At 46.5% G+C, this 144,179-nt stretch overlaps 1 protein-coding gene across 1 annotated transcript; it reads right to left on the bottom strand.

The window, feature by feature from the left end:
- Window positions 1–35,567: 35,567 nt before the first annotated feature.
- On the bottom strand, window positions 35,568–116,932 carry LOC141129484 (hepatic and glial cell adhesion molecule-like). Its single transcript, XM_073617541.1, has 4 exons — window positions 116,594–116,932; window positions 58,795–59,127; window positions 53,605–53,868; window positions 35,568–36,024 (listed from the first exon to the last, which is right to left on the bottom strand). Exons 1-4 carry the CDS (start codon window positions 116,763–116,765, stop codon window positions 35,819–35,821), a joined length of 975 nt encoding a protein of 324 aa, XP_073473642.1. The 5' UTR covers window positions 116,766–116,932; the 3' UTR covers window positions 35,568–35,818.
- Between the last annotated feature and the right edge of the window lie 27,247 nt (window positions 116,933–144,179).

Below are 144,179 nucleotides of genomic sequence, written 5' to 3'. Positions count from 1 at the left end.
CATTACTGTTTGATTTAAAGGAGAATACTTTTTCATTCGGACAGGCATAGCAGCGTTTACAAGGGTAAAACCCTTTACCCGTAAAGAAAGAAAATTGTTTTTTTGGAGGATCAATCACGCTTTTAACAAACCGATCTCTCAGGGTGGGTGCCCTTTTGCAGATGAACTTTGGTCTATCTGGTAGTACCTCTCTTAGGCCAGTATCGGATTTTAGAATATGCCAGTGGCGAGATATAATGCTTTCAATCTTTTTGTGTTGAAAGTTGTAATCAAACACCAGGGGTACCTGGTCTTGCTGGCACATGGGTGTTTTATCTTCAAGCAGTTCTTTTCTTTGCATTTGTCCGACTTCTACTATTTTATCTTTTATAAACTCTAGATCATATCCTTTGCTGGTAAATCTCTCTCCAATCATTCTGGCTTGCATATAAAAGTCTTCTTCCAAAGTACAATTGCGTCTTAGTCGCATTAACTGGCCTTTGGGGATGTTAAATAGCCAGTTACTGTGATAGCAACTACTTAGAGGTAGATAACTGTTACGATCGACATTTTTGAAGAATGTTTTAGTGATGTATTGATTGTTAGTACGTAAGATCTCTAGATCGAGGAAAGAAATGGACTGTTCCTCAATCTGCCAGGTTAATACAATGTTTTTGATGTTATTGTTTAGTTTGAGAAAAAAAGAAGTTAGGAGATCACGATCTCCTACCCATATAATAAAAATGTCGTTGATGTATCTTTTGTACAGCCGTAGTTCTTCGGGGGATCTGTAAACACCGCTTCCTCTTCCCATTGGGACATGAATAGCCCTGCGACACTGGGGGCAAATTTAGCCCCCATAGCTACTCCTGTTTTCTGATGGTAGAATTGTTTACAGTACCAAAAATGGCTGTGTTTCAGACAGAAATCGAGGCACTTAACGAGAAATTTCCTCTGGAACCGGGGAAGTTCGGTATATTTTCTCAGGCCCCACTTCGCGGCCTCACATGCCGCAAAGTGGGGTATGATCGTATACAGTGATGATACGTTAGCTGTTGCCATCCATACAGTGCCGGTGTCTACTCTGTTTTCAAGTGTCTGGAGGATTTGTTTCGTGTCGCGTAGATAAGCCTTTGTACTTTGTTCTGCCTGTTGGAGGTATTTATCAATATATTCACCCAATTTTGCCATGATTGATTCTATGCCATTAACGATCGGTCTTAGAGGGGGATCTGTTCTGTCCTTATGGATTTTAGGTAATGTGTAGTAAATCGGAGTTCTACAGGCCTCTGGGACCAAGTACTTGTACTTGTACTTGTATTCTTTTTTATTAAGAATGCCCTTTTTGAGGCCCAGTTGGACTACTTGTTCAAGTTCTTTTTTCCATTTAAATATGGGGTTATTGGGAAGTGTACAATATGTGTTCTGGTCTTCTAGTAGTTTCCTCATGCCATTATGATATTGTTCGGTGGTAACATCCCCAAAGGCCAGTTAATGCGACTAAGATGCAATTGTACTTTGGAAGAAGACTTTTATATGCAAGCCAGAATGATTGGAGAGAGATTTACCAGCAAAGGATACGATCTAGAGTTTATAAAAGATAAAATAGTAGAAGTCAAATGCAAAGAAAAGAACTGCTTGAAGATAAAACACCCACGTGCCAGCAAGACCAGGTACCCCTGGTGTTTGATTACAACTTTCAACACAAAAAGATTGAAAGCATTATATCTCGCCACTGGCATATTCTAAAATCCCATACTGGCCTAAGAGAGGTACTACCAGATAGACCAAAGTTCATCTACAAAAGGGCACCCACCCTGAGAGATCGGTTGGTTAAAAGCGTGATTGATCCTCCAAAAAAACAATTTTCTTTCTTTACGGGTAAAGGGTTTTACCCTTGTAAACGCTGCTATGCCTGTCCGAATGAAAAAGTATTCTCCTTTAAATCAAACAGTAATGGCACCCAATATGATGTCAACGAGTTTATCGGGTGCAACACCGAGGGAGTGGTCTATGTATTGGAGTGCAGCTGTGGCCTCCAGTATGTGGGCCGCACCAAAAGGTTATTGAGAATCCGTATTAAGGAGCATGTGCAAAACATCCGAAAGGGTTTCGACAAACACAATGTCTCCAGGCATTTCAATAAATACCATAAAAGGGACCCCAGTCATTTGAAATTTTGGGGTATCGTACCCTACGCCAGACCATGGCGTGGGGGACACAAAGTAAGGATTTTGAGTCAACTCGAGTCCAAATGGATTTTTCCATGGACACCCTTGTGCCGAAGGGACTCAACATCGAGTTTGACGTAAATTGTTTCCTTAGCGACTTTTAGGCTTCAATACTTTTCTTAGTGTTCTTCCTTGTTTAATAGTTTCTTTCCTCCCATCAAGTCAGCCACTCTCTGCTTCTAGTTGCACTCGTTTACTAGATCACATTGGTTGTAATTTTATATTTTTATATTTGTATTTTTGTACATTTGTATTATTCATTTAGTAGGTCTGTGACACGTCCCGAGCTCCAGCTTCCTCTTTCTCCTTTTTTCTTGCATTGGGTCGGATTTTTCGTCTTCTCCGTTGTGCTATTTCCACTCTTTATTTTTCCTTTTTACCTTTATTCCATTTTTATTTTCTTTTATTTCTATTTTTATTTCTATTTTAATTTTATTTTTATTTTATTTTTATCTTTATTTTTATTCTATTTTTATTTTAATTTTAGTATTTTCATTTTTATTCATTTTTATTTTATTTTTTCTTTTCTTTTTTATTATATTATTTTTCATCCTTCATCTTCATCTTTAGTATATTTTTTATTTTTCTTTATTTATTTTCATTGTTATTTTATTTGTTTTTTTCATACATATATGTTTTTTTCCATTTATTTCCTTGCTTTCCCCCTCCCTTCATTTTATTTTCCTATCTTCAGTTTATTCCACTTTACTATCTACTTTTCATTTTTATTTACGTTTTACATTTTGGTGCTTTCCGCTTACCGCACGTGTTATGCACTTTCAGTACAATTCCATATATGTGATAGTGCCTCTCGGTAGGGTGTTGCATTGTGTTTTTTATTTTATTTTTCATTGTTTTTTCTTGCTCTTATCCCATTTGAGATTATGTTCCAGCCGATCGGGTTCGTGGCTAAGTACATTCTTCCCAACCCTGACCTGTTTGAGCCATCCTGACAACAGGCAATGGCACTGTGTGCTATCCTTTGTATTGATGGGCTTTAAAAAATGGCCGCCGGGCACCCAGTAACATTGAAGCGGGCTTCGGGAAAATGGCCACCGTGCGCCCATTACAAGGGGACTATATATAAGCATTGGCTTTCTATCCCGTGTTATCCTCTGAAGAAGTCACGTGACGTGACGATACGCGTAAGGATTGGAGCATGGGACGCTGCCACAGACAGACAACAGGAGACGAGCTCGGCGCTCGTGGTTACTACACACTGCAGCATTGTTTTAAATGTAAGTTGATTGGACTTGTTTTATCAAATAAATATATTTTTTATATGGGATCACGCTATGTGCGTCTCATTCCATTTACATTGTACAGCACTACTCTACCCGACGAACACTGAGGAGAGAGGCACGGGGACATATTCCAGTTTCCAGGCACGGGGACAGATTCCAGATTGGTGATACCCCTGGAGGCATACAAGCTCGGCGCTCGTGGATTGATGCCTACACTCACTTTATGAAAGTGAGTGCAACCTCCCCCGTGTGTGTTTTGCCCCCCCTCCACTGTGGTCGTCGCAGAGTCATTTTACATGCTGTGTATTTTCTATTTTTATATTTCGCTTGGCATGTTCATCATTGTCACTACCTGTATACACGGAACATCTACACCTGCGGGTCATTTGCAACACAGGCTGTACACCTTACAGCTGTAAGGTAAGCGGCTTGCAAACACGGAGGTGTCCTCACTGAAGATCCCCCCTCCCTTCACGATTGGAACTGTTTTGTGTTTTTCATCACAAGTTTTGTTTTGGACTGGATAATAGTACTATTATTTATGTTTTTCCTAGGGATTTGTCACTTGTAGTCCACCAGGATTTGGCATGTTTTTGCTAATGGGGCACTAGCCCACATGTATCCTTGACTCATCTCATACATTTTCGCATTATATATGTTTGCATTGTGTCATTAGTTATCCTATTTTTGTTTGCTTATGCATTTTTTGCTTTGCTTCATTCAAGCAGTCACTGTTTCACAAATACCTTTTATATATTAGGCTTTGTCTGCCTGTAACATTATAGTTATGTTCAGCTACTTTGCACTGCACTGCATCCTTACTATATTTTTTTAGCATGTAGGATCCTTTCATGCATTTGCCCTGTTCCCTTTCAGTTCACTTTGCCACTTTAGTCATCTTTGTAGCCGCCCCCTCCCGCCTTCATCACAGCGCAACTACCATCTTCCCTTACTATATAGGGATCCAGAAATACATTAGAAAGTTGAATATCAAGAAATACATGCTTGGTAATCCAGCTAAATCTAAACCTCCATTGATAAATGATGAAACCCTACACAGAAAATGAAGGTATAAATCAATATTTAATCCCCCAATTAGCAACAATAAACATATTTAAGTGTTCAAGAAAGTAGTTTTACAAGATCTAAAGGATCTGAAAATCAAGAAGAAGGAAGAGCCGAACTACATCAAAAGTGGAATTCGGAAACTTAAAAAAGGGAAAGATGTTATATTCCGGCCAGCGGACAAGGTAGGGGGATAGCGATCCTCTCCAAAGAACAGTACAATGCTGATATGATTAAACTACTTAAAGACGAAAGTACTTACAGCCGCTTACCTAGAAATCCCATGTTCAATACTAGAAAAAAAGGGGCTAAATTCCTTATACCAGAATTGTGTTGTACACCCATTATACACTCGCTACCGAAAATACATAAAGATAAGATTAACCCACCCCCTAGAGCGATAGTTAAAGGTAGGGATGAGCCCGACGTTTGAGTCGAACGTAAGTTCGACTCGAACATCGTGTGTTCACCTTATCGCCGAATAGCGAACAATTTAGGGTGTTCGTGGCAAATTCAAAAGCCACGGAACACCCTTTAAAAGTCTATGGGAGAAATCAAAAGTGCTCATTTTAAAGGCTTATATGCAAGTTATTGTCATAAAAAGTGTTTGGGGATCTGGGTCCTGCCCCAGGGGACATGTATCAATGCAAAAAAAAGTTTTAAAAATGGCCGTTTTTTCAGGAGCAAACCCAAAGGGCCTGGTAATGGACTGGGGGGATCCCATGCCATTTTTTTCAATGACTTTTATCTGTATTGCCGAGACCCGACAATTCACTATAGCAGCTATTACTTTTAAAGGACTTTTTTTCCTTTAGAAATGTCATTTTGTGCAGGGACTGTTCTAAACATGGAAAAAATGTGCCACTTTACATGCATACTATAGACACCCCCCCCGGGTACGAAATTTAAAGGAATATTTCACTTTTATTGTTTTACTTTAAGCATTATTAAAATCACTGCTCCCGAAAAATTGGCAGTTTTTAAAACTTTTTTTTGCGTTGATGCATGTCCCCTGGGGCAGGAACCGGGTCCCCAAACACTTTTTATGTCAATAACTTGCATATTAACCTTTTAAATCAGCACTTTTGATTTTCCATATTTGTGTCCCATAGACTTTAATGGTGTTCGTGTGTTCGAACACATTTTTTGCCTGTTCGCATGTTCTGCTGCGAACCGAACCGGGGGTGTTCTGCTCATCCCTAGTTAACTGGATGGATTCCCTTACTGCTAGAATAGGTCAATATATAGATCACTACCTACAGCCAGCCGTACAGAACACTAGAGCTTATCTAAGGGACACCAAACAAATGATACAAGTTTTAGATAGGATACCAAATGAAGAAGGCCCCTGGATTATGGCTACAGCAGATTTCTCCTTGCTGTACACCATAATATTTCATCATCAGGCATGTGAATCTATCAAATGGGGCTTAAGAATACATACCACATTCCCCTGTACCCAGAGAAAGTATCTTGTCAAATGTCTTGATTTTTGCTTGAAGAACAGCTATTTCTGTTATGATCGTGAATGCTACTGGCAAAAAACAGGAGTCGCCGTGGGAGAAAAATTTGCACCTAGTGTAGCTGGCCTTTTTATGGCTCAATGGGAAGAAGAAACTGTTTTCACAAAAGCACCTACAGAACTTGTCATCTTTAAAAGATATATCGATGACATCTTCATTTTATAGAAAGGCGAACAGAATAATCTGGTGTATTTTTTGGAAAGACTGAACGATAATGACGGAAACATCAGACTGGCCTGGGATATCAGCAAGAAAACTATAGCCTTTCTAGACTTGGAAATTATCCAAGAAGGATGCACACTCACTTCAAAAACACACTCAAGAACAGCTGTCTCCCAGTGGAGAGCTGCCACCACAGAAATTGGCTATGCAACATCCCGAAAGGTCAACTAATGTGCCTAAGGCCTCATTCTCACGAGGTAGATCCGCTTCCATGGAGTCCACCTCTATCTGCCAGCTCAGCAGGAGATCTCTCCATTGATCTCCGCTGAGCCGGTGGATGACAGGTCCCTCTCTGCTCACTGAGCGGGGAGGGGCTTGTCGAGCACCGCTGGTTTCTTTGGAGAGATCGGATGAAAATGGACAGCATGTCCGTTTTCATCCGATCTCACCCGAGCCGATCCACCAGCGACGGATTCGAACGTAGGGCCATCCGTCTGCTTTTAGCTGGTCGGATGTCAGCGGACATCCGCCGCTCCACAGACTAGCATGGAGCGCCCGTTCAGGTCCGCCGTCAAAACTGACAGGGTCCGACAGTGTGAAAGGGGCCTAAGATGAAACTGCACCCGAAAAAACGACTTCCTGATTCAAGCTGACAAGGTCGGTCATAGATTCGTTAAGAAAGGCTATGATAGCCAATATGTAAAAAGAAAAATAACAGAGGTAGTTGAAATGTACCGCAAGGAACTGATTAAGGATAATAGTAAACAGATATCCAGGATAGATACAGTACCTACTATCCTTGACTACAACACACAGCATAAAAAAGTAGAAAAAAATCAGGTAACCCGAAATTTATATAAAAAAGAGTCCCCACGATCCGCGATAAGATTGTCAAGAATATACCAGATCCGCCGTTGAGGAGTCCGATGTTTTTCAGGGGTAAAGGTTTTTTCCGTGTAAGCTCTGTTTTGCCTGTACAAAAACTAAACGACCTAACGAAAAGATATTTACTTTCATATCCACTAGTACAGGAAATACATATGAGGTGAAAGAATTCATAGGATGCAATACTGAGGGGGCAGTTTACCGAATGTAGCTGTGGGCTACAGTATATTGGATGTACGAAAAGACCTCTTAAAGTACGAATTAAAGAACACGTACAGAATATCCTGAAGGGATTGGATAAACATAGTGTCTCAAAGCATTTCGCTGTATGTCCTAATAAGGACTCTACCCACTTGAAGTTTTGGGGGATTGAACCATACAAAAGACATTGGCGAGGTAGCCATAAAGTGAGGACCCTCAGCCAATTGGAATCCAAATGAATTTTTAGAATGAACACATATGCACCTCGGGGGTTAAATATTGAGTTTGACCTTAATTGCTTTATCAATGATTTTTAACATGGGAAGCCCGTACCCCAACCCTTCCCTCACTCTTATATCCATTTGCATTTATGTTACCCTTCTCTTGTCCATTTTATTCTCTATTAATCTTATTTCCTTGTATACATATAGTTTGTGTATATTTTCACTTGCTGGATATATTTTTCAGTTTTTTTTTTGCTTACTCCGATATGTCTCTTTTTAGTATTTTTAACATATTTATCTGTACTTGTTCTTCATTCATCTAATATGTCACTGCTATTACTTCCAGTGTCCCCGTATATTCCTTTGCCGGGCATTTAATATTATTCATTTATTTAGAGCGATATATACACACTTCTTTTAGTTATGTGTTTTATTTTCATGTTCAGTGGTCTGTGTTCACAGATCGTTTTCTGTTATATATTTTTTAATGTATTTAGCCTTAACATTAGGTATTATTTATGTCCCTAACTAGCTGCTTTACCTAAGATCCTGTATCTAATATCCATTAGCATGTTAGGCATGGTAAACTACACGAGTTTGGCCGTACGATTGGGTATTAAGAAATATCTACAGGAAAATGGCCATTTCACCTCCCATTTAACATTAAACTACAAGAAAATGGCCGCTTATGATTAGACTGTAACACTGGGGTTGTCAACCCCCGGGCCGTAGCGTCTCTGCAGCCGGGCCGTGGTGGGCGGCATGACATTGTAACGCGGGCGGACGGGTGAGAGAAAGGGAGAGCCCCCGTCTGGCCACTGTCCAAGCCTTAAGGGTTGTTTTGGTAGGTTGCGCAAGATTGTCATATGCCCGATGTCCCCTATAGACTAAGTTACCCAGCTCTTGGAGCAATCCAAGAACCACCGCCTCTAGGCATACAGCTGCATTACTCTTGGAAAAGACATACCACCATCTGACTGTGACTCACAGCGTGCGGAATGTCAGAGGTGCGGTGGGGAGCAAAGAGATGACATAATTTCTCTCCGCCTGCCTAGCATCACCGCTCTTCCGACCTCACAGCATGTGGAATGTCAGAGGTGCAGAGGGGAGAAGAGAGATGACATCATCTCTCACCCCCCCACCCCGCATCTTTGCTCTCCTTCTGTTACGTACAGTTCAGGAGGTTCTCTCGCCCCCCCTCTTTTCCTGCAGGCCTGCCAGGTTGCGTGCTTGTATAAGGGTCTGTTATGGATTTTTGTGGGGACCACCACTCCATTTTTTTTTAATTTGGAGCAGGATTCCCCTTAATATCCATACCAGACCTATAGGGCCTGGTATGGATTTTGAGGGGGACCCCTACGCAATTTTTTTTTTATTTTGGTTCGGGGTTCCCCTTAATATTCATACCAGACCCAAAGAGCCTGGTAATGGACTGGGGGGATCCCATGCCATTTTTTTCAATGACTTTTATCTGTATTGCTGAGACTCGACAATTCACTATAGCTGCTATTACTTTTTAATGACTTTTTTTCCTTTGGAAATGTCATTTTGTGCAGGGACTGTTCTAAACATGGGAAAAATGTGCCACTTTACATGCATACTATAGACACCCCCCGGGTACGAAATTTAAAGGAATATTTCACTTTTATTGTTTTATTTTAAGCATTATTAAAATCACTGCTCCCGAAAAAAGGCCAGTTTTTAAAACTTTTTTTGCATTGATACATGTCCCTTGGGGCAGGAACCGGGTCCCCAAATACTTTTTATGGCAATAACTTGCATATTAACCTTTTAAATCAGCACTTTTGATTTTCCATGTTTGTGTCCCATAGACTTTAACGGTGTTCGAACAAATTTTTTTCCTGTTCGCATGTTCTGTTGCGAACCAAACCGGGGGGGGTGTTCGGCTCATCCCTAGTTAATGGGATAGATTCCCTTACTGCTAGAATAGGCCAATATATCGTTCACTACCTACAGTCAGCCGTACAGAACACTAGAGAATAACTAAGGGACACCAAAAAAAATGATACAAGTTTTAGATGGGATACCAAATGAAGAAGGCCCCTGGATTATGGCTACAGCAGATGTCTCCTTGCTGTACACCATAATATTTCATCATTAGGCATGTGAAGCTATCAAATGGGGCTTAAGAACTCTTACCACATTCCCCTGTACCCAAAGAAAGTATCTTGTCAAATGTCTTGATTTTTGCTTGAAGAACAGCTATTTCTGGTATGATCGTGAATACTACAGGCAAAAAACAGGAGTCGCCATGGGAGAAAAATTTGCACCTAGTGTAGCTGGCCTTTTTATGGCTCAATGGGAAGAAGAAACTGTTTTCACAAAAACACCTACAGAACTTGTCGTCTTTAAAAGATATATCGACGACATCTTCATTTTATGGAAAGGCGAACAGAATAATCTGGTGTATTTTTTGGAAAGACTGAACGATAATGACGGAAACATCAGACTGACCTGGGATATCAGCAAGAAAACTATAGCCTTTCTAGACTTGGAAATTATCCAAGAAGGATGCACACTCACTTCAAAAGCACACTTTAAGAATGTAGCAAAGAACAGCTGTCTCCCAGTGGAGAGCTGCCACCACTGAAATTGGCTATGCAACATCCCGAAAGGTCAACTAATGTGCCTAAGGCCTCATTCTCACAAGGCAGATCCGCTTCCACGGGGTCCGGCTCTATCAGCCAGCTCAGCGGGAGATCTCTCCGTTGATCTCCACTGAGTCAGTGGATGACAGGTCCCTCTCTGCTCACTGAGCGGGGAGGGGCTTGTTGAGTGCCGCTGGTTTCTATGGAGAGATCGGACGAAAATGGACAGCATGTCCGTTTTCATCAGATCTCACACGAGCCGATCCGCCAGCGACGGATGCGAACGTAGGTCCCTCCGTCTGCTTTTAGCGGGTCGGATGTCAGCGGATGTCTGTCGCTCCATAGACTAGCATGGAGCGCCCGTTCAGGTCCGCCGTCAAAACTGACAGTGTCCGACAGTGTGAAAGGGGCCTAAGATGAAACTGCACCCGAAAAAACGACTTCCTGATTCAAGCTGACAAAATCAGTCATAGATTCGTTAAGAAAAGCTATGATAGCCAATATGTAAAAAGAAAAATAACAGAGGTAGCTGAAATGGACCGCAAGGAACTGATTAAGGATAATAGTAAACAGATATCCAGGATAGATACAGTACCTATTATCCTTGACTACAACACACAGTATAAAAAAGTAGAAAAAAATCATAAAACAGCATTGGCATATACTTCTAACAGATAGACATCTTCAAGATGTATTACCGGGTAACCCGAAATTTATATACAAAAGAGTCCACACGTTCCGCAATAAGATTGTCAAGAATATACCAGATCCACCGTTGAGGAGTCCGATGTTTTTTACGGGTAAAGGTTTTTTCTGTGTAAGTGCTGTTTTGCCTGTACAAAAACTAAACGACCTAACGAAAATATATTTAATTTCATATCCACTAGTACAGGAAATACATATGAGGTGAAAGAATTCATAGGATGCAGTACTGAGGGGGGCAGTTTACGCCTTGGAATGTAGCTGTGGGCTACAGTATATAGGATGTACGAAAAGACCTCTTAAAGTACGAATTAAAGAACACGTACAGAATATCCTGAAGGGATTCGATAAACATGGTGTCTCAAAGCATTTCGCTGTATGTCCTAATAAGGACTCTACCCACTTGAAGTTTTTGGGGATTGAACCATACAAAAGACATTGGCGAGGTAACCATAAAGTGAGGACCCTCAGCCAATTGGAATCCAAATGAATTTTTAGATTGAACACATATGCACCTCGGTGGTTAAATATTGAGTTTGACCTAATTGCTTTAGCAATGATTTTTAACATGGGGAGCCCATACCCCAACCCTTCCCTCACTCTTATATCCATTTGCATTTATGTTACCCTTCTCTTGTCCATTTTATTCTCTATTAATCTTATTTCCTTTTATACATATAGTTTATGTATATTTTCACTTGCTGGATATATTTTTCAGTTTTTTTTTTTGCTTAGTCCGATATGTCTCTTTTTAGTATTTTTAACATATTTATCTGTACTTGTTCTTCATTCATCTAATATGTCACTGCCATTACTTCCAGTGTCCCCGTATATTCCTTTGCCGGGCATTTAATATTATTAATTTATTTAGAGTGATATATACACACTTCTTTTAGTTATGTGTTTTATCTTTATCTTCAGTGTTCTGTGTTCACAGATCGTTTTCTGTTATATATTTTTTAATGTATTTAGCCTTAAGATTAGGTATTATTTATATCCCTAGCTAGCTACTTTGCCTAAGATCCTGTATCTAATATCCATTAGCATGTTAGGCATGGTAAACTACACGAGTTTGGCCCTACGATTGGGTATTAAGAAATATCTACAGGAAAATGGCCATGTCACCTCCCATTTAACAATAAACTACAAGAAAATGGCTGCTTATGATTAGACTGTAACACTGGAAGAGAGAGAGCCTGGGGGATCAGAGAGGCAGGCGGGCTGGCGAGGACTTACAAGCCCCCGCCTGGCCACTACCCAAGCCTTAAGGGTTGTTTTGGTAGGTTGCGGAAGATTGTCATATGCCCGATGTTCCCTATAGACTAAGTTACCCAGCTCTTGGAGCGATCCAAGAACTACCGCCTCTAGGCATACAGCTGCATTACTCTTGGAAAGGACATACCACCATCTGACTGTGACTCACAGCGTGCAGAATGTTGGAGGTGCGGCGGGAAGCAAAGAGATGACATCATAGTTACATAGTTACATAGTTACATAGTAGGTGAGGTTGAAAAAAGACACAAGTCCATCAAGTCCAACCTATGTGTGTGATTATGTGTCAGTATTGCATTCTATATCCCTGTATGTTTTGGTCATTCAGGTGCTTATCTAATAGTTTCTTGAAGCTATCAATGCTCCCCGCTGAGACCACCGCCTGTGGAAGGGAATTCCACATCCTTGCCGCTCTTACAGTAAAGAACCCTCTACGTAGTTTAAGATTAAACCTCTTTTCTTCTAATTTTAATGAGTGGCCACGAGTCTTGGTAAACTCTCTTCTGCGAAAAAGTTTTATCCCTATTGAGGGGTCACCAGTCCGGTATTTGTAAATTGAAATCATATCCCCTCTCAAGTGTCTCTTCTCCAGAGAGAATAAGTTCAGTGCTCGCAACCTTTCCTCATAACTAAGATCCTCCAGACCCTTTATTAGCTTTGTTGCCCTTCTTTGAACTCGCTCCATTTCCAGTACATCCTTCCTGAGGACTGGTGCCCAGAACTGGACCGCATACTCTAGGTGCGGCCGGACCAGAGTCTTGTAGAGCGGGAGAATTATCGTTTTATCTCTGGAGTTGATCCCCCTTTTAATGCATGCCAATATTCTGTTTGCTTTGTTAGCAGCAGCTTGGCATTGCCTGCCATTGCTGAGCCTATCATCCACTAGGACCCCCAGGTCCTTTTCCATCCTAGATTCCCCCAGAGGTTCTCCCCCCAGCGTATAGAATGCATTCATATTTTTGCCACCCAAATGCATTATTTTACATTTTTCTACATTGAACCTCATTTGCCATGTAGTCGCCCACCCCATTAATTTGTTCAGGTCTTTTTGCAAGGTTTCCACGTCCTGCGGAGAAGTTATTGCCCTGCTTAGCTTAGTATCGTCTGCAAATACAGAGATTGAACTGTTTATCCCATCCTCCAGATCGTTTATGAACAAATTAAATAGGATTGGTCCCAGCACAGAACCCTGGGGCACCCCACTACCCACCCCTGACCATTCTGAGTACTCCCCATTTATCACCACCCTCTGAACTCGCCCTTGTAGCCAGTTTTCAATCCATGTACTCACCCTATGGTCCATGCCAACAGACCTTATTTTGTACAGTAAACGTTTATGGGGAACTGTGTCAAATGCTTTTGCAAAATCCAGATACACCACGTCTACAGGCCTTCCTTTATCTAGATGGCAACTCACCTCCTCATAGAAGGTTAATAGATTGGTTTGGCAAGAACGATTCTTCATGAATCCATGCTGATTACTGCTAATGATATCGTACGTATTACTAAAATCCTGTATATAGTCCCTTATCATCCCCTCCAAGAGTTTACATACTATCGATGTTAGGCTAACTGGTCTGTAATTCCCAGGGATGTATTTTGGGCCCTTTTTAAATATAGGTGCTACATTGGCTTTTCTCCAATCAGCTGGTACCATTCCAGTCAGTAGACTATCTGTAAAAATTAGGAACAACGGTCTGGCAATCACTTGACTGAGTTCCCTAAGTACCCTCGGATGCAAGCCATCTGGTCCCGGTGATTTATTAATGTTAAGTTTCTCAAGTCTAATTTTAATTCCGTCCTCTGTTAACCATGTAGGTGCTTCCTGTGTTGTGTCATGAGGATAAACACTGCAGTTTTGGTTACTGAAGCCCCCCGATTCACTCGTGAAGACTGAGGAGAAGAATAAATTCAATACCTTCGCCATCTCCCCATCCTTTGTAACCAGATGTCCTTCCTCGTTCTTTATGGGGCCAATATGGTCTGTCCTCCCTTTTTTACTGTTTACATACTTAAAGAATTTCTTGGGATTTTTTTTTGCTCTCCTCCGCTATGTGTCTTTCATGTTCTATCTTAGCTGTCCTAATTGCACGCTTACATTTCTTATTGCATTCTTTATAAAGTCTGAATGCTGAGGATGATCCCTCAACCTTGTATTTTTTGAAGGCCTTCTCCTTTGCTTTTATATGCATTTTTACATTGGAGTTAAGCCATCCAGGACTTTTGTTCGCTCTTTTAAATTTATTACCCAATGGGATACATTGGCTAATGCCCTTATTTAATATGCTCTTAAAGCAAACCCATCTCTCCTCCGTATTCTTTGTTTCTAATATTTTATCCCAGTTTATGCCTTTTAGCAAGGTTTGTAGTTTAGGGAAGTTGGCTTTTTTGAAATTCAGTGTCTTTGTATTCCCTTTATGTTTCCTATTTGTGTGATTTATACTGAAACTAATTGACCTGTGATCACTGTTACCTAAATTGCCCCGCATTTCCACATCCGTGATCAGGTCTGTATTGTTGGTAATCAGTAGATCCAGTAATGTTTTATTTCTAGTTGGTGCGTCTACCATCTGACCCATAAAATTGTCCTGCAAGACATTAAGGAACTGGCGAGCCTTAACTGAATGTGCGGTTCCCTCCGCCCAGTCTATGTCTGGATAATTAAAATCCCCCATTATGATAACACTTCCCATTCTTGCTGCTAATCCAATTTGTGATAGGAGATCCGTCTCCACTTCCTCCCTCAGGTTTGGGGGCCTATAGCATACTCCCAGTATTATTTTCCCCTTAGCTTTATCCCTTTGGAGCTCTACCCATAAGGATTCCACCTCCTCTCTAGCTCCCTCAGTGATGTCATCTCTCACATTCACTTGTACATTATTCTTGATATATAGGCATACCCCTCCCCCTTTTTTACCCTCTCTATCCTTGCGGTATAGGGTATACCCTTGAATGTTTGCCAGCCAATCATGAGAGCTGTTGAACCAGGTCTCTGAAATTCCCACAAAATCCAAATCCTCCTCGTACAACAGTATCTCTAGTTCACCCATCTTGTCCGCCATGCTCCTGGTATTGGTGAACATGCCACATAGTTTAGACCGGTCGCATATTGTCCTCGTATTGAGTGTTTCGAGATTGCAACTAGGACTTGCTACTATACTCACCTTGTGTTTTTGTGCTTTGGTTAACCTACCACTAATGCCCCCAATACTAGCCTCTGGAATATCTTCCGCGCTGGCTATCTCTGCCTCTGGACCCTCCCCCCCATCGCCTAGTTTAAAAACCCCTCTAACTTTTTGGCCATCTTCCTTCCCATCATCTCTCACCGCCCACCCCGCATCTCCGCTCTCCTTCTGTTACTCAAGAATGACCACTGAACCAGTGCCACCAAGGGGCAATCCACATCTAGTGGCACTGGCAGGTGACGTGGCAAGTGGCATTCCCCATCTTGTGTCACTGGCAGGTGATGTGGCAAGTGGCATTCCTGATCTAGTGGCACTGGCAGGTGATGTAGCAATTGGCATTCCTCATCTGGTGGCACTGGCAGGTGACATGGCAAGTGGCATTCCTCATCTGGTGGCACAGGCAGGTGATGTGGCAAGTGGCATTCCTCATCTGGTGGCACTGGCAGGTGATTTGGCAAGTGGCATTCCTCATCTGGTGGCAGGCAGTGTGGCAAGTGGCATTCCACATCTGGTGGCAGGCAGCGTGGCACGTGGCATTCCTCATCTGGTGGCAGGTAGCGTGGCAAGTGGCATTTCTCATCTGGTGGCAAGCAGCGGCCCTAAAATCGCTACAACTGAACAAAAACATCAGGATTAAGCCTTCGGACAAAGGTGGGAACTTGGTGGTGATGGACAACAGCCAGTACAAGACCATGGTGTTGGCGTTGGTCCAAAATCGTGAATGGTACCGCAAGGTATCACCCAACCACCTTGCCCTAACGACTAATCATTATCAGCATCTAATTGGCTCGGCTTATCGCAAAGGCCTTATAAATAAATCCACCTTGGAATTTCTGAATGTTTCCTCCCCACGAACACCAATTTTGTATGCACTCCCCAAGATTCACAAAAACCCCATGAAACCACTGGGCCGTCCTATCGTCTCGGGCAACAGTAGTCTCGCCGAAACTTCTAGCTGTCTAATTGATGACTTTCTAAGACCCCACGTCGAAGGATTGGTGTCCTAACTTCAGGACACCAATGATCTTCTACGCGCCCTCGATGGAATCTCCATTCCTGGGGGCTCGTGGTTAGTGGCCCTTGACGTGGAGGCCCTTTACAATTCTATCCCCCATCTCCTGGGTGTTGGCATTGTGGAGGGCTTTATTTCTGAGAACCCGGAGGCTTCTCATCAGTATAACAGATTCATTCTGGATCTGTTATTATTTATTCTTTCCAACAATATTTTTCTTTTTGGTGGCTCCCACTACCTCCAGATACAGGGAGTGGCTATGGGGACCAAATGCACCCCCTCTTATGCCAACCTGTATCTGGGGGGGGTGGGAGCGTGAACTCTTTCATAGGGATGACATGCAAAACTACCTTGAACAAATCCCTGTATGGAGAAGATTCATAGACGATATCTTCTTCATCTGGACGGGTACTAAGGAATCACTTCTTTCTTTCTTGGAGAGTCTTAAGATTAACCACTTTAATCTCAAATTCACATTTGAGTTGAGCCAACAAAACCTCACTTTTCTTGATACCCAAATTCTAGTCAATCCTGATGGTAGCATAGGAACGACCCTGTATCGCAAGCCATCTGCAGGGAATTCCCTGCTCCACGCCACCAGTTCCCACCCCACTCCTCTCATCACAAGTGTGCCCTTTGTACAGTACTTGCGAATCAGGCGTAATTGCAGTGCTGACTCGGATTTTGAAAGAGAAGCTTGTCTGCTGCGATCACGCTTTCTTAAGCGCAGCTATAGCAAAAAAATGCCTCAAGAAAGCTTATCTTAGGGCAAAAAAAGTATAATAGAGCTGCCCTTATACATGACCCGAAACCAACAAGAGTCAACCCTGGTGTTCGACTCATTACTAGTTTTTCCAGCCAACACCAGCAAATACGTGAAATTCTAAAAAAATATTGGTACTTGCTGATGGGGGATGAAAGGGTTGCTAAGCACTTAAAACCTCATCCGGAGATTACCTTCAGGCGATCTCGTTCCCTGAGGGACTCTCTGGTACATAGTCACTTTGAAAGTTATACAAAAATTGCCAGCGAGACCAATAAAGGTAGCAGACCTTGTCATCATTGCAACTTTTGTAGATTTATTTTGGCGGCACAATGCTTACTGCTTCCGAATGGTCACCTCTTTAGACCTAACTTTGCAGTAACGTGCCAATCAGTAGGCATTTTATACATCATGCAATGTGAATGTCAAATGTTCTACATTGGCAAGACTAAGCAACCTTTCTTTTGCCAGATAAGGGATCACGTTTCCTTGATACAAAAAGAGAGAATGGAAACCCCCATCAGCCGCCATGTTGGCCTACAACATAATTTCGACAGCAGCTGTCTGCATTTCTTTGCCCTTAAACACATCCCCCTGGTGACAGGGGAGGAGACTATGATAAATTACTCCTTCAAAAGAAGGCTCGTTGGAAACATGAATTGTCAGCTTTGAAATATTCGGGCATGAATGACGCATTCAGCTTTAAACCTTTTTTGTAAATTTATTATTATTATTATTTTATTAACATTTTTTTTTTTTTTCACTTTTTAATTTTATGCTACCCTTTTTTCTTTTCTCCTCTCTTTTCTGCATACGTTTCTTGCCTCCTCTGAATATTTATACCTACGGCAAATATTTTTCATGTTCATTTGCATGTACATTATGGCTTCTTATGCAATAACTCCCTACTGGGTTGATATTAGTACCTTACAGGCTGTCTTTACCTTAATAATTTAGTTCGTTTTTTCAATAATACTTCATTATAAATGTGGTTCCTCATTTATGGTTATTTCTGTCTATCCAGGTTCCCAACGACGCCTGGGGCACCCAATCCGACGATTGAATAATCAATCGCTCCTCCATTGGGAGCCCTAGAGATGTTAGTCCCTTTTGCAGCATACATGGGAGTAGTACCTTAATTTTTAAATATTCATATCACGCTGCGCCCATTCTTAAATAATAGTTGGTTGGTCAGTGAGCATTTTCTTCTTTTTGTTTAATGTCATCTTTAATATAAACTATCACATTTTATTATATACCTGTGCTCAATCAATTTGTGTCACATCCAGAGACTTAACACTGATGCCGCCACGTTTGTCATGAATTTGCCCTCTTCAAAGATGGCGTCACTGGCTTCTTAGGCTCTATTACATTACACCGATTAATGCATGCGCACTACTGATCGCGCACGCAGCGAGCGTCGGTCTATGACGCCACTGCGTTTCCCTTTCTGTTGCAGCCTAGGCATTCTCAATTGACGTCCGCATCCCAGCGGTGATGTCAGACACCGCCGGGATGGAGGGCTTATAAAGGCGGTAAGACACCGCATATCTTCTGTCTCAGGCACCACACCACAGGGAGTGTGTGGATCGCTCCATAGCCCGCCTGCCTTTTGATCTCCTCAAGTAAGTGTCTCATATGCAGCCATGTCAAACTGTGACTTGAACTGCACCTAATAAGCCTTTCTAACTGGTGCTATGTTTTCATCGTCTTTATTTAGAATCTGCTGCATGGGAATTCCATCCCTGCCCTATTCCTTAATCCCTGACCAGGGCTCCTCTATAATGTGTTGATCCACTATTGCCACTGCCTTCATTGTGTGCTAGGAGGCGTTTTTCACTTCGAGTAAATAATTATTGATTCTATTCAAGGTAAAAACTCTTTTCCTCAATTCCTAAGCCAAGGGGGGCGCCCTGTTCCATTCCTTTATTAATTGTTGATAAACTTTATTATTTAAGGATATACAAAACTTTATATCCCTCTGTGGCCATATCAAGACAGAAAATCCATATTATGAGAGCCTGTATATTGAAAGTACTGCAGCAAGCTATTTTATCCAAATCTCAATGTATTGCCTGAAAACGACAGCTTGGTAAGACTACGAATATCAATACCTTATTTCTCTTGTATACATATTTTGAAATATATGTAATATTATATCACTTTGCTAAACCTTACTGGTGCTAGCTTTTCTCATTGTTAATTGATTTAATTTAATGTCTCATATATGTCTTTTTTATTCATTGTCTAGAGCCCACTACAATCCTTGCCATAAACTCCTGAAGAAGCTTGTATTAGAGCGAAACAAGTCGAGCGGCAGATTGTTACGGAATTAAGTGGCTCTGTCTCTATGTGCCCATGAAGGGTTTAATTATTGTGATTGATGTATTATCTTTTTATGATGGGGTCTCATTCTTTCAATAAAATTACATTTTTTATAATTATAGCGTACATGCTTTTCTACCTTTTTGTCTAGTATTTCTAAGCACCTTAAAAGTCCCCTGGGGTGTTTGCTTTAAACCCCTCCCCCATTTTCCCAAGCAGAGTGGCAAGTGGTGCCCATCTGGTGGCACTGGCAAGTGACGTGGCAAGTGACATTCCTCATCTGGTGGCACTGGCAGGTGATGTGGCAAGTGGCATTCCTCATCTGGTGGCAGGCAGCTTGGCAAGTGGCATTCCACATCTGGTGGCAGGCAGCGTGGCAAGTGGCATTCCTCATCTGGAGGCAGGCAGCGTGACAAGTGGCATTCCTCATCTGGTGGCAGGCAGCGTGACAAGTGGCATTTCTCATCTGGTGGCAGGCAGCGTGGCAAGTGATATTCCTCATCTGGTGGCTGGCGACATGGAAAGTGACAAGCTGCATCTGGTGGCAGATGACATGGCAGGCAACGTGGCAAGTGACACACTTAGGGCTCCCACTGATTCTGCATTATGGTGAGTTGAACTATTTCATTTTAATATTAAAATGTAATATAAGAAATAATGCGCTTCAATCATTCTGACACCATACCAACCATGGTGCTGTGATGATTGAAGCGCCAACGGCAGAACACCAGCTATTTTCCCGATAAATTGCCCGCAAAAAATCTCTTACCCTCCCGCATGTGCGTACATCCCCCCCCTCGCCGTGGCATAATAAGTGAAGCTTAATATGTAAACTTTTTTTTTAACTTCAAAATGTTCCTTTATTGAGGCAAAAAGTCAAAGCATGATACAACATTTGTCCAAAATGGACCAAGTCAAAAAGAGACAGTACAGGTGAGTTTCATACAAGGAAAAATGTGTACATCAACTATGTGACATTTCACATCTATACAATGGGATTCCCTCTATTTCCACTTATTCAAGAGCCAGAGCAGGTATTGCACCCCTATATATCAGGTTTCTCCTGTCAGGGGTTACTCCTGCCTACGCCGTCCATGGCTGCCAAATTGTATTAAATTTCTTAGGGCAGTTCCTGTTAAGGTATGTTAATTTGTATAGTGGAAGCACAGCATTTATTGATTTCTCCCAGGATCACACCATGGGGGAAGAGGGGACATTCCAATGCAATACAATTTCCCTCTACGCATAGTAGAAGAGGTAGGTTAGTAGTAATTTGGTGTATCTGGGCCTCTGATCATCATCCTGGATACCCAGAAGCGCCAGTTCCGGGGACACAGGAAGATTCAGATGAAGGCGGCCATTGACAGAGTCCACTACCTCAGCCCAGTATCTAGCAATTTTGGGGCAGCTCCAAAACATATGCAAGTATGTGCCTACGCTATTCTGGCAACGGGGACAATCCTGCAATCATTGTGGGTATACCTTGTGGCGCCTCTGGGGGGTATAATAAACCCTGTGTAAGAATTTGACCTGTATCAACCCTTCTTTTGAGGATATCAATAAAGCAGTACTATCTGCCATGCAGTCATGCATGTCCTCTCTATCTAGGTCAGGTATGTCTGTTTTCCTCTGATCCCAGAGTCTGTCTACCTTAGTGGAATCAATTCTCAACAGGTCTAGGTATAAAGCAGATAGGGGTTTTTGCAGTTGCTCTTGGGCCAACAACTCCTCAATGGGGTCCACATTCAGTCTAGGTGGCGTTGGGATTATTGGGCCCGGGTAGCCTGGCGTAGCTGGAGGTACCTGAAGTACATCCACCCTGGTAGCTGATATTTGGTTTGGAGAGTCATAAATGGCAATATGGCACCCGCTGTAATAATGTCCCTGAGCGTTTTGATACCATGTCTAGCCCAAATCTGTGGATCAGGCACTGTCCTAATATGCGGAAGATTGGGGTTCCCCCAAAGAGGACAGAAAGGGGACCAGCTCCGAGGACTTACAAGATTGTCATATGCCCGATGTCCCCTATAGACTAAGTTACCCAGCTCTCGGAGCGATCCAAGAACCACTGCCTCTAGGCATACAGCTGCATTACTCTTGGAAAGGACATACCACCATCTGACTGTGACTAGAACAGCCGCCCAGTAGTAAGTTCAGTAATTTGGCAGTGCTAGGCCCCCGCAACGGACAGGGAGTGTCAGGGGCGATCTAGTCAGTCTGGGGGTCCCTCCCCCCCAAATGGAGGAGCCCACACATCTGCCCACTTCCACAAAAAAGGAGTTGGGTAGCCAGGTAGGGCTGTTTGCGAAAAACATATGGAAATTTGGGAAGATACAGCATCTTCAGAAGATTTATGCGGCCCATAAGGTTCAGAGGCAGGGAGGCCTGGTCCAAAGTTGGGACAGGACCGGAAGCAGATTAAGGTCAATGAAGCTTGTCAGCTCCCTCCGAACCTGAATACCCAAGTACTTGAATTGATCTACCCAAAGTAAAGGTACCTCTATGCTAGGATCTCGGACCTGGGGGTCCAGAGGGAGTATAATTGATTTGGACCAATTATTGTGTATTCCTGAGAACCTACCGAATGTATCAAATATCTCTAGCGCCACTTTCAGTGACTCGTCCGCGTCCTGTAAATACAGTAAGGTATCGTCCGCATATAAAGAGATTTTCTCTTCCAGGGAACCTACCTGCAGTCCTCTCACCCTATCTGAGTTTCTGATTAGGATTGCCAGGGTCTCAAGTGCAAGCGTGAAAAGGGCTGGGAATAAAGGACAACCCTGACGTGTACCCCTCTGCAATGGAGAGGATGCTGACAGCCTGTCATTGGTTCGGATACGGGCCAAGGGTGCCCGGTATAGCATGTGTATCCATCAGAGAAACCTAGGACCAAATCCAAACTTCCCACAAAAAGACCCATTTCACCGAGTCAAACGCCTTTTCAGCATCTAATGAGGCGATGACCTGTTTACCACTGTTTTTGTGGGTTACAGACATATTAAGAAAAAGGCGGTGGAGGTTGATATCGGTACCCTTTACAGGCATAAATCCAGTTTGATCTGGGTGTACCACCTCCTCCAGAACCGCAGACAGCCTGTTTGCCAGGATTTTCACCAAAATCTTGGCATCCACTTTTAGGAGGGAGATCGGTCTGTATGAGGAGCAGTCCTCAGGATCCTTGCCTGGTTTGGGTATCAATACCACCACCGCCTCAGACATGGATTCAGGAAGTTCCTCTAGCTTGAAAAATTGAGCATAGACGGATACGAGCCGAGGAGCCAGTATATCCTGATGGTGAGAGTAAAACTCTGTTGGCAGGCCGTCTGCCCTGGGAATCTTCCCCGCCTGGAGTTGGGAAAGAGCAATCTGGACCTCCTCCAATGTGATATCAGTTTCCAAGTCCTTACATACCCCATTTCCAAGAGTCAGGAGAGGAACTCCAACTAGGTACTTGGATAGCTCCTGGTGAGAGTAATCCATCCCCGAGAAGTACAGGTTCTGGTAAAACTGGGCAAATCTATTATTTATGTTACTATGGGATTTCAATAACATCCCCTCTGAATCTTTGACTCCACCAATGTGAGTGACAGCGAACTGTCCCTTAGCCAACCACACCATCAGGCGGCCACTCTTACTGCCGTATTCAAAGATTTTTTTGGGCTGTGGTGAGGAGTGACTTCTGTGTCCCTTCCACTCCACACAAAGATAACTGTCACAGCATGAATTACAAGTCCCCATAGGTTACCTGATCCGGGTGTGCTACATAAGCTGCTTCCTTTAGCCTGGCCTCATCCTCCAACCCCTCCAGAGAATATGTAGATTTCTTATGGGCTGCAGATATACGTGCCATGTACTCTTCTCTGGTCCAGACCTTGAAGGCATCCCAGGTGACCAGAGGGGTAGTAGAGTCAGCGTTATCCAGCCAATAGTGGCATATCCTTTCCTGCACCACCTCCTGAATTCCTTCATCCTCAATACAATATCGAGACAGCCTTCACAACCTCTCCCCAGGGGGCCCAAGGGACAATTTAAGTAGTAATAGGGCATGATCTGAGATTCCCCTGGGTAAAATACCAACATCTGTGATCTTCCTAAGTATAAAGTGGGATGCATAGATCATGTCAATACATGATAGGGTTTTAAATGTGGTGGAGTGACAAGTGAACTGTTTGGTAGTGGGGTTAGAGTGGCGCCAGACGTCTGTTAAAGTGAAGGTGTTAGCCCACTCTGCTAAGCCAGGCAACCATCGGGATACAGAATGGAGTCTGTCTAGGTCTGAGGCAGGGGTCAGGTTGAAATCCCCATCACCAAAACGTCCTCCACCCCATAATCAATCACCATCTGTAGTACTGTGTACAGCAAGGCCGGATCAGCTGGGGAGGGGGGTACAATCCCACCAGGACACAAGGACTGTTAGCGATCAGTATGTGGAGGATAATATACCTGCCCCCAGGGTCTGTCCTGGGGGCAGCAAACGGGAAGCAGCCGACTCCAGGGTAGCAGAGGAAGAAAGTTCTTCTTTACCAAAGTTTAGGCAGAGTCAGGCAGCTTCATGCCAGAGGAAAACATCCAGTAGGTAAGTATAGAGAACTTTATATTCCGGCAGAAGATATGTGGTGGCACATGCCATAGTTGCAGGCCACCAGCGTGCCACCAGCAGTAAGGCACATCTGTGATAGGAAGGAGTCAGCTGACCCCAAAGTCAGTAAAATAATGCTGATCTGGTATGCAAACAATATACTCTCAGTCAGCATAATCCAAGGAACATGACCATCTAATGCAACAAATAAGTTAACAATAGTTCCGTCTTCACCCCAGAGGGGGCACAGTTTCAAGCCATTTTGCCGCCTCTCTTGGGGAGGTAAAAAAGTGTACCGTTTCACCATCGATCACCCATAGCTTGGCAGGGAAAAGTACACTGTATTTAATCCCCTTAGAGCGAAGGCCCGCCTTTACGGCATCAAATGGGCGCCATAGCTTTTGAGTTTCAATGGAGAAATCCAGGAACAGCATCAGATGGTTGTTGTTGTATGTCAGCTCCTCTGCCGCTCTAACAGCTCTTAACAGCTTGTCCTGGTCTTTAAAATTGAGGAGACGCATGATAAAGGTGGAGCCTTGCAGGCTAGGTTGTGGTGGTAGACTCTGGGCTCTCTCCACTGTGAAATAAGGGGATAAGTGGGCCGCCGGGAGCAGAGAGCGGAGCAACTCCTCTGAAAATACAGTGGAGTTCTTACCCTGAATGCCTTCCGCCAGTCCCACAATTCAGATATTGTTCCAGCGGCCTCTGTTCTTGGCGTCCTCAGTTCTGTGTTCCAGCATTTTCATCCTGGATTGCAGGGAGCAATCACACCAGTGTTGTCTCCCACCACATCCTCCACCTATCCCACCCGAGTTTCAGCCGTGGCCAGCCTGGAGCAAACTTTGTCCAGGTCCTGCTGAATGAGGCCCATATCCATCTGCACCTCCTCTATTTTGATAGTCAGGGCCGCCTGGCAAGAGGCAACGGTCGTCTGGCAATTGTGGCAATTGTGGCCATGACCTCCGGGATGCCTGGAGCGGTTGCAGTCTGCCCCTCCTGTGTGTCCGTTTGTGACACCATGTTAGCACGAGGCACCTGTTCACTAGGCCTCAGGATAGCAGGACTGGTGGGGGGATTTTAGTTTTTTCCCCCTTTTCCTCGGCCGGGCAGTCTTGAAGGCATTTACCACTGTTTGAGCCAACACACAGTGTCAAATGACCCAGTTAGAAGTGGTACAGGATCAATGGAGCAGCAGAGTTTTGAGATGCACATCTGTTCACTCCGCCATCTTGGACACACCTTAATATGTAAACTTGACCATGTCACCATGAAGAGACAAGAGGCTTACCAGAAACCAGCGACCGCCCTTATTAAGGGGGGTCAAAAAGGCTTATTGGATCTAAAATCCGTTGGAGATACGTCGTGATGGTTCCCCACCAGTTCTCACAGGTGTCAGGCAAGCAAACAAATATGTGAGGGGAAGAGAAAAAAACTCCAATAGTGCAAAACTATTAAAATGGGCTTTATTGGAGAGCAAATGCAATGCTGCATGTAATGAGATGACCCACAGCCGAGTCACTCAATTACTTAGATAAAAATTCCAATTTTTATCTAAGTGATTGAGTGAACCATGACCTGGTATTAACTAAATCCGTCTTCACCATCAGGAGCTCTGGTGAACACCGGTTAGTACTTAGTAGGGATGAGCTGAACACCCTCCCCGGGTTTGGTTTGCACCAGAACATGCGAATAGACAAAAAATTTGTGCAAACACAATAAACACCGTTAAAGTCTATGGGACATGAATGTGAAAAAACAAAAGTGTTAATTTTAAAGGCTTATATGCAAGTTATTGCTATAAAAAGTGTTTGGGGACCCGGGTCCTGCCCCAGGGGACATGTATCATTGCAAAAAAAGTTTTTAAAACGGCCATTTTTTCAGGAGCAGTGATGTTAATAATGCTTAAAGTTAAACAATAAAAATGAATTATATCTTTAAATATCATGCCTGTGGGGTCCCCTTAGTATGCCTGTAAAGTAGCGCATCTTTCTCATGTTTATAACAGTACTGCAGCAAAATGTCCCCCCAAAATCCATACCAGGCCCTTCAGGTCTGGTATAGGTTTTAAGGGAAACCAAACTCCATTTTTTTAAAATGGTGTGGGGGTTATGTGACATCAGAAGGGGGTGGGGTCACCCGGTCACATCACCGGGTGGCCCCGCCCTTGGCTATATAACAACTGTCACCGTGAAAAGACTGCAGTCAGGGTGATGACTCCCATGGAGGTGGAGTTTTTATGTTTTTTTTTTTCTGGGGACCGTCGGCGTGGTGATTAACCAGTTACCAACCAGCCCATAGCCGAATGACGGCTGCAGGGTGGTTGGATAACTCTGGGAGGACGTACTATGACGTCCTCCCAGAATTCCCCTCTTGCGCGTCCCCTGGGGCGTGCACCCGAACACATCCATCACGGATCCCGGTAAATGGCCGCTGATCGCGGCCGTTTACCATATGATCGCGCCGTCAAATGACGGCACGATCACATGTAAACAGACCGGCGTCATCTGATGACGCCGGTTCCTCTCCTCCCCTCCTGTGTACTGATCGGTACACAGTGAGCGGGGAGGGGGATGGATGGATGTCTGCAACGCTGTGGGCTGTATGTGTAGTGCCCACAGCGCTGCACAGAGACATCCATCCATCCATGCTCAGCCATCCCTCACTACTATGCAATGCTGTGCAATACTCTGCAATACCCCCACAATACTCTGCAATACCCCCACAATACTCTGCAATGCTGTGCAATACTCTGCAATGCTCCCACAATACTCTGCAATGTCCCCACAATACTCTGCAATGCTGTGCAATACTCTGCAATGCCCCCACAATACTCTGCAATGCTGTGCAATACTCTGCAATACCCCCACAATACTCTGCAATACCCCCACAATACTCTGCAATGCTGTGCAATACTCTGCAATGCTCCCACAATACTCTGCAATGTCCCCACAATACTCTGCAATGCTGTGCAATACTCTGCAATGCCCCCACAATACTCTGCAATGCTGTGCAATACTCTGCAATACCCCCACAATACTCTGCAATGCTGTGCAATACTCTGCAATGCTGTGCAATACTCTGCAATGCCCCCACAATACTCTGCAATGCCCCCGCCATACTCTGCAATGCCCCCGCCATACTCTGCAATGCCCCCCGCCATACTCTGCCATGCCCCCGCCATAATCTGCCATACCCCGCCATACTCCGCCATACCCCGCAATACCCCGCCATACTCCGCAATACCCCGCCATACTCCGCAATACTCCGCCATACCCTGCCATGCTCAGCTGTACTCGCCCTCTGTATGTGGCCAGGCTGTGGAAGTCTCACACATGGGGTATCGTCGTACTCAGGAGGAGCAGGAGAATCTATTTTGGGGTGTCATTTTTGGTATGTACATGTTATGTGGTAGAAATATTGTATAAATGGACAACTTTGTGTTAAAAAAAAAAAAGCGTTTTAACCACTTCCTGCCCGCCGGCCGTCATACAACGTCCTTGACTTTGTTCGGAGATATCTGAATGATGGTTGCAGCTACAGGCATCATTCAGATATCAGCTTTTTCAGCCGGCGATTCCCTACACCATGAGAATGATCATAGCAGCTGTTCCACTGCTTGATCGTTCTTACGGGAGGCGAGAGGGGATGTTCCCCCCTCCCGCGCTTCTACCGACTCACCGCTACGATCGAAGCCAGGATCTTTTTTTTTTTTGTTTTTAAATTTCAGGCTTCCCAGCCTAGAGGTGAGATGTGGGGTCTTATTGAGGACCTGTCATGCCATATTCCTATTACAAGGGATGTTTATATTCCTTGTAATAGGAATAAAAGTGGTCAAAATTTTTTTTTTTTTGGAAAAAAGCATCAAACTAAAATAAATAAAGTAAAATGATCAATAAAAAAAAAATGTTTTTTAAAGCGCCCCTGTCCCTGTGTGCTCGCATGCAGAAGCGAACTCATACGTAAGTCCCGCCCACATATGAAAACGGTGTTCAAACCACACACGTGAGGCATCGCTGCGATCGGTAGAGCGAGAGCAATATTTTGGCCCTAGACCTCCTCTGTAACTCAAAACATGTAACCAGTAAAAAATTTTAAAGCGTCGCCTATGGGGATTTTTGAGTAGCAAAGTTTGGCGCCATTCCACAGACGCATGCAATTTTGAAAGGTGACATGTTGGGTATCTATTTACTCGGCGTAACTTCATCTTTCACATTATGCAAAAACATTAGGCTAACTTTACTGTTTTGGTTTTTGTAAAGCACAAAACAGTTTTTTTTCCAAAAAAAACACGTTAAAAAAATTGCTGCGCAAATACAGTGCGAGATAAAAAGTTGCAACGACTGCCATTGTATTCTCTAGGGTCTTTGCTAAAAAAAATATATAATGTTTTGGGGTTCTATGTAATTTTCTAGCTAATAAATGATGATTTTTACATGTAGGAGAGAAATGTCAGAATTGGCCTGGGTGCTCCAGAACGCCTGAAGGTGCTCCCTGCATGTTGGGCCTCTGTATGTGGCCACGCTGTGTAAAAGTCTCACACATGTGGTATTTCTGTACTCGGGAGTAATAGCAGAATGTGTTTTGGGGTGTAATTTGTGGTATGCATATGCGGTGTGTGAGAAATAACCTGCTAATATGACAATTTTTGGGGGAAAAAAAAAAAGTAAAAAAAAACCTTGATTTTGCAAAGAATTGTGGGAAAAAATGACAACTTCAAAAAACTCACCATGCATCTTTCTAAATACCTTGGAATGTCTTCTTTCCAAAAAGGGGTCATTTGGGGGGTATTTGTACTTTTCTGGCATGTTAGGGTCTCAAGAAATTAGATAGGCCGTCAGTAATTCAGGTGTGATCAATTTTAAGATATTCACACCATAGCTTTTGGACTCTATAACTTTCACAAAGACCAAATAATATCCACCGATTTGGGTTAATTTTACCAAAGATATGTAGCGGTATAAATTTTGGCCAAAATATATGAAGAAAAATTACTAATTTGCAAAATATTATAACAGAAATGAAGAAAAATGTATTTTTTTACAGATTTTTTGGTCTTTTTTCTTTTACGGCGCAAAAAATAAAGAACCCAGCGGTGATTAAATACCACCAAAAGAAAGCTCCATTTGTGTGAAAAAAAGGACAAAAATTTCATATAGATACAGTGTTGCATGACTGAGTAATTGTCATTCAAAATGTGAGAGCACCAAAAGCTGAAAATTGGTCTGGTTAGGAAGGGGGTTTAAGTGCCCAGCTGTCAAGTGGTTAAAGATGGATGGACATTGCGGGACACTTTTTTTTTTTTATAAAAGAATTTTCAAAAACTGTCTCCTGTCATTTTTACTTTTTTGACACTTTTTTGGTGAATGGGTAGGGGTACAATGTACCCCTACCCATTTACATGGGGGGGCGGGATCTGGGGGCCCCCTTGTTAAAGGGGGCTTCCAGATTCCAATAAGCCCCCCACCCGCAGACCCCCACAACCACCTGGAAAGGGTTCTGGGGATGAGGGCCTTGTCCCCATCAACATGGGGACAAGGTGCTTTGGGGGGGACCCCAAATCACCCTCCCCATGTTGTGGTCATGCGGTCTTCCAGGTTGCATGCTCAGATAAGGTTCTGGTATTGATTTTGGGGGGGGGCCCACGCCATTTTTTATTTTATTTTGGCATAGGTTTCCCCTTAAAATCCAGATTAGACCTGAAGGGCCTGGTATGGATTTTGGGGGGGACCTCCATGCCATTCGTAGAGTCTACACTGAACATCTAGTGCTAAATGCATATAATATATATATATATATATATATATATATATATATATATATATATATATATATATATATATATAATCAAATACACTGCCACTAACTAACATGCCTGCCTAATCTAGCTCAATTTATCTCAGTCCATGCACTATACACGGCCGCTATGTGAACAGCCTTATATAGTGTGGGGGGTGGACTTAGTCCCCCTGAGCCCTGCCTTTGGCCAATTATGGCTCTCTCAGCAGAGCGTGCTGTGATTGGCCAAAGCATGCAAGTCATGTGCATGCTTTGGCCAATCATCATACAGCAATGCACTGCGATCTCGCAGTACATTATAGGGAGTTCCACGGCGCTAAAATTTCCTGTGAACAATAAATTTCTGGCGACCAGGTGAACACCCAATGTTCGAGTCAAACGAACATCAAGCTCATCCCTAATGCTTAGACCCCGCACCTTGAGTGACCTGCTTATGTCCTTATCCTGCTGGTAAGTGGTTGACTCCCTAATGCTATCAGTAACCATACAGGGTGCAGGGGCGCTGCCCCCCTAGTCCATGTGTCCGGCCTAATATGAAGGGTGCCGGATGCATGGATTCCAATGGGGGTTTTTTTAAGCACATGATTAGAGCCTGAGGCTCTAATTGGCTTCAAAAAAGGGTGGACTCGGAGCACAGAGCACTGCACCCTGAGCCCACCCAGTTGTGTGACAATAGCAAATTAATATTCACCATTGTTTTCCTGCTTCTTCTCCTGAGTCCAGATCAATCAGGAAGCGAGTCGTAAGACCCAATTGGCCAAGAGGAGAAGTGATCATATTGGCCGCTGAGGAGGAAGCCCCATGAAACCAGAGACCCAGGGGTGAAGCCAAGGAGGAGGAAGACACTGCCGAGAAGGAGGAGATGGGGTAAGTGCAGGGCAGATGGGGGGACGAGCGACCAGCTGATTGGGGGGGGTGGTATTGAGATGTCTTGTTTGCCGTGCCCCCCCAAATATACAGCATCAGTTGCCACTGAATGCTATAGCTACTGGAGCCTAACTCTAGACCGTGACAAGGCCACCAGACAGATTTTAATGAACATTGGAGTGTATTCATTATGCTGAAAAAGGCCTCTGAGTAATCTCAACCTGTGCACAAAATGTGTCAGATGAGAAGGTCCCCAGCAGGGACTCCTCTAGTCATGTTGTTTGGATGAATAAGCTTCCAAATTATATGGAAATGAGTTGGAACTATTACATGTAATATGCTTAACAAAAATCGCTTACAATCCAAACAGAAAGTCTTATAATCTTTGCACAGATAGATTGTAAATATGATGTATCTGTCAGGATACACATGCCAGCAGACTGAATAATCCCTCTAGAAGAACTCCTGGTCACAAGCTAACACTGATTCCCTTTTGTGCAAGAATTGACCATTGGCTAATAGATATGCCCTTGCGCAAACTCGTGCGCAAACACAAGTCTTCGCAACATCCCAGTGCGCGCCGACGCTTGTGCGCACCTCTGGCTGATGCTGGCGCCCAACAGACTACTTAAACCCAGCCAGTGCTCAGATCCAGTGCTGCCTTGTCTTCAGCCTTCTGTGTATCTGCCATTCTGTGAACCTGTATCCTGCTTCCAGTTATCTACCCGGCTTGTCTTGACCATTCCCTTAACGCCACTTGCACTGACCTTGGCTTATCCAGTGACCATTCTTTTATCAGCTCCTTTGGCTCCTGTTCCACTGATTCAATTCCAGACCCAGCTTGCCTCCTGACTGTGTCCTGTACCCGATTCTCCAAGCCTGTGTATGACCCAGCCTGCCTGATTTTGCCATCCTGTCTGCTGTCACCTGCACCAGCTGCCTACTAGGGATGAGCCGAACACCCCCGGTTCGGTTCACATCCAGAACATGCGAACAGGCAAAAAATTTGTTCGAACACGCGAACACCATTAAAGTCTATGGGACACGAACATGAATAATCAAAAGTGCTCATTTTAAAGGCTTATATGCATGGTATTGTCATAAAAAGTGTTTGGGGACCTGGGTCCTGCCCCAGGGGACATGGATCAATGCAAAAAAAAGTTTTAAAAATGGACATTTTTTCGGGAGCAGTGATTTTAATAATGCTTAAAGTGAAACAATAGAAGTGTAATATTCCTTTAAATTTCGTACCTGGGGGGTGTCTATAGTATGCCTGTAAAGGGGCGCATGTTTCCCGTGTTTAGAACAGTCTGACAGCAAAATGACATTTCTAAAGGAAAAAAAGTCATGTACAACTATTATCGCTAGCACTGGCTATAACGGATTGTCAGTCCGGCAATACACATAAAAGTTCATTGATAAAAATGGCATGGAATTTCCCCACGGGGAACCCCGAATCAAAATTTTAAAAAAATGTGTGGGGATCGCCCTAAATTCCACACCAGGCCCTTCAGGTCTGATATGGATATTAAGGGGAACCCTACGCCAAAATTAAAAAAAAAATGGTGTGGGGGTCCCCCTAAAAATCCATACCAGACGCTTCAGGTCTGGCATGATTTTAAGGGGATCCCCACGCCATTTTTTTTTTTAAATGGCGCGGGGTCCCCCCCAAAAATCCATACCAGACCTTTATCCGAGCATGCAACCTGGCAGGCTGCAGGAAAAGAGGGGGGGACAAGAGAGCCCCCCCCTGAACCGTACCAGGCCACATGCCCTCAACATTGTAAGAGTGCTTTGGGGTAGCCCCCCAAAGCACCTTGTCCCCATGTTGATGGGGAGAAGAGCCTCATCCCCACAACCCTTGCCCGGTGGTTGTGGGGGTCTGCGGGCGGGGGGCTCATCCGAATCTGAAAGCCCCTTTAACAAAGGGACCTCCAGATCCCGCCCCCCCTGTGTGAATTGGTAATGGGGTACAAATGTACCCCTACCATTTCACAAAAAAAGTGTCAAACAGGTTAAAAAACACAAGAGACTGTTTTTGAGAAGTCCTTTATTAATTCCTTCTTCTTCCATCTTCTTTCTTCTGGTCTTTCTTTGTTCTTCTTCTTCCTTCATCTTCTTCTTCTCCATCTTCTTCTTCCTCTGCTCTTCTCATCCCGCATCTTCCTCCGGCTTCTTCTCTGCTCCGTCCACACAATCCGCCTCAGTGGGAGTCTTCCGCCGTGTAACGCTTCGGTTCTTCTGACACTTCTTATATAACGCAAGGCGGGGCCACCCGGTGACATAAACGGGTGACACCGCCCCCCTCTGACAACATGGGAAAAGCCAGAGGGAAGTCCCCGTGAAGTCCCTGTGCATCAGAGGAGGGTGGGGTCACCGGGTGGCCCCGCCCTCCGTTATATAAGAAGTGTCAGAAGAACCAAAGCGTCACGCGGCAGAAGACTCCCACTGAGGCGGATAATGCTGACGGATCGGGGAAGAAGCCGAAGGGAAGATGTGGGATGAGAAGAGCGGAGGAAGAAGAAGATGGAGCAGAAGAAGATGGAGGAAGAAGAAGAACACAGAAGAAAGACCAGAAGAAAGAAGATGGAAGGAGAAGAAATTAATAAAGGACTTGTCAAGAACTGTCTCTTGTGTTTTTTAACCTTTTTGACACTTTTTTTGTGAAATGGTAGGGGTACATTGGTACCCCATTACCAATTCACACATGGGGGGGTGGGATCTGGGGTCCCCTTGTTAAAGGGGGCTTCCATATTCCGATAAGCCCCCCGCCCGCAGACCCCCACAAAAACCGGGCAAGGGTTGTGGGGGTGAGGCCCTTCTCCCCATCAACATGGGGACAAGGTGCTTTGGGGGGCTACCCCAAAGCTCCCTCCCAATGTTGAGGGCATGTGGCCTGGTACAGTTCAGGAGAGGGGAAGCTCTCTCGTCCTCCCCTGGGGCAGGACCTGGGTCCCCAAACACTTTTTATGACAATACCATGCATATAAGCCTTTAAAATGAGCATTTTTGATCTCTCCCATAGACTTTTAAATGGTGTTCCGCGGCTTTCGAATTTGCCGCGAACACCCCAAATTGTTCGCTGTTCGGCGAACGGGCGAACAGCCAATGTTCGAGTCAAACTTATGTTCGACCTGAACAGAAAGCCCATCCCTACTACCTACCTGTCTACCTGCTGAAGCCATCTGACGACTTCACCAGCCCAGCAAGGACATAAGACCTGCTGCTTGCAAGACTTTCTGGCACTTGTGCGACTCGGGCTCTGCTACCAGGTAAGTGATACCACAGTATCCCAGAGTCAAGGAACAGTCCAGTGCTTGCTTTTTTATGTTTTATTGAGGGGATAAAATTTGGGTGGGGATAGGGATATTACGGGATGCTCACTTGACTTCAGAAACTCTTCAGGAACAAACTCCCCTATATCCAGTCTACTGTATATACACTCCTTTCCTCTCTCCTGCACAAACTTTCTTGCAGATCACAGAATAAGATGTTTGAGGATCTGACGAAAAGCACTTAGTCAGATTTAGCAAAGACCCTTTACAGGTAAAGACCCCGGGCCCCTTTGGTGTGTAGAGAAAGTTTGGTGTCCAGCTACATTCTCCTGGCTACTGATTCCAGAACCACCTCTTCTGGCTGCAGCTGCCCCCTTCACTAACCCTGCTGGCTACTTTTCACAGACTGCACATTTACCAGCCCACTCGACTGACTTCTCCTGGAGAACTTCTGGACATGCTGGCTATCTCCTACTGTCCTCACACTTTCTCTTGTGCATCCAGGTGAGGATTCGTCCGTGTGTTGTAGAGGATCCCTCCAGCACCCGAGCCTCAGGCCTGAGGTCACCCCCCAAACTAGGGGGCACCCTCATGGGCCACCGTCAGCCTCCCAGCACTGATTCTCCATCTTCCACCCGACAACTACCCCTTGCTTGACTGACCCATGAGTATTTATGGAGATACCCACCCCTTGCCAGCCCACTTACTGGGGATTGGCCGGGGCCCTCATCAATACCCCAAGCAGCTCCTCCTAAACTCCACCCTACTTCTGGAAGCTTCTCCAATGTTCCAGAGAGCAGGGGGAGTTGCCAGAGGTGCTGCTTGATGAGTCATCCAGCCTTTCCGAGTTACTCAACCCGACCCAGATTCAACCCAGGCATGGCTGTCAGCCAAGCCAAATTTACCTACTCTAAAAACTATGTACACCTCTAGTATTAGAGGGTGCACAAGGCTGGAAACACCAAACTTCATAAGTCAGGGTGCCAAAAGACATCATCCTGTGCAACTGGTGCTATTCTGGTTCGTTACCACTTCTGCTATTTTATCATGAACAGCAAGTTAGAACAAAGAGCAAATGATAATTCTGTGTGAAACTGGGCAAATTTTCCTTAGAGACGTTTGACATGATTCAGTAAGTTTACAGTGATGTTGCAAGAAGTTTAAGATTCAGCTCAAAGGTTGCCATTCTAACACCATTGTGGAGAGAGCCAGAAGGTGCTTGGCACTTTGAAAAGAAGACTTCCAGGACACATTCCAGAAGTGGAAGGAACACTGGGAGCCCTGTATTGCTGTGCAAGGGGACTATTTTGAAGGTGATAGTGTGTAAACATAGATAAATAAAGTGCTTAAACAGAGCTAATCTCCAAACTTTTTGATACCACCTCGTACATGGGGACCAAGTGCTTTGCCAGGGAGTTGGTCCCACCTAGCAAGACACCCCACAATGTTGATAGCATGTGGCCTGGTATGGTGAAGCAGGAGGGACTCTCGTATTCCCCTCTCCTGAATAGCCAGGCTACATGCTTGGGGAGCTGTGAGAACCAAGTGATCTGTGGTATTAGATTGCTCGGCTCTCAGTGTCAGAGCCGGCGGGGGAAGGATGGAGGGAGATTTTCAGTCCAGAAGCTAAGCAGTTAACCATTTCTCTTAAGGAACATTTCAGGAACATTAGCATAAGTAGATATTATTTTGTGGCTTTCACTAATATCCAAAGAAGGTAAAAGGGTCATTAGTTTCTTAAGTTACTGCCAGTTCACACAGTTGTAATGAGTTTTTTTTAAAGAGAAATTATCAATGTGTGCTGAGAAAAGGCTAAGCAGCTGGAAACTACATAAAATATATACAAAATGGCAGATAAATGTCTCTCACAATATGAGGGCAAAGCCTTGCAAATCTACAAATCCAGCACAGTAGATGTTTCAGTAGCCATCATCAAAGTAAGTTGGTTCCATTTCCATCTCCACCTGATCCCTTCTCATTGTTCCCCTCTCACACCGATTCTTCTCATTCTTCATCTTCCTCAGGTCATTGACCATAAAGATGAGGAGCCCGGTGTAGAGGACAAAGACCGCACCGGATGACAGGAAGTGACTCCAATCTGACAACATCCCAGGCCAACTTCTTTCTAAATGGAGATAATGGGGTACAATGAGAGAGTTGTACAGAATAATAATATTATATATCAAACCCAGTCAGATCTTGAGTACAACCGTGTCATAATATGAGGACAGTCACACCGGTAACAGGGCAGAGATTCTGGTTGTCTTGATAAGGACATAGCCGGCCATTTAATAACTCATCCAGTAAACATGGAGAATAGAATATCAGATTATCATCACACAATGACAGCGGGCTGGGTGAGGACATGACCATGTGAGAGAGTCATCAGCCATCACATCACCTCACCAAAAACCATATAGGCAAACCCAGGATGGCCTTCTTGTTGATGTAAAATTCACAAGATAACAGTGAGAGTTTTTAGTGAAGACACAGAGCAGATTTACATCCAAATAGCCAGCCAATGACCCCCTCCCCTCCCAAACCATATAACCTCAGGACCGCATCTCCACAGACAATAATGAACATGTCTTACAGGGTTAATAAACTGATGTTATCAGCGATAAGCCAGAGCACTGTTAATCAAGGTATTTCTTAACCCCTTCAGCTCCGGAAGGTTTTACCTCCTTCCTGACCAGGCCATTTTTTGAGAACTGACAATTGCGCGGTCATGCGATGATCCAAATAAAATTGACGTCATTTTTTTTCCCATAAATAGAGCTTTCTTTTGGTGGCATTTAATCACCTCTGTGGTTTTTATTTTTTGCACTATAAACAAAAAAAGTGCGATTATTAAAAAAAAAAAAACAACAATATTTTTACTTTCTGCTATAAAATATTCTCAATATAAACATTTTAACCACATGCTGACTGGGCCATAGCCGAAAGACAGCTACAGCGCTACATCCGGGAATGTCCATGACCGTCAGGTCCTCCAGACCCGGCACGTCACGAAACGAGGTAAAGGGCCAATGACAGTGGCCTTTTACCACGTGATCGCTCCGTCCATGCCCCACACTATATAAGGCTGCCGGAGGGATTGGTTGATTTAGATTAATCAGGCAGGTTATTCAGTTAGTGGCAGTGTATTTGATATATACTGTATACAGTCATTCTAATATATATATATATATATATATATATATATATATATATATATATATATATATATATATATATATATATATATATATATATCTCCGAGGTGTACTATTTATAATGTACACCAACAGAAGTATATTAGAAATAGTACACTACGGAATGAACTGTAGATATAGGCTACACTGGATGCAGAGTATATGTATATATATATATATATATATATATATATATATATATATATATATATATATATATATATATATATATATATACACACACATCATAGGCATGCGTAGGGGGTGTGCCAGGTGTGCCTGGGCACACCCTAATGCCCAGGCACACCCCAGGATTTTCTCACTGTCACAATGTGTGACAACTTCAGTTTGGCACCCCTGCTAACTAATAGCGCTGCCAGTGTGACTATTTATCAGTTTAATGTAAAATTCCTGTCAGAACTGCAGCCACTGGCCGCAGAGTGAGCAACCAGGCAGCCGCATTTTCCGATACTGTCTCTGTAGTCCCGGCTACAGAATCTCTAACAGCTGAATATCACTCCACCACCTGCTATCAGGGATGCAGAGACAGGACTTTAGAGGCAGCATCAGATAATTCCTGCCTGCTTACTCCACAGCTGGTGGCTGCAGTCCTCACAGGAGTTAGTGGTTACCAGAACCCACCATCCTATGCTTCCTGCTGCCACAAAAAGATTTTACAACGGGAAAACTGTCTCTTTCCTGGGTACTCATTTTTCTGGCTTTCACACTCACAGCTCCAGTAGATGTGGGCAGAGCAGGAAGAGATCATCACAGTGCAGTCACCCCGGACCACTGCTTCCTGCCCAACACACCCCGGAGCACTGCTTCCTGCCCAGCACGCCCCGGAGCACTGCTTCCTGCCCAGCACGCCCCGGAGCACTGCTTCCTGCCCAGCACACCCCAGAGCACTGCTTCCTGCCCAGCACACCCCGGAGCACTGCTTCCTGCCCAGCACACCCCAGAGCACTGCTTCCTGCCCAGCACACCCCAGAGCACTGCTTCCTGCCCAGCACACCCCGGAGCACTGCTTCCTGCCCAGCACACCCCGGAGCACTGCTTCCTGCCCAGCACACCCCGGAGCACTGCTTCCTGCCCAGCACACCCCGGAGCACTGCTTCCTGCCCAGCACACCCCGGAGCACTGCTTCCTGCCCAGCACGCCCCGAAGCACTGCTTCCTGCCCAGCACACCCCAAAGCACTTCTTCCTGCCCAGCACACCATGGAGCACTGTTTCCTGCCCAGCACACCCCAGAGCACTGCTTCCTGCCCAGCACACCCCGGAGCACTGCTTCCTGCCCAGCACACCCCGGAGCACTGCTTCCTGCCCAGCACACCCCGGAGCACTGCTTCCTGCCCAGCACACCCCGGAGCACTGCTTCCTGCCCAGCACACCCCGGAGCACTGCTTCCTGCCCAGCACACCCCGGAGCACTGCTTCCTGCCCAGCACGCCCTGAAGCACTGCTTCTTGCCCAGCACTTCCCAGAGCACTGCTTCCTGCCCAGCACACCCCAAAGCACTTCTTCCTGCCCAGCACACCATGGAGCACTGCTTCCTGCCCAGCACACCCCAGAGCACTGCTTCCTGCCCAGCACACCCCGGAGCACTGCTTTCTGCCCAGCACACCCCGGAGCACTGCTTCCTGCCCAGCACACCCCGGAGCACTGCTTCCTGCCCAGCACACCCCGGAGCACTGCTTCCTGCCCAGCACACCCCAGAGCACTGCTTCCTGCCCAGCACACCCCGGAGCACTGCTTCCTGCCCACACTCCCCGGAGCACTGCTTCCTGCCCAGCACAGCTCTCCCTGTGGCAGACTGAAGATCTGAGAGCAATTATGGCAGCCTGCATCTTCTCCACATGTGAGTCCCGACCTTCTCTGCCTTTGTCACTTTTCTTTCAGTAAACCTTCCCTGCAAGGTGCAGGACAGATTTACAGCTCAGCATAGTGTAATTCTTGAACATGTTAGGAATTACTGGGACTTCTACATAGATGTATTCAACATACACAATATATCTTATTAAAATCATTATTTTTTTTATAAGATATAATGTGTAAGTTAAATACATCTATGCAGCACTTCAGAAGTCCCAGTAATTCTGAACCTAGAAAAAAAAAATGTGGGCATTAACATCAAGGAATGGAATTCCATAATACATCCCAACTTCAGGAAAAAATAAAAAAGTCCATCCTTTTTAATTTTACAGATTATATTAACCCTTCGCTTAATGCCCTATAATTGTCTATAGGGCATTAAGCGAAGGGTTAATATAATCCGTAAAATTAAAAAGGATGGACTTTTTTATTTTTTCCTGTAGTTTCCTGACTAATGCCGCGTACACACGATCGGAAATGCCGCCAGCAAAACTCCGATGAGAGCTTTTTGTCGGAAAATGCGACCGTGTGTATGCTCCATCGGACTTTTTCTGGCGGAATTCCAGCCAGCAAAAGATTGAGGGCAGGTTCTCTATTTTTCGGTCTGGAAAAGTTCCTACCCGAAAATGTGTTCGTCTGTATGCAATTCGGACGTGCAAAAAATCACGCATGCTCGGAAACAATTTGATGCATGCTCGGAAGCATTGAACTTCATTTTCTCCGCTCGTCGTAGTGTTGTACATCACCGCGTTCTTGACGGTCGAAAGTGCAGAGAACTTTTGTGTGACCGTGTGTATGCAAGGCAAGCTTGAGCGGAATTCCATCGGAAAAAACATCCAAGATTTTTCTGACGGGAATTCCGATCTTGTGTACACGGCATTAGTGTACTTTGACATTTACCTCCTATGCTATGCCATGCTTCTTTTTGTTTTGACCAGCTATGTGCATAGAACTGTCTGTATACCTGCTGGTTTGATGTATCACACACCTCGCTGGTTAACAAACGGATTCTGTATATGCTTAGATCATTAATAAAACTTTTCTTTTAAAAAAAGTCCATCCTTGTGTGTGTGTGTGTGGGGGGGATATACTCTTTCACTTGCCTGAATCCAAGCTCTCTTTATTCACTCAACTACCATACAGAGACATTAACCCTGTATGGTATGATGGAGATGCTGGAGTGCGACCACAGCCAATAACTTACATAGAAGCTAAGGGGGACAGTCACAGCAGTGGAGGGAGTGGGGCAAGAAAAAAGGTAAAGCTGAGTACACATAGATTGAGATTTGTCCAGTTCACCAGGGTCTGGATACATTTCAATCTATGTGTAGCCTTCCCTGTAAGACAGAAGCCAATCATTCGATCAGCTTCTCTTAGACAGGACTACTGAAAACCTTGTTCTTGCAGCCAATCAGCTGCAGCACTAATCAGTGTATTCTGCCTGTGGAGAGTCCCCGCTGTCAGAATAAGATGTCCCAGCAAGGGGGGATTCCTGCATCCATATCACTTATGTAGATGCAAGAACCCGTCAGCTAGTGATCTGAATAGAAAAACCCATGCACATGTACCAACTTAAAGCAGTTGTAAACCGCAGCAGTGAAAAGAAAAAAAAAGAAAAACTTTCCTCTGTAAGGCAATTGCATAATATGCTAGTATGCATCACATACTGGCACATTATGAAATACTCACCTTACAGCGAAGCCCTCTGTCAGGGCGTACATCTTCCCCGGTCTTCTTTCCAGGTTCACGGGCTCCAGTTGTATGAGTGGCCAGAGCCGCAATGATGTCACTCCCGCACATGCAGAGAGAATTTCAGAGGTGGTGAGGAGGGGTTGTATCTCCTCCTCACCAAACAATACCATTTCTGATGAAAATTTAAAATGAGTCACAATTTTGTGTGTTTTTTATTATTTCCAAATAATCATAATTTGAGCCCCAAAACTGTGATATGTGTACCAACATCAGAAATCAAAATGTAATTCCCAAAAATTTGAGGGTAACATCACTATTCTACACTCACCCACAAAGAACCACCAAATATCACAGAATAAATCAAGAAGAATAACTCTTGAGTAGGGATGAGCTTCATGTTCGAGTCAAACCCATGTTCGACTCGAACATCGGCTGTTCGATCGTTCGTCGAATAGCGAACGATATGGGCCATTCGCGCAAAATTCGTGTGGCGCGTCACGGCCCATAATTCACTGGGGCATCGCAGTGCATTGCTGGCTGATGGTTGGCCAAGCATGCACTATGACCCGCATGCTTGGCTAATCACAGCGCTGTTGGTAGAGACAGCTGTTATTGGCCAAAGCCAGGGTGGCATTGGCCAATTATGGCCCAGGGGGTTTAGAACACGCCCCGCACTATATAAAGCCACCTGCGTGGCGGCCCTGTGTAGTGTGTTCCAGTGTGCTTAGAGAGAGACAGAGAGACAGTGTCATTTCATTTGAGTTAGCTAGATTAGGCAGGACAGCCAGTGAGTTGGCTGCACTTACAGTGTATTGTGTATATATATGCATCCCAGGTGATATATATATATATATATATATATATATATATATATACACTGTATTCAGTTTAGCTAGATCCGTTCCTGTTATCTTCCTACTGACAGGCAGGCTTGTCTTGTTATAGTATTTACAGCTACCTGAAGAAAATTGCTGGTGTTTTTTTGATCCTATTGGTACCACAGTCAGGCAGCTAGACTATTTAGTTAGTGCAGTGCGTCCTCCTCACAGTGTTCAGTTAAAGCTACAAGTTAGTTTAGTGTGACCTCTTCACAGTGTTCAGCTAAAACTACAAGTTAGTGTAGTGCACAGTGTTCAGCTAAAGCTACAAGTTAGGGTAGTGCGTCCTCCTCACAGTGTTCAGCTAAAGCTACAAGTTAGTTTAGTGTGATCTCTGCACCGTGTTCAGCTAAAGCTACAAGTTAGTGTAGTGCTTCCTCCTCACAGTGTTCAGCTAAAACTACAAGTTAGTGTAGTGCACAGTGTTCAGATAAAGCTACAAGTTAGGGTAGTGCGTCCTCCTCACAGTGTTCAGCTAAAGCTACAAGTTAGTTTAGTGTGATCTCTGCACAGTGTTCAGCTAAAGCTACAAGTTAGTTTAGTGCTTCCTCCTCACAGTGTTCAGCTAAAACTACAAGTTAGTGTAGTGCGACCTCTGCACAGTGTTCAGCTAAAGCTACAAGTTAGTGTAGTGCAGCCTAACAGTGTTCAGCTAAAACTACAAGTTAGTGTAGTGCGACCTCTGCACAGTGTTCAGCTAAAGCTACAAATTAGTGTAGTGCGTCCTCCTCACAGTGTTCAGCTAAACCTACAAGTTATTTTTTTGCGAGCTCTGCACAGTGTTCAACTAAAGCTACCTGTAGAAGGTTGGTGGTGTTTTCCTGATCCTATCACTACCGCAGGCAGCTAAATAAGCTACAAGTTATTTTTTGGCGAGCTCTGCACAGTGTTCACCTAAAGCTACCTGTAGAAGGTTGGTGGTGTTTTCCTGATCCTATCACTACCGCAGGCAGCTAAATAAGCTACAAGTTAGTTTTTTTTGTGAGCTCTGCACAGTGTTCACCTAAAGCTACCTGTAGAAGGTTGGTGGTGTTCTCTTATTACAGGCAGGCAGTTGATTTTGTTAGCTGCAGTATCAGTACACATGTATATATATATATATATATATATATATATATATATATATATATATATATCCCAGCTTAGTGCAGCTACAGGCCATTAGTATGTCTGGAAGGCCAACAAGGAGAGGCAGACAGTCACAAGCCAATAAAAGAGGGCAAGCAGGCTCTGTGTCTAGAGGCAATAGTGCTGGTCATGGAGATGGTGCATAATCATCAGCACGTGGACATGGGACACGCTTGGCCTTTTTTTCGGCAGCTGGCCGTGTTGAGCTGCAACATGCGGAAGACTTGATCGAGTGGATGACCAAGCCGTCCTCATCCTCCTCATCCTCTCTCACCCATGCTCAGGGTACTTTGTCTGGCAAAGCAGCTGCCAACGTGGCTTCTTCCCTCGGCTCAATGTCATCAGTGACTCCTTCCCTAGCCCCACCATGTCCTCCTGAGGAGTCCCTCGAACTGTTTGACCACAGTGTTGGGTACATGCTCCAGGAGGATGCCCAGCGTTTGGAAGGCTCTGATGATGATACTGAGCTAGATGAAGGCAGTAACGTGAGCACGGACAGAGGGGGTGCCCAAGGAGAGCAATCTGGCCGGTCATGCTCCCCCTGCTGCAGCATACTGCCAGGTTTGCTCCAGTGATGAGGAGGGAGGGGATGATGAGGTCACTGACTCAACGTGGGTGCCTGATAGGAGAGAGGAGGAGGAGGAGGAGGAGGAGGCACGTCAACAACGAGGCAGGATGCCCTCCAGGGGCCAGCCTAAGGGCAGCACACTGACTGCATCACACCCCAAAGCTCCGCATGTGCAGGGCGCTGCAGTCTCTGTGCGTTATTCATAATGTTATTTGGTGTGGGCCTTTTTTGAGACGAGTGCATCAGATTGCACGGCTGCTATTTGCAACATATGTCTCAAGCGTATCTCGCGTGGCCAAAACATCTCTCGCTTGGGCACCACATGCTTGACCAGACATATGTTGACCTGCCATGCAGTTCGTTGGCAAGCGTATCTAAAAGACCCACATCAAAGAGCAAAGAGGACCTCTCCTTGCTCCTCATCAGCTGAGATCTCCAACCCCACTATACCTTCAGTCCTCTCTGAGACCTGCACTGAGAGGAATGAAGGTGTAGAATTAAGTGTGTCACAGCCAAGTACTTGTGGGAAATCTGCTTTTGGTACACCGACGTCAGATTGTACCAGGCAAATTTCCCTGCCCCAGCTGCTGCACCGCCGAAAGAAGTTCGCTCCCAGCCATCCACATGCCCAGCGGTTGAATGCTAGCTTGGCAAAATTGCTAGCACTTCACTGCTGCCTTTTCAGTTTGTAGACTCTGCCCCCTTCCGTGAGTTTGTGGAATGTGCAGTTCCCTGAGTGGCAGGTACCCAAACGCCACTTTTTCTCATGGAAGGCGATTCCGGCTCTCTACCGGCATGTGGAAGGCAATGTCCATGCCTCGCTGGGCAGGTCGGTCAGCGGTAAGGTGCATATTACCACTGACTCATGGTCCAGCAGGCATGGACAGGGACCTTACCTAAGTTTCACCACGCATTGTGTGACTCTGCTGGCAGCTGGGAAGGATGCAGGACAAGGTGCAGTAGTGTTGGAAGTTGAGTCCGCCATCATGCCTCCAAAATGCCACTACTAATGATTGTGACACACCTCTCTCCTTCACCCCCTCCTCTTCTTCTTCCTCCATGGCCTCTTCCTGTGCTTTGTCCTCGGAACCAGCGGTGCTCCGTAGGCGTTCAAGGGGCTACGCAATTACGCAGGCCAAAAGATGCCATGCGGTGCTTGGGGGACAGGAGCCACACTAGGGCAGAGGTTCTGTCAGCTCCGCAGGGGCAGGTTCAGAGGTGGTTGACGCCACGCCAACTTAAGGCAGGAATGGTGGTTTGCGACAATGGCACCAACCTCCTCTCTGCCCTCCGACAGGGACAAATGACCCATGTGCCCTGTTTGGCTCACGTCCTTAACTTGGTGGTGCAGCGGTTCTTGGGCAGGTACCCGGGCTTACAGGATGTCCTGAGGCAGGCAAGGAAAGTCTGTGTGCATTTCCGCCGGTCATATAATGCCAGTGCTCAGCTGGTGGACCTCCAAAAGGAGTTTAACCTGCTGTCAGAGAATCTAATTGACCAGACTGTGTGGACTGCACAGAGGAAACCCAAAACACATATAAGTGAAATAATGGTGTTTAATAAATAAGTGACAAGTAAAAGAAATATAAACAGTGCAAAACCAACACAACAAACCCACTACAAACAACAATATATACAAGGAAATGGAGATACCGTAATCGTAAACAAAGCCAGGCCAAGGTCATACACAGGGAGATCAAACCAGCAGGACAGGAAGAGGGTGGATGGATGGGATACAGGGCAGGGATCCAAGGTAACCAGGAACAGAGGGGATAGGCTCAGGATAGGGATGGGATCAGATCAGGTCAGGTCAGGACAAGGCAGATGCAGGCTCAAGGTCAAAGTAACGGGCAGCAAGGTTGGAGTGCAGGGAGAGAGAGAGAGATACCAAGGCAAGCCTATGAGGGCTTGCCGGGTATTTGTAAGGCTGTGGTAATTGACCTCACGTTACAGCTGAGCGCAGTGTGAGCTGTTTGCTCCACACTGCCAGAATGCACCCGCTGGTTGACGCCGGTACTACGGCCCGAAGATGCAACAGTGCCACCAGCAGGAAAGACCTCTTACTGCAGGTCCTAGGTGTTGGAAGACACCTGCTGATGGACACTGGTACTGCGATCCAAGAGACCGATAGCGCCACCAACGGGTAGACCTTCTCATGACAGTACCCCCCCCTAAAGGAGCGGCCTCCGGACGCTCCAACAAGGTGTATCTGTTCAAAGTTCATGGCCTTCAACTGGACAGATGAGGGCACATCAGGCCGGGCATCGGGTACATCAACCTGGACAGTGGGTACTGCTGGCATGTCAGAGTCATTAAGCTGGGCAGCAGACGACAGGAACCACTTGAGCTGGGCAGCGGACGACAGGAACCACTTGAGCTGGGCAGCGGACGACAGGAACCACTTGAGCTGGGCAGCAGCAGACAGGAACAACTTGAGCTGGGCAGCAGCAGACAGGAACAACTTGAGCTGGGCAGCAGCAGACAGGAACAACTTGAGCTGGGCAGCAGCAGACAGGAACAACTTGAGCTGGGCAGCAGCAGACAGGAACAACTTGAGCTGGGCAGCAGCAGACAGGAACAACTTGAGCTGGGCAGCAGCAGACAGGAACAACTTGAGCTGGGCAGCAGCAGACAGGAACAACTTGAGCTGGGCAGCAGACAGGAACAACTTGAGCTGGGCAGCAGACAGGAACAACTTGAGCTGGGCAGCAGGCTCCGGGTCATCGAGCTGGGCAGCAGGCTCCGGGTCATCGAGCTGGGCAGCAGGCTCCGGGTCATCGAGCTGGGCAGCAGGCTCCGGGTCATCGAGCTGGGCAGCAGGCTCCGGGTCATCGAGCTGGGCAGCAGGCTCCGGGTCATCGAGCTGGGCAGCAGGCTCCGGGTCATCGAGCTGGGCAGCAGGCTCCGGGTCATCGAGCTGGGCAGCAGGCTCCGGGTCATCGAGCTGGGCAGCAGGCTCCGGGTCATCGAGCTGGGCAGCAGGCTCCGGGTCATCGAGCTGGGCAGCAGGCTCCGGGTCATCGAGCTGGGCAGCAGGCTCCGGGTCATCGAGCTGGGCAGCAGGCTCCGGGTCATCGAGCTGGGCAGCAGGCTCCGGGTCATCGAGCTGGGCAGCAGGCTCCGGGTCATCGAGCTGGGCAGCAGGCTCCGGGTCATCGAGCTGGGCAGCAGGCTCCGGGTCATCGAGCTGGGCAGCAGGCTCCGGGTCATCGAGCTGGGCAGCAGGCTCCGGGTCATCGAGCTGGGCAGCAGGCTCCGGGTCATCGAGCTGGGCAGCAGGCTCCGGGTCATCGAGCTGGGCAGCAGGCTCCGGGTCATCGAGCTGGGCAGCAGGCTCCGGGTCATCGAGCTGGGCAGCAGGCTCCGGGTCATCGAGCTGGGCAGCAGGCTCCGGGTCATCGAGCTGGGCAGCAGGCTCCGGGTCATCGAGCTGGGCAGCAAGCTCCGGGTCATCGAGCTGGGCAGCAAGCTCCGGGTCATCGAGCTGAGCAGCAAGCTCCGGGTCATCGAGCTGGGCAGCAAGCTCCGGGTCATCGAGCTGGGCAGCAAGCTCCGGGTCATCGAGCTGGGCAGCAAGCTCTGGAACATTGGGCCGAACAGCGAGCACCGTAAGGGCAGGCCAGATTACAGGCACCGGCTCAGCAAGCTGGGTAACGGACCCCGGCCCAGTGGGCTGGGTAACAGGCCCCGACTCAGCGAGCTGGACACCGGGCACTGGTTCGGCAAGCCGGATAACGGATACTGGCTTGACAGGCCAAGTGACGGACTTCGGTATAGCAGACTGGGTAACGGGCACCAGTTCAGCGGACCGGGTAACGGGCACCGATTCAACAGACTGGGTAACGGGCACCGATTCAGCAAGCTGAGACACGGGCACCAAAACTCCAGGCTGAAACACGGGCACCGAAACTTCAGGCGGAGACACGGGCACCGAAACCTCAGGCTGGGATACCAACATCACGACATCAGGCTGGAAGACAGGTACCAGGATATCAGGCTGGAGGATGGACACATGAAACCGGAAAGCAGGCTCATCAGGCTGAACAGTGGGCACATCAGGCAGAACAACAGGTACTGGCACAACAGGCGGAACAGGTACATCGGACTGGTCAGTAGTCGCTGGAGCGTCAGACTGGAACATGGACACTGGGATTTTGGGCTGAGCAGCAGGCACTGGGACCTCAAACTGGGCAGCGGACACAGGCATTGGCACAACTGGCTGAGTCGTAAACACTGGCACATCAGGCTGGAAAGCGGACTGGAAAGCCGGCACCGAGACATCAGACCAGGCAGCGGGTGCTGGAACTTTAGACTGGGCAGCAGACACAGGCGCTGGCACATCGGGCAGAACAGCAGGTACATCAGACTGGTCAATAGTCGCTGGGGCGTCAGACTGGAACATGGACACTGGGATGTCGGGCTGGAAGGCAAGCTTCAAGACTTCCGACTGGAAGGCAGGCATATCAGACTGGATAGCAGGTGCATTAGACTGGAGAGCGGGTGCGTCAGACTGGAAGGTGGGCACACCAGACTGGAAGGTGGGCACACCAGACTGGAAGGTGGGCACACCAGACTGGAAGGTGGGCACACCAGACTGGAAGGCAGGGACATCAAGCTGGAAGGCAGGGACCAAGACATCAGGCTGAAAAGCAAGCTTCGGGGCATCAGGCTGGGAGGCAGGCGTGAAGACATCAGACTGGGGAGGGGGCACAGACTGAAAAGCGGGCACCGGGACTTCAGGCTGGAAGGCAAGCTTCAAGACATCCGGCTGGAAGGCAGGCATATCGGACTGGATCGCAGGTGCATTAGACTGGAGAGCGGGTGCATCAGACTGGAAGGTGGGCACACCAGACTGGAAGGCAGGGACATCAAACTGGACAGCAGGCACAGGCATTGGCACAACAGGTTGCGTAGAAGACACTGGCGCATCAGGCTCGGTAGCAGGCACTGGTTTGACAGAATCAGGTGGGTTAGTTGGTGTGGAAGCAAGTTGGGTTACTGGCAGGATCGTGTGGGTAGGAAAGAATTTTTGTTTCTTTTTTGGTTTAGCCCGTGCAGTCTTGTATGTAGGTGCAGGGCTGAAAGAAAAGAAAGTAGCTGGATCGAAGGAAGACCAAGGAACTGTAGCTAGAGAGGGGTTTTGTGGGACTGTTACAGGTGGAGGAGAAGAGACAGGTGGATTGAAGGCGGGATAGGTGCTACACTTGGAGACTGGGTAGTAGTATTTGGTAGGGGGTTTGATAAACTGGGCTGTAGCTGAGGTTGCCATAGGCGACGGGGAGATACATTTTTGGGGAGACAGAGGATTAATGGCAGGGCTGGAGTATTGTGGCTTAGCAAAAGACAGGAGATCTGACCATACCTGCAGCACAGGTTGAACAAACGCTGATTCACACATAGCCTGACTAATGAAGGATTGCACTGACTGGATGCAATTAGACAACACTTGCTGTGAACAGTTGGAATAATGTTCCATAAAATAGGCTGGATCATCCTCTAACAACCAAACCAGGGATTCAACTTGGCCATAATTGAAGGGGGGTGAAAAATCATCACTTCCCTCGGGAATGCATGACAGGGCTGGTTTTGCACATAACTGGATCAGGGGCTGAACATCTTCAAAAGACATATACCCCTGATCCACTAGGGAATGAGCTGATCGGATAGTTTCCATCAGCCTGTCACTAGTCCACCCTTTTAAAATCTGGCGACAATATTCACCATCCTCTTCTGCTAGCAGAGAATAATAAAGGATTTCATCGAAATCCATATTAGCAGACCCGATAAACCAGGATGGTTTCCTCAATGCAGCCACGTCTGGTCAGGGATGGCCTTGGTATACTGTCAGAGAATCTAATTGACCAGACTGTGTGGACTGCACAGAGGAAACCCAAAACACATATAAGTGAAATAATGGTGTTTAATAAATAAGTGACAAGTAAAAGAAATATAAACAGTGCAAAACCAACACAACAAACCCACTACAAACAACAATATATACAAGGAAATGGAGATACCGTAATCGTAAACAAAGCCAGGCCAAGGTCATACACAGGGAGATCAAACCAGCAGGACAGGAAGAGGGTGGATGGATGGGATACAGGGCAGGGATCCAAGGTAACCAGGAACAGAGGGGATAGGCTCAGGATAGGGATGGGATCAGATCAGGTCAGGTCAGGACAAGGCAGATGCAGGCTCAAGGTCAAAGTAACGGGCAGCAAGGTTGGAGTGCAGGGAGAGAGAGAGATACCAAGGCAAGCCTATGAGGGCTTGCCGGGTATTTGTAAGGCTGTGGTAATTGACCTCACGTTACAGCTGAGCGCAGTGTGAGCTGTTTGCTCCACACTGCCAGAGTGCACCCGCTGGTTGACGCCGGTACTACGGCCCGAAGATGCAACAGTGCCACCAGCAGGAAAGACCTCTTACTGCAGGTCCTAGGTGTTGGAAGACACCTGCTGATGGACACTGGTACTGCGATCCAAGAGACCGATAGCGCCACCAACGGGTAGACCTTCTCATGACACCTGCCCAAGAACCGCCTAATCTGTGACATGCCCACCAGGTGGAACTCAACGTTGGCCATGCTGCAGCGGCTGCACACGCAGCAGAGGGCCATCAATGAGTACCTGTGTGACTATGGCACCAGGACAGGGTCAGGGGAGCTTGTTTTTTTTTCCCCACGTCAGTGGGCCATGATCAGGGATGCATGCACTGTCCTGTCACCATTTGAGGAGGCCACGAGGATGGTGAGCAGTGACAGTGCATGCATCAGTGACACTGTCAACCTTGTCCACCTGTTGGAGCACACGCTGCGTGGAATAATGGACAGGGCACTTGAGGCAGAACAGAGGCAGGAAGAGGAGGACTTCCTTAGCTCTCAAGGCCCCCTTTATCCAGACAGTGTTCCTGCGTGCCTGCCGATTACACAGGAAGAGGAGGAGAAGGAGGAGGATTGTGTCAGTATGGAGGTGGAGCCTGGCACTCAGCATCAGCAGCAGTCTTTAAGGGATCAGTTCCAAGAAACACATGGACTTGTACGTGGCTGGGAGGAGGTGGCTGTGGACCATGTCGTCCTTAGTGACCCAGAGGACTCCGGACCGAATGCCTCAGCAAACCTACGCTGCATGGCCTCCCTAATCCTGCAAAGCCTGCGTAAGGATCCTCGTTTTCGTGGTATCAAGGAGAAGAACCAATACTGGCTGGCAACCCTCCTTGATCCACGTTACAAGGGTAAGGTTGCGGACCTTATCTTGCCATCGCAGTGGGAGCAGAGGATGAAACATCTTCGGGAGGCCTTGCAGAAAGGTCTGTGCAACAACGCGTTCCCAGAGACTGGGAGGTTACAAACTCCTGTTTCTGGACAACGTGTTGCTGAGGCTTCGGTCAGTCAAAGAAGGAGCGGTGGAGAAGGTGGCCGTCTGACAGATGCGTTCAGACAATTTTTAGTCCGCAGCCCCAAGGTATGACCAGTTCCAGCAACCATCGCCAGCGTCTGTTTTGCATGGTGCCTAGGGGCAAGATCTGACTTGGACACCTTTCCCACGAAAATCCTCTGGGTTACTGGGTCTTGAGAATGGATCACTGGCCAGAGCTTGCACAGTATGCAATTGAGCTACTGGCCTGTCCTGCATCCAGCGTTCTTTCGGAACGCACATTCAGTGCTGCTGGAGGCTTTGTAACCGATCACAGGGTGCGTCTGTCCACTGACGCGGTCGATCGACTGACCTTCATATAAATGAATCAGTCTTGGATCACCACCAGCTACCAAGCACCTGATGCTGATGTAACCGAATAATTTTTTTTGAAATCTCAGATCCATTCAAAGACTGCCTATGCTGATGCTGAGTGACTATCCTGAGTAATTATCCTCTTCCTCAATGATCACGCTGATAGCTTGTAAGAACATTTTTGGTTCTGGGCACCAGCACCAGTGCCTAAGGCCCAATTTTTCAGCCCCTGTTCAACAGGGGCATGTAATTACAATTCTTGATCTAATATTTCACAGCAGGGCCCGTTTCTGCGCCCACCAAGAGCGAGTGAGGACTTACTGGCACCAGCACCACCACCACCACCACCAAAGGCCCAATTTTTCTGCCCCTGTTCAACAGGGGCAGGTTATTACAATTCTTGATCTAATATTTCACAGCAGGGCCCTGTGAGGGCTTACAGTGTTATGGCCACACCAACACCTAAGGCCCCAATTTCTGCAGAATATATAGGGCAGGCCCCTACTTTCAAACATCCAACTTACAAACGACTCCTACTTGCAAACGGAAGGAGACAACAGGAAGTGAGATGAAATCTACCCCTAGGTAGAGAAATTCTCTCCTGTAAGAGTTAATATGGGAAAAACATGTCTCCTCTCCACTGATGCTTTATCACCAATCCTTGTTTCACTCAAAAACCTCAAATTTAAAAAAAAAATTTGTCATTGGGACAAAAAGTGAGGTGAAATCTTCTGAAGAGGAGCACAGACAGCAAAACAAATGTCACAGGGGTGATAACCCTTCCCTATGTTTTCCAAAAAGCTTAAAAAAGATTTTTTGGCTGGAGCTAAACACGTTAAAAATGTACCCGTTCAAAATTACAAACAGATTCTACTTAACAACAAACCTACAGTCCCTGTCTTGTTTGCACCGCCTGTATACTGCTGTTCAGAGTACAGAGTCTGTATACTGCTGTTTCCTTTTTTAATTTGGGTGCGGGGTTCCCCTCAATATCCATACAGGACCCAAAGAGCCTGGTAATGGACTGGGGGGTACCCATGCCATTTGTCTCACTGATTTTCATCCATATTGCCAGGACCCGACATTACATTAAAGCCGCAAGCAGTTTTAAATGACTTTTTTTCCTTTAAAAATTACATTTTGTGCAGGGACTGTTCTAAGCACGGGAAACACGCGCCACTTTACAGGCATACTATAGACACCCCCCAGGTACGATATTTAAAGGAATATTTCACTTTTTTTTTAAAGCATCATTAAAATCACTGCTCCTGAAAAAACAGATGTTTTTAAAAGTTTTTTTTCCATTGATACATGTCCCCTGGGGCAGGACCCGGGTCCCCAAACCCTTTTTAGGACAATACCATGCAAATTAGCCTTTAAAATGAGCACTTTTGATTTTGAATGTTCGAATCCCATAGACGTTAATGGGGTTCTAACGTTCGTGCGAATTTTCGGTCCATTTGCAGGTTCTGGTGCGAACCGAACCGGGGGGTGTTCGGCTCATCCCTACTACGGACCATGATGTAAGGGGGAATTCTGCAGACTCTGGTGTAAAGGGAAACTTTGATGTAAGGTGGGCTCTGGTCAACAGAGCCCCCCTCTTACATCAGAGTCTACAGTGTTCCCCTTTACATTATGGTCCACAGCACTCCCCTTTACATCAGAGTTCCCCTTTACATCAGGGTCCGCAGAGTTCTGCCTTGCGCTATAAGGGGGAATCCTGCAGACTTTAATATAAAGGGGATGATGTGGAGGGGGGACTCTGGTGACCACATTAACCCCCTATAGACTCTGTGTGGCCCGGCTGGAGCTGTCACACTGACCTCACCTCCATTATTTGGGTACAGGGCAGGCTCATTCAGATAGACCTTGGCTTTGTTCCATCATCCTCTCTTCTCCCAGCGTTCCCATTCCTCCTCTTCATATCACCCACCCGTTCAGTGTAGTTGGTCATCTCTAGCACAAGTAACATTTGCCCCAATATACTGCCATATTGTTGAAGACCAACTCTACTCTGTGTATGTGGGCAGACTTTAACAAAATGGCACCGGCAATGAAGACATCATCTTGGCGGGGGGCCGGGGGGGGTTTCAAGCTCCTGGTGATGGCGAGCTAAAGGAGAGATGTACTGTCCAGACCGGTGCCTGGAGTGCGGCTCTGCAGACGTTGCTTTGATTTTCTGGAATCTGGTATTTTCTGTGTGCTGATCTAACCTCCTCCTTTATACAAATGTTACTGTGCCCACCCTTGCCCTTGAGCCTGCCCAAACCTGAGCACCATTTGGCTGTCTTGGGGCCTCCCACAGTGGTGGAATGCCAGAGCCTGGTTGCAAGTGCGACCTTTGGGACCCTGGTAGTTCCGCCACTGGTCAGGGCATCCCCAGACATGTTATTAAATGGAGTTTTGCATCTTTCAGCGTTATCGCTTTTTGCATGAGGTTCCCACTTAAAATCCATACCGGAACCATAGGGCCTTGTATGAATTATGGGGGAACCCCCATGTCATCTAGCATAAAGGTCTGGTATAGATCTGACCAATGTCTGCTCTATAATGGGGTACACAGTATAATAAGGGGGATGAACACTGCTCTGATATATACAGAGTTAATAGAAAGGACCCAGCAGGGACAGGACACATGTCACTCACCTGGACAAGCGTCATGTGTCTGATTGGTGGATCTCTCACTGATGTGGTTCTTTGCTGAACAGCTGATATTCCAGGAATCGGGTAGTGACACAGGAGGCACAGTGACACGGACTGTCCGCTCTGAGCTGGTGACGTTATAAACCTCCAATTCTCCACTCACAGTCAGGTAGATGGAGGGGTCAGTCCCCTTCTCCACCCCGCAGGAGATCTCAGCGCTGCCATTCTGGAGACACTTCACATCCAGGACTGGATCCGATACCGGAACTGAGAGACACAGAGATGGGGAGATCTGTAACATGGCACTATAATGGAATATAATCCCCTGTAATACCCCATCCACCCCAATCCTTTACAGTCATAAAAAGTCACCAAAATCCTGAAATAGCTTTACTGCAGAAACCTCCACTGCAAGATCCCACAGGGGCCAGTCATGTGATCAGGATGCCTAGGCTTTGGTTGGGAGATCTCTGCAGAAGGGGACCACCAGCCAATGAAAATCTACTCCTCTTCAGACTAGGCATTCGGTCACATGACCACACTCTGGGGGATTGCATTCAGTGGTTTGTGCAGGTATTCAGGCATTTTTGTTGGCCTTTATATGTTTGTTGGTAATATTATTATTGTTGTCCTATAACAGATTGATGGCCGGGTGGGACTCTCCTTTTTCGAGTGGATGTCATATAACGTTCTCCCGGTCACACCACTTATGCGCACCCCCCGGGAGCACACAGCACGGTGATTGGTGATGAGCCGTGTCCCTTATACATAGCACATCACCGATCAGGGTAAATGTCATTGGCTCTTTACCATGTGATCAGCTGTATCCAATCACAGCTGATCCCATGTAAACAAATACCGGCATTTCCTTTCCTCAGCACTGTCACTGATTATCAGTGCAGCCCCATCAATGACAATCGGTGTCCATTAGTTCAGAATATTAGTGCAGCATACCAGTGCCCATCAGTGCTGCCTATCAGTGCCCATCAGTGCCACCTTATCAGTGCAGACTGCCCATCAGGACAGCTTATCAGTGCCATCAGTGCCGTCTCATCAGTGCCCATCAGTGTGGTGTCATCAGTGCCCCATCAGTGCCGCCTCATCAGTGCAGCCTATCAGTGCCCATCAGTGCCGCCTTATCAGTGCAGCTTAATAAGTGCCCATCAGTGAGTGCCCATCAGGACAGCTTATCAGTGCCGTCTCATCAGTGTAGTGTCATCAGTGCCCATCAGTGCTGTCTATCAGTGCCACATTATCAGTGCCTTTTTCTTTTTATTTAGCAAATAATAATAAAAAAAAAACAGTGGTGATTAAATATCACCAAAAGAAAGTTCTATCTGTCTTAAAAAAAGATAAAATTGCCATATGGGTGCAGTGTTGCATGACCTCCTAATTGCCATTCAAAGTGTGACAGTAGACAAGTGTTTAATGAAAGGCCAGCAATCCTCCTTTCTCTATATCTATCGTCCTCCATCTTATCCAATTGACTTCATCAGGTGGGCTGAACCTGAGATAAAAGGATAACAAGCCTGAAACTACACATGGAGGGAAAGATGGAACACATTAAAACCTAAACACAGCCAAAAACACAAACAGAAAAATCAGCACAAGGGACAAAACTTACAGTAAGTAGAATGTGTCCCTTGTGCTGATTCTTCTTCTGTCGTTAGTAATTCTCCTCCATCCTGAACACCACGCTCACTGCCGTAATAATACAGCTCAGGGGCTGTCACAGGCTCTCATTGAAATATCTGGACTATGCCCGCCCTTTCCTGCCAGAGCCACCAACCATAGAAGTCTTATTATGTCAGAACTTTTATGAAGAAAATAGGTATATTTTATCATTTCAATTTTTGCATAGGGGACAGATTCCAAATAATTTTTAATTTAAGTCTACCACCATAAGGCATTCTGTTTTTCTCAACTGGAACTGCTGGGGGTCTGTAAACAAACTTGCTTATGGAACTCATGAGTTTCTGTTACTTCCCCCACCTAAAGCCTAGAAAAAGACTTTTCTTATTGTCTCCAAAGAGTTTCTGCTTGACAAAACATTGGACCAAATAAATACAGTCCCTTGAAAAAGTATTCACACCCCTTGATATTTTTCACATTTTGTTATGCTGCAACAAAAAATGTAAATGTATTTTATTGGGATTTTATGTGATAGACCAAAACAAAGTGGCACATAATTGTGAAGTGGAAGAAAAATGATAAATGATACAAATAATATGCCAGTGTGACAGGAGAGTGGGCAGTGCGACAGAGGAGAGCAGTGTGACAGGAGGAGGGAGAGGTAGTGTGACAAGAAGAGGGGGGGCAGTGTGACAGGAGGAGGGGGGCAGTGTGACAGGAGGAGGGGGCTGTATGACAGAAGGGGGGCAATGAAACAGGAAGGGGCAGTATGAAAAGAGGAGGAGGAGGCAGTGTAGCATAAGCAGGGGGCAGTGTGACAGGAGGGGGGCAGTGTGACAGGAGGGGAGGCAATGTGACAAAAGGGAGAGCCTCTCCACTGCCTGTCAAATGCTTCTGAAAAGTGATCTAAGCGTGGATTGCTTTTCAAAAGACTTTCAGTCCTTGCTGCTCATACGAACAAGCCCTAAAAAAACAGTTCTGATAGTACAAGAAGGAGAGGTGAGCAAGTATGACATGAGGGGAGGGCAGTGTGACATGGGGGGCAGTGTGACATGAGGGGGGGAGCAGTGTGACATAAGGGGGCAGTGTGACATGAGGGGGGGCAGTGTGACACGAGGAAGGAGCAGTGTGACATGAGGGGGGGCAGTGTGACATGAGGGGGGGCAGTGTGACATGAGGGGGGGCAGTGTGACATGAGGGGGGGCAGTGTGACATGAAGGGGGGCAGTGTGACATGAGGGGGCAGTGTGACATGAGGGGGCAGTGTGACATGAGGGGGGCAGTGTGACATGAGGGGAGAGCAGTGTAACATGAGGGAGCAGTGTGACATGAGGGAGCAGTGTGACATGAGGGGGGCAGTGTGACATGAGGGGGGGCAGTGTGACATGAGGGGGGCAGTGTGACATGAGGGGGAGCAGTGTGACATGAGGGGGAGCAGTGTGACATGAGGGGGGAGCAGTGTGACATGAGGGGGGCAGCGTGACATGAGGGGGGCACAGTGTGATATGAGGGGGGAGCAGTGTGACATGAGGCGGGGCAGTGTGACATGAGGGGGGGCAGTGTGACATGAGGGGGGGCAGTGTGACATGAGGCGGGGCAGTGTGACATGAGGGGGAGCAGTGTGACATGAGGGGGGGCAGTGTGACATGAGGGGGGGCAGTGTGACATGAGGGGGGCAGTGTGACATGAGGGGGGAGCAGTGTGACATGAGGGGGGCAGTGTGACATGAGGGGGGCAGTGTGACATGAGGGGGGAGCAGTGTGACATGAGGGGGGAGCAGTGTGACATGAGGGGGGAGCAGTGTGACATGAGGGGGGCAGTGTGACATGAGGGGGGCAGACCCCCACCCAGTTGTTCTTGGTGGATTCCTCTGGGATGAAGAGTCTCCGGAGCTGTAAATGCTCCATGCTGGGAATCCTCCAACATCTGTACAGAGGGGGAGGGGTGAAGATTTCCCCGCTCAGGTGAAGGATGAGATCTTCACACACTGTCTGTGTTTCCAGCTGGAGATCCGCCATTGTCACCCATCAGCAGAATTCCCACCATCCAGATCAGCTGCATGAAGTCCTCATAGTGAGAGAGGAAAATGAGCACAGAGGGGAGGGGCTACCCACAGTGACCAATCAGACTTTTTAATTGTAAGGTGAAACCTGATTGGCTGCAGTTGGCAGAAGCTCCGCCCTCCATTGGGGATCTGTCACCCCGCCATCAATGGTCACATCTACCACATGGGGCCCCCGAGCAGAAGGCACAGCACAGTTCAGATCACAGCAACTTCAGGAGGGCTGAGCACTGCAGATGTGAATCCACAGGGAATGGTGAGGATGGGGCGGTAATCAGAGGACATTGTACATACGTCTCTCCCAGATCTTCTACTATATAATGTATGGATTAGACATTTGAGGTTCGTTCTAAATTGAAATTCAGACGAATTTTCGTTCTTCAGAAATTTGAATGTATCCGAATTTCCAAATTACAATAGTACCGAATTTAAACGAATCCGAAATAATGCAAAAAAAACAATTCGGACAAAATTTGAATTTGAATCGTTTTCTAATACTTTTCAGATGCTAAAAGTTTTTGAAAACGTTTAGAATTGGAAAACTTTTTAGAGTTGGAATTCTAAAAGTTTTCCAATTTCCAAAATAAAATAGAATAGAAAATAAAGCAATAGAATAGAAAATAATATAACAGAAATAAAAGAATATAATAGAGTAAAACAAAATAGAATAGAAAATAAAACCAGCATAGACTAGAATATAATAGAAACAAATAGAATAGAATATCATAGAAAGACTATAACCATCTTACGAAATTTGAATTATGAATAGAATAAATTTGAATAGAAAGGATAGAATACCAAATAATAGAACAAATAGAAAAAGAATACAATTTAAAAAAAAAAGGAAGAATATAACCCAAATATTTCCCCAAATTCTAATAGAATCAATTTGAATAGAATAGATTAGAATAGCAAGATGGTTATATTCACTCTATTCTATTTTTTTCCTATACTATTTTGTTATTTTCTATTCGATTCTACTCCATTCTTTTTTATTCAATTTCAAACTGATTCTATTTGAATTTTGGAAAATGGTTAAATTATTTCTATTCTATTGTTGTTTTTATTCTATTTTATTCAATTTTCAGAAGATGGTTATAATCTATTTAATTCTATTCCTTAGCATTCTATTCTGTTCTTTTCATTTCTATCCTATTTTGTTCTGTTTTACTCTATTCTATTATATTCTATTCTATTTTATGCTCTTTGTAAATTCGAAAACAATTCAAATTTGAAAACTATTCGAAATTGATTTGAAAATTTTTCAAATAGATCTGAATTTGAATCGATTTGATCACGAATAAACAAGACAAATTCTGAAAATGAATTAAACGGATAAAACTAATTTAACTAAACAAATTTAATTGTGTAAAAATGGAAATAAAGAATGGAAACAAAACCAAACAAATGTTTTGGTTCTGCACATGTCTAGTATGGATATAAAGAGACGGAGCGGGGAGGACACGGCTAGGACTGGGGGTGGGGGTTGGATGGACTTACCTTCTACATTGATGAAGTAATAATCTTCCTGTATAATACTGAATGTAGGCTGGCGTATAGTCACACGGTATATCCCGTCATTCTCCAGAGTCACATTGGATATGATCAGACTTCCATTCTCTGATATCCTTGTATTGGGGAAATATCCGGACTCAGACAGCTTACAATACGTGTGTTCAGCTATTCTTTTCCAGTCTCCAGGAGATTTCTCATAGGACCAGAAAATCAGGTAACATCTCCGTCTATCTGTATGGTTGAGGGTGAGATGGAGTCTGTTGGGGAGGAGAAGGTCAGATCCCGGCCAGGTGAATATTTCCTCCTCCGGGATATTTCCTGCACAGACAGAATACAGATCCCAGTCAGGTCACAGTGTACTCTCCCCTCCCCCCTCATATAACACACATTAATGTAGAACCATCTGGAATCTCATGAGACTAATGAATAAAAAATCCAACACTATCCAAGACGTCCAATGTGACAAACGTGGGTCAGACCACTGTCACCTTCACCAACTTGTGACAAATGACAGGTCCTCCTCACACCGCGCTGTCACCGATACACAACAACGCCACTCCCAGCCTCACCCGGCACAAAGATTTTCCAGCTTGCGGGACACAATCTAAGTGCCAGCAGACTGAGGGCGATTGTCGCTGGGTTTGGATAACTAAGCAATGAACTCTTTAAACTTCCACCAACTACTTGTATTGAGAAGTAGTAATCATTCACCAGATTAGTAATAGCAACTCGGATTGTAGAACAAACGTCTGTAACACTCGCTGTCACCCCAGACAGGGATATTCAGAGATTTACACCACAGGAGCGCTCTTCAAGAGACAGGGACTCTGAACTCTGCGTTGGGGCATTAAAGATCATTTAAAAGAGAAGTATTGGGGGGGGTTTCCCCTTTTATACTTACCTAGATGAATGCTGCATCTGTCCCCCGACACCTCTACACTGAGAACTGAGCGATCAAACATCGCCGATGGCTCGGTTCTCTCGGCTCCCCGAGTGGAGAGATGCTGCCTGTCAATCAGCAGCTCTCCTCTGTTCCTCCACACTCACTGGAGCGCTGAGCTGTGGAGGGGCGGGGAGCGGCTCAAGGACGGGGCATCAGTCCAGGAACCTGGTGGATCCCGACTTCATTGTCGGGATGACGCGGTGCCTGGACTGATGGCAGTGATGTCAGCAGTGAGCGGACTTCAGACCATTCTATGCTGAAAACGGGTCACAGGAGTGAAAAAGGGATTGCACTCCTGTGACCCATTAGAATCCCAGCCAAGCGATCTCAGGCTGAACTTCTCCTTTATACACTTTTCTTAACCACTTCAGCTCCAGAAGGTTTTACCCCCCTTCATGACCAGGCCATTCTTTGTGATACAGCACTGCGTTATTTACCTGACAATTGTGCGGCCATCCAACTCTGTACACAAATAAAATTGATGTCCCACAAATAGAGATTTCTTTTGGTGGTATTTGATCACCTCTTTGTTTTTTATTTTTTGTGCTATAAACAAAAAAAATCGACAATTTTGACTTTTGTTTTTTAACTGTCTGCTAATAAACATAACCAATAAAAAAAATGAAAAAATCTAATTTCTTCATCAATTTAGGCCAATATGTATTCTGCTACATATTTTTTTCGTAAAAAAATCCCAATAAGCGTTTATTGATTGGTTTGCACAAAAGTTATCACATCTACAAACTATGGGATAGATTTAGGCTCCATTCACACTAGCGCGTTTTTTGATGCATTTTGCATTTTGCAGAAATGCATGGGTGGGAATTTTTTAACATGGGTTCCTATGGAACATGTTCAAATCAATGGCTTTTTGTACCTCTGCATTTTTGGAAAGGGTCAGGGACTTTTTTTCATGCAAAATGCAGCGTTTTGCATGTAATAGAATTCAATGGACCAGCATCAAAAACACAAGTGCAGCATTTTTGCAGCGTTTTTACAGCGTTTTTGCAGCATTTTTAATGCGTCTTGCATTTTTTTTTTGTTAGACTGTATACAGTATAAAAAAACTGTAAAAAAGAAAAAAAAAAAAGCAAAACGCGGCAAAAACGCTGCTCAAAAACGTGGCAAGCATCACAAAAAAAACTCCAAAAACGCTCAAAAGCAACATGCATAGATGTGAATCGAGCCTTAGGGACTTTTTATTTTGTTTTATATTTTTTACTAGTAATGGCGGCGATTGGTGATTTTTAACGGGACTGTGACATTGTGGCGGACAAATCTGACACCAAGTAACACTTTTTGGGGACCAGTGACACTAATACAGTTATCAATGCTAAAAAAAATGCACTGTCACTGTATAAATTACACTGGCTGGGAAGGAGTTAACACCAGGGGCGATGAAAGGGTTAAGTGTGTCCCTAAGGGGTGCTTGCTAACTGTGTGGGGGATGGTATGACTGGGAAAACACAGAGATTCGTGTTCCTTCATGTTCCTCCAGATCTCCATGTTCTCCCCTGACAGAACGGCGATCTGCCTTGTTTATGTAGGCAGATCGCCGTTCTGCCTCTCTGGGAAGCGATCGCAGGTGGCCAGCAGACATCGCATCTGCTGGACCCTCTGATTGGCTCCCCCTCTATCCAATTGGCACAAGCGCCCCACCGAGGCTGCTGCACAGATGGATGTACAGGTACCTCACTTTACAGCCTTTAGTTCAATGTTCTTTTTAATCTGAATTATATGTGATGGATCAGAACACAATAGTTTAAGTTGGTGAAGTAAAATGAGAAAAATATATACATAAAACAATTTTTCAGAAATTAAAAACTGATAATTGGCATGTGCGTATGTATTCACCCCCTTTGTTATGAAGCCCATAAAAAGCTCTGGTGTAACCAATTACCTTCAGAAGTCACATAATTAGTGAAATGATGTCCACCTGTGTGCAATCTAAGTGTCACATGACCTGTCATTACATAGACACACCTTTGTGAAAGGCCCCAGAGGCTGCAACACCTAAGCAAGAGGCACCACTAACCAAACACTGCCATGAAGACCAAGGAACTCTCCAAACAAGTAAGGGACAATGTTGTTGAGAAGTACAAGTCAGGGTTAGGTTATAAAAAAAAAATATCCAAATCTTTGATGATCCCTAGGAGCACCATCAAATCTATCATAACCAAATGGAAAGAACATGGCACAACAGCAAACCTGCCAAGAGACGGCCGCACACCAAAACTTACGGACTGGGCAAGGAGGGCATTAATCAGAGAGGAGCACAGAGACCTAAGGTAACCCTGGAGGAGCTGCAGAGTTCCACAGCAGAGACTGGAGTATCTGTACATAGGACGACTATAAGCCGTATGCTCCATAGAGTTGGGCTTTATGGCAGAGTGACCAGAAGAAAGCCATTACTTTCAGCAAAAAACAAAATGGCACGTTTTGAGTTTGCAAAAAGGCATGTGGGAGACTCCCAAAATGTATGGAGGAAGGTGCTCTGGTCTGATGAGACTAAAATTTACCTTTTTGCCATCAAAGAAAACGCTATGTCTGGTGCAAACCCAACACATCACATCACCCAAAGATTACCATCCCCACTGTGAAACATGGTGGTGGCAGCATCATGCTGTGGGGATGTTTTTCAGCAGTCAGGACTGGGAAACTGGTCAGAGTTGAGGGAAAGATGGATGGTGCTAAATACAGGGATATTTTTGAGCAAAACCTGTACCACTCTGTGTGTGATTTGAGGCTAGGACTGAGGTTCCCCTTCCAGCAGGACAATGACCCCAAACACACTGACTGATATACAGTCAGGTCCATAAAGCAAAACTTGAGTGGTTTAAGGGGAAGCATGTAAATGTGTTGGAATGGCCTAGTCAAAGCCCAGACCTCAATCCAATAGAAAATCTGTGGTCAGACTTAAAGATTGCTGTTCACAAGCCGTCCAACTTGAAGGAGCTGGAGCAGTTTTGCAAGGAGGAATGGGCAAAAATCCCAGTGGTAAGATGTGGCAAGCTCATAGAGACTTATCCAAAGCGACTTGGAGCTGTGATAGCCGCAAAATGTGGCTCTACAAAGTATTGACTTTAGGTGGGGTGAATAGTTATGCACATTGACTATATATATCTTCAAAGTTGTGGGCATGTTGTGTAAATTAAATGATGCAAATCCTCAAACAATCCATGTTAATTCCAGGTTGTGAGGCAATAAAACATGAAAACTGCCAAGGGGGGTGAATACTTTTGCAAGGCACTGTATGTTTATGACTATGTCCAAGATACAGTTTTATACAGGTATTAATATCTCTGAATAGCTACATGATACAGTCTATTAACTTGAATATTATTGTCCAGCATTGAATTACCTTTTGAAGGGATATAAATAAGTGGGGGGGGTGGAATGTCTACTTGACCTAAGAGAGGTAATGTGTTCCATTGGCTCCCCATATCATCTACTATAGGGGTGTTTGGACTTTCTTGTTAATGGATATCAGTAAAGCCCTTATTCTGGCTGTACTATTATTTCCAGGGATGGTCCCGATGTTCGAGTCAAATGTAAGTTCGACTTCGAACATCGGGTGTTCGTTTGTTCGTAGAACAAACAAACATATGGGGCGTTCACGGCAAACTCGAGCGCCGCGGATCGCCCCGATATGCACTGTGAGATTGCAGTGCATTGACGACTGCTGATTGGCCAAAGCATGCACCTGACCTGCATGCTTTGGCCAATCACAGCTCGATCTGCTGTGAGAGCCATGGTTGGCCAGAGGCAGGGTACCCTTGGCCAATCATAGCTCAGAAAGCTAAGTCCACGCCCCACACTATATAAGGCTACTTACACGGCGGCCATATGTAGTGTGATACATGGAGGAGATTGAGAGAACGTGAGCTAGATTAGGCAGGTTAGTGTGTGTGATAGATATAGATATACAGTCAGGTCCATAAATATTGGGACATCGACACAATTCTAATCTTTTTGGCTCTATACACCACCACAATGGATTTGAAATGAAACAAACAAGATGTGCTTTAACTGAAGACAGTTGCAGTAGAGGCCTGGCAGAGCATCACCAGGGATGAAACCCAGCGCCTGGTGATGTCTATGCCTTCCAGACTTCAGGCTGTAATTGACTGCAAAGGATTTGCAACCAAGTATTAAAAAGTGAAAGTTTGATGGATGATTGTTAATCTGTCCCATTACTTTTGGTCCCTTAAAAAGTGGGAGGCACATATACAAACTGTTGTAATTCCTCCACCGTTCACCTGATTTGGATGTAAATACCCTCAAATTAAAGCTGAAAGTCTGCAGTTAAAGCACATCTTGTTCCTTTAATTTCAAATCTATTGTGGTCGTGTATAGAGCCAAAAAGATTAGAATTGTGTTGGTGTCCCAATATTTATGGACCTGACTGTGTATATATATATATATATATATATATATATATATATATATATATATATACACACACACACACACACACACACACAGGGCAGTATTCCAACATGATAACGACCCAAAACACACCTCCAAGACGACCACTGCCTTGCTAAAGAAGCTGAGGGTAAAGGTGATGGACTGGCCAAGCATGTCTCCAGACCTAAACCCTATTGAGCATCTGTGGGACATCCTCAAACGGAAGGTGGAGGAGCGCAAGGTCTTTAACATCCACCAGCTCTGTGATGTCATCATGGAGGAGGGGAAGAGGACTCCAGTGACAACCTGTGAAGCTCTGGTGAACTCCATGCCCAAGAGGGTTAAGGCAGTGCTGGAAAATAATGGTGGCCACACAAAATATTGACACTTTGGGCCCAATTTGGAGATTTTCACTTAGGGGTTTACTCACTTTTGTTGCCAGTGGTTTAGACATTAATGGCTGTGTGTTGAGTTATTTTGAGGGGACAGCAAATTTACACTGTTATACAAGCTGTACACTCACTACTTTACATCGTAGCAAAGTGTCATTTCTTCAGTGTTGTCAAATGACACAATATAATGAAATATTTAGAAAAATGTGAGGGGTGTACTCACTTTTGTGAGATAGTGTGTGTTCAGGGCTCAAAATTTCAAGTCCTGAGCTACTAGCCAGGCCTCAAGGGTTAATTACCATCAGTTGCCCCATTCAACAGCGACCCTGCCTTCATAAAATGACACTTAAATGTTTTATGCAGAATTAAGTTAAAAAAAATATTACTAAACAACTTTATCAGTGCCCACCAATGCAGCCTACCTGTGCCCACCAATGCAGCCCGTTGTCCACCAATGCAGGCTACCTGTGCAGGGGAGGAGTGGAACAGGAGAGCCACCCGGATGATCAGAACCAGAGGCGGCTCTCTAATTAGGCAAATTAGACGGCTGCCTAAGGCCCCGCACTCACAGGGGCCTCGTGGCCGCCTAATTTGCCTGTGCTCGATTACTAATGTGGACTGACCAACTGGCTCCATCTGTAAAAGGCGAGCGCGTGTGGGCAGCCGTAGGGCACACCGGGTGGGCCGCAAGTCCATGCGGGGCCCTAAAGCAGCTGAGCTGATCCTTGTCGGCTGTCTATTCGGGTCAGGAGTCGGGCCAGGCGGCGGAAACTATCCAGCTGAGCTGCCTTATGACTGTCTCTGCCTGTGAAGGGGAAGGAGGAGCTCCGGTGGATGGATCGCATTCCAGCGCTTGCTGAAGCCTGGCCGACCGCCCAGAGAGAAAGTAAGTGCCAGGTTGTGCCGAGGCCAGCCGTGCAGCCCTCCTGTGTGCCTGGATAGGAGCAGCGGTGGGGACAGCTGCATATGGAGGAATTGATCTTCCATATTCCTTCTGCAGCCGCTGAATGCCTACTTCTTCTGCGGGGGTTCATTGGCTGCAGAAAGAATATGGAAGATCAATTCCTTCATATGCAGCTGTCCCCGCCGCTCCTCCTATCCAACTTCTTTTATTGCCCGTGCTCCCTGGCTCCCCCATGCTCCCCCCACTGTGCTGTCCAGTCCCCCCCTGCTTCCCAACTCCCCCCAGTGCTCTGTGCTCCCTGGCTCCCCCATAGTGCTCTCTGGTCCCCTCTGTGCTCCCTGGCTCCCCCCATGCTCTCCCCTCTCCACTATGCTGTCCAATCCCCCCCTCGCTATCCAGTTCTCCCCTAGTGCTCTGTGCTCCCTGGCTCCCCCACAGTGCTCTCTGATCCTCCCTGGCTCCCCCCATACTCTCCCCCTCAGTGCTCTCTGACCCCCGTGCTCCCTGACTCCCCCCAACAGTGCTCTCTGCTACCCCCGTGCTCCCTAGCCCCTCCCAGTTCTACCTGCCCCCAGTGCTCTCTGCCCCCTGTACTGTCCATTTCCCCCCCAGTGCTCTCCACCCCCCTGTGCTCCCTGGCTCCCCCTGTGCTTTCTACTCCACACCGTGCTCTCCAGCTCCCTCCACAGTGCTCTTCAGCTCCCCTCGTGCTCTCTGCCCCCCTGTGCTTTCCGGCCCCCACTTTTCTCCCTGGCTCCCCCCCATGCTCTTCACCTCACTGTGCTATCCAGCTCCTCCACAGTGCTTTCCAACTCCCCCACCCCCCTGTGCTCCTTGGCTCCCCCCCATGCTCTCCACCACACTGTGCAATCCAGCTCCCCCAGGTCTCTCCACCTCCCACCCTCCCTGTGCTCTTCTGCCCCTTCCCCGGTACTCTATGGCCCACATGCTCTCCACCACCCCCTCATGCTCTATGCACCCGCCGGGCTCTCCACTCCTGCCAGTGCGCCCCCCTAGTGCTCTCCAGCTCCCCCAGTGCTCTTGCCCCTCACACTCTCGCCCCCCCCCTCTGCTACTCTCAGCCTCATTCCCGTGTTCTCCGCCACCCTTGTTCTCTTTTCTGGCCCCCTCACCCCCCGGCAGCTCTGCTAGGTTCCCCCTTCTTTTCCCTCCGGCTGCTGCGGGGGGTCTCTCAGGGTGGAGATCGGGAAAGGGACCGCTCAGTCTATTTTTTGTCCTAGTCCAGGCCTGGCGGGCAAGGTGAGCAGTGAGACTGGCAAGGATCAATAGTGCTGGAGGGAGAAGAGCTCTAAAGACCTGCCAGGACTGGAGGACAGGCTGACTGGGGCTGGAAAACGAGGACAGGTGGAAGGTACAGGGGACTAGGGACCACTCCATCTCACAGCAAACAGATCCTCTGGAAGGAGCAGGACACCGTCCTCACCCAGAATGTGAATGGACCCTGCCTGCTGCTGGCCGTCATGAACATCCTGCTGGCATGAAAGGTACCATACCAAGCATCACACACTGCAGACTGGGACATACAGTAGGGTATAGGAGGGGCTGCAGACAGGGCCAGGGCTAGGGATCTCTCTCTCTCACCCCCCTCTTTCTCTCTCACCTCCCCCTCTCTCTTCCCTCTCTCCCCCCTTCCTCTTCCCCTCCCCTCCTCCGTCTTCCCCTCTCTCCCCCCCTCCTCCCTCTTCCCCTCTCTCCCCCCCTCCTCCCTCTTCCCCCCTCTCCTCCTCCCTCTTCCCCCCTCTCCTCCTCCCTCTTCCCCTCTCTACCCCCTCCTCCCACTCCCCCCCCTCTTCCCCTCTCCTCCCCCCTCTTCCCCTCTCCTCCCCCTTGCCCTCTCTCTCCCCCCTCCCTCCCCTCTCTCCCCCCTCCTCCCTCTCCCCCCCTCCTCCCTCTTCCCCTCTCTCCCCCCCTCCTCCCTCTTCCCCTCCCTCTCCCCCTCCTCCCTCCTCCCCTCTCTCTCTCCCCCCCTCCTCCCCTCTGGAAGTGGTGCTGATCGCCTGTGTGCTAGATCCATGCATCTTTCTGCAGCCATTTTTACTTGAATTTGCTTCAATTTTTTTTATCCATTATAGGTGTGAGTGGGGCCTCGTGTCTAAATTTTGCCTAAGGCCTCACAAAGCCTGGAGCCGCCTCTGATCAGAACACAGCGATAGTAGCTTTCATTTCAATTGCTGTGTTCCCGCCGCTCAAAGTCACATACAGCCTGGCCAGGGAACTTTGATTGACAGATCGCCTGTCCTCTCCTGGGATTGGACAGGTGATCTGTCTATCAAAGTCCCAGGACCAGGAGGAGGGGCTGTATGTGACAGCGAGGAACACAGCGATGTGAAATGAAAGCTGTTACCACTGTGTTCCCTGCGCTCTGATCATACGGGCGGCTCTGTCTCTTCCCCTCCCTGATCGCTGGGAGAAGGACTCCCATTCAACCCAGGCTGCTGGTGGGTTGAATCGTGTATAATAATAATTAATTATTATTATTATTATTATACGCAATTTATATAGCGCCAACAACAGTTTACACAGCGCTTTACAATGTAGAGGGGGGACAGCACAATTACAGTACAGTTCAGTAGAGAAGGGGCAGAAGGGCTTAGTGAGGTGTACTAGTCTAGCAGCAGCATTCATAATAGATTGAAGGGGGGATAGCCTATGTAAGGGTAGGCCATTAAGGAGAGAGTTGCAGTAGTCAAGGTGGGAAATAATTAAGGAGTGAATAAGTTGCTTTGTGATGTCATTCGTCAGGAAGGGATGAATTCTGGAGATGTTGCAAGGTTAAGGCGGCAGGATGTAGCCAGTGATTGGATGTGGGGGCTGAAGGAGAGGTCAGAGTCAAGGATTACACCCAGCACCCTGGCATGTTTGGAGGGACCAATGGTTGTGCTGTTGATCTTAATGGTAAAGTCATGGGGGGCGGGAAGGAGGAAATATTACAAGCTCATGTTTAGAAAGATTGAGTTTGAGAAAGTGGTGTGACATCCATACCGATATGTCATTAAGTAAGTTTGAGATCTGTGAGGAGATCGAGGGGGTGAGTTGAGGAGTGGAGAGATAAATCTGGGTTTCATTGGCGTAGAGTTGTTATTGGAAGCCATGGAAGGTTATCAACTGGCCCAGGGAAGAGGTATAGAGCGAGAAAAGGAGAGGCCCAAGTACAGAGCCTTGGGATACCCCAACAGAGAGAGGAAGAGGAGTAGAGGAGATGGAGTTGTAAGCGACACTGAAAGTGCACTGAGATAGGTAGGAGGAGAACCAGGATAAAGCAGAATCATAGAGGCCAAGGGAGTGTAGTTTGCTGAGGAGGAGCAGGTGGTCAACTGTGTCAAAGGCAGCAGAGAGGTCTAAGAGTATGAGTATAGAGTAATGGCCATTGGTTTTAGCAGTTAGTAGGTCATTGGTGAGTTTTAGTAGGGCAGTTTGAGTGGAATGTTGTGGACGGAAGGCGGACTGTAGGGGGTCGAGAATGTTGTTGTCCATGAGGTAGCGACTCATTCGGTCATGGATAAGACGTTTGATGAGCTTGAAGGCAAATGGGAGCAGAGAGATGGGTCTTAAGTTATTCAAACAGGTGGGGTTTAGTGAGGGTTTTTTAAGTATGGGGTAACCAAGGCATGTTTGAGCAGGGAAGGAAAGGTGCCAGAGGAGAGGGAGAAGTTGAAGATGTGGGTTAGGGAGTTTAGGATAGAGTGGGAAGGTGGTCGCAGTAATTGTGAGGTGACAGGGTCCAGGGGACAGATGGTGAGGTGGGCCATGAGATATATATATATATATATATATATATATATATATATATATATATATATATATATATATATATATATATATATATATATATATATATATATATATATATATATATATATATATATTCCACCACGTGTGGGAGATTAGCTCGTAGGGAGGTTTATTTAGCAGAGGTTTGCAAAGTCATGAAAACAAACAAAAAAACCCAAAAAACAGTAAATTAAGTCCTTGCTGTCCGGCGCTAAAAATTATACAGTAGTCTCCTCTCTAGCAAACCTTCTTTTTAAATCCAAACAGAGCTCCTCTCTCTCAGATTCCCTTCTGAGTCTCAGGCCAGAGCTCTCCTGTGTTCTCTTCCTGCTCATTTAAAGTCCACCTGAGTGTGGCCTTAAGTGGACCACAACATCCAGGCCGGAACCAAGCCTGCCACAGAGGCTGGAAAAACCCGGGCCAGATTCCGGTTCAGTCTCTTAATAAAGAACGTATGCAAGGTGAAATATAGCGATTATCCATTACCTCACCTTACATACCCTTACATATCCTTCCCCTCTACTCAAGCCCCTGCAGCTGTACAATTTTTCCAATCATACAGTGCATGCGGAAGAGGGCGTCCGCATTGTTTTGGAGCTTGCCCGGCTTATGCTCTACTGTACACTTAAAGGGCTGTAAAGCAAGGAACCATCTTGTCACACGGCCATTTTTCTCCCTGTTGTTACATATCCACTTTAGGGGAGCATGGTCGGTGACCAGCTTAAATGACCTCCCCAACAAGTAATACTTCAGGGAGTCTAAGGCCCGTTTAATAGCAAGACACTCCTTTTCGACAATGGCATAGTTTTTTCATGCTTGTTCAGTTTCCGGCTCAGTTATACAACCGGGTGCTCCTCACCATCTTTGTTCTGGGATAGTACAGCCCCTAGTCCCACCTCAGAGGCCTCCGTCTGTACCACAAACTCCTTTGTGAAGTCCGGGGTCACCAGTACCGGTAGTACACAAAGGGCCTCAGGATTCCATTTGACCATGACCGACTCTCTACTTTTCGTCAGGTCTGTCAGAGGGGTGGCAATGGTGTCAAAGTTGGGTATAAACCATCTGTAATACCCCGTAATGCCCAGGAAGGCCCAAACTTGTTTTTTGTTTAACGGTTGGGGCCTCAATCTTATTGGTCTGAGGCTTGACTAGTCCCCGGACAATGACATACGCAAGGTATTTGGCCTCCTCCAGGCCTATGGCACACTTTTTTGGGTTGGCTGTGAGACCTGCTTCCCTAAGGGAATCTGCCACTGTGATTCCCAATCTGGGCTGTGGATGACTAAATTGGCCAAATAAGCAGCTACATACGGGCAATGTGGTCCCAAAGTTTTGTCCATCATTCACTGGAGTGATGCAGGGGCCCCATGCAGACCAAAAGGCATCAACGAGCCCTAAGGAGTGGAAAAGGCAGTCTTCTCTTTGGCCGATTCAGTTAGGGGTATTTGCCAATAGCCTTTTGTTAGGTCTAGGGTTGTTCTGTAGCGGGCCTGTCCCAACCTGTCCACGAGTTTGTCGACCCGAGGCATCAGGTATGCATTGAACTTGGACACATTGTTGATTTCCTAAAGTTGTTACAAAACCTGATAGGGCCATCGGGTTTTGGGACCAGCAGTATGGGGCTAGGCCAATCACTGTGGGACTCTATCATGTCCAATTCTAACATATTTCTGATTTCCTTCACGACTGCCTCTCGCCTGACCTCTGGGATTCTATATGGCTTTAAATTAACGCAAACCCCTGGTTCCGTCACTATATCATGCTGGATCACCTTGGTCAGTCTTGGTAAAGGGGAGGAAAAGTCTCTATTTTTGTACACAAACGCCCTAACGTGACTTTGTTGTGCCACGGACATGGAATCCGTTATGGGGACATCAGGTGTCACCGGTACCCGGTCTGTTGGAGGCGGGTATGCGGCCAGTAAAGGTTCCCTGTCCTTCCAGGGCTTTAAAAGATTCTCATGATAAATTTGTTGTGGTTTCCTTTTCCCTGGCTGGTAGACTTTGTAGTTTACCTCCCCTACCCTTTGGACAACCTCAAAAGGGACCCAACACTCTGTCCCTGGGGCTGAAAGTATGGACCTTGGCACCCCGATCATAGACCCTCCTCTGGGCCTCCTGGGCTCACTTCATATGTTCTCATACCAGGGGCAGGACAGCTGCGATTCGATCCTGCATCAAGGAAACATTCTCTATGAAGCTTCTATATGGGGTGGCATTTCCTTCCCACGTTTCTTTGGCGACATCTAGCAGCCCCCTGGGATGTCTACCATACAAGAACTCAAAGGGGGAATAGCCTGTGAATGCCTGTGGAACTTCTCGTATGGCAAACATGAGATATGGTAACAAAAAATCCCAATTTCTCCCATCTTTATCGACCACCTTTTTCAGCATACTTTTCAAAGTTTTATCAAATCTTCCCACAAGACCATTCATTTGAGGGTGGTAGACAGAAGTACGGAGATGGGAGGTTTTGTAAAACTTACACAGTTCCTTGGTAACCCTGGACATAAATGGGGTGCCCTGATCAGTTAAGATCTCTTTTGGGATCCCCACTCGACTAAACACCTGGACTAACTCCTTGGCGATAGCCTTAGCAGAGGTGTTAGGCAAGGTTATGGCCACAGGATTGCGTTTCGCATAGTCCAGGATCACCAGAATATGCTGGTGACCCTGGGCAGACTTCACTACCAGGCCCCACCAGGTCCATGCCAATCCCCTCAAAAGGGACCTCGATTATTGGTAGAGGGACGAGGGGACTGCAAAAATGGGGCAACGGTGCTGACATTTGGCACTCAGGGCACGATTCACAGTACACACTGACATCTGCATATAACCGGGGCAGAAAAATCTCTGGGTGATTCTCTCCCTGGTCTTTGATACCGAGATGTTCCTCCATTGCATGACCATGGGCCAGGTCTAGCACCACCCTACTGCAGGGTTTGGGAACCAGTAGCTGTTCAACCTCGTCCTCTCTGTGTTTTACCACCTGATACAATAAATTGTTTTTAAGGGCCATGTAGGGGAAAGACACCCCCCAGTTAGGATCAACTGGTTCCCCACCGGACTAATGTTTTCTCTGGCTCTCATGAGGGTGATATCTTGCAGTTGTTCGGTACAGAAATCCTCTCTCCTGACCTCTAAGTTGGGTACTACATTCTGTCTACTCTCATTGTCAGGGTCAGAGATGTGCTCCTGTCCATTACCCTTGGGCTGGGAGCTAGCTTCCAGGTCCTCCGGCTCCTGAGCAATGACAGGGAAAGGAAGAGGATCTCTGGCTTCCGCGATCCCCCCCAACAGCGCCCCCTTCCCTTTGGCAAAAAAAGGGTCTGGTGAGAGTTCCTGTGCTTCCCCAGCAGGGGGAGCTCTACCTACCAGCCTACCTTTGCTCTCCCATAAACTCCAAAAATGGGGAAAATCTCACCCCACTAAAGCTTCATGAAGCAGTGAAGGAACCACCCCCACTGAATGTGTCAAACTGCCCCAATGGGGTATCAACCTCAACCACCACTGTCTGGTAGTCCAGAGTGTCCCCATGGATGCAAATGACCCCAATAGTACTGGGGTGTAGTTTTGTGGGGTTTACACAATCATCCCTCACTAGGATCACCACACTACCAGAGTCTAGCAGGGCTGTGAGTGGCTTTCCATCCACCGAAATAACACACACTTGTTTTTTTATGTGACTCTGACATGATGCAGTACATGCAACCTGTGCAAGCAGAGATATGCGTCTTTTCATATAAGCATAATCGCATTGCATAGGTTCATCATTTATAGGGCAGTTTGCAGCAATATGCCCTAATGCATGGCAATGAAAACACGGTATGTGCTCTACCCCCAGTCCTCTTAACAGTCCCAAAGACCTTCCTGGCTTCTTTGGCCAGTCTCCAGGTCTAGGACCCACAGTCTCATCAGCTGTAACAATAGTCTTATCAAACTTCCCCATGCTCTTGAAGCCTGGAACAGTCTTACCAGAACCGCTGGGCGATCTTGCACCCCTAGACACACCGAAGTGGGGCGTAGACGGGTTCACCAAGTCCTCAGTAGCAATGTACCTCTCCACTAGGTCCACCAATTGGGTTGCAGTTTTGGGGTCCCCCTGTCCGACCCACCTCCTCAGAGCAGCAGGGAGCGCACGCAGGTATCGGTCCATTACCACATGCTCCACAATCTGAGGGCCTGTCAAGGTCTCTGGCTGAAACCACTTCCTGGTGAGGTGGACCAGGTTGAACATTTGAGATGGGGGTGGCTTGTCGCTGGAGTAGGTCCACTGATGGACGCACTGGGCCCGAACTGCCATGGTGACGCCCAAGCGTGCGAGTATCTCTGTCTTCAGAGTCTCATAGTCCTGGGCCTTATCCGGTTCCAGATCAAAATAGGCCTTTTGAGGCTCTCCTGTCAAAAACGGTGCAAACAGACCCGCCCACTTTTCTTTTGCCCATCCTTTGCAGACAGCAACTCTCTCAAAAGTCGCAATGTATGCCTCGACATCATCAGCAAGTATAATCTTCTGTAGGTGATAGGAGGTACGTACCATCTTTGGTTCCACTGGCACAGGATGTGCAGAGCCCTTTTTCAATTCCACCAGAGCCTCTGCGAACTGCCGGTTCATCTCCTGCTGAGCCGCCTGATGTGCTGCAGCGGCCTCTGCGAATTGGCGGTTGGTTTCTCGATGAGCTAGATTGGCCCATAGCAGGGCCTTTAATATTTCCTCCATCTTTAGAAACTGCCTGCTGAGTCCACCACATGTGGGAGATTAGCTTGTGGGGATCACCTTTTCTGGAAAAATAAGGTCAGCGTGCAGGCAATTTCTTTAAAATCTGGCAAGTTGCCAGGTTTATTTAGCAGAGGTTTCCAAAGTCATGAAAACAAACAAAAAAAAACTGTAAATTAAATCCTTGCCGTCCGGTGCAAAACTATACAGTAGCTCTTCTCTCTCAGATTCCCTTCTGAGTCTCAGGCCAGAGCTCCTGTGCTCTCTTCCTGCTCATTTAAAGTCCACCTGAGCGTGGCCTCAAGTGAACCACAACATCCGGACCGGAACAGTATATAATGCAGTGTGTACAGTATATAATACAATGCAGGTGGTGTACAGTATATAATACAATGCAGGTGGTGTACACAATATATAATACAGTGTGTACAGTATATAATACACCTCAGTCAGTGTACAGTATATAATACAGGGCAGGTGGTGTACAGTATATAATACAATGCCAGGTGTCTGCGTGCTGCATCTCCAACCTCTCCAGGATCCCCTGTGATCAAGTTGGAAGTAACAAAACAAATTAGGGGAGTGGCTACACGGCAACTGAATCCAGGGCCGGTGCACCCACTAGGCAAATTAGGCAGCCGCCTAGGGCGCACTGCCGCCAAGGGGCGCATCTGACCCTTGCCTCCCCCTTCTTGTCGCCCCCCCCCCCCCAAGCTCCCGGCAGAGCGACAGTTGCTCCGCCTCCCACTACCTCCTTAGCCAATCAGATTGTCCAGCCCGCCACATTTAACTAGAAGATGCTAGTGGCCAGAGCTGGGCGGGATGCAGAGGACCCGACATACCTGAGTATGAAGAAGGTATGAGATCAAACATGAGATCACAATGCTGGCTGCAGAAATGTATCAGTGTGTTCTCCTTCTCTTGAGCTGTGTGTAGAATATGCGGTAATCACACTGATTGAGGGATCCCCTCCATCTTCTCACACTGCTTCTTATCTGTGTTTTTAATTACACTGAACACAGGAGAATGATGATCAGACTTCTGCAAGATGCTGCAACCTCAGCTCTTTCTATAGCTATATAATCCATCCAGGATTTGTTTGACCTTTTATTTGTATCTTTGAAGGAATTATCTGGTCAGGCTGGGAGGAGCTTCTCAGACATGTTAACCATTTACTGTCCTCCTGTGCTTGAGAAATGACTTTTGTTTTTTTGGCACATTGTTATATCTTGTAAACTCCTGTTTACACACAGTACAGTGATCAATGTATTTCCACACTGGTCAATGCTAGACTAGGAAAGACTTGTACCATGTCTGCAGTCTCTGATCATCTCCTGTATTATGTCTGCAGTCTCTGATCATCTCCTGTATTATGTCTGCAGTCTCTGATCATCTCCTGTACCATGTCTGCAGTCTCTGATCATCTCCTGTATTATGTCTGCAGTCTCTGATCATCTCCTGTACCATGTCTGCAGTCTCTGATCATCTCCTGTATTATGTCTGCAGTCTCTGATCATCTCCTGTATTATGTCTGCAGTCTCTGATCATCTCCTGTATTATGTCTGCAGTCTCTGATCATCTCCTGTACTATGTCTGCAGTCTCTGATCATCTCCTGTATTATGTCTGCAGTCTCTGATCATCTCCTGTACTATGTCTGCAGTCTCTGATCATCTCCTGTACTGTGTCTGCAGTCTCTGATCATCTCCTGTACTATGTCTGCAGTCTCTGATCATCTCCTGTATTATGTCTGCAGTCTCTGATCATCTCCTGTATTATGTCTGCAGTCTCTGATCATCTCCTGTATTATGTCTGCAGTCTCTGATCATCTCCTGTACTATGTCTGCAGTCTCTGATCATCTCCTGTACTATGTCTGCAGTCTCTTACCATCTCCTGTACTATGTCCGCGGTCTCTGATCATCTCCTGTATTATGTCTGCAGTCTCTGATCATCTCCTGTATTATGTCTGCAGTCTCTGATCATCTCCTGTTCCATGTCTGCAGTCTCTGATCATCTCCTGTACTATGTCTGCAGTCTCTTACCATCTCCTGTACTATGTCCGCGGTCTCTGATCATCTCCTGTATTATGTCTGCAGTCTCTGATCATCACCTGTATTATGTCTGCAGTCTCTGATCATCTCCTGTACTATGTCTGCAGTCTCTGATCATCTCCTGTACTGTGTCTGCAGTCTCTGATCATCTCCTGTACTATGTCTGCAGTCTCTGATCATCTCCTGTATTATGTCTGCAGTCTCTGATCATCTCCTGTATTATGTCTGCAGTCTCTGATCATCTCCTGTATTATGTCTGCAGTCTCTGATCATCTCCTGTACTATGTCTGCAGTCTCTGATCATCTCCTGTACTATGTCTGCAGTCTCTTACCATCCCCTGTACTATGTCCGCGGTCTCTGATCATCTCCTGTATTATGTCTGCAGTCTCTGATCATCTCCTGTATTATGTCTGCAGTCTCTGATCATCTCCTGTACTATGTCTGCAGTCTCTGATCATCTCCTGTACTATGTCTGCAGTCTCTGACCATCTCCTGTACTATGTCCGCAGTCTCTGACCATCTCCTGTACTATGTCTGCAGTCTCTGATCATCTCCTGTACTATGTCCGCAGTCTCTGATCATCTCCTGTACTATGTCTGCAGTCTCTGACCATCTCCTGTACTATGTCCGCAGTCTCTGATCATCTCCTGTATTATGTCTGCAGTCTCTGACCATCTCCTGTTCCATGTCTGCAGTCTCTGATCATCTCCTGTACTATGTCTGCAGTCTCTTACCATCTCCTGTACTATGTCCGCGGTCTCTGATCATCTCCTGTATTATGTCTGCAGTCTCTGATCATCTCCTGTACTATGTCTGCAGTCTCTGATCATCTCCTGTACTATGTCTGCAGTCTCTGATCATCTCCTGTATTATGTCTGCAGTCTCTGACCATCTCCTGTATTATGTCTGCAGTCTCTGATCATCTCCTGTATTATGTCTGCAGTCTCTGATCATCTCCTGTACCATGTCTGCAGTCTCTGATCATCTCCTATACTATGTCTGCAGTCTCTGATCATCTCCTGTACTATGTCTGCAGTCTCTGATCATCTCCTGTAGTATTTCTGCAATAAAGGAGGGCTATAGGCATGGTAGGTGGTGAGGGAAGAGGGCTGTGGGTGCAGTGGGTGGTAAGGCAGGGGCTGCAGGCACAGTAGATGATGAGGAAAGGGGTCCCAGGTGCAGTGGGTGGTGATGGAAAGAATACCTAGGCACAAGTGATGGTTAGGGCGGGGCTGTAGAGAAAATTTTAATGTATTATACAGGGCAAGGGGCTTCATGATGCAGAGCCCACCAAAATCCTCAGCATCAGGTCCATGATGCTCTTAATCCAGGCCAAATGGCCAGGGTCGCAAAGGTCACACTTGCAATCAGGCCCTGGTGTTCACAGTGAAATAATTAAAAAGTGCACACAATACACACTGGGATCAAAGAGTGTGTTGTGCTATTATTTAATGACACTGCACAAAGCCATTCAGTGTGTTTTTTTTTTGGGGGGGGGCAAGTTGCTGGTCTTGCCTAGGGTGCAAATTAGTCAAGCACCGGCCCTGACTGAATCTTGACGCTGAGAGTGTTATCTGCGAGTGCGAGCGAGGAGAGGTTGGAGACGCAGCACGCAGGCACCCGGAATGTAACTAATATATACCAAAGGCGATTTTTTTTTTTTATTATTTGTGATGTAAGCGCATTACTTTTTTCAATACAATTGTTACCCAAGAGGTTTTTACACTATTGGAGGCTTTGTGGAAGCTTTGTATTGATCTTATCTCTACATGTGGAGAGAGCTGTCATCCATTGGAATCTAAAGGAGATCTGAGTGGAGATTGGGTTGATTATCTGCATAAAGTTTAAAGTAATTTAATCGCACATGCAATTGAAATCTACAATCTGGTGAGCCTCATTCTATAAGGGTGTGGATTGGCACTTGTGCACTTTGGTGAAGGATCTACGCATAGGTGTGCGCAGCCTATTGCATTAGGGTGTGCACCCCAAAGCTCAAACCCACACTACTGATCACTCACTGTGTTCATTTAGAAAAGGAAGGGATTGGTAAATTACATATTTACCAGCCCTTTCCCCACTCATCCTAAAACATCCCCCTGTGTGTGCCAGCAGCAGCAGCCATTGGGAAAGGAGAGGAGGAAAGCCGGAAGCGCTGTGGGGGAAATGGGGGGAATCTATGCTGCACAGAGTGATTAGGGTGTGCCTGGGCACACCTGGCACACCCTGTGCACACACCTATGGATCTACGGTGTTCAAAATTTTGCACTTTATGAAGAGTTGCACTATTTTCACAATTGTTTCTTTTTTGATATTTGAATTTATCTATGATGGACAAATATTTTTAATTATTATGGACACTTTTGAGTGTACAGTATATAATATAGTGTGTACAGTATATAATACAGTGCAATCGGCCACTAAAAGAGGGGAAGCGGCCTCTGTGTCTACAGTGAAAAGTGGTGATCGTGGACATGCTGCATCCTCTGTGTGGGGCACACTTGTCTGTTTTTTCTGCTGCTGACCGTGTTATTGAGCCACAACATGTAGAAGAGTTGGTGAAGTGGATAACAAAGCCGTCCTCATCCCCCTCATCCTCTGTCACCCAGGCTCAGGGCCGCCATCAGGGGGGGACAGCCCATACACTTGTAAGGGGCCCCAGCATGTGGATGGGCCCGGGCGTCTGGCAGGGATGTGAGAAGGCAGGGGCGGGTGCACATAGTTGGCAACATTGAAAAAAAATTTTTAGGGACACTTTTTTGTTGTAGGTGGAGTCTTATTATAATTAGAGGGCGGGGCATGCGTTTGTAGGCGTGGCACAGGGGGAAAGTAAAAATGTGGCGCGCAAAGCGCGTCACAGCGAAAAATGGGCGTGGTTTACGCAAAATAGTGGGTGTGTCTTAAGTGGGCGTGGCTCAAAGGGGGTGTGGTTAGAGTCTGAGATGAATGAGGGATGGAGAGGGAAAGGGTGGGAGAGGGATGGAGAGGGAAAGGGGGGGAGAGGGATGGAGGGACAGCAGGCCCAGATCCTACACAACAATGGAAATATGTGTATTCTAGAAAGTTTAACAACTAGCAGATAAAGATACTCCAAACACCTGGTGTTAGCACTTCAATCATCCCGGCACCATGCTTGTTATGGTGTCAGGATGATTGAAGTGCATTATTTATATTATTACATTGTAATATAAAATGAAATCATTCAACTCACCATAATGCTGAATCAGTGGGATCCCTGAGCGTGTCACCTGCCACGTCGCCTGCCACCAGCAGAGTCCTTCCTTGCATCAGGTGCCCCCAGCAGAGTCCGGTCCTTGCATCAGGTGTCCCAGCAGAGTCTGTCCTTACATCAGATGTCCCCAGCGGAGCTCCCCCTTACATCAGATGTCCCCAGCGGAGCCCCCTTACATCAGGTGTCCCAGCAGAGTCTGTCCTTGCATCAGATGTCCCCAGCAGAGCCCCCCCTTACATCAGATGTCCCCAGCGGAGCCCCCTTACATCAGATGTCCCCAGCGGAGCCCCCCCTTACATCAGGTGTCACCAGCAGAGCCCCCCCCTTACATCAGGTGTCACCAGCGGAGCCCCCCTTACTTAAGATGTCCCCAGCGGTGCCCCCCCTTACATCAGATGTCCCCAGCGGTGCCCCCCTTACATCAGATGTCCCCAGCGGAGCCCCCCTTATGTCAGATTTCCCCAGCGGAGCCCCCCTTACCTCAGATGTCACCAGCGGAGCCCCCCCTTACATCAGGTGTCACCAGCGGAGCCCCCCCTTACATCAGATGTCCCCAGTGGTGCCCCCCTTACATCGGGTGTCACCAGCGGAGCCCCCCTTACATCAGGTGTCCTGAGCAAAGCCCCCCTTACATCAGATGTTCCCAGCGGAGCCCCCCTTACATCAGGTGTCCCCAGAGGAGCATCCCCTTACATCAGGTGTCCCCAGCGGAGCCCCCCTTACATCAGGTGTCCCCAGCGGTGCCCCCTTACATCAGGTGTCCCCAGCGGTGCCCCCCCTAGTATCAGGTGTCCCCAGCGGTGCCCCCCTTACCTCAGGTGTCCTAGTCGGAGGGGGTATACAAAATTATGTTTCCCTCTGCTGGCCGCATGGTTACAACAGAACCCCCGCCCCTTTCCATAACAGACCGGCAGCGGGGCGGAGGGGTATGCAGGGCGAGGCGGAGTGGGGCCCAGTGTGGGCGGCGACGCTGGAGCTTCGTCTAGACACCCAGCCATTCCTGGTCTGCTTAAAAATGGCATTGTCACCACCGGCCACGGACCTCTAGCGGCGGCGGCAAGCGGCGGCTGCAGGTGGCGGCAAGCGGCGGCGGCAAGCGGCGGCGGCCAAAATTCGTAAAAAAAACAGATTTCTCAGGACATTTCCCGGGAAACAATAAACTCGGGAAAAGAGTCCAAACCCCGGGAATGTCAGTTGGTAAGTATGGGTGCAGAGGAGCTCCGTGGATGCTCCTGTATGTGTGTGTGTCGGCAGGCTCCTGCTCTGTCATTGAGCTGACATCGGGCTCTTTGCTGCCACCTCTGGCAATTTCCTGCATGTGCACCCCTCTGCATGTGGAAACAAGAGCTGGGACTAGGACCACCTTACAAGTAAGGGCTGTTCTGCAGGGGGGCTTTGTGTGTGACTGTGTACATTTCTCTGTGTGTACATTTCCCTGTGTGTACATGTCTCTGTTTGTACATGTCTCTGTTTGTATATGTCTCTGTTTGTATATGTCTCTGTTTGTATATGTCTCTGTGTGTGCATGACTCTGTTTGTATATGTCTCTGTGTGTGCATGTCTTGTGTTTACATGTCTTGTGTGTGTACATGCCTGTGTGTGTATGTCTCTGTGTGTACATGCCTCTGTGTGTACATGCCTGTGTGTGTACATATGCCTGTGTGTATACATGCCTATGTTTGTATATGTCTCTGTATGTGTGTGTATACATGCCTGTATGTGTGTACGTGCATGTCATATATACACATGTGAGTGGTGCTGGGAGCGTACAGGTGTGAGGGGGGCTGAGAGTGTACAGGTGTGAGGGGGCTGAGAACGTACAGGTGTGAGGGGGCTGAGAGCGTAAAGGTGTGAGAGGGGCTGAGAGCGTACAGGTGTGAGGGGGGCTGAGAACGTACAGGTGTGAGGGGGGCTGAGAACGTACAGATGTGAGGGGGGCTGAGAGTGTACAGGTGTGAGGGGGCTGAGAGCGTACAGGTGTGAGGAAGGCTGAGAGCATACAGGTGTGAGGGGGCTGAGAGCATACAGGTGTGGGGGGGGGCTGAGAACGTACAGGTGTGAGGGGGCTGAGAGTGTACAGGTGTGAGGAAGGCTGAGAGCATACAGGTGTGAGGAAGGCTGAGAGCATACAGCTGTGAGGGGGCTGAGAGCATACAGGTGTGAGGAGGGCTGAGAGCGTACAGGTGTGAGGGGGGCTGAGAGCATACAGGTGTGAGAGGGGCTGAGAGCGTACAGGTGTGAGGGGGCTGAGAACATACAGGTGTGAGGGGGGCTGAGAACGTACAAGTGTGAGGGGGGCTGAGAGTGTACAGGTGTGAGGGGGCTGAGAGTGTACAGGTGTGAGGGGGCTGAGAGCGTACAGGTGTGAGGAAGGCTGAGAGCATACAGGTGTGAGGGGGCTGAGAGTGTATAGGTGTGAGGGGGGGGCTGAGAACATACAGGTGTGAGGGGGCTGAGAGTGTACTGGTGTGAGGAAGGCTGAGAGCGTACAGGTGTGAGGGGGCTGAGAGCGTACATGTGTGAGGGGGCTGAGAGCGTACATGTGTGAGGGGGCTGAGAGTGTACATGTATGAGGGGGCTGGGAGCGTACAGGTGTGAGGGGGCTGAGAGCGTACAGGTGTGAGGGGGGCGGAGAACGTACAGGTGTGAGGGGGGACTGAGAGTGTATAGGTGTGAGGGGGCTGAGAGCGTACAGGTGTGAGGAAGGCTGAGAGCATACAGGTGTGAGGAGGGCTGAGAGCGTACAGGTGTGCGGGGGGCTGAGAGTGTACAGGTGTGAGGGGACTGAGAGCGTACAGGTGTGGGGAAGGCTGAGAGCATACAGGTGAGAGGGGGCTGAGAGCGCACAGGTGTGAGGGGGGCGGAGAACGTACAGGTGTGAGGGGGGACTGAGAGTGTATAGGTGTGAGGGGGCTGAGAGCGTACAAGTGTGAGGAAGGCTGAGAGCATACAGGTGTGAGGAGGGCTGAGAGCGTACAGGTGTGTGGGGGGCTGAGAGTGTACAGGTGTGAGGGGACTGAGAGCGTACAGGTGTGGGGAAGGCTGAGAGCATACAGGTGAGAGGGGGCTGAGAGCATACAGGTGTGAGTGGGGGCTGAGAACTTACAGGTGTGAGGGGGGCTGGGAGTGTACAGGTGTGAGGAAGGCTGAGAGCGTACAGGTGTGAGGAAGGCTGAGAGCATACAGGTGTGACGGGGCTGAGAGCATACAGGTGTGAGAAGGGCTGAGAGCGTACAGGTGTGAGGGGGGCTGAAGCGCTGAAGGACTTGGTGGGATGGCTAGTGGGCAGATTTGGTGGGACAGCCAGTGGGTGGGACCCTGGGGAATGTTGGTGGTCAGGCTCGGGGGGCCCAGGCCTAAAGCTTTATAAGGGGCCCCACAATTATTGCTGCCCTGCCCAGGCTCATACTAGTTTGCCTTCCAACACAGCTGCCAAAGCGGCCTATTTCACCGGCTCTTGTCCACAGTTACTCCTTCCATAGTTCCACCATCATGCACAGAAGAATCACCAGAATTTCTCAACCATAGTGTCAGTTACATGCTGCTGGAGGATGCGCAGCAATTTGAAGGATCCTATGTTGGTTCCCAGGTTGAAGAATGGAGTAATGTGAGCCTAGAGAGAGGGGGTACCACAGAAGGATAAGACACTAGCAGTCATGTTCCCCCAGCTGCAGCATACTAACAAATTTGCTCCAGTGATGAGGAGGGAGGGGGTGATGAGGTCACTGACTGTACCTGGGTGCCTGAAAGAAGAGAGGAGAAAAGTGAAGAGGAATCACAACTCCAACGAGGCAGGATGTCCTCCAGGGGCCAGCTTAAGGGCAGCCACCCTATTGCATTTCACCACAGAGCTCCACGGGTGCAGGGCGCTGCTAAATCCCCGCTGACTTTCAAAAGTTCATTTGGTATGGGCTTTTTTCGACACACGCAGTAGATCACACCGTTGCTGTTTGCAATCTGTCTGAAGCGGATCAAGCGTGGCCAGAACGGCACCAACTTGGGCACCACATGCTTGAATAGACATATGATGACCTGCCATGCAGTCCTTTGGCAAAAGCACCTGAAAGACCCACATTATAAAAAAAGGCGGACTTCTCCCTGCTCATCATCTGGGATCTCAACCCCTACTATACCTCAAGTCCTCTCAAAAACCTGCACTGAGAGGAATAAAGATATAGCAATAGGTGCCACAATTACAGTCAATCTGCTAGCAGTACAACACCAGTTGATTTCAGCAGGCAAATTTTGCTACCCCAGTTGCTGAATCACAAAAAAAATACTGTCCCAGCCATCCACATGCTCAGCGTCTAAATGCTAGCTTGGCCAAAATGCTAGCACTGCAACTGCTGCCTTTTCAGCTGGTAGACTCTGCCCCCTTTTATGAATTTGTGGAATGTGTTGTACCACAGTGGCAGGTTCCAAATAGACATTTCTTTTCACGTAAGGCCATTCCAGCTCTCTACTGTCACGCTTTCAAGGGGCTACACAAGTAGTCATGCTAAAAGATGCCATGTGGTGCTTCAGTTGGTCTGTCTAGGGGACAGGAGCCACACTGGGGCAGAGATTCTGTCAGCTCTGCAGAAGCATTCTCAAAGGTGGTTGAAGCCACGGAAGCTTTAGCCAGGAATGGTTGTATGTGATAATGGCACCAACCTTCTCTCCACCCTCCGACAGGGACACTGGATACATGTTCCATGCTTGGCACTTGTCCTGAATTTGGTGGTGCAGGGTTTCTTGACCAGGTACCCAGGCCGGCCTCCAAGATCTCCTGATCTCCAAGATCTCCTGAGGCAGGCCAGAAAAGTCTGTGTTTTTTTCTGGTGGTCATAAAATGCCAGTGCTCGGCTGGATGACATTCAACGGGAATTCAACCTGCCCACCAACCGCCTCATTTGTGACATGCCCACCAGGTGGAACTCAACATTGGCAATGCTGCAGTGGCTGCACACACAGCAGAGGGCCATCAATGAGTACCTGTGTAAGTATGGCACCAGGACAGGCTCAGGGGACTTGGCTTCTTTTCGGCATGCCAGTGGCTACTGATTAAGGATGCATGCACTGTTCTGTCACAATTTGAGGAGGCCACAAGGATGGTGAGCAGTGACAATGCATGCATCAGTGACACTGTCCCTCTAGTCTTCCTGCTGGAGCACACGTTTTGTGGAATCATGGACAGGGCACTTGAGGCAGAACAGCGGAAGGAAGAGGACTTCCTTTCCTCTTAAGGCCCCCTTTATGCAGATAGCATCCCTGTGGGGCCGCCAAACACACAGAAAAAAGAGGAGGAGGCTTGTGTCAGCATGGATGTAGAGAAAAACATGCAACAGTCTTCAAGGGATGGTTTTGAGTCCCCAGAAACGCAAGGAGTTGTACGTGGCTGGGAGGAGGTAGTTCTTGACAATGTCATCCTTAGTGACCCAGAGGACTCATAATCTCATGCCTCTGCAAACTTACGCTGCATTGGCTCCCTGATTCTGCAAAGCCTGTGAAAGGACCCTAGGATTTGTGGTATCAAGGAGAGGGATCACTACTGGCTGGCAAACCTTCTTGATCCACGTTAGGGTAAAGGTTAAAGTTGCAGAGCTCATCCTTCCTTTGCAGACAGAGCAGAGGATGGAATATCTTGAAGATGCCATTAAGAAAATTTTGCATAATGCCTTTCCAGACCCAGGGAGGTTACCATTTCATGGTGCTGGGCAATGTGTTTCTGAGGCTTTGTTCGGTCAGTGGAAGAGCGGCGAAGAAGGTGGACTGCTGACCGATGCCTCAGCGCCCAGGGCTGATAGGTTCAAACAACCATCGGCAGGATCTGCATTATATGGTGCAGGAATATCTAGGAGCAAGAGTAGACTTGAAGACCTTTCCAACTGAGCATCCACTGGGTTACTTAGTCTTGACGATGGACCACTGGCCAGAACTTGTTCAATATGCAATTAAGCTACTGGCCTGTCCTGCATCCAGCGTTCTTTCTGAACACACATTCAGTGCTGCTGGAGGGTTTGTAATGGATCAAAGGGTGCACCTGTCCACAGACTCTGTGATAGGCTCACGTTCATAAAAATGAATCAGTCCTGGATCAGCAGCTATCAGGTCCCTGATGCTGATGTAACTGATTGAATTTGCTGGGGATCTAGGATACCTTGAAGACTGCCTATGCTGCCTATCCTATTCCATCCTGAATCTTGATGATGCTAGCTTCCTACAATATTTTTGGTTTAGGGCACCACCAACACCCAAGGCCCAATTGTTCTGCCCCTTTTTGACTGGAGCATGTCATTTCAATTATTGAACACATTTTTAACAGAAGGGCCCCTTCCTGCACCCAACAAGAGTAATTGTGAGGGGTTACAGTGTTCCGGCACCTTCAACACCCAAGGCCCAATGTGTCTGCACCTGTTTGACTGGGGCATATCACTTCAATTATTGAACCCATTTTTAACAGCACGACCCGTTCCTGTGCCCAACAAGAGTAACTGTGAGGGGTTACAATGTTCTGTCACCACCATCACCCAAGGCCCAATTTTTCTGCAGAGTATATAGTGCAGTCCGTATAGTATATATAATGCAGTTCAGAGTATACAGTGCAGTCAGTGTAGTATATATAATACAGTGCATGGTATATAGTGCAGTGCAGAGTATATATTACAGTGCATTAAAGTGGTTAAGGGGAACCCTTTGACAGAATTAAGAAAAAATGGCATGCCCCCCCCCCCAAAAAAAAAAAATCCATACCAAGCCCTTTGGGTTTGGTATAAATTTTAAGGGGAACTCCATGCCAAAATGTAAAAAACAAAAACAGCGTGGGGCCCAAAATCCGTACCAGGCCCTTTGGGTCTGGCATAGAATTTAAGGGGAATTTCATGCCAAAATGTAAAAAAATATTGGTGTGGGTTCCCCCCAAAATCCATAGCAGACCCTTATCTGAGCAAGCAGACTGGCAGGCCAGGAAAAGGGGGGGTGAGCGAGCGCCCCCCTCCCCTCCTGAACCATACCAGGCCGCTTACCCTCAACATGGGGAGGGTGCTTTGGGGACAAGAACCTCTTCCCAACAACCCAGGTCATTGGTTTTCGGGATCTGCGGGCAGGGGGCTTATCGGAATATGAAAGCCCCCTTTATCCCCCCCAGATCCTGCCCCCTCTATGTAAATGCCTACCCATTCACCAAAAAAGGTGTCAAAAAGTAAAAACCACAACAGACAGTTTTGACAATTCCTTTATTAAAAAAAAAAAAAAAGTTTCCCCTAGATGTCCATCCATCTTCAATCACGCTGCCCGACGGTCCCAAAAAATAGAAAATTATAAAAAAAGCCCTGCTCGATGGGAGGCCTCCCGTTGACTGCTGTCTATTGGCTGTGACAGCTGTTAAATAGGCAAGGGCGGTGCCACCTGGTGACATAACCGAGTGACCCCGCCCCTTCTGACATCCTGTGATGTCAGATGGGGCGGGGTCATTCGGTTATGTCACCGGGTTGCCCCGCTCCTTGCCTCTATATAAGAGCTGTCAAAGGGAAAATACAGCAGTCGGCAGGAGCCCTCCCATGGAGGCGGAGTTTTTTCATTTTTATGTCTATTTTTCACGTCTGTCAGGCGGCATGATTGACGATGGATGTACATCATGGGACACTTTTAACTTTTTTTATAAAGGAATTGTCAAAATACTGTCTATTGTGGTTTTTACTTTTTGATACTTTTTTTGGTGACAATGTACCCAATACCCATTCACATGGGGGGATGATATCTGGGGGGGTTAAAGGAGCTTCCAGATTCCAATAATCCCCCCCACCTGCAGACCTCGACAACCAATGGCCAGTGTTGTCGGGAAGAGGTCCTTGTCCCCATCAACATGGGGACGAGGTGCTTTGAGGGGGACCCCACAGCACCCTCCCCATGTTAAGGGCATGTGGCCTGGTATGGTTCAGGGGGCGCTCTCCTGACCTCCAGGCTGCTTGCTCGGATAAGGGTCTGGTATGGATTTTGGGAGGGACCCCACGCCAATGTTTTGAAAAATGTTGGCGTGGAGTTCCCTTTAAATTCTATCCAAGACCCAAAGGGCCTAGTATGGATTTTGGGGTGGACCCCACGCTGTTTTCTTTTTTACATTTTGGTGTGGAGTTCCCCTTAAAATCCATACCAAACCCGAAGGGCCTGGTATGGATTTTGGGGGGACTCCATGCCATTTTCTTTCTTAATTCTGTCATAGGGTTCCCCTGAACCACTTCAATGCACTGTAATATATACTTTGCACTGCACTATATACCCCGCACACAGTTTTTTCCTCGATTTTTTTATCTAGATTGCAGTCTATGCTGACATTTTTCTATATTGACATTTTTTTCCTTTAGAAATGCCATTATTGCTGCGGCACTGTTCTACACATCGCACAGATGTACCACTTTATAGGCAGACTAAATGGACCCCCCAGGCACGATATTTAAAGGAATATTTCATTTTTATTGTTTTACTTTAAGGATTATTAAAATCACTGCTTGATACATGTCCCCTGGGGCAGGACCCAGGTCCCCAAATACTTTTTATGGCAATAACTTGCATATAAGCCTATAAAATGAGCACTTTTGATTATTAATGTTCGTGTCCCATAGATTTTCATAGGGCTTGCATGTTCGCTAGAACTTTTTGCCTGTTCGCGTGTTCTGGTGCGAAGGGATTCGGACCATCCCTAATTCATGAGTTTAATGAAACATCCCACACTCCACTTGAGTGCTTTCATTGTATACCGCTTCCTTCCAGTCTGAATATAGATATCAGATATTCCAACCGCTCAAAAGCACAAAACAAGACGATACTTGTTTAGTTGCTGAACATGGACTCTTTATTAGAACCAAAATACAAGTCTTATATACAGTTAAAGAGGAGGTTACCCCCCTGCTCACATGGGGACACTTGTAACCAGAAACATAAACTAACATAAGCTAATTAACCACTTCAGCCCCGGAAGGATTTACCCCCTTCCTGACCAGAGCACTTTTTACAATTTGGCACTGCGTCGCTTTAACTGCTAATTGCGTGGTCATGCAATGCTGTACCCAAACGAAATTTGCGTCCTTTTCTTCCCACAAATAGAGCTTTCTTTTGATGGTATTTGATCACCTCTGCCATTTTTATTTTTTGCTCTATAAACGGAAAAAAACGAAAATTTTGAAAAAAAAGGATATTTTCTACTTTTTGTTATAAAAAAATACAATAAACTCAATTTTAGTCATACATTTAGGCCAAAATGTATTCGGCCACATTGTCAATAAGTGTATATTTATTGGTTTGCGCAAAAGTTATAGCGCCTACAAACTAGGGTACATTTTCTGGAATTTACACAGCCTTTAGTTTATGACTGCCTATGTCATTTCTTGAGGTGCTAAAATGGCAGGGCAGTACAAACCCCCCCCAAATGACCCCATTTTGGAAAGTAGACACCCCAAGGAAATTGCTGAGAGGCATGTTGAGCCCGTTGAATATTAATTTTTTTTTGTCCCAAGTGATTGAATAATGACAACAGCAAAAAAAAAATTTACAAACAGTTGTCACTAAATGATATATTGCTCACATAGGCCATGGGCTATGTGGAATTGCACCCCAAAATATATTCAGCTACTTCTCCTGAGTATGGGGATACCACATGTGTGGGACTTTTTAGGAGCCTAGCCGCGTATGGGGCTTAGAAATCCTGAAGGCGGTGATTGGAGAAGGAGAAGTAGCTGAATATATTTTGGGGTGCAATTCCACATAGCCCATGGCCTATGTGAGCAATATATCATTTAGTGACAACTGTTTGTAAATTTTTTTTTTGCTGTTGTCATTATTCAATTCAATTCACTTGAGGTGCTAAAATGGCAGGGCAGTACAAACCCCCCCCAAATGACCCCATTTTGGAAAGTAGACACCCCAAGGAAATTGCTGAGAGGCATGTTGAGCCCGTTGAATATTAATTTTTTTTTGTCCCAAGTGATTGAATAATGACAACAGCAAAAAAAAAATTTACAAACAGTTGTCACTAAATGATATATTGCTCACATAGGCCATGGGCTATGTGGAATTGCACCCCAAAATATATTCAGCTACTTCTCCTGAGTATGGGGATACCACATGTGTGGGACTTTTTAGGAGCCTAGCCGCGTATGGGGCTCCGAAAACCAATCACCGCCTTCAGGATTTCTAAGGGCGTGAATTTTAGATTTCACTCTTCACTACCTATCACAGTTTCGGAGGCCATGGAATGCCCAGGTGGCACAACCCCCCCCCCCAAATGACCCCATTTTGGAAAGTAGACACCCCAAGCTATTTGCTGACAGGCATGGTGAGTATTTTGCAGCTCTCATTTGTTTTTGAAAATGAAGAAAGACAAGAAAAAACATTTTTTTTCTTTTTTCAATTTTCAAAACTTTGTGACAAAAAGTGAAGTCTGCATACTCAGGAGAAGCAACAGAATGTATTTTGTGGTGTAATTTCACATATTCCCATGGCATGTTTGAGCAACATGGGAGCTTAAATCATTAAAATACAAATCATCTTCATTGTGCAACAACCATGGATTAAAAGTGGAGTAAATTGAATTTATTTAGGTCCGGTAGGACCCAAAAGCATGATTTGATAAAAAACCAGACAAAACAACAAAACAATACAGGAGACAAAAACAAATAACACACAACGAAGATCAACGTCCGGACGCTTAAGGATCTTGCTAATTGTTGACCGGTATTGGGGTAATTGATAAGTTTGATAAATTTGGTTGATGGGATATTAATATTAATATCCCATATAATCTGAAAAAAAAACGGCTGACAGCAAGAAAGATCCTTTATGGATGAATGGGGGTGGATGGAGGGGGGGGGAATATAAGGGACTATCAGCTGCTAGTTAATAAACCCTAATTCTATGGCTAAAGAGAACTTATTAGCCTGATTGCTTTAATGGGAGCAGTAGAAGTCCACAAAATTGTAACCAGTCCAATAGAGTGATATTAGATGAATAGTGTTGTTAAGTGGCAGAGTTCAAATATAGTGACGATCCACATAGATGATTATGGCAAGAGTCACTGGCAGTAAAGTGGTATATATGAAATAAACACTTTAATTTATGAATGAAGGTAAGGAACTTTACCGTTTGTTGCTCTGCTTCATTGGAGGTTAATCCTATGGACTTTGGTCAAGGTTAATGGTGCATAATAATATCCTCTTCATGAAAGGAGGACCGGTGTTGGTGGTGAGTACAGCTCCAAGTTCAGCGTCAATGGCTGGAGGGATAGCGGGAGATACGATAAACACACCGCAAACTCAACCTCCTCCTTAGTCCGGTGCCATGACGTCCGCCCGCTAACACAAATCGCCCGGCTTCAAGTGTATCCCATGTGGGGCGTAAATCCACAACTAGTAGGAGGGAATGCTCTGTCCTTTCGGATGCCGGATCGGGCAGATGAATTAGGCTGGCTCAAATCACCTAACACCTCCTCGTAGCTCCTCTCATCCAAAGCTCGGCGCCCGTGATGAGTCAGCGTTGATGACGTCAACGCGTTTCGCTATTGCCTTTAGCGTAGCTTCATCTTGGACGATACCAGGGCTGGTTAAGGCACTCCTTTATATCTTGACGGCTCTGTTCAATCACCGCCCTGATGTGTTTAAGTTTTACTATATACAGGTCTCAGGTGAACTGATCGTGCTTTTGTAATTCTGTCTGGTATTGTCTATTCGTCACTTTTGAAAAATTATTGAGCAGTGATGGAGTGCCCTAAAAGGAAAGCTCAAGTCTTTTTAATTAAATTTCAAAGTAGCTCGATATTGCTATTAGGTTTCCAAAGTAATATTATAATTACCATGCCTGACATAATGTCTAAAATGTTTAAAGAAGTTCTTAAATATCCCAACTACCTTTACACTAGGGATGAGCTTCGAGTTCGAGTCGAACTCATGTTCGACTCGAACATTAGCTGTTCGCAAGTTCGCCGAACACCGAACAATTTGGGGTGTTCGCGGCAAATTCGAATGCCGCGGAACACCCTTTAAAAGTCTATGGGAGAAATCAAAAGTGCTAATTTTAAAGGCTTATATGCAAGTTATTGTCATAAAAAGTGTTTGGGGACCTGGGTCCTGCCCCAGGGGACATGGATCAATGCAAAAAAAAGTTTTAAAAACGGCCGTTTTTTCAGGAGCAGTGATTTTAATAATGCTTATAGTCAATCAATAAAAGTGTAATATCCCTTTAAATTTCGTACCTGGGGGGTGTCTATAGTATGCCTGTAAAGGGGCGCATGTTTCCCGTGTTTAGAACAGTCTGACAGCAAAATGACATTTGGAAGGAAAAAACACATTTAAAACTACCCGCGGCTATTGCATTGCCGACAATACACATAGAAGTTCATTGATAAAAACGGCATGGGAATTCCCCCCAGGGAAACCCCGAACCAAAATTTAAAAAAAAAAAAATGACGTGGGGGGTCCCCCTAAATTCCATACCAGGCCCTTCAGGTCTGGTATGGATATTAAGGGGAACCCCGGCCAAAATTTTAAAAAAAAAATGACGTGGGGTTCCCCCTAAATTCCATACCAGACCCTTCAGGTTTGGTATGGATTTTAAGGGGAACCCCGCGCCAAAAAAAAAAAAAAAAAACGGCGTGGGGTTCCCCCAAAAATCCATACCAGACCCTTATCCGAGCACGCAACCTGGCAGGCAGCAGGAAAAGAGGGGGGGACGAGAGTGCGGCCCCCCCCCCCTGAACCGTACCAGGCCACATGCCCTCAACATTGGGAGGGTGCTTTGGGGTAGCCCCCCAAAACACCTTGTCCCCATGTTGATGAGGACAAGGGCCTCATCCCCACAACCGTGGCCGGTGGTTGTGGGGGTCTGCGGGCGGGGGGCTTATCGGAATCTGGAAGCCCCCTTTAACAAGGGGACCCCCAGATCCCGGCCCCCCCCCCCTGTGTGAAATGGTAAGGGGGTACTTACCCCTACCATTTCACTAAAAAACTGTCAAAATAGTTAAAAATGACAAGAGACAGTTTTTGACAATTCCTTTATTTAAATGCTTCTTCTATCTTCCTTCATCTTCTTCTTCTTCTGGTTCTTCTGGCTCTTCTGGTTCTTCCTCCGGCGTTCTCGTCCAGCATCTTCTCCGCGGCGTCTTCTATCTTCTTCTCCTCGGGCCGCTCCGCACCCATGGCATGAGGGGAGGCTCCCGCTCTTCTCTTCATCTTCTTCTTCATCCTCTTCTCTTCTTCATCTTCTTCATCTTCATCTTCTCTTCTTTTCTTCTGCGGGCCGCTCCGCATCCATGCATGGAGGGAGGCTCCCGCTGTGTGACGGCGCTCCTCGTCTGACGGTTCTTAAATAACGGGGGGCGGGGCCACCCGGTGACCCCGCCCCCCTCTGACGCACGGGACATGACGGGACTTCCCAGTGGCATTTCGATACTCCATTATCGCTGAGGAAGTCCTATGGACGATACGCGTGCGGGAGTTTATCTTAATGTCACTACGACCACCTTACCAGCTTTGCTGTTACCAGTTTTTTTTATGCTTGATATCCTAGCACTTGGACTAAGTGCTATTTATGTGAGTACCCGACTTTTAATAAATGTTATCTTTTACTAGTCATACAGAGAGCACTAGATTTTTTCTTTATATTATATGTTGTTGCGGGAGAGTCACAAGGCTTATCTGCGGAGTCCGAGAGGTGCCCATCTTCCATCTACAAGTTTACCATTACCACCGGAGGTGGTGAAAGCTCTCATGACCTTCCTGTTAGTTCAGGGGTCTATTAAGCAAGGTGAGCAGTTTGGCTAAACAAATGGTGTGAGCACGGACCAGGGATCACCTTAAACTTTTGCATGAAGCACCCTTTATCACCAGTGACGTCTGCGTGCCTCTTTATTTACATGTGTTTCAATCCATGAACATATGAACTTTATTGGACTTTTTATTTTGTAATTTTAGCGCTGCACTTATTTATTTACTTAGTTCAAAAGGGTTTATATATTTGCCTTTAGTGTTCAGCTGCTGTGATTAGTCATTGAGTTTTGCGCTGACTGTTTGTTTCTGATCGATTCCCCGTGACGTCACAGGGAAGTCCCGTCAAGTCACCGTGCGTCAGAGGGGGGCGGGGTCACCGGGTGGCCCCGCCCCCCGTTATTTAAGAACCGTCAGACGAGGAGACGCCGTCACACAGCGGGAGCCTCCCTCCATGCATGGATGCGGAGCGGCCCGGAGAAGAAAAGAAGAGAAGATGAAGATGAAGAAGATGAAGAAGATGAAGAAGAGAAGAGGATGAAGAAGAAGATGAAGAGAAGAGCGGGAGCCTCCCCTCATGCCATGGGTGCGGAGCGGCCCGAGGAGAAGAAGATAGAAGACGCCGCGGAGAAGATGCTGGACGAGAACGCCGGAGGAAGAACCAGAAGAACCAGAAGAGCCAGAAGAACCAGAAGATGAAGCAAGATAGAAGAAAGAAGAAGCATTTAAATAAAGGAATTGTCAAAAACTGTCTCTTGTCATTTTTAACTATTTTGACAGTTTTTTAGTGAAATGGTAGGGGTAAGTACCCCCTTACCATTTCACACAGGGGGAGGGCCGGGATCTGGGGGTCCCCTTGTTAAAGGGGGCTTCCAGATTCCGATAAGCCCCCCGCCCGCAGACCCCCACAACCACCGGCCACGGTTGTGGGGATGAGGCCCTTGTCCTCATCAACATGGGGACAAGGTGTTTTGGGGGGCTACCCCAAAGCACCCTCCCAATGTTGAGGGCATGTGGCCTGGTACGGTTCAGGAGGGGGGGGGCGCACTCTCGTCCCCCCCTCTTTTCCTGCGGCCTGCCAGGTTGCGTGCTCGGATAAGGGTCTGGTATGGATTTTTGGGGGAACCCCACGCCGTTTTTTTTTTTTTTTTTTTGGCGCGGGGTTCCCCTTAAAATCCATACCAGACCTGAAGGGTCTGGTATGGAATTTAGGGGGAACCCCACGTCATTTTTTTTTTAAATTTTGGCCGGGGTTCCCCTTAATATCCATACCAGACCTGAAGGGCCTGGTATGGAATTTAGGGGGACCCCCCCACGTCATTTTTTTTTTTTTTAATTTTGGTTCGGGGTTTCCCTGGGGGGAATTCCCATGCCGTTTTTATCAATGAACTTCTATGTGTATTGTCGGCAATGCAATAGCCGCGGGTAGTTTTAAATGTGTTTTTTCCTTCCAAATGTCATTTTGCTGTCAGACTGTTCTAAACACGGGAAACATGCGCCCCTTTACAGGCATACTATAGACACCCCCCAGGTACGAAATTTAAAGGGATATTACACTTTTATTGTTTGACTTTAAGCATTATTAAAATCACTGCTCCTGAAAAAACGGCCGTTTTTAAAACTTTTTTTTTGCATTGATCCATGTCCCCTGGGGCAGGACCCAGGTCCCCAAACACTTTTTATGACAATAACTTGCATATAAGCCTTTAAAATTAGCACTTTTGATTATTCATGTTCGTGTCCCATAGACTTTAACGGTGTTCGCGTGTTCGAGCGAACTTTTTTCCTGTTCGCATGTTCTGGTGCGAACCGAACAGGGGGGTGTTCGGCTCATCCCTACTTTACACACATTAAGGAGCGTGTCTATGTCAATGTTTGTGTTCCACCTTTTCTCCTATTGTTTTCTTGTCCCATTTTAGTCATTATATGCCCAGTGTTGCCTACCACCCATAGATTTACGGGCAGCCCGTAAATTTGACCCTTTTTTGGGGTACCTGTGAAAGCCCGTTACGGGCACCGGGTGCTCATAAAAATGATGGCCGCGAGCCGACCACGGAACGGCGCATGTGCCGTTCCGAAGCCGGCCGGGCTCGGGAAATCTCGTATGCGCTTGGCTGGGCAGCGCATGCGCAGTAACGTAATTGCGCCGCCGCCCCGTGCCATTTTCAAATCCATTGAGACTGAGAAGAGAGAGACCACGGCGGCCAGCCAGGTGCGTGACTCTGTCCCCTCATGACTGCACTGCACCCTTCTTGTCATAGGCGGACCGGAGGAAAGTGAAGCAGCTGTAGGGGAATAATATCCGTAGGACATTACTGGGAGCCGGGAGAAGTAATATGATGGTGAATAGAGCACATCAGTCTCTGTCCCTGGGCCCTGGCTGCATGGCATATGCAGGGGACAGAGACTGATGTGCTCTATTCACCATCATATTACTTCTCCCGTCCACATCAGATACATCAGTGTGCTGTGTCCTCCTCCTGTGCCCCTTTCATCTCTCCACAGGTCAGGGCAGCACTGTACTACTACTGCCCTGACCTGTGGAGAGGTGAAAGGGGCACAGGAGGAGGACACAGCACACTGTTGATGTGGAGAAGTAATATGATGGTGGCCAGAGGAGGAGGCTACTGTGAGAATGTAGTATGCGCGCAGCCTCTGTCCACCTCCTGTAGTATGTCCGCAGCCTCTGTCCACCTCCTGTATTATGTCCGCAGCCTCTGTCCACCTCCTGTAGTATGTCCGCAGCCTCTGTCCACCTCCTGTATTATGTCCGCAGCCTTGGTCCACCTCCTGTATTATGTCCGCAGCCTCTGTCCACCTCCTGTATTATGTCCGCAGCCTCTGTCCACCTCCTGTATTATGTCCGCAGCCTCTGTCCACCTCCTGTAGTATGTCCGCAGCCTCTGTCCACCTCCTGTATTGTGTCCGCAGCCTCTGTCCACCTCCTGTATTATGTCCGCAGCCTCTGTCCACCTTCTGTATTATGTCCGCAGCCTCTGTCCACCTCATGTAGTATGTCCGCAGCCTCTGTCCACCTCCTGTATTATGTTCGCAGCCTCTGTCCACCTCCTGTATCATGTCCACAGCCTCTGTCCACCTCCTGTAGTATGTCCGCAGCCTCTGTTCACCTCCTGTAGTATGTCCGCAGCCTCTGTCCACCTCCTGTATCATGTCCACAGCCTCTGTCCACCTCCTGTAGTATGTCTGCAGTAGGGATGAGCCGAACACCCCCCTGTTCGGTTCGCACCAGAACATGCGAACAGGAACAAAGTTCGTTCGAACATGCGAACACCGTTAAAGTCTATGGGACACGAACATGAATAATCAAAAGTGCTAATTTTCAAGGCTTATATGCAAGTTATTGTCATAAAAAGTGTTTGGGGACCTGGGTCCTGCCCCAGGGGACATGGATCAATGCAAAAAAAAGTTTTAAAAACGGCCGTTTTTTCAGGAGCAGTGATTTTAATAATGCTTAAAGTCAAACAATAAAAGTGTAATATCCCTTTAAATTTCGTACCTGGGGGGTGTCTATAGTGTGCCTGTAAAGGGGCGCATGTTTCCTGTGTTTAGAACAGTCTGACAGCAAAATGACATTTTGAAGGAAAAAACTCATTTAAAACTACCCGCGGCTATTGCATTGCCGACAATACACATAGAAGTTCATTGATAAAAACGGCATGGGAATTCCCCAAAGGGGAACCCCGAACCAAAATTAAAAAAAAAAAATGACGTGGGGGTCCCCCTAAATTCCATACCAGGCCCTTCAGGTCTGGTATGGATATTAAGGGGAACCCCGGCCAAAATGTAAAAAAAAAAACGACGTGGGGTTCCCCCTAAATTCCATACCAGACCCTTCAGGTCTGGTATGGATTTTAAGGGGAACCCCGCGCCAAAAAAAAAAAAAAAAATGGCGTGGGGTCCCCCCAAAAATCCATACCAGACCCTTATCCGAGCACGCAACCTGGCAGGCCGCAGGAAAAGAGGGGGGGACAAGAGTGCGGCCCCCCCTCCCTCCTGAACCGTACCAGGCCACATGCCCTCAACATTGGGAGGGTGCTTTGGGGTAGCCCCCCAAAACACCTTGTCCCCATGTTGATGAGGACAAGGGCCTCATCCCCACAACCCTGGCCGGTGGTTGTGGGGGTCTGCGGGCGGGGGGCTTATCGGAATCTGGAAGCCCCCTTTAACAAGGTGACCCCCAGATCCCGGCCCCCCCCCTGTGTGAAATGGTAAGGGGGTACATAAGTACCCCTACCATTTCACGAAAAAAGTGTCAAAAATGTTAAAAATGACAAGAGACAGTTTTTGACAATTCCTTTATTTAAATGCTTCTTCTTTCTTCTATCTTGCTTCATCTTCTGGTTCTTCTGGCTCTTCTGGTTCTTCTGGTTCTTCCTCCGGCGTTCTCGTCCAGCATCTCCTCCGCGGCGTCTTCTGTCTTCTTCTCCTCGGGCCGCTCCGCACCCATGGCATGGGGGGGAGGCTCCCGCTCTTCTCTTCTTCTCTTCTTCTTTTCTTCTTTTCTTCTTTTCTTCTCTTCTTCTCTTCTTCTTCATTTTCTTCTCCGGGCCGCTCCGCAATCCATGCTGACATGGAGGGAGGCTCCCGCTGTGTGACGGCGCTCCTCGTCTGACAGTTCTTAAATAACGGGGGGGGCGGGGCCACCCGGTGACCCCGCCCCCCTCTGACGCACGGTGACTTGACGGGACTTCCCTGTGGCATTCCCCGTGACGTCACAGGGAAGTCCCGTCAAGTCACCGTGCGTCAGAGGGGGGCGGGGTCACCGGGTGGCCCCCCCCCCCGTTATTTAAGAACTGTCAGACGAGGAGCGCCGTCACACAGCGGGAGCCTCCCTCCATGTCAGCATGGATTGCGGAGCGGCCCGGAGAAGAAAATGAAGAAGAAGAGAAGAAGAGAAGAAAAGAAGAAAAGAAGAAAAGAAGAAGAGAAGAAGAGAAGAGCGGGAGCCTCCCCCCCATGCCATGGGTGCGGAGCGGCCCGAGGAGAAGAAGACAGAAGACGCCGCGGAGGAGATGCTGGACGAGAACGCCGGAGGAAGAACCAGAAGAACCAGAAGAGCCAGAAGAACCAGAAGATGAAGCAAGATAGAAGAAAGAAGAAGCATTTAAATAAAGGAATTGTCAAAAACTGTCTCTTGTCATTTTTAACATTTTTGACACTTTTTTCGTGAAATGGTAGGGGTACTTATGTACCCCCTTACCATTTCACACAGGGGGGGGGGCGGGATCTGGGGGTCACCTTGTTAAAGGGGGCTTCCAGATTCCGATAAGCCCCCCGCCCGCAGACCCCCACAACCACCGGCCAGGGTTGTGGGGATGAGGCCCTTGTCCTCATCAACATGGGGACAAGGTGTTTTGGGGGGCTACCCCAAAGCACCCTCCCAATGTTGAGGGCATGTGGCCTGGTACGGTTCAGGAGGGAGGGGGGGCCGCACTCTCGTCCCCCCCTCTTTTCCTGCGGCCTGCCAGGTTGCGTGCTCGGATAAGGGTCTGGTATGGATTTTTGGGGGGACCCCACGCCGTTTTTTTTTTTTTTTTTGGCGCGGGGTTCCCCTTAAAATCCATACCAGACCTGAAGGGTCTGGTATGGAATTTAGGGGGAACCCCACGTCGTTTTTTTTTTTACATTTTGGCCGGGGTTCCCCTTAATATCCATACCAGACCTGAAGGGCCTGGTATGGAATTTAGGGGGACCCCACGTCATTTTTTTTTTTTAATTTTGGTTCGGGGTTCCCCTTTGGGGAATTCCCATGCCGTTTTTATCAATGAACTTCTATGTGTATTGTCGGCAATGCAATAGCCGCGGGTAGTTTTAAATGAGTTTTTTCCTTCAAAATGTCATTTTGCTGTCAGACTGTTCTAAACACAGGAAACATGCGCCCCTTTACAGGCACCCCCCAGGTACGAAATTTAAAGGGATATTACACTTTTATTGATTGACTTTAAGTATTATTAAAATCACTGCTCCTGAAAAAACGGCCGTTTTTAAAACTTTTTTTTGCATTGATCCATGTCCCCTGGGGCAGGACCCAGGTCCCCAAACACTTTTTATGACAATAACTTGCATATTAGCCTTTAAAACTAGCACTTTTGATTTCTCCCATAGACTTTTAAAGGGTGTTCCGCGGCATTCGAATTTGCCGCGAACACCCCAAATTGTTCGCTGTTCGGTGAACTTGCGAACAGCCAATGTTCGAGTCGAACATGAGTTCGACTCGAACTCGAAGCTCATCCCTAGTCTGCAGCCTCTGTCCTCCTGTATCATGTGCGCAACCTCTGACCATCTCTTGTCTTTTATCATGTCTGCAGTCTCTGGGATCCTAGAAAGGAGTCAAGAGTGGGAGCGCCGCTGGGATGGGGGTCACGGGAAGCGACAGACATGTGTGGACTGTGGAGAGGAGACTATAGAATAGCCGCCAAGCTGAAGCCGTCTGACTGAGCCCTGCAAGGTGCACCTGAGGTCAGTGACAGCGCCGCCAGGCCAGTCTGGGGGGTCACTAATGTAAGGGTGGAGTGAATACAATAATGTAAGGGGGCACTGATATAAAGGTTCCCCCCTATGTTAGTAACCCCTCTTACCTTAGTGTATTCAGTCTGCGGAAGGTGGTCTCTGGTCACCATCCTGCAGACTCTGATTTAAGGGGGAACTCTCTGCTGGCCGGGTCATAGTAACCTGACTTTCATGTAAATTGAGAAATATGTTTTTTGATTTTTGTTAAACTTAAACACATTGCTAATAGCACTAGCTGTGTGTTTATAGTTCAAATATATATATTTTCACTGTTTAGCACTAAAAACAGTAATTGTAGGCACTTTTTTGCAGTGCCAGTAAAAAATGTGGATCCGCCAGTAAATGTCATGATTTTTTGCCAGTAAAAAATTGGCACTGTTTGTAAATTTTGGCATTCTGCCAGTAAATTTCACTTCGGGGGGTTGGCAACACTGGTGTATAGGTAATATAACCTGGCGTTCAGTCTATTCACTCTGTGTGATTATGAAGGCACAGGTCTAGGAAACATGGGACTCTGAAGGCTAGTATATTTACTAGTGTTGTCATATTTACTTTGTTGGATTTTATCATCTGTTGCAAGACTTTGTTCTGTATTGGAAATCAATAAAGTGCATGAAAGAATTGGGCTGCTGTGGAAGATTATACTAACTACTTATTAATTATCTACCCACTATACTATATCACTACAAGTAGTATGGAGGACAGGGAGTTAGTAGGGCAGGTTACAGGGGTCAGCAGGATAGAGGAGAGGAGTTAGTAGGACAGTGTACAGGGGTCAGCAGGGCAGAGAACAGGGAGTTAGTAGGTCAGGGTACAGGGTTCAGCAGGGCGGAGGACAGGGAGTTAGTACAGCAGGGTAAAGGGGTTAGCAGGATGGCAGACAGGGAGTTCGTATGGCAGGATACAGGGGTCAACAGGACAGAGGACAGGGAGTTAGTAGGGCAGAGTACAGGGGTCAGCAGGATGGAGGACAGGGATTTAGTAGGGCAATGTACAGGGATCAGCAGGATGGAGGACAGGGAGTTAGTAGGGCAGGATACAGGGGTCAGCAGGACAGAGGACAGGGAGTTAGTAGGGCTGGGTACTGGGGTCAGAAGGATGTTGGATAGGGAGTTAATACGGCAGGGTACAGGGGTCAGCAGGATGGAGGATAGGGAGTTAGTACAGCAAGGTAAAGGGGTTAGCAGGATGGCGGACAGGGAGTCATTAGGGCAGGATACAGGGGTCAACAGGACAGAGGACAGGGAGTTAGTATGGCAGGGTACAGGGGTCATCAGGATGGAGGACAGGAGTCAGTAGGTCAGAATAGGAGGGGGTGAAATCACCCCCTATTCACCCCCTTAACCAAAATCCCCCCTCCTAGCACAAATCCCCCCCATTCCGCCTCCTAAATTAACCTTCCCTGCACAAATTACTCCCCTTCCACAAACCTCTCACCCCAGTCCAAGTACAAAACTGCTAGGGTGGGGGTTTGTGGGCTTTGCTCTCCCCCTCCTGTCATACCAACACTCCTTCACACATCACATGATATCAGATCCATGGATCAAACTGTACACGGTATGATTACCACCTCTGCATCCACATTTCCTTCTGCCGGAAGATGAGCAGCCCTTGGAAGACATAGGGGGGCACTAATCATACCGTGTACAGTCCAATCTATGGATCCGGTGTTACCTGCCATATGAAGGATCGCTGGAATGACAGGAGGGGGAGAGCACAGCCGCTGTCACTTCTCTCCGGACTCTTAATTTTCCTGATCCAGACTGTCTTCTCCTGAGTGTGGCAATGAGGAGAGGAGCAGAGCGACCAGGCACACTATCCATGGGGGGCAGGCCTGGGGGGGCACAGGTGAAATCACTCCCACCCCACCCCTAGATCCAGCCATGACTCCTCCCCCTCCTGTCTGTGTGCAGGAAAGCATTACAGCCAAGGAAGAGGAGGATGGTTGAGCCACAAGCCGCTCTGCAGTGCTCTGTGTATGTGTGAGGCAGCTGGCTTCTCTCACCGCTGGCTGCCTCTCACATATACACAGCTATGCTTGCGGCGTGCGGGACCCCCAGACACCCCACACAAGCCACAGCATGGGTGCTACTGCCGCCCAAGCTAGTGTGTGCTTGCAAGCAAGCCACTGGAGCCACTTGTTTTCTGGCACTGGGCTCCACTCCAGGACAAAGCCTTGATTTGCTGAAACTTAAATCAAATCCTGGGACAGTCCCGGCTAACCCGGGACAGTTGGGAGACATGCTCACCACTATCTTCTGGAATACCTGAGAACTCAAAATGTCCTCCAAACCGTTGCAGGGACATATCCTCATGGGATTTATGGAACCCCCAGGATGTGAGGAGTTCCCTATAACAGAGACCTCCACCCAGTGGTTCTTGGTGGATTCCTCTGGGATGAAGAGTCTCTGGAGCTGTAAATGCCCCATGCTGGGAATCCCCCAACATCTGTACAAGGGGAGGGGTGAAGATTTCCCTGCTCAGGTGAAGGATGAGATCTTCACACACCGTCTGTGTTTCCAGCTGGAGATCCACCATTGTCACCCATCATGGCATGGCGTCCTCATAGCGAGAGAGGAAAATGAGCTCAAAAGGGGAGAGGCTGCCCACAGTGACCAATCAGAGTGTTCAATACTTTTTTCCTCAGTGGTGAAACCTGATTGGTTGCTGATGGTAGAAACTCCACCCTCCATTGTTGATGAATCAGCTTCTTCCCAGTAAGAAGAACTCCAACTTACAGCAGAGAGGCAGCTCTGTCCAGGTCGGAGGTCAGCCTGAGGGTCAGAGCTCCAACTGGGGTCACTGACATCCCCTCCAAGGTCTCCAGATTGCTGCATTGTCAGTGTGTGTATTGGGGATCTGTCACCCCGCCATCAATGGTCACATCTACCACATGGGGCCCCCGAGCAGAAGGCACAGCACAGTTCAGATCACAGCAACTTCAGGAGGGCTGAGCACTGCAGATGTGAATCCACAGGGAATGGTGAGGATGGGGCAGTAATCAGAGGACATTGTACACACGTCTCTCCCAGATCTTCTACTATATAATGTATGGATAGAAAGACACGGGGAGGACACTGCTAGGACTGGGGGTGGGGGTTGGATGGACTTACCTTCTACATGGACGGTGTATATAAAGACACGGAGCGGGGAGGACACTGCTAGGACTGGGGGTGGGGGTTGGATGGACTTACCTTCTACATGGACGATGTATATAAAGACACAGAGCGGGGAGGACACTGCTAGAAGGAGAAGTAGCTGAATATATTTTGGGGTGCAATTCCACATAGCCCATGGCCTATGTGAGCAATATATCATTTAGTGACAACTGTTTGTAAATTTTTTTTTTGCTGTTGTCATTATTCAATTCAATTCACTTGAGGTGCTAAAATGGCAGGGCAGTACAAACCCCCCCCAAATGACCCCATTTTGGAAAGTAGACACCCCAAGGAAATTGCTGAGAGGCATGTTGAGCCCGTTGAATATTAATTTTTTTTTGTCCCAAGTGATTGAATAATGACAACAGCAAAAAAAAAATTTACAAACAGTTGTCACTAAATGATATATTGCTCACATAGGCCATGGGCTATGTGGAATTGCACCCCAAAATATATTCAGCTACTTCTCCTGAGTATGGGGATACCACATGTGTGGGACTTTTTAGGAGCCTAGCCGCGTATGGGGCTCCGAAAACCAATCACCGCCTTCAGGATTTCTAAGGGCGTGAATTTTAGATTTCACTCTTCACTACCTATCACAGTTTCGGAGGCCATGGAATGCCCAGGTGGCACAACCCCCCCCCCCAAATGACCCCATTTTGGAAAGTAGACACCCCAAGCTATTTGCTGACAGGCATGGTGAGTATTTTGCAGCTCTCATTTGTTTTTGAAAATGAAGAAAGACAAGAAAAAACATTTTTTTTCTTTTTTCAATTTTCAAAACTTTGTGACAAAAAGTGAAGTCTGCATACTCAGGAGAAGCAACAGAATGTATTTTGTGGTGTAATTTCACATATTCCCATGGCATGTTTGAGCAACATGGGAGCTTAAATCATTAAAATACAAATCATCTTCATTGTGCAACAACCATGGATTAAAAGTGGAGTAAATTGAATTTATTTAGGTCCGGTAGGACCCAAAAGCATGATTTGATAAAAAACCAGACAAAACAACAAAACAATACAGGAGACAAAAACAAATAACACACAACGAAGATCAACGTCCGGACGCTTAAGGATCTTGCTAATTGTTGACCGGTATTGGGGTAATTGATAAGTTTGATAAATTTGGTTGATGGGATATTAATATTAATATCCCATATAATCTGAAAAAAAAACGGCTGACAGCAAGAAAGATCCTTTATGGATGAATGGGGGTGGATGGAGGGGGGGGGAATATAAGGGACTATCAGCTGCTAGTTAATAAACCCTAATTCTATGGCTAAAGAGAACTTATTAGCCTGATTGCTTTAATGGGAGCAGTAGAAGTCCACAAAATTGTAACCAGTCCAATAGAGTGATATTAGATGAATAGTGTTGTTAAGTGGCAGAGTTCAAATATAGTGACGATCCACATAGATGATTATGGCAAGAGTCACTGGCAGTAAAGTGGTATATATGAAATAAACACTTTAATTTATGAATGAAGGTAAGGAACTTTACCGTTTGTTGCTCTGCTTCATTGGAGGTTAATCCTATGGACTTTGGTCAAGGTTAATGGTGCATAATAATATCCTCTTCATGAAAGGAGGACCGGTGTTGGTGGTGAGTACAGCTCCAAGTTCAGCGTCAATGGCTGGAGGGATAGCGGGAGATACGATAAACACACCGCAAACTCAACCTCCTCCTTAGTCCGGTGCCATGACGTCCGCCCGCTAACACAAATCGCCCGGCTTCAAGTGTATCCCATGTGGGGCGTAAATCCACAACTAGTAGGAGGGAATGCTCTGTCCTTTCGGATGCCGGATCGGGCAGATGAATTAGGCTGGCTCAAATCACCTAACACCTCCTCGTAGTTCCTCTCATCCAAAGCTCGGCGCCCGTGATGAGTCAGCGTTGATGACGTCAACGCGTTTCGCTATTGCCTTTAGCGTAGCTTCATCTTGGACGATACCAGGGCTGGTTAAGGCACTCCTTTATATCTTGACGGCTCTGTTCAATCACCGCCCTGATGTGTTTAAGTTTTACTATATACAGGTCTCAGGTGAACTGATCGTGCTTTTGTAATTCTGTCTGGTATTGTCTATTCGTCACTTTTGAAAAATTATTGAGCAGTGATGGAGTGCCCTAAAAGGAAAGCTCAAGTCTTTTTAATTAAATTTCAAAGTAGCTCGATATTGCTATTAGGTTTCCAAAGTAATATTATAATTACCATGCCTGACATAATGTCTAAAATGTTTAAAGAAGTTCTTAAATATCCCAACTACCTTTACACTAGGGATGAGCTTCGAGTTCGAGTCGAACTCATGTTCGACTCGAACATTAGCTGTTCGCAAGTTCGCCGAACACCGAACAATTTGGGGTGTTCGCGGCAAATTCGAATGCCGCGGAACACCCTTTAAAAGTCTATGGGAGAAATCAAAAGTGCTAATTTTAAAGGCTTATATGCAAGTTATTGTCATAAAAAGTGTTTGGGGACCTGGGTCCTGCCCCAGGGGACATGGATCAATGCAAAAAAAAGTTTTAAAAACGGCCGTTTTTTCAGGAGCAGTGATTTTAATAATGCTTATAGTCAATCAATAAAAGTGTAATATCCCTTTAAATTTCGTACCTGGGGGGTGTCTATAGTATGCCTGTAAAGGGGCGCATGTTTCCCGTGTTTAGAACAGTCTGACAGCAAAATGACATTTGGAAGGAAAAAACACATTTAAAACTACCCGCGGCTATTGCATTGCCGACAATACACATAGAAGTTCATTGATAAAAACGGCATGGGAATTCCCCCCAGGGAAACCCCGAACCAAAATTTAAAAAAAAAAAAATGACGTGGGGGGTCCCCCTAAATTCCATACCAGGCCCTTCAGGTCTGGTATGGATATTAAGGGGAACCCCGGCCAAAATTTTAAAAAAAAAATGACGTGGGGTTCCCCCTAAATTCCATACCAGACCCTTCAGGTTTGGTATGGATTTTAAGGGGAACCCCGCGCCAAAAAAAAAAAAAAAAACGGCGTGGGGTTCCCCCAAAAATCCATACCAGACCCTTATCCGAGCACGCAACCTGGCAGGCAGCAGGAAAAGAGGGGGGGACGAGAGTGCGGCCCCCCCCCCCCTGAACCGTACCAGGCCACATGCCCTCAACATTGGGAGGGTGCTTTGGGGTAGCCCCCCAAAACACCTTGTCCCCATGTTGATGAGGACAAGGGCCTCATCCCCACAACCGTGGCCGGTGGTTGTGGGGGTCTGCGGGCGGGGGGCTTATCGGAATCTGGAAGCCCCCTTTAACAAGGGGACCCCCAGATCCCGGCCCCCCCCCCCTGTGTGAAATGGTAAGGGGGTACTTACCCCTACCATTTCACTAAAAAACTGTCAAAATAGTTAAAAATGACAAGAGACAGTTTTTGACAATTCCTTTATTTAAATGCTTCTTCTATCTTCCTTCATCTTCTTCTTCTTCTGGTTCTTCTGGCTCTTCTGGTTCTTCCTCCGGCGTTCTCGTCCAGCATCTTCTCCGCGGCGTCTTCTATCTTCTTCTCCTCGGGCCGCTCCGCACCCATGGCATGAGGGGAGGCTCCCGCTCTTCTCTTCATCTTCTTCTTCATCCTCTTCTCTTCTTCATCTTCTTCATCTTCATCTTCTCTTCTTTTCTTCTGCGGGCCGCTCCGCATCCATGCATGGAGGGAGGCTCCCGCTGTGTGACGGCGCTCCTCGTCTGACGGTTCTTAAATAACGGGGGGCGGGGCCACCCGGTGACCCCGCCCCCCTCTGACGCACGGGACATGACGGGACTTCCCAGTGGCATTTCGATACTCCATTATCGCTGAGGAAGTCCTATGGACGATACGCGTGCGGGAGTTTATCTTAATGTCACTACGACCACCTTACCAGCTTTGCTGTTACCAGTTTTTTTTATGCTTGATATCCTAGCACTTGGACTAAGTGCTATTTATGTGAGTACCCGACTTTTAATAAATGTTATCTTTTACTAGTCATACAGAGAGCACTAGATTTTTTCTTTATATTATATGTTGTTGCGGGAGAGTCACAAGGCTTATCTGCGGAGTCCGAGAGGTGCCCATCTTCCATCTACAAGTTTACCATTACCACCGGAGGTGGTGAAAGCTCTCATGACCTTCCTGTTAGTTCAGGGGTCTATTAAGCAAGGTGAGCAGTTTGGCTAAACAAATGGTGTGAGCACGGACCAGGGATCACCTTAAACTTTTGCATGAAGCACCCTTTATCACCAGTGACGTCTGCGTGCCTCTTTATTTACATGTGTTTCAATCCATGAACATATGAACTTTATTGGACTTTTTATTTTGTAATTTTAGCGCTGCACTTATTTATTTACTTAGTTCAAAAGGGTTTATATATTTGCCTTTAGTGTTCAGCTGCTGTGATTAGTCATTGAGTTTTGCGCTGACTGTTTGTTTCTGATCGATTCCCCGTGACGTCACAGGGAAGTCCCGTCAAGTCACCGTGCGTCAGAGGGGGGCGGGGTCACCGGGTGGCCCCGCCCCCCGTTATTTAAGAACCGTCAGACGAGGAGACGCCGTCACACAGCGGGAGCCTCCCTCCATGCATGGATGCGGAGCGGCCCGGAGAAGAAAAGAAGAGAAGATGAAGATGAAGAAGATGAAGAAGATGAAGAAGAGAAGAGGATGAAGAAGAAGATGAAGAGAAGAGCGGGAGCCTCCCCTCATGCCATGGGTGCGGAGCGGCCCGAGGAGAAGAAGATAGAAGACGCCGCGGAGAAGATGCTGGACGAGAACGCCGGAGGAAGAACCAGAAGAACCAGAAGAGCCAGAAGAACCAGAAGATGAAGCAAGATAGAAGAAAGAAGAAGCATTTAAATAAAGGAATTGTCAAAAACTGTCTCTTGTCATTTTTAACTATTTTGACAGTTTTTTAGTGAAATGGTAGGGGTAAGTACCCCCTTACCATTTCACACAGGGGGAGGGCCGGGATCTGGGGGTCCCCTTGTTAAAGGGGGCTTCCAGATTCCGATAAGCCCCCCGCCCGCAGACCCCCACAACCACCGGCCACGGTTGTGGGGATGAGGCCCTTGTCCTCATCAACATGGGGACAAGGTGTTTTGGGGGGCTACCCCAAAGCACCCTCCCAATGTTGAGGGCATGTGGCCTGGTACGGTTCAGGAGGGGGGGGGGCGCACTCTCGTCCCCCCCTCTTTTCCTGCGGCCTGCCAGGTTGCGTGCTCGGATAAGGGTCTGGTATGGATTTTTGGGGGAACCCCACGCCGTTTTTTTTTTTTTTTTTTTTGGCGCGGGGTTCCCCTTAAAATCCATACCAGACCTGAAGGGTCTGGTATGGAATTTAGGGGGAACCCCACGTCATTTTTTTTTTAAATTTTGGCCGGGGTTCCCCTTAATATCCATACCAGACCTGAAGGGCCTGGTATGGAATTTAGGGGGACCCCCCCACGTCATTTTTTTTTTTTTTAATTTTGGTTCGGGGTTTCCCTGGGGGGAATTCCCATGCCGTTTTTATCAATGAACTTCTATGTGTATTGTCGGCAATGCAATAGCCGCGGGTAGTTTTAAATGTGTTTTTTCCTTCCAAATGTCATTTTGCTGTCAGACTGTTCTAAACACGGGAAACATGCGCCCCTTTACAGGCATACTATAGACACCCCCCAGGTACGAAATTTAAAGGGATATTACACTTTTATTGTTTGACTTTAAGCATTATTAAAATCACTGCTCCTGAAAAAACGGCCGTTTTTAAAACTTTTTTTTTGCATTGATCCATGTCCCCTGGGGCAGGACCCAGGTCCCCAAACACTTTTTATGACAATAACTTGCATATAAGCCTTTAAAATTAGCACTTTTGATTATTCATGTTCGTGTCCCATAGACTTTAACGGTGTTCGCGTGTTCGAGCGAACTTTTTTCCTGTTCGCATGTTCTGGTGCGAACCGAACAGGGGGGTGTTCGGCTCATCCCTACTTTACACACATTAAGGAGCGTGTCTATGTCAATGTTTGTGTTCCACCTTTTCTCCTATTGTTTTCTTGTCCCATTTTAGTCATTATATGCCCAGTGTTGCCTACCACCCATAGATTTACGGGCAGCCCGTAAATTTGACCCTTTTTTGGGGTACCTGTGAAAGCCCGTTACGGGCACCGGGTGCTCATAAAAATGATGGCCGCGAGCCGACCACGGAACGGCGCATGTGCCGTTCCGAAGCCGGCCGGGCTCGGGAAATCTCGTATGCGCTTGGCTGGGCAGCGCATGCGCAGTAACGTAATTGCGCCGCCGCCCCGTGCCATTTTCAAATCCATTGAGACTGAGAAGAGAGAGACCACGGCGGCCAGCCAGGTGCGTGACTCTGTCCCCTCATGACTGCACTGCACCCTTCTTGTCATAGGCGGACCGGAGGAAAGTGAAGCAGCTGTAGGGGAATAATATCCGTAGGACATTACTGGGAGCCGGGAGAAGTAATATGATGGTGAATAGAGCACATCAGTCTCTGTCCCTGGGCCCTGGCTGCATGGCATATGCAGGGGACAGAGACTGATGTGCTCTATTCACCATCATATTACTTCTCCCGTCCACATCAGATACATCAGTGTGCTGTGTCCTCCTCCTGTGCCCCTTTCATCTCTCCACAGGTCAGGGCAGCACTGTACTACTACTGCCCTGACCTGTGGAGAGGTGAAAGGGGCACAGGAGGAGGACACAGCACACTGTTGATGTGGAGAAGTAATATGATGGTGGCCAGAGGAGGAGGCTACTGTGAGAATGTAGTATGCGCGCAGCCTCTGTCCACCTCCTGTAGTATGTCCGCAGCCTCTGTCCACCTCCTGTATTATGTCCGCAGCCTCTGTCCACCTCCTGTAGTATGTCCGCAGCCTCTGTCCACCTCCTGTATTATGTCCGCAGCCTTGGTCCACCTCCTGTATTATGTCCGCAGCCTCTGTCCACCTCCTGTATTATGTCCGCAGCCTCTGTCCACCTCCTGTATTATGTCCGCAGCCTCTGTCCACCTCCTGTAGTATGTCCGCAGCCTCTGTCCACCTCCTGTATTGTGTCCGCAGCCTCTGTCCACCTCCTGTATTATGTCCGCAGCCTCTGTCCACCTTCTGTATTATGTCCGCAGCCTCTGTCCACCTCATGTAGTATGTCCGCAGCCTCTGTCCACCTCCTGTATTATGTTCGCAGCCTCTGTCCACCTCCTGTATCATGTCCACAGCCTCTGTCCACCTCCTGTAGTATGTCCGCAGCCTCTGTTCACCTCCTGTAGTATGTCCGCAGCCTCTGTCCACCTCCTGTATCATGTCCACAGCCTCTGTCCACCTCCTGTAGTATGTCTGCAGTAGGGATGAGCCGAACACCCCCCTGTTCGGTTCGCACCAGAACATGCGAACAGGAACAAAGTTCGTTCGAACATGCGAACACCGTTAAAGTCTATGGGACACGAACATGAATAATCAAAAGTGCTAATTTTCAAGGCTTATATGCAAGTTATTGTCATAAAAAGTGTTTGGGGACCTGGGTCCTGCCCCAGGGGACATGGATCAATGCAAAAAAAAGTTTTAAAAACGGCCGTTTTTTCAGGAGCAGTGATTTTAATAATGCTTAAAGTCAAACAATAAAAGTGTAATATCCCTTTAAATTTCGTACCTGGGGGGTGTCTATAGTGTGCCTGTAAAGGGGCGCATGTTTCCTGTGTTTAGAACAGTCTGACAGCAAAATGACATTTTGAAGGAAAAAACTCATTTAAAATTACCCGCGGCTATTGCATTGCCGACAATACACATAGAAGTTCATTGATAAAAACGGCATGGGAATTCCCCAAAGGGGAACCCCGAACCAAAATTAAAAAAAAAAAATGACGTGGGGGTCCCCCTAAATTCCATACCAGGCCCTTCAGGTCTGGTATGGATATTAAGGGGAACCCCGGCCAAAATGTAAAAAAAAAAACGACGTGGGGTTCCCCCTAAATTCCATACCAGACCCTTCAGGTCTGGTATGGATTTTAAGGGGAACCCCGCGCCAAAAAAAAAAAAAAAAATGGCGTGGGGTCCCCCCAAAAATCCATACCAGACCCTTATCCGAGCACGCAACCTGGCAGGCCGCAGGAAAAGAGGGGGGGACAAGAGTGCGGCCCCCCCTCCCTCCTGAACCGTACCAGGCCACATGCCCTCAACATTGGGAGGGTGCTTTGGGGTAGCCCCCCAAAACACCTTGTCCCCATGTTGATGAGGACAAGGGCCTCATCCCCACAACCCTGGCCGGTGGTTGTGGGGGGTCTGCGGGCGGGGGGCTTATCGGAATCTGGAAGCCCCCTTTAACAAGGTGACCCCCAGATCCCGGCCCCCCCCCCTGTGTGAAATGGTAAGGGGGTACATAAGTACCCCTACCATTTCACGAAAAAAGTGTCAAAAATGTTAAAAATGACAAGAGACAGTTTTTTGACAATTCCTTTATTTAAATGCTTCTTCTTTCTTCTATCTTGCTTCATCTTCTGGTTCTTCTGGCTCTTCTGGTTCTTCTGGTTCTTCCTCCGGCGTTCTCGTCCAGCATCTCCTCCGCGGCGTCTTCTGTCTTCTTCTCCTCGGGCCGCTCCGCACCCATGGCATGGGGGGGAGGCTCCCGTTCTCTTCTTCTCTTCTTCTTTTCTTCTTTTCTTCTTTTCTTCTCTTCTTCTCTTCTTCTTCATTTTCTTCTCCGGGCCGCTCCGCAATCCATGCTGACATGGAGGGAGGCTCCCGCTGTGTGACGGCGCTCCTCGTCTGACAGTTCTTAAATAACGGGGGGGGCGGGGCCACACGGTGACCCCGCCCCCCTCTGACGCACGGTGACTTGACGGGACTTCCCTGTGGCATTCCCCGTGACGTCACAGGGAAGTCCCGTCAAGTCACCGTGCGTCAGAGGGGGGCGGGGTCACCGGGTGGCCCCCCCCCCCGTTATTTAAGAACTGTCAGACGAGGAGCGCCGTCACACAGCGGGAGCCTCCCTCCATGTCAGCATGGATTGCGGAGCGGCCCGGAGAAGAAAATGAAGAAGAAGAGAAGAAGAGAAGAAAAGAAGAAAAGAAGAAAAGAAGAAGAGAAGAAGAGAAGAGCGGGAGCCTCCCCCCCATGCCATGGGTGCGGAGCGGCCCGAGGAGAAGAAGACAGAAGACGCCGCGGAGGAGATGCTGGACGAGAACGCCGGAGGAAGAACCAGAAGAACCAGAAGAGCCAGAAGAACCAGAAGATGAAGCAAGATAGAAGAAAGAAGAAGCATTTAAATAAAGGAATTGTCAAAAACTGTCTCTTGTCATTTTTAACATTTTTGACACTTTTTTCGTGAAATGGTAGGGGTACTTATGTACCCCCTTACCATTTCACACAGGGGGGGGGGCGGGATCTGGGGGTCACCTTGTTAAAGGGGGCTTCCAGATTCCGATAAGCCCCCCGCCCGCAGACCCCCACAACCACCGGCCAGGGTTGTGGGGATGAGGCCCTTGTCCTCATCAACATGGGGACAAGGTGTTTTGGGGGGCTACCCCAAAGCACCCTCCCAATGTTGAGGGCATGTGGCCTGGTACGGTTCAGGAGGGAGGGGGGGCCGCACTCTCGTCCCCCCCTCTTTTCCTGCGGCCTGCCAGGTTGCGTGCTCGGATAAGGGTCTGGTATGGATTTTTGGGGGGACCCCACGCCGTTTTTTTTTTTTTTTTTGGCGCGGGGTTCCCCTTAAAATCCATACCAGACCTGAAGGGTCTGGTATGGAATTTAGGGGGAACCCCACGTCGTTTTTTTTTTTACATTTTGGCCGGGGTTCCCCTTAATATCCATACCAGACCTGAAGGGCCTGGTATGGAATTTAGGGGGACCCCACGTCATTTTTTTTTTTTAATTTTGGTTCGGGGTTCCCCTTTGGGGAATTCCCATGCCGTTTTTATCAATGAACTTCTATGTGTATTGTCGGCAATGCAATAGCCGCGGGTAGTTTTAAATGAGTTTTTTCCTTCAAAATGTCATTTTGCTGTCAGACTGTTCTAAACACAGGAAACATGCGCCCCTTTACAGGCACCCCCCAGGTACGAAATTTAAAGGGATATTACACTTTTATTGATTGACTTTAAGTATTATTAAAATCACTGCTCCTGAAAAAACGGCCGTTTTTAAAACTTTTTTTTGCATTGATCCATGTCCCCTGGGGCAGGACCCAGGTCCCCAAACACTTTTTATGACAATAACTTGCATATTAGCCTTTAAAACTAGCACTTTTGATTTCTCCCATAGACTTTTAAAGGGTGTTCCGCGGCATTCGAATTTGCCGCGAACACCCCAAATTGTTCGCTGTTCGGTGAACTTGCGAACAGCCAATGTTCGAGTCGAACATGAGTTCGACTCGAACTCGAAGCTCATCCCTAGTCTGCAGCCTCTGTCCTCCTGTATCATGTGCGCAACCTCTGACCATCTCTTGTCTTTTATCATGTCTGCAGTCTCTGGGATCCTAGAAAGGAGTCAAGAGTGGGAGCGCCGCTGGGATGGGGGTCACGGGAAGCGACAGACATGTGTGGACTGTGGAGAGGAGACTATAGAATAGCCGCCAAGCTGAAGCCGTCTGACTGAGCCCTGCAAGGTGCACCTGAGGTCAGTGACAGCGCCGCCAGGCCAGTCTGGGGGGTCACTAATGTAAGGGTGGAGTGAATACAATAATGTAAGGGGGCACTGATATAAAGGTTCCCCCCTATGTTAGTAACCCCTCTTACCTTAGTGTATTCAGTCTGCGGAAGGTGGTCTCTGGTCACCATCCTGCAGACTCTGATTTAAGGGGGAACTCTCTGCTGGCCGGGTCATAGTAACCTGACTTTCATGTAAATTGAGAAATATGTTTTTTGATTTTTGTTAAACTTAAACACATTGCTAATAGCACTAGCTGTGTGTTTATAGTTCAAATATATATATTTTCACTGTTTAGCACTAAAAACAGTAATTGTAGGCACTTTTTTGCAGTGCCAGTAAAAAATGTGGATCCGCCAGTAAATGTCATGATTTTTTGCCAGTAAAAAATTGGCACTGTTTGTAAATTTTGGCATTCTGCCAGTAAATTTCACTTCGGGGGGTTGGCAACACTGGTGTATAGGTAATATAACCTGGCGTTCAGTCTATTCACTCTGTGTGATTATGAAGGCACAGGTCTAGGAAACATGGGACTCTGAAGGCTAGTATATTTACTAGTGTTGTCATATTTACTTTGTTGGATTTTATCATCTGTTGCAAGACTTTGTTCTGTATTGGAAATCAATAAAGTGCATGAAAGAATTGGGCTGCTGTGGAAGATTATACTAACTACTTATTAATTATCTACCCACTATACTATATCACTACAAGTAGTATGGAGGACAGGGAGTTAGTAGGGCAGGTTACAGGGGTCAGCAGGATAGAGGAGAGGAGTTAGTAGGACAGTGTACAGGGGTCAGCAGGGCAGAGAACAGGGAGTTAGTAGGTCAGGGTACAGGGTTCAGCAGGGCGGAGGACAGGGAGTTAGTACAGCAGGGTAAAGGGGTTAGCAGGATGGCAGACAGGGAGTTCGTATGGCAGGATACAGGGGTCAACAGGACAGAGGACAGGGAGTTAGTAGGGCAGAGTACAGGGGTCAGCAGGATGGAGGACAGGGATTTAGTAGGGCAATGTACAGGGATCAGCAGGATGGAGGACAGGGAGTTAGTAGGGCAGGATACAGGGGTCAGCAGGACAGAGGACAGGGAGTTAGTAGGGCTGGGTACTGGGGTCAGAAGGATGTTGGATAGGGAGTTAATACGGCAGGGTACAGGGGTCAGCAGGATGGAGGATAGGGAGTTAGTACAGCAAGGTAAAGGGGTTAGCAGGATGGCGGACAGGGAGTCATTAGGGCAGGATACAGGGGTCAACAGGACAGAGGACAGGGAGTTAGTATGGCAGGGTACAGGGGTCATCAGGATGGAGGACAGGAGTCAGTAGGTCAGAATAGGAGGGGGTGAAATCACCCCCTATTCACCCCCTTAACCAAAATCCCCCCTCCTAGCACAAATCCCCCCCATTCCGCCTCCTAAATTAACCTTCCCTGCACAAATTACTCCCCTTCCACAAACCTCTCACCCCAGTCCAAGTACAAAACTGCTAGGGTGGGGGTTTGTGGGCTTTGCTCTCCCCCTCCTGTCATACCAACACTCCTTCACACATCACATGATATCAGATCCATGGATCAAACTGTACACGGTATGATTACCACCTCTGCATCCACATTTCCTTCTGCCGGAAGATGAGCAGCCCTTGGAAGACATAGGGGGGCACTAATCATACCGTGTACAGTCCAATCTATGGATCCGGTGTTACCTGCCATATGAAGGATCGCTGGAATGACAGGAGGGGGAGAGCACAGCCGCTGTCACTTCTCTCCGGACTCTTAATTTTCCTGATCCAGACTGTCTTCTCCTGAGTGTGGCAATGAGGAGAGGAGCAGAGCGACCAGGCACACTATCCATGGGGGGCAGGCCTGGGGGGGCACAGGTGAAATCACTCCCACCCCACCCCTAGATCCAGCCATGACTCCTCCCCCTCCTGTCTGTGTGCAGGAAAGCATTACAGCCAAGGAAGAGGAGGATGGTTGAGCCACAAGCCGCTCTGCAGTGCTCTGTGTATGTGTGAGGCAGCTGGCTTCTCTCACCGCTGGCTGCCTCTCACATATACACAGCTATGCTTGCGGCGTGCGGGACCCCCAGACACCCCACACAAGCCACAGCATGGGTGCTACTGCCGCCCAAGCTAGTGTGTGCTTGCAAGCAAGCCACTGGAGCCACTTGTTTTCTGGCACTGGGCTCCACTCCAGGACAAAGCCTTGATTTGCTGAAACTTAAATCAAATCCTGGGACAGTCCCGGCTAACCCGGGACAGTTGGGAGACATGCTCACCACTATCTTCTGGAATACCTGAGAACTCAAAATGTCCTCCAAACCGTTGCAGGGACATATCCTCATGGGATTTATGGAACCCCCAGGATGTGAGGAGTTCCCTATAACAGAGACCTCCACCCAGTGGTTCTTGGTGGATTCCTCTGGGATGAAGAGTCTCTGGAGCTGTAAATGCCCCATGCTGGGAATCCCCCAACATCTGTACAAGGGGAGGGGTGAAGATTTCCCTGCTCAGGTGAAGGATGAGATCTTCACACACCGTCTGTGTTTCCAGCTGGAGATCCACCATTGTCACCCATCATGGCATGGCGTCCTCATAGCGAGAGAGGAAAATGAGCTCAAAAGGGGAGAGGCTGCCCACAGTGACCAATCAGAGTGTTCAATACTTTTTTCCTCAGTGGTGAAACCTGATTGGTTGCTGATGGTAGAAACTCCACCCTCCATTGTTGATGAATCAGCTTCTTCCCAGTAAGAAGAACTCCAACTTACAGCAGAGAGGCAGCTCTGTCCAGGTCGGAGGTCAGCCTGAGGGTCAGAGCTCCAACTGGGGTCACTGACATCCCCTCCAAGGTCTCCAGATTGCTGCATTGTCAGTGTGTGTATTGGGGATCTGTCACCCCGCCATCAATGGTCACATCTACCACATGGGGCCCCCGAGCAGAAGGCACAGCACAGTTCAGATCACAGCAACTTCAGGAGGGCTGAGCACTGCAGATGTGAATCCACAGGGAATGGTGAGGATGGGGCAGTAATCAGAGGACATTGTACACACGTCTCTCCCAGATCTTCTACTATATAATGTATGGATAGAAAGACACGGGGAGGACACTGCTAGGACTGGGGGTGGGGGTTGGATGGACTTACCTTCTACATGGACGGTGTATATAAAGACACGGAGCGGGGAGGACACTGCTAGGACTGGGGGTGGGGGTTGGATGGACTTACCTTCTACATGGACGATGTATATAAAGACACAGAGCGGGGAGGACACTGCTAGGACATGGGGTGGGGGTTGGATGGACTTACCTATTACATGGATGATGTAATCATTGACCTGTATAAGGCTTCCTGTAGAGTTGTGTATATACACACTGTATGTCCCGTCATTCTCCAGAGTCACACTGGATATGATCAGACTTCCATTCTCTGATATCCTTGTGTTGGGGAAATATGTGCTCTTAGACAGATCACAATTCATGTGTTCAGCTATTTTTTCTCCTCCGAATTCACCAACTTTTTTATAGTACCAGGTAATCCGGTCACATCTCTCTTTATCTGTATGATTGAGGGTGAGATGACGTCTGATGGGGAGGAGAAGGTCAGATCCCGGCCAGGTAAATATTTCCTGCGTAAAAGTCGGGACATTTCCTGCACAGACAGAATACAGATCCCAGTCAGGTCACAGTGTACTCTCCCCTCCCCCCTCATATAACACACATTGATGTAGAACCATCTAGAATCCCATGAGACTAATGAATAAAAAAATCCAACACTATCCAAGACGTCCATGTGACAAACGTGGTTCAGACCACTGTCACCTTCACCAACTTGTGACAAATGACAGGTCCTCCTCACACCGCGCTGTCACCGATACACAACAACGCCACTCCCAGCCTCACCCGGCACAAAGATTCTCCAGCTTGCGGGACACAATCTAAGTGCCAGCAGACTGAGAGCGATTGTCGCTGGGTTTGGATAACTAAGCAATGAACTCTTTAAACTTCCACCAACTACTTGTATTGAGAAGTAGTAATCATTCACCAGATTAGTAATAGGAACTCGGATTGTAGAACAAACGTCTGTAACACTCGCTGTCACCCCAGACAGGGATATTCAGAGATTTACACCACAGGAGCGCTCTTCAAGAGACAGCGACTCTGAACTCTGCATTAGGGAATTAGAGATTAGGGATGGCCCTGATGTTCGAGTCAAACATAAGTTCAAATAGAACATCGGGTGTTCGTTTGGTCGAACATATGGGGTGTTTGCAGCAAATTCGAGCCCAGCAGAGCGCCCCATAATGCAGTGCATTGATGGCTGCTGATTGGCCAAAGCATGTACTTTACTTGCATGCTTTGGCCAATCACATCTGTGAGAGCCATGATTGTCAAAGGCAGGGTGCCTTTAGCCAATCATGTTGAGGGGGTCCACGCCCCACACTATATAAGGCTGCTTTCACGGCGGCCGTATATAGTGTTACAATAACGTGGAGATTGAGAGAACGTTAGCTAGAGGCAGGTTAGTTAGTGGCGTGCCGGCAGTTTAGTATATATACAGTATCTCACAAAAGTAAGTACACCCCTCACATTTGTGTAAATCTTTTCTTCTATCTTTTCATGTGACAACACTGAAGAAATGACACTTGTCTACAATGTAAAGTAGTGAGTGTACAGCTTGTATAACAGTGTAAATTTGCTGTTCCCTCAAAATAACTCAACACACAGCCATTAATTATAAGATGAAACAATCAGCGCCACAAGTAAAAAAATATTGTGATATTTAAATAAGATAACCTAATAATAAACGTGCACAGCTGCTAAACATTCCGAATGGTACACCACACTGATTTCAAAATGGATAGTAAATAAATAAATGTAGTGCTATGTGTAAAATTATAAATATAAAGTGCAAATCTCTAAAATAAATAAATCCTACATATAAATGAATAGTCCATAAAATGAAAAAATGAAGCCCCCAAATAGACAAGTTGCACTTACAAAATAAAAACTTTAAAATCACATAAAAACCTCCAGAGTAGCCCCGCCGTGTCCACATACACAGTGCCTGGCTGGACGTGACTATCAGCTCCTCTCTTCTAGAAGGGAGTCTTTCTCCAACAAGATGTGTTACCGGAGCAAAAATAAGTTTTAATAACCCATCAATCTAGTTTTCTGCAATCATGTGGGTCCACCCAAAAAATAGTGGAATGCAAATATAGTAAAAAAGTGGATTGCGCTAACTTTTGTGTATAATAACCACCACAATTGTGCAAAATAAAAAGTATTTCTATATTGATCCTATGATGAAGTGTTTTTCTCTGCCATCTATATTGGTATATTGATATTTTTCTCTTTATTTTTATTTATTTATTTATTTTTTTGCCTATCAAAAAACTTATCTTTCCCATATATTATTTCTGATCAAAATGTATCTAGATAAAATATCTTATAGTGTTACCAACCACTGTGTAAAGTGCTAGTGCTAACAAAATCTATAGGTATATATATAAGTGAGAAATAAACTGAAAACTAAAATCATACAATGTGCCAATATTACTTCATACAATTCCCATATCAATGTATATATGTGCTGCACAGTGCAAGAAAATTTGCAGAAAATTTTTTGAAAAATGTCCCCAACATGTGCACCACAGTACACTAGATGTCCTCAGTGAGTGATCACTCCTGTGCAGTAATAACGTTTTTCTTCAATATAAAGTGCTCCAAATTCACCACTTATTGTGATGTCACCACCACCTGTTGCAATGGCCACTCACCAGATACGGTAAAAATATGCGCCTTTGGTTCATTTAGGATAACCACTCCGTTTATGATGGGTCCGATCGCAGCAGTACAATTAGTGTCTCTTGCTCTATATAGTGCTCACAATAACATGTGGATAGCCATCATGGTGTAGTATGTAACTCTCATTTATTAAAAAAATTTATTAAAAAAATCAGGAGCTTCCTGATGACGTAAACCCTATTGCGAAACGCGTAGAAGCTGCTGGGGACTTTCCTACCGCGTCCGATCATACGGGTGTGAGGCTTGGAACACACACCGCTGTGAGGAGACACTAGGACAGATTGAGACTCCGCTCTCCACATACACTGCTGTATTAGCTTGGTGCCGGCTGAGGGGCACCAAAACATGTGAGTTTGTCCATGTTTTTTTTAATGTTTTTAATTTTTTAAATTTTTTTATTTTTTTTTATTTTTTTTATTTTTTTAATAAATGAGAGTTACATACTACACCATGATGGCTATCCACATGTTTTTGTGAGCACCATATAGAGCAAGAGACACTAATTGTACTGCTTGAACAGGCTGCGATCGGACCCATCATAAACTGAGTGGTTATCCTAAATGAACCAAAGGCGCATATTTTTACCGTATCTGGTGAGTGGCCATTGCAACAGGTGGTGGTGAAATCACAATAAGTGGTAAATTTGGAGCACTTTATATTGAAGAAAAACGTTATTACTGCACAGGAGTGATCACTCACTGAGGACATCTAGTGTACTGTGGTGCACATGTTGGGGACATTTTTCAAAAAATTTTCTGCAAATTTTCTTGCACTGTGCAGCACATATATACATTGATATGGGAATTCTATGAAGTGATATTGGCACATTGTATGATTTTAGTTTTCAGTTTATTTCTCACTTATATATATACCTATAGATTTTGTTAGCACTAGCACTTTACACAGTGGTTGGTAACACTATAAGATATTTTATCTAGATACATTTTGATCAGAAATAATATATGGGAAAGATAAGTTTTTTGATATAAAGGCTAAAAAAAATAAAATAAATAAAAATAAAGAGAAAAATATCAATATACCAATATAGATGGCACAGAAAAACACTTCATCATAGGATCAATATAGAAATACTTTTTATTTTGCACAATTGTGGTGGTTATTATACACAAAATTTAGCGCAATCCACTTTTTACTATATTTGCATTCCACTATTTCTTGGGTGGACCCACATGATTGCAGAAAACTAGATTGATGGGTTATTAAAACTTATTTTTGCTCCGGTAACACATCTTGTTGGAGAAAGACTCCCTTCTAGAAGAGAGGAGCTGATAGTCACGTCCAGCCAGGCACTGTGTATGTGGACACGGCGGGGCTACTCTGGAGGTTTTTATGTGATTTTAACGTTTTTATTTTGTAAGTGCAACTTGTCTATTTGGGGGCTTTGAATAAATTTGTATACGGAGAACACTATGGTCTCTATACTTATTATTTACATGTCCTGAACTCATGGAATCTTGAGCCAAGCTGAGAGATGATCCGCTTCTTTGGATATTAATGAGCTGAGTTACCATTAAGAAAAGAGCCATCTGGATTACCCACCATTGATTGGGAAGAGGAAGTGAGAGCAAAGCGCTCGTGGGGAGATCCGCATATGAGTTTTGACTCATCTGGGAGGTGAGCGCGCATTTTTACTGGTGGTGGTGTGCGCTCCTTCTGAGGACGAACAAACCCTGTGGTGGAATGGTGTGGATACACTGATCACAAGAAGAGTTTTTCATGTTTTATTTCTTCATTTTTTTCATTTTATGGACTATTCATTTATATGTAGGATTTATTTATTTTAGAGATTTGCACTTTATATTTATAATTTTACACATAGCGCTACATTTATTTATTTACTACACAGCCATTAATGTCTAAACCGCTGGCAACAAAAGTGAGTACACCCCTAAGTGGCCCCAAAGTGTCAATATTTTGTGTGGCCACCATTATTTCCCAGCACTGCCTTAACCCTCTTGGGCATGGAGGTCACCAGAGCTTCACAGGTTGTCACTGGAGTCCTCTTCCCCTCCTCCATGACGACATCACAGAGCTGGTGGATGTTAGAGACCCCAGATGATCCCCAGATGATCAATAGGGTTTAGGTCTGGAGACATGCTTGGCCAGTCCATCACCTTTACCCTCAGCTTCTTTAGCAAGGCAGTGGTCTTCTTGGAGGTGTGTTTGGGGTGGTTATCATGTTGGAATACTGCCCTGTGGCCCAGTCTCTGAAGGGAGGGGATCATGCTCTGATTCAGTATGTCACAGTACATGTTGGCATTCATGGTTCCCTCAATGATCTGTAGCTCCCCAGTGCCGGCAGCACTCATGCAACCCCAGACCATGACACTCCCACCACCATGCTTGACTGTAGACAAGACACACTTGTCTTTGTACTCCTCACCTGATTGCCGCCACACACGCTTGTCACCATCTGAACCAAATAAGTTTATCTTGGTCTCATCAGACCACAGGACATGGTTCCAGTAATCCATGTCCTTAGTCTGATTGTCTTCAGCAAACTGTTTGCGGGCTTTCTTGTGCATCATCTTTAGAAGAGACTTCCTTCTGGGACGACAGCCATGCAGACCTATTTGATGCAGTGTGCGGAGTATGGTCTGAGCACTGACAGGCTGACCCCCCCACCCCTACAACCTCTGCAGCAATGCTGGCAGCACTCATACGTCTATTTCCCAAAGACAACCTCTGGATATGACGCTGAGCACGTGACCTCAACCTCTTTGGTGGACCATGACGAGGCCTGTTCTGAGTGGAACCTGTCCTGTTATACCCCTGTATGGTCTTGGCCACAGTGCTGCAGCTCAGTTTCAGGGTCTTGGCAATCTTCTTATAGCCTAGACCATCTTTATGTAGAGCAGCAATTCTTTTTTTCAGATCTTCAGAGAGTTCTTTGCCATGAGGTGCCATGTTGAACTTCCAGTGACCAGTATGAGAGAGTGAGAGCGATAACACCAAATTTAACACACCTGCTCCCCATTCACACCTGAGACCTTGTAACACTAACGAGTCACATGACACCGGGGAGGGAAAATGGCTAATTGGGCCCAATTTGGACATTTTCACTTAGGGGTGTACTGACTTTTGTTTCCAGTGGTTTAGACATTAATGGCTGTGTGTTGAGTTATTTTGAGGGGACAGCAAATTTACACTGTTATACAAGCTGTACACTCACTACTTTACATTGTAGCAAAGTGTCATTTCTTCAGTGTTGTCACATGAAAAGATAGAAGAAAAGATTTACAAAAATGTGACGGGTGTACTTACTTTTGTGAGATACTGTATATATATTCTTTTTTTTTACCTTTTTGCTGTGTGGGCGTTTTGCCTTAGGACAATTGCAAATGTTTACCATCTGTTAAAGTACTAGCTACTTTCCAATGACTAAAATAGAAAGAAATCCTGTGAGCCACCACTGTCTAGATGCTTAAAGTGGATTAAATTACCCAAAGAATATTGGTATTGAGCCTGTCACATGTATCGTGAAAGATGAACAAATTATCTAAAAGCTGCTAGTGCTGAACACGTCACATATATCGTGCAAAGATAAATAAATTGATTGAATACGCTGCGCTAAAAAATGATATAGATTGTAGTGTACACTAAAGCTATGTAAAATTAATCAAATTAATATAATTAATAAATGGATACGATATACACACAAAACCAATTTAAAGTGCCTCGCGCATAACAGTGTTTAAAACCATAAACATAAACAAATAATATATAGGAAAAGTGCTCCTGTGCAATATATACCGTATATACTCGAGTATAAGTCGAGGCACCTGATTTACCACAAAAAAAATGGGAAAAACTTATTGACTCGAGTATAAGACTAGGGTGGGAAATGCAGCAGCTACCGGTAAATTTCCAACAGCGTGTCCCTTAACATAAAATTTGCCATGGACACATTTTATATTAAGGGGCACCCTGATGGGCAAATTGTATGTTAAGGGGCACCCTGATGGGCATATTTTATATTAGGGGCACTCTGATGGGCACAACAAAACGTGCCCCCTAATGTAAAAATCGCCCATCAAAGTGCCCCTTGATACAAAATGTGCCCATCAGTGTTGCTCTTAAAATAAAACTTGTCCATCAGAGTGCCCCTTAGGGTCACGCTGATGGGCACCTTTTTTATGTTAACCACTTAACAATCGGCCCATAGCCGAATGACGGCTGCAGGGCGGTTGCTTAACTCTGGGAGGGCATACTATGACGTCCTCCCAGAATTCACCTCTCGCGCGCCCCCCCCGGGGCGCGCACCCGAACACATCCGTGACCGACGGGTGCAGAGGACCCGGCGCATCACGGATCCTGGTAAATGGCCGCTGATCACGGCCGTTTACCATGTGATCGCTCCCTCTGCAATACCCCCACAATACTCTGCAATACCCTGCAATACTCTGCAATACCCCGCAGTACTCTGCAATACTCTGCAATACCCCGCAATACCCCGCAATACCCTGCAATACTCTGCAATACCCCACAATACTCTGCAATACCCCGCAATACCCTGCAATACCCTGCAATACTCTGCAATACCCCACAATACTCTGCAATACCCCGCAATACCCTGCAATATCCCGCAATACTCTGCAATACCCCGCAGTACTCTGCAATACCCCGCAATACCCTGCAATACTCTGCAATACCCTGCAATACCCCGCAATACTCTCCAATACCCCGTAGTACTCTGCAATACCCCGCAGTACACTGCAAAACCCAGCAGTACATTGCAATACCCCACAATACTCTGCAATACCCCGCAGTACTCTGCAATACCCCGCAGAACTCTGCAATACCCTGCAATACCCCGCCATACTCAGCCATACCCTGCAATACCCTGCCATACCGAGCCATACTCAGCCATACTCAGCCATACCCAGCCATACCGAGCCATACTCGGCTGTACTCGGCCTCTGTATGTGGCCAGGCTGTGGAAGTCTCACACATGTGGTATCGCCGTACTCAGGAGGAGTAGGAGAATCTATTTTGGGGTGTCATTTTTGGTATGTACATGCTATGTGTTAGAAATATTGTATAAATGGACAACTTTGTGTTAAAAGAAAAAAATGCGTTTTAACCACTTCCCGCCCGCCTGCCGTCATACGACGTCCTTGATTTTGTGCGGGGATATCTGAATGACGGGTGCAGCTACAGGCATCATTCAGATATCAGCTTTTTCAGCCAGTGATTGCCTACACCATAAGAACAATCATAGCGGCTGTTCCACTGCTTGATCGTTCTTACGGGAGGCGAGAGGGGATGTCCCCCCCTCCTGCCGCCCTCCGGTGCTTCTACCGATTCGCCGTTACGATCGAAGCCAGGATCTTTTTTTTTTTTTTTTTATTTCAGGCTTCCCAGCCTAGAGGTGAGATGTGGGGTCTTATTGACCCCATATCTCACTGTAAAGAGGACCTGTCATGCCATATTCCTATTACAAGGGACTTTTACATTCCTTGTAATAGGAATAAAAGTGATCAAAAATTTTTTTTTTTTGGAAAAAAGCATCAAACTAAAATAAATAAAGTAAAATGAATAATAAAAAAAAAATTTTAAAGCGCCCCTGTCCCCGTGTGCTCGCATGCAGAAGCGAACGCATACGTAAGTCCCGCCCACATATGAAAACGGTGTTCAAACCACACATGTGAGGTATCGGTGCGATCGGTAGAGCGAGAATAATAATATTGGCCCTAGACCTCCTTTGTAACTCAAAACACGTAACCAGTAAAAAAATTTTAAAACGTCGCCTATGGGGATTTTTGAGTAGCGAAGTTTGGCGCCATTCCACAAGCGCATGCAATTTTGAAAGGTAACATGTTGGGTATCTATTTACTCGGCGTAACTTCATCTTTCACATTATGCAAAAACATTGGGCTAACTTTACTGTTTTGTTTTTTTTTAAAGCACACAACTGTTTTTTTTACAAAAAAAAGCGTTAAAATAATTGCTGCGCAAATATCGTGCGAGATAAAAAGTTGCAATGACCACCATTGTATTCTCTAGGGTCTTTGCTAAAAAAATATATATAATGTTTTGGGGTTCTAAGTAGTTTTCTAGCTAATAAATGATGATTTTTACATGTAGAAGAGAAATGTCAGAATTGGCCTGGGTGCTCCAGAACACCTGAAGGTGCTCCCTGCATGTTGGGTCTCTGTATGTGGCCACGCTGTGTAAAAGTCTCACACATGTGGTATCGCCATACTCGGGAGTAATAGCAGAATGTGTTTTGGGGTGTAATTTGTGGTATGCATATGCTGTGTGTGAGAAATAACCTGCTAATATGACAATTTTGTGAAAAAAAAAAAAAAGTAAAAAAAAAACTTGATTTTGCAAAGAATTGTGGGAAAAAATGACAACTTCAAAAAAACTCACCATGCATCTTTCTAAATACCTTGGAATGTCTTCTTTCCAAAAAGGGGTCATTTGGGGGGTATTTGTACTTTTCTGGCATGTTAGGGCCTCAAGAAATTAGATAGGCCGTCAGTACTTCAGGTGTGATTAATTTTCAGATATTGGCACCATAGCTTGTGGACTCTATAACTTTCACAAAGACCAAATAATATCCACTGATTTGGGTTATATTTACCAAAGATATGTAGCGGTAAAAATTTTGGCCAAAATATATGAAGAAAAATTACTAATTTGCAAAATTTTATAACAGAAATTAAGAAAAATGCATTTTTTTACAGATTTTTCGTTCTTTTTTCTTTTATAGCGCAAAAAATAAAGAACCCAGCGGTGATTAAATACCACCAAAAGAAAGTTCTATTTGTGTGAAAAAAAGGACAACAATTTCATATAGGTACAGTGTTGCATGACTGAGTAATTGTCATTCAAAATGTGAGAGCACCGAAAGCTGAAAATTGGTCTGGTTAGGAAGGGGGTTTGAGTGCCCAGTTGTCAAGTGGTTAAGGGGCACTCTGATGAACAAATTTTATTTTAAGGGGCACGCTGATGGGTATATTTTTAATGTGCATGCTGATGGGTACATTTTATGTTAAGGCCCCTTTCACACTTATACGACTTGTCCCACGATTTTGTACTGCAAAATCGTATGACAAGTCATTCTCCATGATTTTCAATGACTACCATTCATATTGGCACGACTTTAAGTCGTGTCGACTTGAAAGTAGTCCCTGCACTACTTTGGTCCAACTTCTATGCGAGTTGTACTCCATAGACCTCAATGTTAAACCCTCAAGTCGGAAGAAGACCCCGAAGCTGCCTAATAAATTACTTTAAAAACCTGTGTAGTGTGTTTTTTAATGACACTTTTTTCCCTAGGTAAATGGGTAGAGGCACGATGTACCCCATACTCATTCACATAGAGTGGGGGGCCGGGATCTGGGGGCCCCCTTATTAAAGGGGGCTCCCGGATTCCGATAAGCCCCCCGCCCACAGACCCCGACAACCAACGGCCAGGGTTGTCGGGAAGAGGCCCTTGTCCTCATCAACATGGGGACAAGGTGCTTTGGGGTGGGGGGGCCCGCAGGGCGCCGCCCATGCCCCAAAGCACCCACCCCCCCATGTTGAGGGCATGCGGCCTGGTACGGTCCAGGAGGGGGGGCGCTCGCTCGTCCCCACCCCCATTCCTGACCGGCCGGGCTGCATGCTCGGATAAGGGTCTGGTATGGATCTTGGGGGGACCCCATGCCGATTTTTCGGTGTAGGGGGTTCCACTTACAATCCATACCAGACCTAAGGGCCTGGTATGCCCCTGGGGGGGAACCCACGCCAGTTTTTTTATTTAAAACTTGGCGTGGAGTTCCCCTTATGATTCATACCAACTACTGTTTGTTTTCATTTGTTAATGCCAAAAATGTGGCAAAGTCATACAGTAGTACTGCTCCCAAATCACGGCAAAATCGCGGCCGCGAAATCGCGGTAAAATCGTGCGACTTTGAAGTCGTATAAGTATGAAAGGGGCCTAAAGGGCACTCTGATGGGCACAACAAAATGTGTCCATCAGTGTGCCCCTTAAGAAAATATGCCCATCAGCGTTCCCCTTAAAATAAAATTTGTCCATCAGAGTGCCCCTTAACATAAAAAAGGTGCCCATCAGCGTGACCTTTAACAAAATAAAATATGCCCAGCCATTGGTGATTACTAGTTGGCCCACATACCTTGAATGCAGGAGAGGCGGATTGCGGAAGCTGCACGAGCCTAAGCCGGGACCCGGGAACCGCGAGTAGCAGGGGGGGAGCTGAGTGCGAGCTCGTCTTCGTCTGTGGTGAGGAGCAGGGGGTGGGCGCACACACGCGGTCGGTAATGTCCAAATATGACCGTGCTGAAAATAAACAACACTGCAGGCGATATGTGATTCAGGTCATAAAATAAAGTGCTCATGTGCATATAAATCGCATCCAAATCGCATCCGACTGCGTCTCCAGTAACGTGATAAAAGGTTGTGTACTTCAAGAACAATAAAAAATGTGATCCAAGACGTGCTGGGGTGTCTTCACTCAGGTTCCCCCCTTAGGTAGTAAACGCTCACCTTAGAGCGCATGACTTTGCGATTAAGCTAAGGCAAAACACGCATGTGAACCACCTCTGGGCTCTTTAAACTGTCAGGCTCCTGGGTTCCTCAGCATAGTCATCCGGGATATATGAAAGGAAAAACTCGATAGTGCAATGACGTTTTAAACAATTTATTTCACTAAAGCAAAGATCCCCATCTGGGGTACTCACATATATCAGGTGCGTCAGTGCACCATTCTATGATGAACATGTAGCAGATTATACCAGGGTGGTACCGGGATGATATGAGCGTCCTCCTTAGCCTACAAGATGTTCTGTCGTGCCATCCGGGAGGGGTCAGGACGGCATGACAAGACATCTTGAAGGCTAAGGAGGACGCTCATATCATCCAGATACCCCCCTGGTATAATCTGCTACATCATAGAATGGTGCACTGACGCACCTGATATATGTGAGTACCCCAGATGGAGATCTTTGCTTTAGTGAAATAAATTGTTTAAAACGTCATTGCACTATCGAGTTTTTCCTTTCATATATCCCGGATGACTATGCTGAGGAACCCAGGAGCCTAACAGTTTAAAGAGACCAGAGGTGGTTCACATGCGTGCTTTGACTTAGCTTAATCACAAAGTCACGCGCTCTAAGGTGAGCGTTCACTACCTAAGAGGGGCACCTGAGTGAAGAAACCCCAGCACGTCTTGGATCACATTTTTTATTGTTCTTGAATTACAAAAACTTTTATCACGTTACTGGAGACGCAGTCGGATGCGATTTATATGCACATGAGCACTTTATTTTATGACCTGAATCACATATCCCCTGCAGTGTTGTTTATTTTCAGCACGGTCATTTACCACATATTTGGACATTATATATTCCACAGGAGCACTTTTCCTATATATTATTTGTTTATGGTTTTAACACTGTTATGCACAAGGCACTTTAAATTGGTTTTGTGTGTATATCATATCCATTTATTAATTATATTAATTTGATTATTTTTACATAGCTTTAGTGTACACTACAATCTATATCATTTTTTAGCGCAGCATATTCAATCAATTTATTTATCTTTGCACGATATATGTGACGTGTTCAACGCTAGCAGCTTTTAGATAATTTGTTCATCTTTCACGATACATGTGACAGGCCTAATACCAATATTCTTTGCGTAATTTAATCCACTTTAAGCATTTAGACAGTGGTGGCTCACAGGACTTCTTTCTATTTTAGTCATTGGAAAGTAGCGAGTACTTTAACAGATGGTAAACATTTGCAATTGTCCTAAGGCAAAACGCCCACACAGCAAAAAGGTAAAAAAAAGAATATATATACAGTATCTCACAAAAGTAAGTACACCCGTCACATTTTTGTAAATCTTTTCTTCTATCTTTTCATGTGACAACACTGAAGAAATGACACTTTGCTACAATGTAAAGTAGTGAGTGTACAGCTTGTATAACAGTGTAAATTTGCTGTCCCCTCAAAATAACTCAACACACAGCCATTAATGTCTAAACCACTGGAAACAAAAGTCAGTACACCCCTAAGTGAAAATGTCCAAATTACATAGCTTTAGTGTACACATCTATATGTATAATATATATACAATCTATATAATTTTTTAGAACAGCATATGGGTTTTGGGTATAAGTTGAATACCAGGTTGTTGTTTTCTTTTGTCATTAGGTATTACAGCAGGGTATGTTTTTCAGGTTCCCAGGTGCCACAGTGTGGGGATATTCTGCAACTACATTACACTAACTATGTATTGCTTTGCAGCTTCACTGAAGCATTGGGACTAGGCTGCGTGCCTACCTCTGTTCTCCCGGGTTTATTAATGTGCTTTTTAATTCATTATTATGTCGGTTACTGTACTGTCCTGGAATGTCCAGGGCCTCAATGACAAAGTTAAAAGGGCGGCTATGTTTACTTATCTAAAAGTGGCCAAACCACATATTGTCCTCCTGCAGGAGACGCATTTGGAGGGGAGCAAAGGTGTTATCAAGGTGTTTGGTAGGGCGAACACTTAGTTTGTGCAAAGTTTCAAGGCAATTGATTGAGGTTTAGGTACTTTATTACACATTAAGCTACATTAAGCCATTTTTACATTGAAAGTTTTAGGATGTCCCCTTTGTCCTACACAATTCTGTTCATCTCTTCCTATCCTCATGAGTGGCCCAGTACACCCCACATATTACATCTCACATTTCCTACATGGGATCCAATAAACATTTTCCTGCTACAATTCACAAATTGCTGGATTTGCTGAAATCTCTTTTGTACCTCCAAACTTCATATGTTTTCTTGTCCTATGTAATATCTAATATCTGCATGGACTAAAGTCCCATCTAAAAGCCCCATGGATGGGGAGCCATGTAAAGGAAGGTTTGTTAGTCCTATCCTCAGAATAGCCGGGGGATAGAAGAGCTCCAAATATAAGAGCTTTCCTACTAAAGAAATGAGCAGCACACTGCAGGAGCGGATAAAACTGCCCATCTGTGTATAACATTGTCACCTTCTGTCCTCCTCCATTCATCAGAGTTTTATCCATCCCTCTGCCTGGACAGAGAAGAGCCCACATAAGGAGGACACAGAGGGGACACATTGCTGTAGTCAGGGTATCTATGATATGTACTCTGATAATAATACTGTATTATCACCTTTTTATAATGTTCTTACATACCTGTGCCTGGACAGAGAAGAACCCACAGGAGGAGGACACGGAGGTGCCACATCACTGCAGTCAGGTTTGAGGTCTGTGTGGGAAGAATGAAAGTTATAAAGAACTCAAAGAGGAAGAAGATTTTGCGCCACAAGATGTGTTTCCTCTGCATTTTATGGAGAAAAACGTCATGTAATCTGGTGTGTCAATCCAACCACAAGTCACATTTCTCTGTCTTGTAGATGGTGAACAGTGAAACCAGCAGAAAGTGATTTATATCCCGAGGTCTATTTTTGATGAGATCCGTGTGCTGAGTTTCTGGCTCCTCAAATCTGCTTCTGATGAAAGGTCCTCTTCCTCCCATTCTTCTTCAGGGGTAATCTGCTGTCCTACTCACATGCTGCTGTCATGGTCTATGTAAGATTCAAGTATTTCTCAGCCTCATGGCCAGGGGTTAGGTGTGGATTAACGTCTCCTGTATGTTCACAGAGAATGCTGCAGGTTCAACATTTGCGGTCCTGGTGAAATTATGTGGAAATTTATGTGACCCAAATTTTAAAGTTTGCATAAAACCCTGCCTGAACTCTGATTAGAAGGGTGAGAATGGACATTAATTGGGAATTATGTATGCACCAGCGCCTTCACTATAAAAGGTGCATTGATCATGTAGATTTATGGTGTCATTCATAAGATGTACATACAGTTAGGTCCATATATAATTGGACACAGGCACAATTTCCATACTTTTGGCTCTGTATGCCACTAGAATAAAATTAAAACAACCCAAATGAATTTGAAGTGTAGACTTTCAGCTTTAATTCAAGGGGTTGAACATAAATATCAAGTACAAATTTTAGGAACGGCAACCATTTTTATACACAGTCCCCCCCATTTTCAGGGCCTCAAATGTAATTGGACAAATGAACATATTCATAAATAAAATGTAATTTGTAATATTTAGTTGAGAATCCTTTACTGGTAATGACTGCCTGAAGTCTGGAACCCATGGACATTACCAAAGACTGGCTTTCCTCCTTTCTGATGCTTTGCCAGGCTCTAACCGCAGCTGTCTTCAGTTGTTCTTTGTTTGTGGCTCTTTCTGCCTTTAGCTTTGCCTTCAGCAAGTGAAATGCTCAATTGGGTTGAGATCAGGTGGTTGACTCGGCCATTGTAGAATATTCCACTTCTTTTCCTTCAAAAGCTCCTGGGTTGCTTTTGCAGTGTGTTTTGGATCATTGTCCAGCTGTACTGTGAAGCGCCGTCCAATCAACGTTGCTGCATTTGGCTGAATCTGGGCTGACAATACATCTCTAAACACTGCAAAATTAATCCGGCTGCTTCTGTCAAATCATCAATAAACACCAATGACCCAGTGCCACTGGAAGCCATGCATGCCCATGTCATCACACTGCAAGCTCCACCATGTGACCACAGATGATGTTGTGTGCTTTGGATCATGAGCTGTTCCAAGCCTTCTCCACACTTTTTTCTTCCCATCATTCTGGTACAGATTAATCTTATAATAAAAGGAGGAAGATCTCCTCAAGAGACTCATCAATGAGGAGTAAGCGGGTTTAAGAAAAAGTACAAATTGCTTTATTGCATAGTCATACAAAAAAACACAATTACCTTCACCATTTCATAATAAAAATTGACAATATTGTCAGTAACAGACTTGCAACCACCCTGCTCAAGCCTTCATGCTCACACACACACTATCACACATCAGATATCCAATAAAGGAAATATCGCTGATGGATGAAAAATGAACAGCCAGTCCCCAGTTCAGTTTGGCACTAGGACAGTGAACCTGTCAGTATAGTGATAACACAGTCCAGGAACCGGAGATGTAATTATGCAGCAACTTTGGGGAAGTGTGTGTGAAAAAGAAGGGACATAGCTTGATATGGAAGCAGGTAAAAGTTACGGGGTTAGATCCTCAGCCAGATTTCAATGAAGATCACATTGAAGGCAGCAAACTCAGTGCGAAATACTGCAAAGTCAAGCTGGTACATATGAAAGCAGACAGGCAGTGGATTTCCGCAGATGGAAGCAATGTATCACAGGGAGATGGGATGGTGTTGGATTGAAGCAGGTACAAGTAGATAATAGCCCAATAAATCTCACCAGTCCATCTTGGCACCCAAAGATCCACCGGTTAACTGTCAGAAACCATGAAATCAGACAGAAGTACAGTTAAATCACACTTGTTTAATAAGAAAAAGTAAAAAGAACAAATGTAGTCAAAACATAGCCAAAGTTCGGTAACCGGAACGGATAGTCAGCCAAGCCAGAAATCAATGTAGTGGAACAGCAAGCAGGATCTGGAGCCAGAAGGGATGTCAGCAAAGCAAGTCTTTAAACAGGAACACAGCTATAAGTAAGCACTTAGCATAAGTGTGAAACGCGTCAGCTGTTTTCCTGTACTTTCTTGCTGTGGTGTCTTGTGTACTTCATGATCCAGTTTCTTTAATAAAGACACATGAAATTTCTCCCGGTGTGCGGCTGTCCAGAACTTTTCGTACATTTCCTGCCTGTTTCAGCATTAGCCAGCACCTGGGGCTCTTCTTTCCTGGAGGTAAAGGATTCATTTATTCCGGTCTGGATCTACCTGTGCGGTGGAGTCTCTCTTGAATGGCTTAAGTAGGCAGGACTGACGAGCAGGATATCATCAATATCTGAGTAATGCCCTGTACACATGGTCGGACTTTCCGACGGAAAATATGCGATCGGAGCGTGTTGTCGGAAATTCCCACCGTGTGTAGGCTCCATCAGACTTTTTCCATCGGAATTTCCAACACACAAAGTTTAAGATCTGGATCTAAAATTTTCCGACAACAAAATCCGATCACGTAAGTTCCGATCGTGTGTAGACAATTCTGACTCACAAAGTGCCACGCATGCTCAGAATAAATCACGAGACGGAAGCTATTGGCTACTGGCTATTGAACTTCCTCTTTATGGTCCCGTCGTATGTGTTGTACGTCACCGCATTCTTGACGATCGGAATTTCCGACAACATTGTGCGACCGTGTGTATGCAAGACAAGTTTGAGACAACATCCGTTGGAAAAAATCCGATGGATTTTGTTGTCGGAATGTCCGACCGTGTGTACAGGGCATAACTGTGGAGAGATAGGAGCTGGCAATTAGCTGACAGCTGAGCGGCCAGCTCAGAGAAGAAAGGGATCTGTCTCCACAGCAGGTCAGTCACCACTTCCACAATCCTCTTGTCATGTCAACTGAAATCCTTGCTTGGTAGTTGGAGCATGTAAGGCAAGTCAAGTGGGCATAGTCTGAATCAAAGCATCACACCCTCTGTGATGATAATGACAAGCTGACATGTTTCACTAGTCAAGCTAGTTTCTTCAGAGCTCTGAAGAAACTGGCTTGACTAGTGAAACATGTCAAAAAGTGCAGCGCTATATTATATGTGAATTACTGGGAAATCACAAAAAAGTGAAACCATAAACATGTGAGTTACTAAAAAATAACATAGAGTAAAACTGTGCCCAGTATGGTAACCAAATAAGGAGAACCATAGAATGAACATAAATGTCTATAATAACATGTATTACACTACGTGACCAGAGTCCATAAAGATAAAAGAAATCTTCTTAGACCCTGGGGGTGCTGAAACGTGGGAAGTTGGCTCAAGCTAAATTGAACAGCAACCATAGGTGATGCATCATGAACATCTGAAGTTGGACACTCTTACCGGATGTTGTGAGACATATCTGCCATATAGCAGTACGTCTGTCAAAGCCAGGGGAGATGACCTCCTATAGAATCCGCCAGGTAGTTATCGCTAGGGTCCCGATCTCCAATAGGCAGGGTCGTCCCTCGGGTCGCGGTCACCGGTGGCCCAAATCGTCTCAGATGGCGACTATCATCTCACTCGTGCGATCTCCAACTCCAGGTGAATTTAAAGGGTCAAGGGTGGTCAAATTGATGAAATCGTGAAGAGGGAAAAAAAGAAAGAAGAGGGGCTCCACATAGCGCAGGTCAAAAAAATATGAAAGGATTTATTTGGATAAAAACCTTACAAGATAAAAAAGTGATCACTGAGTAAAACAATGGCAACGTGGGAAGTAAACGCCCTACGCGTTTCGACTGAAAAGCCTTCAACTGGGGCATGCCCCAGTTGAAGGCTTTTCAGTCGAAACGCGTAGGGCGTTTACTTCCCACGTTGCCATTGTTTTACTCAGTGATCACTTTTTTATCTTGTAAGGTTTTTATCCAAATAAATCCTTTCATATTTTTTTGACCTGCGCTATGTGGAGCCCCTCTTCTTTCTTTTTTTCCCTCTTCACGATTTCATCAATTTGACCACCCTTGACCCTTTAAATTCACCTGGAGTTGGAGATCGCACGAGTGAGATGATAGTCGCCATCTGAGACGATTTGGGCCACCGGTGACCGCGACCCGAGGGACGACCCTGCCTATTGGAGATCGGGACCCTAGCGATAACTACCTGGCGGATTCTATAGGAGGTCATCTCCCCTGGCTTTGACAGACGTACTGCTATATGGCAGATATGTCTCACAACATCCGGTAAGAGTGTCCAACTTCAGATGTTCATGATGCATCACCTATGGTTGCTGTTCAATTTAGCTTGAGCCAACTTCCCACGTTTCAGCACCCCCAGGGTCTAAGAAGATTTCTTTTATCTTTATGGACTCTGGTCACGTAGTGTAATACATGTTATTATAGACATTTATGTTCATTCTATGGTTCTCCTTATTTGGTTACCATACTGGGCACAGTTTTACTCTATGTTATTTTTTAGTAACTCACATGTTTATGGTTTCACTTTTTTGTGATTTCCCAGTAATTCACATATAATATAGCGCTGCACTTTTTTTCTTGTATATTTGATGTGACTTGGTTTGTTTGTGTGTTAGCTGCTATTTGTTTTATTACACATCATTGGTTTTGGGTCAGCGCAGCTTTCTTTGTATACCATTATAGTGAAACATGTCAGCTTGTCATTATCATCACAGAGGGTTCTTTGATTCAGACACAGACGGAGGAAATATGCACACCCAGTAAGCCATGTAATATAGATTTTTCCACGGTTCCATCTATGCTGCAAGGATAAGTAAAAGCTTACGTGTGGCTTGATTCACTCTTTAATTGTGTTCTTTTGTAACTTGGGATGCTCTTTTGACCCAGTTCTAGTCCCTTTTGATCATTTAAGGAGTCTGTTTTTTCTTTGGGGGGGGATCCACCGGATCGGCTAACAAAAACTACACAGTATATGTACAAATTTGTGCTCCAATCTAAGACCTTAATGAAGCGGAACTCCCCGCGAAACACGTAGGCAAGTTTTCTTGATTCTTCAGCCAGGACCAGCACATCCAGGATTTACTTACATTAACTGTGGTTTTAACCAGTTGTATTCAACTTTTTTAAAGCTAACCATTTGTATATGGAAATTAAAGATTTGTTTATTTTTTAAGCCTATTTGGTATGTATTTTTATTAGACCCTGCAAGGTACATGTAAAGTTCCACTCCATATTTGTTCTCATTTGGTAATTGTTTTATATGGGATGATACCTTTGTGGGGTCATAATTGCCTCACGTTCATCCCTCATACTCTTCTATAGGGATGAGCCGAACACCCCCCGGTTCGGTTCGCACCAGAACCTGCGAACGGACCGAAAATTTGCACGAACGTTAGAACCCCATTGACGTCTATGGGACTCGAACGTTCGAAATCAAAAGTGCTCATTTTAAAGGCTAATTTGCATGGTATTGTCCTAAAAAGGGTTTGGGGACCCGGGTCCTACCCCAGGGGACATGTATCAATGCAATATTTTTTTTTAAAAAACGGCCGTTTTTCGGGAGCATTAATTTAATGATGCTTAAAGTAAAAAAAAAAAAAGTGAAATATTCCTTTAAATATCGTACCTGAGGGGTGTCTATAGTATGCCTGTAAAATGGCGCGTGTTTCCCGTGTTTAGAACAGTCCCTGCACCAAATGTCATTTTTAAAGGAAAAAATCTCATTTAAAACTGCTTGCGGGTTTAATGTAATGTCGGGTCCTGGCAATATGGATGAAAATCAGTGAGACAAACGGCATGGGTACCCCCCAGTCCATTACCAGGCCCTTTGGGTCTTGTATGAATATTAAGGGGAACCCCGCACCCAAATTAAAATAAGGAAAGGTGTGGGGCCACCAGGCCCTATATACTCTGAACAGCAGTATACAGGCGGAGCAAACAAGACAGGGACTGTAGGATTGTTGTTAAGTAGAATCTGTTTGTCATTTTGAACGGGTACATTTTTAACGTGTTTAGCTCCAGCCAAAAAATCTTTTTTAAGCTTTTTGGAAAACATAGGGAAGGGTTATCACCCCTGTGTCATTTGTTTTGCTGTCTTTCCTCCTCTTCAGAAGATTTCACCTCACTTTTTGTCCCAATGACAAATGTTTTTTGAAAATTTGGGTTTTTTTGTGGAACAAGGATTGGAAAGCATCAGTGGAAAGGAGAAATGTTTTTCCCATATTAACTCTTACAGGAGAGAATTTCCCTTCCTAGGGGTAGATTTCATCTCACTTCCTGTTGTCTCTTTCCGTTTGCAAGTAGGAGTCGTTTGTAAGTTAGATGTTTGAAAGTAGGGGCCTGTCCTATATAATCAGCAGAAATTTGGGCCTTAGGTATTGTTGTGGCCACAACACTTTAAGCCCTCACAGGGCCCTGCTGTGAAATATTAGATCAAGAATTGTAATTACATGCCCCTGTTGAACAGGGGCAGAAAAATTGGGCCTTTGGTGGTGGTGGTGGTGGTGGTGGTGGTGGTGCTGGTGCCACAACACTGTAAGTCCTCACTCGCTCTTGGTGGGTGCAGAAATGGGCCCTGCTGTGAAATATTAGATCAAGAATTGTAATTACATGCCCCTGTTGACCAGGGGCTGAAAAATTAGGCCTTAAGCACTGGTGCTGGTGCCACAACACTGCAACCCCTCACAGACACTCTAGTTGGAATGCTGAAATGAGCCCTGCTGCTAAGTATTGCATCTAAAATTGTAATTGCACGCCCCTGTTAAACAGGGGCTGAAAAATTGTGCCTTAGGCACTGGTGGTGGCGCCCAGAACCAAAAATGTTCTTACAAGCTATCAGCGTGATGATTGAGGAGGAAGAGGATAATTTCTCAGGGATAGTCACTCAGCATCAGTATAGGCAGTCTTTGAAGGGATCTGAGATTTCAAAAAAAATTATTCGGTTACAAAGCCTCCAGCAGCACTGAATGTGCGTTCCGAAAGAACGCTGGATGCAGGACAGGCAAGTAGCTCAATTGCATACTGTGCAATCTCTGGCCAGTGATCCATCCTCAAGACCCAGTAACCCAGAGGATTTTCGGTGGGAAAGGTGTCCAAGTCAGATCTTGCCCCTAGGTATTCCTGCACCATGTAAAACAGACGCTGGCGATGGTTGCTAGAACCGATCATACCTTGGGGCTGCGGACCAAAAAATTGTCTGAACGCATCGGTCAGACGGCCACCTTCTCCACCGCTCCTTCTTTGACTGACCGAAGCCTCAGCAACACGTTGTCCAGAAACAGGAGTTTGTAACCTCCCAGTCTCTGGGAACGCATTGCACAGACCTTTCTGCAAGGCCTCCCGAAGATGTTTCATCCTCTGCTCCCTCTGCGATGGCAAGATAAGGTCTGCAACCTTACCCTTGTAACGTGGATCAAGGAGGGTTGCCAGCCAGTATTGGTCCTTCTCCTTGATACCATGAATACGAGGATCAATACGCAGGCTTTGCAGGATCAGGGAGGCCATGCAGCGTAGGTTTGCTGAGGCATTCGGTCCGGAGTACTCTGGGTCACTAAGGACGACATGGTCCGCAGCCACCTCCTCCCAGCCACGTACAAGTCCATGTGTTTCTTGGGACTGATCCCTTAAAGACTGCTGCTGATGCTGAGTGCCAGGCTCCACCTCCATACTGACACAATCTTCCTCCTTCTCCTCGTCCTCTTCCTGTGTGATCGGCGGGCACGCAGGAACACTGTCTGGATAAAGAGGGCCTTGAGAGCTAAGGAAGTCCTCCTCTTCCTGCCTCTGTTCTGCCTCAAGTGCCCTGTCCATTATTCCACGCAGTGTGTGCTCCAACAGATGGACAAGGGGGACAGTGTCACTGATGCATGTACTGTCACTGCTCACCATCCTCGTGGCCTCCTCAAATGGTGACAGGACAGTGCATGCATCCCTGATCATGGCCCACTGGCGTGGGGAAAAAAAACCAAACTCCTCTGACCTTGTCCTGGTGCCATAGTCGCACAGGTACTCATTGATGGCCCTCTGCTGCGTGTGCAGCCGCTGCAGCATGGCCAACGTTGAGTTCCACCTGGTGGGCATGTCACAGATTAGGTGGTTCTTGGGCAGGTTAAACTCCTTTTGGAGGTCCGTCAGCCGAGCACTGGCATTATATGACCGGCGGAAATGCACACAGACTTTCCTGGCCTGCCTCAGGACATCCTGTAAGCCCGGGTACCTGCCCAAGAACCGCTGCACCACCAAGTTAAGGACGTGAGCCAAACAGGGCACATGGGTCATTTGTCCCTGTCGGAGGGCAGAGAGGAGGTTGGTGCCATTGTCGCAAACCACCATTCCTGCCTTAAGTTGGCGTGGCGTCAACCACCTCTGAACCTGCCCCTGCAGAGCTGACAGAACCTCTGCCCCAGTGTGACTCCTGTCCCCCAAGCACACCAGCTCAAGCACCGCATGGCATCTTTTGGCCTGCGTACTTGCGTAGCCCCTTGAATGGCTACGGAGCACCGCTGGTTCCGAGGACAAAGCACAGGAAGAGGCCATGGAGGAAGAAGAAGAGGAGGGGGTGGAGGAGAGAGGTGTGTCACAATCATTAGCATTTTGGAGGCGTGGTGGCGGAACAACCTCCAACACTACTGCACCTTGTCCTGCATCCTTCCCAGCTGCCAGCAGAGTCACCCAATGCGCCGTGAAACTTAGGTAACGTCCCTGTCCATGCCTGCTGGACCATGAGTCAGCGGTAATATGCACCTTACTGCTGACCGCCCTGTCCAGCGAGGCATGGACATTGCCTTCCACATGGCGGTAGAGAGCCGGAATCGCCTTTCGTGAGAAAAAGTGGCTTTTGGGTACCTGCCACTGTGGAACCGCACATTCCACAAACTCACGGAAGGGGGCAGAGTCTACCAACTGAAAAGGCAGCAGTTTAAGTGCTAGCAATTTTGCCAAGCTAGCATTCAACTGCTGCGCATGTGGATGGCTGGGAGCAAACTTCTTTCGGCGGTGCAGCAGCTGGGGCAGGGAAATTTGCCTGGTACAATCTGACGTCGGTGTACCAAAAGCAGATTGCCCACAAGTACTTGGCTGTGACACACCTAATTCTACACCTTCATTCCTCTCAGTGCAGGTCTCAGAGAGGACTGAAGGTATAGTGGGGTTGGAGATCTCAGCTGATGAGGAGCAAGGAGAGGTCCTCTTTGTTCTTTGGTGTGGGTCTTTTAGATATGCTTGCCAACGAACTGCATGGCAGGTCAACATATGTCTGGTCAAGCATGTGGTACCCAAGCGGGAGATGTTTTGGCCACGCGAGATATGCTTGAGACATGTTGCAAATAGCAGCGGTGCGATTTGATGCACTCGTCTCAAAAAAGGCCCACACCAAAGAACTTTTTTAATAACGCGCAGAGACTGCAGCGCCCTGCACATGTGGAGCTTTGGGGTGTGATGCAGTCAATGTGCTTCCCTTAGGCTGGCCCCTGGAGGGCATCCTGCCTCGTTGGTGATGTGCCGCCTCCTCCTCCTCTTCCTCTCTCCTATCAGGCACCCACGTTGAGTCAGTGACCTCATCATCCCCTCCCTCCTCATCACTGGAGCAAACCTGGCAGTATGCTGCAGCAGGGGGAGCATGACTGCCAGATTGCTGTCCTTCTTGGGCACCCCCTCTGTCTGTGCTGATGTTACTGCCTTCATCGAGCTCAGTATCATCACCAGAGCCTTCCAAACACTGGGCATCCTCCCGGAGCATATACCCAACACGGTGGTCAAACAGTTTGAGGGACTCCTCAGGAGGACATGGTGGGGCTAGGGAAGGAGTCACTGATGACATTGAGCCGAGGGAAGAGGCTGCTGCTTTGCCAGACAAAGTACCCTGGGCATGGGTGAGAGAGGATGAGGAGGATGAGGACAGCTTGGACATCCACTCGACCAAGTCTTCCGCATGTTGCGGCTCAACACGGCCAGCTGCCTAAAAAAAGGCCAAGCGTGTCCCACGGCCACGTGCTGATGAGGATGCACCGTCTCCACGACCAGCACTAGACACAGAGCCTGCTTGCCCTCTCTTATTGGCTTGTGACTGTCTGCCTCTCCTTCTTGGCCTTCCAGACATACTAATGGCCTGTAGCTGCACTAACCTGGTATATATATATATATATATATATATATATATATATATATATATGTACTGATACTGCAGCTAGCAAAATCAACTGCCTGCCTGTAGTATGAGAACACCACCAACCTTCTACAGGTAGCTTTAGCTAAACACTGTGCAGAGCTCGCAAAAAACTAACTTGTAGCTTTTTTAGCTGCCTGCGGTAGTGATAGGATCAGGAAAACACCACCAACCTTCTACAGGTAGCTTTAGGTGAACACTGTGCAGAGCTCGAAAAAAAATAACTTGTAGTTTTAGCTGAACAATGTAAGCAGGACGCACTGCACTAACTTGTAGCTTTAGATGAACACTGTGCAGAGGTCTCACTACACCAACTTGTAGGTTTAGCTGAATACTGTGAGCAGGATGCACCGCATTAACTTGTAGGTTTAGCTGAACACTGTGAGGTGGACGCACCACACTAACTTGTAGTTTTAGCTGAACACTGTGAGCAGGACGCACTGCACTAACTGTAAATAGTCTAGCTGCCTGACTGTGGTACTAATAGGATCAAAAGAACACCAGCAATTTGATTCAGGTAGCTGTAAATACTGTAACAAGACAAGCCTGCCTGTCAGTAAGAAGATAACAGGAATGGATCTAGCTGAACACTGTGAGCAGGACGCACTGCACTAACTTGTAGCTTTAGATGAACACTGTGCAGAGGTCTCGCTACACCAACTTGTAGGTTTAGCTGAACACTGTGAGGTGGACGCACCACACTAACTTGTAGTTTTAGCTGAACACTGTGAGCAGGACGCACCCCACTAACTTGTAGGTTTAGCTGAACACTGTGAGCAGGACGCACCCCACTAACTTGTAGGTTTAGCTGAACACTGTGAGCAGGACGCACCGCACTAACTTGTAGGTTTAGCTGAACACTGTGAGCAGGACGCACCCCACTAACTTGTAGGTTTAGCTGAACACTGTGAGCAGGACGCACCCCACTAACTTGTAGTTTTACTGAACACTGTGAGCAGGACGCACTGCACTAACTGTAAATAGTCTAGCTGCCTGACTGTGGTACTAATAGGATCAAAAGAACACCAGCAACTTTCTTCAGGTAGCTGTATATACTGTAACAAGACAAGCCTGCCTGTCAGTAAGAAGATAACAGGAACGGATCTAGCTGAACACTGTGAGCAGGACACACTGCACTAACTGTAAATAGTCTAGCTGCCTGACTGTGGTACTAATAGAATCAAAAGAACACCAGTAATTTTCTTCAGGTACAGTAGCTGTATATACTGTAACAAGACAAGCCTGCCTGTCAGTAAGAAGATAACAGGAACGGATCTAGCTGAACACTGTGAGCAGGACGCACTGCACTAACTGTAGATAGTCTACTGCCTGACTGTGGTACTAATAGGATCAAAAGAACACCAGCAATTTTCTTCAGGTAGCTGTAAATACTGTAACAAGACAAGACTGCCTGTCATGTGGAAGATAACAGGAACGGATCTAGCTAAACTGAATACAGTGTATATATATATATGCAACATCTGGGATGCATATATATACACAATACACTGTAAGTGCAGCTAAACTGACTGACTGTTCTGCCTAATTTATCTAACTCAAATCAAATGACACTGTCTCTCTGTCTATCTCTTTCAACGCCGGAACACACACTACACAGGGCCGCCCTGCAGGTGGCCTTATATAGTGTGGGGCATGTACTAAATCCCCTGAGCCATAATTGGCCAAAGCCTCCTTGGCTTTGGCCAATTATGGCTCTCTGTTCAGACGGCGCTGTGATTGGCCAAGCATGCGGGTCATAGTGCATGCTTGGCCAATCATCAGCCAGCAATGCACTGCGATGCCGCAGTGATTTATGGGCCGTGACGCGCCACACGAATTTGGCGCGAACGGCCCATATCGTTCGCAATTCGGCAAACGGGCAAACAGACGATGTTCGAGTCGAACATGGGTTCAACTCGAACACGAAGCTCATCCATACTCTTCTAACATATGTAATAAAGCAATTTGTACTTTTTCTTAAACCGGCTTACTCCTCATTGATGAGTCTCTTGAGGAGATCTTCCTCTTTTTATTATATGCTGCTTATAGTCTAAAGGAGTCAATAGTTCTTAATTGAACGTAGACGGGTGTTCTAGCTGTGGATTTAACTGGAAGTAATTTCCCCACACACATTTGTACAGAGGTGTAGCTCATTAAGCCCCCCCTTCTTTCTGTTTCAGATTAATCTTAGTTTAATCTGTCCAAAGAATGCTTTTCCAGAACTGGTCCATCTTTTTTTAGATGATTTTTGGCAAAGTCTAATCTGGCTTTTCTATTCTTCAGGCTTATGAATGGTTTGCACCGTGGTGAACCCTCTGTATTATTTGCTCTTGTGAAGTCTTCTCTTGATTGTAGACTTTGACAATGATACGCCCACCTCCTGGAGAGTGTCCTTCACTTGTCTGGATGTTGTGAATGGGTTTTTCTTTACCATAGAGAGGATCCTGCGATCATCCACCACTGTTGTCTTCTGTGAACGTCCAGGCCTTCTTATGTTATTGATATCAATGCGTTCTTCTTTCCTCAGAATGTACCAAACTGTTGATTTGGCCACTCCTAATGTAATGACAGCTCCTTTGAACAGATAATGTAGGTTCACAGCAATAGATTCGTCATGAGAGGTTTACCCGTTGGTGGCGCTATCGGTCTCTTGGTTCGCAGTACCAGTGTCCACCAGCGGGTGTCTTCCAACACCTAGGACCTGTAGTAAGAGGACTCTCCTGCTGGTGGCACTGTTGCATCCTTGGGCCGTGTAGTACCAGTGTCCACCAGCGGGTGCACTCCGGCAGTGTGGAGCAAACAGCACCCTCTGCGCTCAGCTGTAACATGAGGTCAATTACTACAGCCTTATAAATACCCGGCAAGCCCTCACATGCTTGCCTTGGTATCTTTCTCCCTGCGCCCTGACCTTGCTGCCTGTATCCTGATCGTGAACCTGTTTCTGTCCTGATCTGATCCAATCCCTATCCCTAGCCCATCCTGTACTTGTCCCTCCTGATCACCTTGGATCCCTGCCCTACAGCCTATCCATCCATCCTCTCCCTGTCCTGCTGGTTTCCCGTCCTTACCCATCTGCTGACCTCCCTGTGTATGACCTTGGCCTGGCTTTGTTTACGATTCCGGTATCTCCATTTACTTGTATATACTATTTGTTGTTTGTGGGTCTGTGGTTGGTTTTGCACTGTTTATATTTCTCTTACTTGTCACTTATTTAATAAACACACTTATTTTTTCACTTACATGCGTTTCTGGTTTCCTCTGTGCAGTCCACACAGTCTGGTCTACTAAATCCTCTGACAGTACACCAAGGCCATCCCTGACCAGACGTGGCTGAATTGAGTAACTGTCCGGGTTGTTAGTTCTGCTAATATGAATTTCAATGAAATCAGTTATTATTCCCTGCTGGCAGAAGATGATGGTGAATACTGTCGCCAGATTTTGAAATGGTGAACTAGTGACCAGCTGATGGAAA

The sequence above is a fragment of the Aquarana catesbeiana genome, linkage group LG02 (genome assembly GCF_042186555.1).
Source record: "Aquarana catesbeiana isolate 2022-GZ linkage group LG02, ASM4218655v1, whole genome shotgun sequence".
Classification (NCBI taxonomy): Eukaryota; Metazoa; Chordata; class Amphibia; order Anura; family Ranidae; genus Aquarana; species Aquarana catesbeiana.
Note: the sequence above shows the minus strand (reverse complement) of the source record. Positions and strands in the feature narration are given on the sequence as shown.

Bases quoted from the DNA above. Each gene is read 5' to 3' on its own strand.
- LOC141129484 (XM_073617541.1), bottom strand. From the start codon at position 116,765: ATGAATTGTGATCTGTCTAAGAGCACATATTTCCCCAACACAAGGATA. The intron at 59,128-116,593 runs GTAAGTCCATCC...CTGTCTGTGCAG, and splicing joins TTACATCATCCATGTAATAG to GAAATATCCCGGAGGAGGAA. The intron at 36,025-53,604 runs GTGAGTGACATG...ATCTCCATTTAG, and splicing joins GACACATGACGCTTGTCCAG to AAAGAAGTTGGCCTGGGATG.